The following is a 108,697-nucleotide window of genomic DNA, read 5'->3' as shown; positions in this document are numbered from 1 at the left end:
GCATGACAGATACCAAAGCCACAAAATAAAATAAAATACACTGAATTCACAGCCGCAAAATAAAATACACTGAAGAAAGTACTACCATCAATAACCTTTGCAGAAATTCAATTATATAATTCCATTCTTATTATTAAATTTTAACGCTTTTTATTTTCCTATACATCTAGTATCATTATGGTACTTGTAAGTTTGATAATTAGACTTTTTTTCTTACAAATCTTTAAACTTAATAAACCTAGTCTATGTTTTTAAATTTTTTGTCAGACTTCATGAAACTAATAGCTTTTTCATAAATTTTTGACGCTGATTCTGAAAAGGACTTCCGTTATTGTCAATCACATAAGAGTTTCTTAAAAAAATAGTTATTTTAATACTTTTTTGAATCAATAGAATCAAGAATCAACAATTGTTTAATAAATTAAAATTTTAAAGTTATGTACCAATTTTAGCCGAATAGAAAAAACAGACGGCTAACAGATTACGATAATAACCATAACTTCATCATTATTAGTTTCACGTGAAAAAAAATTTCCCATTAAAAAAATCATTAAAAGTGAGTGGGAAAAAACGTTAATATTGTTAGTTTTCGAATCATGTTCTCTTTATTTTCCATTATATGCCCTATTTGTTTTAAAAATTTTCTCGGAGATCAAAAATCAATAAGAGTCCATTTCTGTAAAAAAGAGATGAATTGCCATTTTTTATTATAAGCAATTGTAAATTATGTATATTCTTTACAAACAACAAGAATCTTAGTTCTATTCTTTAATAAAACTAATAATATCTTTGAAGGAATAATATGAAAGATATTGACTTTTTAAAATATTGGAAACCGAAATTTAATTTTGTTTATGAGCTCACATTGTTCCAAGAAGTGGTTTATTGTATGCCAAATATTCATTTCAATAATGTTATTGATTTTGTTAGTAATAATTTTATCTGGTTTTAAAATTTCATTCGTTTTCCTACAACATTTTGTTCTCAAATTTTAGAGTTGTTAATATCAGCAGAAATTTTTTTCCCTCCCCTTCTTCTGAATAATAGAAATTATTGCTATGCTAAAACTGTAAGTTGATACATTAAAACTGTAAGTTGATATGTGTATATTTGATTCAAAATTATTAAATAATGTGAAAAGTATATATAAGAAGTTATTATAACATCGAAAAAGAAAATTTTCAGATAAAAATTAAAAAAACAGGTATGGAAATTTCCTCTAGTTGTGTTAAAAATATTTTAAGGTGCATAAGAAGTAAATAGAAGTGTGGGATTTTCGACGAAAACTTTCTCACCATTTGAATCGATTTTCAGTAACATATAATATGGCATCATTAAGGAAAAGAATACAATAGATAAATTAAGAAAGTGAATAGGCTTTGTATGAAAAGAGTAATGTTTACATCAGTTTAAGAAAAAAAGAGAGAAGTTTATAGTTAGCTAGAAACAGCGTTGGGTTTAAAACAAGATGCATCACAGTTTTCAACATTTTAATCAACAGTATTCAATTGTTATTGCATTCAATTTTTCTTTTTTTTCGAAGCTGAAGCTCGATTTCTTAAAACAACTCTTAGAAAAATTCAAGAAATGAGACAATAAATTAAAAAGGTGAATTTTTATTACAAAAAAAATGCAACATTTCCCTCAAATTTATTAATAAATTCTATTTAAAAAATAACAGCTAACAATAGTGTGGCATTTAACGTTGGAGCATTTGTTGGAACTAGTTGTCGACGTTATTATTCCAATCAAATAATTCAACGACTGACAGAATAACAAGAAATAAATTAAATAAGTGAAACAAAAAGAATAATATTTTCTTCAAATTTACTCCTTCATAATTCTAATTAAAATTTGATTGCTTGTGATAGTGTGGGATTTAAAGCTGGAACTAATGTTGGAACTTCGATTAGACTTTCTATACTTAGAAGAATTCAACAGATGACAAAATTCCAATAAGTAAACTAAACAAGTGGATTTGTTTTATGCGAAAAAAAATAATATTTTGAACAAATGTAAAACGTCTATTTAAAATGTGATTATTTTCATGTTTTAGACGTTCTTATTAACAATGTACAATTAGGATTGAAGTCCTCTTTTGTATCGTAGTTCATTTTCAACTCTTTTACTAGAAATATTTGGGACTTAGAGAATATCAGAAAAGGAAATTCGAAAAACAAATCAATGTAAAATTGAAGTAGTAAAATTTCCTCACATGTTTAAGTAAATAAAGGTTATTTAGTGCAAAAATGTAAGCAACAGATTGAAATTTCAAGTTGGAGCTATCATAGGTTTTACGACCTTGCGTCAATAGAGTGCTGTAAATATAATTTTCTTTTTTCTTCTTCTTTTTTTCAGAGCTTGGGAATGATTATCAAACTATAACTTAGAAAACTGATTTTATAAGACATACGAGCAAGTATAATGAAATGCCCAACAATAATCAAACCAGAATCTTTCTATGAAAAACAATTTAATATTATTTGGATTTTACTTGATACAGTTGGAATTGGAACATTTAAGGAAAAAAGCAGAAGCCGATCGTGGGGAGTTTTGAAAAAGCTTAAAAAATACAGTTTTGCTTTATTTTTACATATTTTTATTATTTTCTACTCAGTGAAGATTAGTGTTAAAAAATTTAACTATACAATAGCTCTAGTCTCCACTCTGAATGGTTTACCAATTCTTCTGTGGTGGATAATGGCGCAACGAAGATCATCCCTCAGGAAACTATGGCATCAACTACTCGATTCGAACGTTTTACAGCAACACTTAGATAAAAATATAATTTATTCAATTCATACAATTATTTTTGTAACTGCTATTTATATTCTAGGGCAGGGATTTATTCGTTTACAAAATCAATATCAGAATTACCTTTTCGGAGATTTCCTAGAATGCTTGCAAGTGACACAGCAGTGTTTAGTGCAATGTTTAGTTAGCCTTATGTACTCAGTAATTTGCTTCAAAATTTTAGAAGTTCTGAAATCGTTTAAAATACAGATATTAGAACTTGAAAAACAGTTCTCATCGAGAGTTTTGGAGCATCTTGCAACAAGAATAATGACAGTTGGAAAGTGTATCAGTTCATTCCAACATCTGTTTTCACTACCGATACTTATCATCGTTACCTCAGACTTTGTTTGGTTTTCTTTTATTGTACTAGATTTTATAACCGAGAAATACTGGACATACGTACGAATAGTGACTGCTGTTCTTGATTTGACTTATACGATTCTTTTTGCCTATCTGGTGATTGAATCTGCCGCAAAAATACCCATCGAAACTGAAAGAATTCAAATGATGATTCTAGATTTATTAGCTTCAAAATGTGATGACGATATTTCGAGCCCTTGCCAGAAATTAGTAGATTATTTGTTGAGAAGAAAAATCACTGTGCTGTCAGCTGGTGATATATTTCTCTTTAAGAAAGGTTTCTTGCTGCAAGTTATAGCAGCAGCAATTGCCCATTCTGTAATATCTTACCAAATAAATGATTACACGAAAACAATGGGAAAGGTGGGAGACTCATGGGATTCACAATGAGAGGAGAAACTGTTGTCCGAAATGATTCCCATATATTGGTTGATTATTTGTTGAGAAGAAAAGTCACTGTGCTGTCAGCTGGTGATATATTTCTCTTCAAGAAAGGTTTTCTGCTGCAAGTTATAGCAGCAGCAATAGCCCATTCTGTAATATATTACTAAATAAATGATTACACGAAAACAGTGGGAAAGGTGGGAGACACATGGGATTCACAATGAGAGGAGAAACTGTTCTCCGAAACGATTCCCATATATTGGTTGATTATTTGTTGAGAAGAAAAGTCACTGTGCTGTTAGCTGGTGATATATTTCTCTTCAAGAAAGATTTTTTGCTGCAAGTTATAGCAGCAGCGATTGCCCATTCTGTAATATATTTCTAAATAAATGATTACACGAAAACAGTGGGAAAGGTGGGAGACACATGGGATTCGCAATGAGAGGAGAAACTGTTGTCCGAACCGATTCTCATATAATATATTCATAGTTGTATAGTTTCTGATTTTGTGTTACTTCTGAAAACGAACGATATTCATAGTACCCGGAAAAAACAAGAGTTATGCGGTCATCAAATGCTTGAAGCAATTTTTATGTGCACTGGAGATTCTCGAGTTAGTAGGAATTAAAGAAGAAACGATTCTATAGAGAATCTGAAACTGGAAATCTTTAGTCCTTATACTCTCAGAAATTAAACTTTCGATTTTAATGATTCTGTAATTGAACAATATTTCGGTAATTTTGAGAATTATTTGGTTGCAAATCACGTGATTTCGGAACTCTCAAATAAATGATGAAAATGTTTCCTCAACTCGAACCCTCATCGCAGTGCATTGTGGGATTTTGCTAACTCGAATGACGAAACTAGGAGGAAAACCAGACGATGGAAAATAAAGTATGCCAACGAGCTTGAATAGTAGTCAAGGATATGGCCTCGTCTAATTTCAAATATAAGACATATTTTTTTTTTATAAATCGTCGTTGAACAGCTGACCCAATTTTTGCGTTTACGACTACTAATGATCAACTACGTAGCATTGTAATTTTGAATCCAATCAAGAGGACAAGGGATCTCCTGGATCAAGTATTGGGTGAAATTTGCCTTCGTGGTGGACTTCTTGGTGAAACTATCGCACATTTGCGTTACAAGGAGAGGGAGACCACGAGAACCTCCCATGGGTAGCCTGACGGCAAGGGGACTCTAACTCATGATCAGTCTACCACTGAGGATATTTTAAGTCAGCACTGCTGTCGGTGCAAGCTGCATGCGGGATTCGTATAGTTCAGTCATTTGATGTTTTTGGTTCTTTAGGAACCAAAAGTGTCTTAATTTGTGGGAGTTAATCTCATAGACAAACCCTCAATTATGTGCTCATTGTTTAAATTTATGTTTCGACCTAACTCTACTGATTCGGTAAAATATGAGTTTAGGTCTTTGGCTTGACCAGAAAGTTTTAAATTTTGAAAATCATGAAAACAAAAAGGAGATGAAAAATAACATTCCTGAAAACTTTCGACTACTTCGGAAAAGAATTACAAGTTATACATTTATTAATAAATAATTTCATAGTATTTCTATGAATTTTTGAAAATTTTTAAGTTTCTTCTCTTTATTAAATTTAGAATCTCTAGTTTGTGTTAGGAAATGTTTGAGCTAGGTTGTGAACTGAACTCCATTGTTGTGTTCGAACATTAATATTTCTTGTTTTTCCTCGGGTTTATCTTTATTAAAATTTAAATTTTGAAAACTAGTATTTAATTCGTCTTTCAAATCATTGCTATGAATTATTACATTATTTGAAGCTTTCATATTTAATTTATAATTTCTACCACTTCGTAAGGGAATTCAAGCATTAAAAATAAATTTCAATAATTAAATATTACATTTCGAAGAGAAGAAAAATTCAAATATTTAAATTACTTATTCTTCTTAGGCACAATATTAAAACAAAAATTTAAATTTTACTCGTACAATTGATCTATCATTAATACTAACATATAAAACAATAAAAAGATAATAATTCTTTTAAATATTTTTTATGCTAACTATAATAATGATTTCACAGAATCAAAATGAAAAGTTTTCTGAGAAAGAAGAGAAATTCAATAATGGTGATAAATTTTAAAAATATTTTCGAGTTGTAAAAATAAACAAATCTGCTAAACAATCTGAATAAACTCAATAGTTATTTTTGCTATTTAAACATCAATTACTTTCTAAATCATGAAATATTTTGAAAATTATTAGTAGAGCAAGAGTGCATATCAATCATTAATCATCAATATAAATGCCATTAAAAAATCAATGTTATTTGTCAGATAAATATAAACACAAAAATTGTTGCAAAAAATTAAAAACAATAAATCCTATTGAATAACATTTTCATCCCCCCAAATCATACATTTTCCTTAATAATTGTGATCTGTTTTTAATTCCGCATTCAGGGTGTGAAGCATCACATTCCCTTATAATTGTTTTCAATTATTTGATGAATTTAATAATTTGAGGTAGGCGGTAGGCACTATTTACGTCGCACTCGAGCTGCACAATGGGCTATTGGCGACTGTTTGGGAAACATCCCTGAGGATGATACGAAGACATGACATCGCAATTTTGATCCTCTGAAGGGAGGAGGGCTCCCTTGCTTTGGTAGCCCGATGGCCTGAGTGCGAAGTCGAGCACTTTAAGGAAGAACACTTTAACGAGGACCGATACCGTGCAACCTCGGTCCCTACGCAGACTGACCAAAGTAGTCACCCACCCGCTTACGGACAGCAGTCAGTGATGCTTGACTGACGTGTTCTAGGGGGAACCGTTTCTTTACGATCAGTTCACTGCGGGACCAAAAATGAAGGTGAGAAACAAGACAAGGAAAACCACAGTAGCCGAGGTTGGCAAATCAGGGTAAAATGCATTTCTATCCAGAAGTGGAGAGGAACTAATGTCGTTAACAAAGGAACCAGTATTCACATGAATTAATAAAAAGATGCAGATCCTAATAAGTGGATGGGTTCTATAGTAGTATTTTACCTCACACGAGAGTTGAACAATGATCTGGGAAATATTCCTGAGAATTATACGGTGACATGTTACCCCGATTTTTCTCCTTTGGGGAGGGGATGACTCCCCTACTTTGGTAGCCCGATGACCTGTGCGTGAAATCGAGCACTTAACAGGAGAACAGTTTAACGATACAGTAATAGATGGATAGCATTTAAGAAATAAATGAAGGATTGAAGTTTGTATTTGTCTGAAGTATCCATGAGTGATGATTGGAGAGGTAAAAGGACAAAGTTCTGCTCAAAGTATTGTTCAGTGGTGATTGCTCACAGGTCGGACGAGACTAATGACGCTGATCGTTTTAATAGCACCACATCGGCCTTTAGTAGTTGATTACAGACCATACCTGAAAAGCGTGGCGAAAGTTGGATAGGATCTGGTTCTGACAAGAGAGAATATGATTTCCAAACAACTAGAGGAAAAGGCTAGATGACGACACTAATCAGTCGACGTCATGAATGAAAATCTGAATATATTTACTATTTGTAAACACTGTCTCACGAAGGTGCAGGAAGTGAGATTTGTTTTGCGATAGGAAATATGCAATCTCTCCTTATTGCCATTCGCGGTTGCGAAAGCAGTTAACTTACAGCACGTGACTATTACAACTCGAACGAGAATCAGATTGGTGAAATGTATCTAATCAAGCATTTTATAAAACGCACAAATGAAAAGCTCCTCTCTCGTCGGCCATTAGAGGTGTGTGAAGCGCGTGCAGTGAAAGGACTATTCACGCTGCATGCGATTGCCTTTGTGACGTAACTACCACTGTAAGTATTAAATACCCATTCACTAGCATATAAGAAATGTTAACTTGCTTCTATCTAGAGGTACCTTTTGATAGATGAAGGTTGACATAGTCGATGGTCTTCAAAAACGAATTACTAAATATTTGCTTACAATGATTTAAATGACATTAGGAAAAAAGCAATAAATTCCAAATTTGCAATTAAAATTACATGTAACATTACTTAACCGAAGAAACTAAGATATTCACTTAGACAATGAGCAAAAATAAATTAATTGACATTCTCAATCGTAAAGTACACAATACTCGGGATGTAGAACAACGTAACATTTAGAACAATATTGTTATGTAAAGCCTTTTAAGGTTAAAAATAATTTGATTAAATAAACAATGATACAAAAGCACTTATCTGTTTTTTAGGTTCAGTCGTTATGTTATGTTCGAGGTCACCATTATAGAATAAATAGTTGATTATCCATATTAGATCGTCGAAAGATTTACTGAAACACCTCTTAGAACATTTCCTCGTCCTAAAGGACGCTTTTCCCATGTCCATATGGACATTGTTGGAACTTTACCTCCCTCTGGTAGGTTCAATTATATTTTGACAATGATTGACCAATTCCTGACCAAAAAGCTGAAAACATCGAATGTTTTTTTTATCGCATGGATAAGTACATTTGGTTGACCTCCCATTGTGACAACTGATCGAGGAGCGCAGTTCGAATCGGAGTTGTTCAGTGCGTTTTCAGACTTATTAGGGACGACTAAAATACCGACTGCAGCATATCATCTTATTTCAAACGGAATCGTAGAATGACGGAATCGTCACATGAGAGTTGAACAATGGTCTGGGAAACATTTCTGACGATGATACGGGGACATGTTTCCCCGTTTTTTTCCTTTGGGGAAGGGATGACTCCCCTACTTTGTGGTAGTCCGATGACCTGTGCGCGAAATCGATGGATAACATTTAAGAAATGAATGAAGGATTAAAGTTTGTGATTGTCTGAAATATCCGTGAGGGATGAATGGAAAGGTAAAAAGACTAAGTTCTGCTCAAAGCATTGTTCAGTGGTGATTGCTCACAGGTCAAACCGGACAAATGTGCAAAATTAGATCGTTTTAATAGCACCACATCCACATGGGCGGTTATTAGTTGAGGACAGACCATACCTGAAAAGCTTGGTGAAAGTTGAATAGGATCTGGTTCTGAAAAGAGAGAATATGAAATCCAAACAACTAGAGGAAAAGGCGACAATAATCAGTCGACGTCGTGAATGAAAATCTGAATATATTTGCTATTTGTAAACGCTGTCTCACGAAGGTACAGGAAGTGAGATTTTATTTGCGATAGGGAATATGCAATCTTTCATTATTGCCATTCGCCGTTGTGAAAGCAGTTAACTCACTGCACGTGACTCTCGCAACTCCAACGAGAATCTGATTGGTGAAATATGTCTTATCAAGCATTTCCTTCAAGCCGATAATCAAATCAACTTTGAAAATAAAATTACGCTCCGACATGATCACGACCCCGCTAACCATAGAGGTGGCACCCTCTTAGCTATTTCAAAACATATTACATTTCAAAGAATTTCTTTTCATAATCTCCCCTCTTCCCGAATTGAGATACTTGGTGTTAAAATCCAAGTTAATAACAGGACAATTACGGTAGTAAATATATATTCACCAGGCGGAATGTATTCCTCACAATGGTTGGAAAATTTCTTTTCCAGCATTAGAAAACCTTTCATCATCGTCGGAGATTTTAACGTGAGACACCGTGCCATCGGTTCTGTCTCGTCCTCCTAAACTGCTGATATCTTTCTTGACTGGATCCTATCAAATAATATAACTATCCTGAATACAAATACTCCCACCCATTTTGGCTGCTCAAATCATCAACAGTCATTACTAGATCTTACCCTAGTTTCCCCCGAACTTTTCCTGAAATCTTTAAATCTTCTTTCTCAGTCTTCCCAGACCCTTTTGATTGTGACCATTTTTCAATTATTATAACCAAAGTTAAATTTTCATTAAACAACACTTGTCCACTACGGCCGCACCTCCATGTGCAAAATGCACAAAATGCAATCGCTCAAGCTCTGTCAAACAATAATTTCAACGCAAGGAACATAAGAGATACTTGCAATTCCGTAGTCAAAGATAATACCCGATTTTCAAAACGTTCCCTTCATCCCACGACTCCGTGGTGGGATCAAAAATGCGTGTTTCTGTAAGGTCAAAAGCGCAAATTTTTGCGGAAGGCTAAAAAACAAGTCTCATCAACACTTTGGCTTAAATACAAACAATACTGCACTCAACTCCGTCAATACATTGAAAGCAAAAGAAGAATTTATTGGGAAATTTTTTTTCCAATTTAGGGTCCCCAAAGAACATTTTTAAGATCTTAAAAAGTATCTCAACGAGAAATTCCTCATGTCCCTCAGGAAACTTGATTTTAACCCACCAAGCGACAGTTATCACTTGCCCACTCGACCAAGCCAACCTTTTTGGTGAAAACCTCTTTCGTGCTCAAAGCCCCTGCCCATTCCCTTTCTCGTTTTGGGGCACAGGCAACAACTTTTTGTATACTTGGATACCCCTTTCTCGTCTACCGAACTGGAAGCAGCTAAACATCGTAAAAAGAATACGGCACCCGGGTCGGACCGCATTCCGGCTAACCTCATCAAATTTATTGACTCCCGTTATCCAAATAAGTTCCTTTACTTCTTCAATGTCGTTCAAGATACAGCCCACCCCCCAAGTTCATGGATCCTTGTATAGCACCTCTACTTTCGCTAAAGTCTACGAACGTATGCTGCTACAAAGGCTCCTTAATTTTTAGCCCTCAACAAAATATCTCCCCCCCCCACCCACACTTGCTTCCTCCCTTTTCATGACTGTAATACAACTCACCCAATACTTTACCATGACATACGAGAAGCACGCGAGCGGAGAAAATTTATCGTTTGCGTCGCTCTCGGTCTCGTATCCGCACACGCCAACGTATGGATCACTTCAGCGATCTGGTTAGCAATAAAAAAATTCACCACCGAGTATCTTGATTACGTTATTTTATCGGACATGAATCCGCAATCACTGCCTTCATATCGGCTACCCATAAATCCCCTCACAGGATCCTCCTCTTACAAAAAAAGATCGTTTCAGCAAGTGCAAAAGTGAAATCAAATACGATCGCCTGTACACCAGCACACGTTGGCATCCTCCCCAATAAAACCGTGGATAAACAGGCCAAACATGCCACCAATGTTCCTCGAGCCATCCCCTTTATCTCACCTGAAGACTTGTCCTATTCAGCAATTTTAGACTCAACGCAATATATGTAAAAATAGGGCTCGTGGCATTGTACGATCACTGTCAACATCCAGAATCTGCTATCCACCTCCTCTTTGAATGCAAAAGGTTTGAACATCAGAGACAAGCACTGCGCGCCTCAATTGGAGTTTTCCCACTTTTCCTTCATCGTCTTCTTAAGGTCTGGTTTCTTAGGACAAGCGCCTTATCTCAGCGTCAGCGGGACGTCAACGTCCCGCTGACGCCAACAAAATACTGGTTTGTTAGCTCAAGGCCTGGTTTCTTAGAACTAGCGCCTTATCTGGGCGGCAGCGGAAAGTTGATGTAGAGCTGACGCCAAAAAAATACTTTTTTGTTAGCTCAGCGTGAGCAGTCGGTCCTACGCAGACATTATCTCTCATTGCGCATGCGTTAATAACGTAAACAAATATTTATTTTGAATTTGTATTGGTTTTGTTATTGTCGACCAGTGTTTTAGAGAACAAATAATGACTTTGTCCAAGAAAAAACACATTATAGCTGAGTTAAATGAAGAGTGCGATGTTTAATGAAGAAGCTATGTTTAATGTCAAAATCAAGATCTTGGCTGATTTCAATGTGCTGTTGGATGTTGTCCGCCATTGCTTCTGTGGTTAACGTCACGTTGTAATCCAACTGCAGTTGAGTTGGACGGCAATTGTAGTTCAAGATGAGCGTTCGATGACGCATACTATCAAACTCACAAATGGACCAATCAGAGGTTAGCGCTGATTTCCAGCTGACGGCGTCCTGTCCTAAGAAACCAAGCCTTTAGTTATGACCAGCATGATAATCTTCTAAGAAACTTAGTGGTTTTTTAAATTTTAACTGAACGCTTCCAGTCCCCAGCTTTCAAATCCCTAATTAAATACAGTTACAAATCTGTAAGTTTTTGGTTTAAGCCTCTCTGATCGCCTGGGAAAAAGAGTTTTTTTTAATTAAGAATTTTCTTTTGATGAACGTGAGTCTCTCCAAAAGTGTTGGGATCACCAAATGTTGGATTTTAAATTAATCAATTCGACCTCTCCGAAAGTGTTTTGGAAAAATATTTATAATTTTGATCTCCAGGAAAACTACAAATTTCACATTGAATTTGTTTTAGTTTCTTCATGAACAGCTTACACTTTCACTTTTCCATCGTCATCATCAACAACTCAACTCATCCAAACTTCACCTTACTGCAAGGAGGATAAAAGCGGATAGCATAGATCCTTTACTACATCATCAACTACAACAACAACAGTAAAACGCAGAAATAAAAAGCTCCTCTCTCGTCGGCCATTAGAGGTGTGTGAAGCGCGTGCAGTGAAAGGGCTATTCACGCTGCATGCGATTGCCTTTGTAGAGTCAAAGATTGTATAAGTGTAAAGATGGGAAACTCGCGAAAGTCGTAACAAAATTTGGCACAATGCCAGCGATTCGTGTACGGCGGAGAAGTTTGTCTCCAGGGGCACAGTGCAGCGCATGCGCAATATCATCCTTAGTTTTGGAAGGAGAGTTTGAAGAGAGAAGCACATGAGAAATCAATCAATGGCGGACGTTAATTTGACAATTATCCCTCACAAGTAAGTGCGCTTTGTATAACCTATCTTCTGTTGATTTTTTTCTCCTTGTTTTCATTTTTCATAAAGATTGTAATCCACTTTTTTTCTTTCAATATTTTTCAGTGATTCTTCTGTACGCAAAGCAAAGAATTATGATAGATGTGCTTACTGCAATGTGAATAGAGCAGGTTATCCAAACTTGAAATTGTTTCGTTTTCCTCAAAATATCGAAATGTAAGTAAATAGTTAAGCATTTTCGAAGATTTCGGTAAATTATTTTTCAATGATTGATTATATGAACCTATTAGATAAGACTGACTTAGAATCGTAACTAAATGTGTGACTAATTTATAGTGTCCGACTTTAATTTAATTTCATTTGGTTTTTAAATTCTGTATAATTCCATAAGTGCGTTTATCTTTTTTGGTCGGAATTAAATATTTACAAATGAAATTTATGTGTATAACTAAGTAAAAATTTAAATGTTTTTCAAGAAATGTAAAAAAGATCTATAAATCTGACATTTTAAATTTTTGAAAGTTCATTACATACATGAAATTATTTAAATAGTGTTAAGTGTAAAAAGTGTTACTTTTTAATCATATAATATTTATAGAGTGGTTTATAGTAGATATATATATTTTATTTATCTGTTAGCTCTAAATGTCCAGTAAACGGTAAGGTCTTTACTTATAGGCACACAGGGCAATGCCCGGGGACCCCATTTTCTCAGGGGGTCCTAGAGAATCGTACTTTTTTGAAAAATTGCATTAAAAAAAATTTAAGACTAAAAACATTACCTTATATATTTAAAAACAATTTTTTTTTTTAGAGTATGCATTTTTTTTTTCTACAAATGGTGATTGCTTATCAAACACCAATAATTGGAGTAGTTTATCACCAAGAAAACTTAAAAAGCCAACCGAAAACTATTTTTCTTATTTTATTATATGAGGATTACAACTGGTTAGCGTATCAATTTTTTTAAAACTATGCATAGTTTAAAAGTACTTTATTTGAGTTTTTGTGGTAATCAAAATTAGTTAAAATTATTGCATTATACAGTCCCTGGCCAAATTATTAGATGCACTATAAGATTCTATGTAAAATCTTAATTACTCAGGTGATACTGCTTTACACAGCTTTATTGTATTTACGCTACTGAAACCGGTTTGTACTTGTTTACGTTTGTGTATCAATTGGTTAAATAGGCGATATGTAATACAAATTCGACAAAATGTAATAAAAATACAGATTATTTATTGTATCAGGTACTATATTATAATAATTAGGTCAAATTAATAGACGCACTGTAGTTTTTTAATAATGACATGATTTGCGCGAGTTTACATACTATACTTTTATAATTAAACATACGCGTTAATTTATTAATATAATGTATTTAATTATAAAAGTATTAATATACATGTTAATACTTTTATAATTAAACATACAAATGGATTTTTATTCAGGAGATTTTTCATTCACCTCCTATTTGTATTTATTTTTAACGTATTTCATTTCATTGTTAACCAACTGATACACTAACGTAAAGAAGTGGAAACTGGTTTCAGCTACGTAAAAACAATAAAGCTGTATAGTATTACCTGATAATTATAATTTTACATAGAATCTTAAAGTGCGTCTAATAATTTGGCCAGGGACTGTATCTTAAAAATGATTTACTTTTTGTATGTGAAGTTTTTTAGTTTGTTTTTAAGCATTATGACACATTATAGGTCTAAAATATTTTTGTGCCCTGGGCCCCTGCATGCTATGAAGATGATACTGCCAGTAAAACATAAATTTAATTGATTTTGTTATTTAATCACCCAATGAATTGTTTTGTTATTAAATTTCCTTTCTAAATATTTTCCTTAAACACTGCCTACTTTTTTAAAACTATTTAATAAAATATTAATACTTAAGAAAAATAATACATATAATTTATTAATGCCATACATTTTAAGTTCCGTTCTCGAATTAGACAGCATTCTTACGTCATATTAGCACTTTAATCTTACTGTGTGATTTTTTTTTTTATATTAGTTGCAGGAAATGATTAGAGGCCAGCAAAATTGTATCGTTACTGAATGTTGATACTGACAGACTGACTACATAACAGATGTAGATTGTGTTCAAGACATTCTAAAATTAAAGATTATGTATCAAAAATAATGCAGACTTGTTCCTAGTGCAGTTCCAATGAACCAATATTGCATCTTTTTAATTTTATGTTATTTTATTTCATAAACTTGCTCAAATATTTATTTATTGTATAAAATGTATACAATTTTATTTGTGTAATTTTTATTTTATTGAAAAGTATATTCTTAAAATATATAACCAAAAAGAATATTTTTAGATACGTTTAATAAAGATAAAACAAATTCTGCAACAAGTGTCTTGTTTATTTTTTAAAACTCTAAGTATATATATAATTGAAAATTTTTATTTTTATATAGCACATTTCTTATACATATACACACATGGAAAAATTAACAAAGCGAAAAAGTTTTTTTTTTCAAGGGGAAATAAATTTTACTCAATTTTTTTAAAGTTTTAATGAATTTTTATTTTTAATATAAATTACTTTTGTTAAATAAATATTTACTACTTTAAAACAATTTATAATCCTGCTAAATTTGTGAACTGAAAAAAATTTAAAAGCAAAATCGAATCCGATTATAAATTAACGGAGAAAATATGAGTGCATTGGGTGAAAATCAAATGATCTGCGCCCGTTCTTCAATCGCTCTTGACGGTGGCTTTCCTGCATTACACCTTCAGCGCCCAAGTTGGGGGAAAGATCCTTACGACTTAACATTGATAGTATAGGAAGTTTCCCTTCTTTACGCGAAGCGTATAAGTTCTTTGGTAGAGTAACTACCACTATAAATATTAAATGCCAATTCCCTAGTACTATATGAGACATGTTAACTTGATTCTATCAAGAGGTATATAATGACTTTCGTTTTAAGCGATGCGTCAGAAATCTGATTTAAGCAGCCGGTATGCGGTATAAGGCAGCTTTCGCGGTTTAACGATTTAACATGCGAGGATCCTTGCCTACGCTAGCGCTGTCGAAGACGATTTTGATTTCGTCTAGCTATGAAGACGATGCAGTTTCGTGATGTTGAATGACTAAGAGCGAATTGAATCAGAAATATAGAACGCTATGCATGGTTTCTTTATGCGCCATTTTTGTCTTTGGGATTTACATTTCATGAAGATCATTTTCAGTAAGACTTATGCTATTTAGAGATCGCTTCTTTATGCATCATTTCGTCACTTTTTTTTTTTTTTTGTCTGTCGGGATTTAGCGATTTTTGTCAATTACTTTTAGTTGACCTACCGCAATCGCTGTTATCTTAAATTTTCGTTCTGAACTCAATCTACTGATGAAAATAGTATATGAATAAAAAAGGATTCTATAATGATTTTTTTAATTATTTGTTTTTCATTTTAAGCGATATAATTCAATCTCGGTATTTCGTATTTAACTAGTTATAAAAAGTTAGTTTTTTTTAAAATTTATTTAATGCACGTAAGTATAATAATTAGATTATTTTTAAGCCAATAAATTTTCAGTTGTTTATAATTATAGAAAAATTTAAAACAAAGCTTACATTTATTTAGCTTGCTTTTATTTTGGAAGAAATTTAAACAAATTTTGCGTTATTTTTTTAAAATAAAAAATTTGGCTATTAGTTAAAATAATATTTTTTTTTGATTAAATAAAAAGTTATGAAACGTTTTGGCGCTTTTAACAATAGTACTTAAAGTACTTTATTTATTTATTATTTTTTTTACTTTTTCTTAAAATTCCATCAATTGTTTCCAAGTTTGTTTCATAATTTGTTAGATAGTCAATATCATTTTTAAGTAAATAAATCTCCAGTCGATTTCATTTTCAAGAAAAGAAAATAACAATAAATAAATAAAGAAAATTTAATTTATTTTTACGTTTATTAAGTGTAGAATTTGACCATTAGTTAATGTAACTTTATTTTCAATAAATAAATAACAGAATGTCTAACGATATTTAAAAAGCACGTTTTTTTTCAACAAATAATTTAAAAAATGTTTTACTAAAGTGAACATTTCTTAGGTTTGTTTTTTACTTTCGTTTTTCTACCTTTTAATTTTTAATGCATGCATGTAAAATATTTTGTTACAGTTTTACTACTATTTTTAAACCAATAAATCTTAAATCATTTTTAATTTTATAAAAAAATTTAAATAAAGCTTGGGTTTGTTTTCGCTATATCACATTTTTATTATTTTAATTGAAAAAATTAAGCAATGCTATTGATGTTATAGAATCATTTTTTTTTAGAATTAACATTTGCCTTTGTAATAAATTCATACCTTTTACGTATTTTTGATGGATTTAAAGATTTATTATCGATAAATTTTGAACATATGCTAAATCGCGATACATCGCTGGAAGGTGAGTAATGTGGTGTAACTACCACTATTTAAGTATTTAATACCCATTCACTAGTTTATAAGACATTTTGACTTTATTCTATATAGAGGTACCTTTTGATAGTTGAAGGTTGGCATAGTCAATAATTATCTCCCCTCACCTTAGACGCTCATGGGATTGTTTAGAAACTACATGTGAGACTAATGCGTGAATCGCATTGATGTGCGATCGCATTGGAAAATCACAAGCAGTGTAAATGCTCCACAACATCGGGATAATAGACTCGCACTATATAATATAACACGCAAATATTACTTTATTTATTGTAACAATCATAATAAGTCATGAGATATTATATTTATTCAAAACTTGCACAACTGTATCAGCCGTTTCTTCTCTGAACTGTGCATGGAGATTGTGGTAACCTCCTTCGAATTCAATGAATTCAACATTTGGAAAATGTCCTCTAATGTGAGGCATGTGGCTCCTCCTAAAAACGTAGTAAAAATGAATTATTAATGAAGTAGAAACATTCGAAAACTGATGATCGTGTTGTTAATTAGTTTCAATAAGTCACATTTTCGGTATTTTTATGATCGGAGAAAATATTTTCTCCCTTTTAATCAGCTCATATGGCCGTTTAAATCAAAGCTTACTTGAAAAGTGTAGTACGATAAAAAGGTAAGACGAATTCTTATTTATTTCGATTATTTTTTTCATTTTCATAATTTGTTGATTAGTTATATTTTCGATACTTTTATGATTGTAGAAAAAGTTTTTTCATTTTTTACTCAGCGGATATGACGCTTCAATCAAAGCATACTTGAGATACTTGGCACAATAAAGGGTCTGTCAATTTTTTATTTAATTTTTTATTTTATTTTCCTGCAATTTTTGACGACAGAGAATATCGGTGCTTTGAATAGGGCTATAACCTGGCGCCAGAGCGTAAGAGTAGGGCAAATGAACCATTGATACAGGACTCAAAATTACCAGGACAAGCCGTGATGGCTTAGATAGATCGTTCGCTTCCCAAGGTGAACCAGGTTCGAATTCCAGAGATGACTGCGTGATACGAATTCCGCATCTGGTTCGCAAAGACTACAATGCTGATTTAAAATATCCTCAGTGGTAGACGTATTATGGACTAAAGTGTCCGTTTCACCAGGTTTCACTGTGGAAGATTTTCGCGGTTTTTCTCTCCGTGCAACGCAAATGCGGGCTAGGCCCATCAAAGAGTCCTTCGCGAAGGCGAATTTCGCCTAATACTTGATCTACGATTTTACTTGTCTACTACACTCATGTCCATAAATTAAGGATAATGAAGTTCAGGCACAGAAAGAGACAGAAGCCAAACAAATTTGGCTTATTTGTAAAGTCTATGTATTAAACAAAAGGTAAAGAGCAAAAAAGATGCTATATGTTTGACATAATTAATAAAAATTGCGATTTTTACTCCCTGGAGCAAATTTCAAAAAAGAACCTATTTAAAAAACAGTATAACATGGTTAGTATGATGGTTAATACGGAGTATGTCTCCCGGACGATGCAATACAGGCCGTACAACGCCTATTCATGCTGAGTATCAAATTATCAATCTGATCTTGGGGAATATTACACCACTCATCAAGCAATGCCCTCCGAAAGTCCGGTAGACAGGTGGGAGGGGGTTGACGGGCTGCAATTCGTCGGCGAAGCATATCCCACACATGCTCTATTGGATTCAAGTCCGGTGAGTATGCTGGCAAATCAATACGGGTCATATCCTCCGATTGAAGGCATTCGTCTACAATGTTTGCACGGTGAGGACGGGCGTTGTCGTCCATAAACAGAAATTCAGCACCCATGGCGCCCCGAAACAAGCGTACATGTTGTTCCAGAATGACATCCCTATAGATGTGGCCTGTCATCGTTACACTCTGAACATGCAGGTCAGTTCTGGAACCAAGAATAATTCCTCCCCAAACGAGCCATCCTACACCACCGTAACGGTGTCGTTCAATGGTGTTGTCTTGGTGGTAACGAGTACCTGGCGCTCTCCATATGAAAGTCCGGTGAGAATCAGACTACAAACTAAATCTGGACTCGTCGGAAAACATCACACAAGACCACTGTTGCGGTGTCCACAATGCATGCTCTTTACTCCAGGCTAATCGCAGGTGGCAGTGAGTTGCGGTAAGTGGAACACATCTGACAGGCCTACGAGCATATAGACCAATGTGCCCTAAGCGTCTGTACACGGTCTGCCTTGAAACTGTCGTACTGGTAGCTGAAGAGAGCTGACGAGACAGGTCTGATGCTGTGCTCCGTCTGTTTCTTTTGGCAGTAACTGCCAACTTCATTCGGCGTTGTAACTCGGGGGCGACCTGTGCTGTAACGTCTACTCACATTACCATCATCTTGGAATTGTTGCCAAAGCCTGGAGATGACACTCTGGGTGATTCCAAGTTCCTCGGATATTTCCAGTCGGGTACGTCCACATTCAGGTCGTACGATGATTCTGCCGCATAAAAAATCATCCAAATGCTTCCTTTGTGCCATAACTATGCGGTTATTGCACTGAAAGGCTTTTAAAGCTCTTGTGAACAATTTTACTTATTTGCCCCCATTCCTTATATACCCCTCTCTTACACTCTCGTCATTGTGACGTACTACCAGCGTCATCTAGTGGTTTCCTGTAATTTGCATATTCTTCTTCAGGATGTGTGTGATAATTCTACAGGTGAAATTTTAATTTCGGAGTTTGATTTCCGTGTGATTCTGAATTATCCTTAATTTATGGACATGAGTGTAAAATTGGGTTCAAAATTGCAAGGCTACGGAGTTGAGCATTGATAGTCGTAAACTCAAAATTGGGTCATCTGTACAATGATTGTTATAAAAAAATAAAATAAAATAAAATTTTTAGAGCGGCAATTTTTTTACAATTGCAATAATTTTTTTATATTTTAATTTATTTATTTATTGAGGTGGAAGGTAATATGAGAGCAAATGCAGCGGAAAATTATTTATTTATTTTGCTTTACATCAAGTGATGCACGCATTTTTCTTTTGAATGTATTGGCTAAATTATATCTGGCATACATAAATTAAAAATTTTTTTTCACATATTGATAGTAGGTAGGTAGGTATTTTATTTACGTCGCACTGGAGTTGCACAATCGGCTATTGGCGAAAGTCTGGGGAAACATCTCTGATTCCAAGACATGCCGTCGCAATTTTGATCCTCTACAGAGTTGATGACTACCTTGCTTTCTTAGCCTGACGACCTGCTCGCCAAGTCACGAATTTTATGACAGAACACTTTAACGAGGACCGATACTGCGCAACCTTGGTTCCTACGCTTGCTGACTAAAGTGGTCACTCATCCGCTTACTGACCACAGCCAGTGATGCTTGACTTCGGTTCTCTACTGGGAATCACGTCTTTACTATCAGTCCACTGTGGGACTCACATATTGAAGGATTTCTTTGATCTATAATAAATATGAAGTTGCCTTAAGGGACCTCTTTACTCCCGAATGAGCTTAACTAAAGGAGAGTAGACGAATAGGAAAAATTCAATTGTATAGTTAGTCAGCTTAATTTAATAAGTTAAAATGAACTAACGTCCAATACTTACTCTAGTTTTCGAAAAAAATAAAATACAAAGTTGTTATCCAATTAAAATGAGATAAATATTGTTACTTTCGAAATGCAATATATTTCTTTTCTGACAAAAGAATCAATCCGTAAACAGCTTTTTTAAATGTTTGTTTGTTACTATACATTTGACTGGATTGAGATTATTGATAAATACCTTTGCTTTTGAGTAGTGAGTAAAAAGATTTTTCAATATCATTTAACTAGGATTTTATCAACTCAAAAAGTAATAATAGTAGATCTTCGAAAGCCCCAACTCGTACAAAAGTACAGTATTAAATTATTTGTTCAAACTTGCTAAGTGAATCATTTTATTGCTTTACGTTTCTGAGAAAAGTGTTTTCACAGCAGTTCATAAAATTATCAAGCGTTATTTTTCTTAATCTAATAAAATGTCGCCTTTTTCTTTCTTTTTTAATTTTTTAAATAAAAGTTATTTTAAACAGCTATTGAATGGTACTCTATGATCAAAAGTTTGTTCACCCTTTGACGCAGATGAGAAACCAGAGCTCATTTTGTATATATTTGGCTGACTCTCTAATTACAAGTAAAAACATCTATATATATATTTCGCTTACACGGCGACAAAAAAAAGCCTCATTACAACTCCCCGAATGGCAACGCTAGAAAATCTACCAATGATTGCAGCTAAAAATGTCACATGCCAAATCTAGCTGAGGTGGCTCAGCATATAGCGCTTTTAAAAACGGAAACTGAAATAAACAGAGAGCATCAGCAGCGGCAATCTCATACTATTAAGCTAGGCAGAAGTGAGTAGTCTTTGGCGATAGATCTCTATTTTAGTATTTTGTCGAAAGCGCTTTTTTTCTCAAATTTATATATTACGAATTTATTTGACGATTTTTGTTTTATATCACGAATTATACTATAGCACATTTCTAATAGGTTTAACGAATTACATGTCATTTATTTGAATTCAAATTTACTTTAATGACTTAATATTTACTACGAAGATGTAATTTTTTTTTAAAATAAAAACTGTTATATGGATTTGAATGATTGTTTTGAATTCTTAGAATTTTGTGCATTTGCAATGGACCTAAGTTAGTAGCGAGTGAAGCAAACCATATAAGATTGTGTAGCCCACTAGTATTTTAATATTTCTTTTAATTTTAAAAGCAATCGAATAATTACTAAAAAATTCCGTTAGAATATCGGAATCATATCTGTACTAAAATACAAAATTCAAAAAAAAAGTAGCTTAAAAAAATAATATTCATTCATATTCAAAAATGTATCAATAATTGATTTTGTAAATTAAGTAAATTTCAATATTGAATATATGTTTCTTTTTAATCTAAATTACTGCAAATTTGAAAAATATAGTTTAGAATTGAGTCGTATTTGGAAGTTTAAGGCAGAAAGAGGCACCGATGTTTCATGCAGTATTTCACAAATGTAAATTATTATAATACTGATATAATATTTTTCAATTATTTTGTCCTAAAATAATATAAAATAATAAAAAGAGTTTGAAAATATGTTTGATAGAAATTCTGCGTCCAAGGGTTAAGAGAAAAATAATCGTAGAAACGAAAATGTTATCTAAATTCCAAGAAGGCGACGACTTATAAGCTTTAAGGTCCGGTTGAGATACAGCAGTAACAAGCTTCCGGAAGTAGTTCAGAAAATTTCCGGTGTATTCCTCCGCTTATGTTATGCATTCGCAGTGATGTGTGAACAGGCTCAATGTTCCAGTAGGTTTATTATTGTAATTTGTTTTTAAATTTACCCGTTATTTTAACATTTTTATAAGAGTTTTCTTTAATATAAATTCTAACAGGTCGTCTAACAGCCTAAAAAAAATTTAAGAAAATTAATGTTACAGCATAAATAAAGTGTAAGTTTTGCAATGGCTATATTAATGTAAAATATTGCGGTTTGTTATTTTTTTTTATAGCATCACATCATGGCTGCGGAGTCTACCGAATTTATTTGTTGTTTCTTTTTCGGTGAAATTCTAGCTAAAAGCGTTATATTGCAAACACTACAAGTATAATAATATTCGATGGCAAGCTGTTTCAAACTTAGGCGTAAAAATCAATTTAAAATGGTAAACCGGAAGTCTTACGACGAATTTTTACCCGTAACGCCATCTGTGGTTCGCTTTACATGATCAACCATCCATAAAAAGTTAAATAAAGGTAGTTAACAATGTACTTACAAATTCATGGGAGATTTAGTTCCAATAAAAAATACTGCAGGTCCATCGTATAAGCCAACAGGGTCCAGAAGCACACTTGCAGGATCACTATAGATTCGATAGAGTGACTTCTCATTAAAATTAGCCGTGTATCGCCCATCAGCATCTCTTTTGAATGGAGAATGTAGCTTGTATAATATATCTTTAGGAGTACACTCTTCCTTTAATTGAACAAAGACATAAAAAAAGTATTTTAATTTGCATATTACATATTACTAATTTAATTTAACCATTTTGGTATAAAACAAGTTATAATTTCTTTGAATAAGGTTACCACGGATCTTACAAATTTTGAAAACTAGAGACGAAGATAAAGCTGGCGTATTGTGGATTACACATGACTTTTTATAGGAAATATTTTTTTCCTATTCCCATCTGTGTCGGCATTCGTCAATTTAGGCGTATATAAAAGCGGAATCGTTAGTTACTCTTTCAGGGGCGCCATATTATGTAGGCCACATTGCTCCCACAGTAAGGACAGATAATATAGAGAATGAAAGAACATTCATACCTTGTCCTAGATTTGAAGCCAGAATCTTTCCGATGTTCTCTGACCCAGTTCCCTGGTACAGCTCCCTGACCTCTATAGAAAATATATATGTATGAGAATTGGATACCTACAAGTGACGTCATCGTAGGTAAATAATGGATTGTCGATTCAGAAGCCATTCAGAATCGACACACGCGTGACGTCTTTAACAGATGTCCAATTAAATCACATGGCTAGGCATGATCACTTCACTTTTTCTTGATTTGTTAGCACTCATTCTGAGTTGTCAGATCTCAAAGTGTTAAAATCGTTTCTTGTAAAAGAATTCTTTACTACTATTATAAATTTAAACCTAATTTAACCAGCAACAATAAATTTAGCCCCTTAAAACAGTGTGTTTACTACAAAATACTGATTAAATGTAAAAAACATGCTTTTAAATTCATGCAGTGCTTCGTAAAAGTCAATTGTACTCAGGGTGCTTCTACTGTAAATTAAAGGTCAGTCCAAAAATGATGCCACAAAATTTGAATCACAGCTGTCTAAAATATTAGTGATGGAATTTCACGTTTAGCGTTAATAAAGTCGATCTTGTTAAAACGTACCCTAGAAAGATTTCAAGGGCCATTCTAACTGCATGCAAAAACCTCCCGCATGCGCATTCGGTGAGGCAAAGGAGAGCCTAATTGGCGAGCTTACCGCCGAGAAATATGTTTCACCAATAAAGTTCTCATTTGCATCTTCAAATTTGCATCCGCGAATGTTTCGCATGCAGTGAGATGGCGATCTATTGGCGATCGAAAAGGGCTATAGGTTGCGCAGAGCAAATCTCTCTATCTATGGCAATACTTCTCATGCTTTTACCATTAGCGTGAGGAGAAGGAAGCAAACTAGTTTCTGTCCTTATTTTCAAATAGATTAAAAACGTTTAAGTTGGGAAACTATATGGAACTGAAAACTAGATCGAACATAGTTTATAAAAAAAGCGTCGTGACATTTTGAAAAAAATTTCTTTCCAATTAAATACGGAAAAATTAAGAAAGGGAAAAATATCGTAGTACAATTCCTAAACAACTGAGAAAAAGAGGAGTGGGAAGGGAGGAGAGTCCAGACATGGAACCGGTCTTCTCCTCAGATGGCGTGTTCGATCATTGCGATCGTGAATTACACCTTCTTATCTCGTCTCCTTCCTACGGCTTTTAAGGAGACCATCACTGCGCAGACTCTAACCTGGGCACTAATGTTTACACGCTTTCGCAATGGGTATTGGGTGGAAAGAAAAGTAAACTCTTTCGATTGCATAATTCACAATAGTTCCTAAATGAATGATGTAATGGGGAGATAATCTAGTTTTAGCTACTTACATTTTCTTCGGATAATTCTGCGAACATGTCATCAATAATTTTCCTCTTCGCCTCCTCTTCAGCCATATAGCTCGGAATCTTTAAAAATGAATTTGATATTTCTCGTAAGTAATCTCTGCAATGGATTACAAGTTCGTGAGAAGCTGATTTTACATACGTGTCTTCGGATATTATCATTGCTACTCTCTCTGGCTGAAAAAAAACGCTATAAAGATTTATAACTTCAATCATTTTAAAATTGAGAACACTCATACAATACAAAGTAGATTACTAGCGAAACTGAATGAGGCGATAAAAAAAAATTCTGCCGATAATCCGCAAACTGATCGACACATTTCATGAAATTTCGGGGAGACTGAAGCACAATCGGTGTTTTGAAAATGGCGCATCTTCAAATTTGCAGCGAATGAAGTCCGATGCACAAAATAAACTGCGAACGCTGGATAACCCAATTAACTGGAAAGTCGTGACTTAGTTTCAAGTATTTTATACATAGTCCTTATAATTTTGCTCGTGCGTCTCTGTTGACAGTGCTGGAAGTGAAATTATCAAAATTTATAGTTTAAAACCATTTGGAAGCTGAGAACACTCAAACACTAAACTGGCGATTATTTGCAAAACTGTAAGCGGCAATAACAAAATACGAAAAAATCCTTACATATGATTTGCAAACTGATCGACAAACATAAATGAAAATTCGAAGGGACTGAAGCAAAATAAGTATTTTGAAAACGGCGCTTCCTTAGTGGGGCAGAGAATGATACAGAGATACCAAATGAATTACCAACGCTATGTGACCTAAATATAAAATGAAAGAAATGAAACAAATGAAAAAAATCATGAAAATCATATAATGCGTCAATAGTCGCTACAATTTTTGAAAGATTTAAGTATAATAGTATAATGCTGAAAAAAAACTTCTAAAAGGTAACAGAACATTCCATTCAATTGTGTTATGCCGAATATCAGATGAAAAAAAACAGGAAAGCAGACTCTACATTTTTTGGAGACTCTCACGTATGAAATTAAATAAAAGATACCGGTATCATAAACCTCAAAGATTGTGCATAAACTTTTTAAATATTTTATTATTTTATTAGATTGCGAAAATTAATTTCAATTATAACACATTCTAGTCCAAATTACAGCCTAAACAAACTGATTGAAATTGTTATTTGATCTTGGCGCAAGGGGCAGGTCTGCATGAGCACGTCACATATTGGCAATTTAATTTAAACGTAAGGAACGAAACAATTACTTTTTATTATTAAATCAAAATTTATTACACACGAACATTAAGTTAATTTCAGTTAGTTTTGTTTAATTGCTCACCACGTCATTCTTAATTTTATTGATTCGTTGTTCATATTACTATATGGTTCTCTTTTATATCATTATTTCTATTAAATGAGTAATGCTAATGCGAACGAAAAAATATTCCAATATATAATACTTGTTAGTTAAAAATGAAACTTAAATTAAAGCTACCAATATCCAAAAAATAACAAGGCGTCTAACTTGAGGAAGGTGATTTTGTTGCCAAAAATGTCGCCAAAATAGTCACCAAGTTAGTGAAGGTCTAACTGTCAAGCAGAGCCCACACCTCTTAGTAAAGATAAGGCCTAACCACGGATCAATTTAATAGTCCGACGTAACGAACATTAACTGAGCAGTGTAATAAATAAGAAAGATGTCATTACGTTTGGACTACTAAAAGATCGAATTTCTTGTTTGAGGTAACCCGTCCAGAGGTCTTCTTCCCTCTTGGAAATAAAATACTTAAAAATCCGAAAAGTGGAATTTTGAAAATAGTACTGGGTGAAGAAAAAATACGGTGAATTCATTATTTTCAGACAAAAATATTCAAGAAATAAGCATTTTAATCTGAAGGACATTTCTTATGTTGTACAATGTTACAGTAGATCAGATTAATCTTTTACCTTCCGAAGTGCTGCGTTAACTGCAGTATATCCACCCATACTATGTCCAAATAATACAGCTTTATTAGCTTTTATAATATTCATAAAATGAAACAGATCATCGACGTTTAAGGAGGAGCTAAAATCATCAGTATATTCACTGTCACCATAGTTTCTGGCATCATATGCATAGACCTAAAAAAATTTGTACAATACTATAAATAAAGATATTAAAAAATATTTCAGTAATTTCGATACTCGGATCACACAGAATAGTTTAATTTCATATAAATACATTTTAAATGAAATGTTTTTATTACGACTGTTCGTAAATCTCTGAGGCGTGATAAATGTATCTGGAATAGATAGACAAGGAAATTTCGATACGCCATAGTTAAAGTAAGCATGGGAGTTTGATCAAGTCTTAGTCTTTCATATTTAAACATTTATTTTTCTATAGTTTACGGCATGGTATATGAAGCAGAATCACACGCTTGTGTCAATCAGACTTTTCTTCAAAAGGTCTGATTTTTTCAAGTTCTTCCCCCTTTTGTCTTTTCATATATATGTTGCCGGCAGCGAATTGCCGAACCATACCATAGATTATAAGCTTGGCGATTGCAGGTGGAATTGGCGATGGATTACGTGTAAATGTTGTGGGAAAACAAAATTACATTAACCTAAACAGTGTAATTCGATATTCTTTTTCTCCTCCTCGACTAACCATGATGAATAAAAATAACTCATTAATTCTTTTTAGTAGAGAATTAAAAAGGAAAATAACATCTTTATTGTTAGGATCACTTTACAAATACACTGTATTTATATTTTATTAAACGCAATAATTTATATCTTATAAAACGTTCTAGTTTTTTGATATAATAGATTAAATTTTTTAATTTTTTTTACAAGAATTGTGCCTGCGAAGAAATAAGAATAATTTATTAATGAGCCAATCACAAAAAATAACGTAACATTTTGATACCATGTTTTATTGGGACGCTATTTTGAAGAATTAATTCTATTTAACTTTTATTGTAAGAAAACATAGCCTGTTTTATTTTAGCGATATTCTCTAATAAATCAATATTCTCTATAAAAGAATAATGTAAACTTTTTTAGAAATTAACAAAGACAAACTATTTACTAGAAAAAAAATTGAGTATTCAAAAATGTAATCACGCTTTAAAGTAATAGTTTCTTGCAAATGAAATAATCTATATTTTTAAAATAAAGTTTGAAAGCGTTTGTTTCATTACTAGAAGCATTTATTGTAAAATAAAATAAAAAATAGTGCGTGGAGTCCCTCCGAGTGGAAGAAATGAAACTTCGTAATGTGGAAATGAAAATAGGAAGGGGTAGAAATAGATTTTTAGTGAAATCATATTGTTTCTTTAAGACAAACTTTATTAACGTTGCTTACAATTCACAATTGATCGCATCTTTTAATTATCATTTTCTACGCGCATGCGTTCGAGTGCAACTCATTCACTCTCGCTCTGTCTCTTTCTATTCCCCCTCCCCAGAGGAGCATTGAATATTTAACGCAACAGTGCTTTCATACCCCCTCCATGGTAGCGTTAAACGTTTAACGCAACCTTGTTGGAAGTCGCATTAGAAGTTTCACTTATAAAATAAAAACCGGCAAAAATAAAAAAAAACATAGAAAAATAAGTATCTAAAGCAGAGTATCTATGTGCATCAAAGTATTTTTTAAATTGTATTTAATAAAAAAAAAATATGCTTATTAACTTTTTAAATACAATACTTTGTTTCATTTAAAAAAATTTTCGCTTAGTTAAAAAATATTAATAATAAAATATATTTTTCAAAAAAATTATAATAAGAAATCAGCTTATTTTTAAATGCTCTAAATTTCAGTAAGGTACTTTTTTTGTATAATTTTATTAAATTAATTTTTTGCAATGAGATTAATTTAATAAAATTATACAAAAAAAGTACCTGTAAGTAAAGTAAGTACTACTATTTTTTGCAATGAGATGAGATCTTAAATTTCGTGAAAAATTGATTCAATTCCTTAATATATATATAAAAGTCCGTAAATACTTAATTCATTATGGAGGTCATAGATATAGCTTCATACTCATTCAATATAAGAATAATAAATGCAATTAATGGAAAATGCACAATTTTAAAAATATATTTAATTTAAATATATTGCGTACAGGTTATTCTGCAACGATCATACGTAACATAAATTTATAGATTCCTAAATACTGTTATATGAGTTTGGTAATTAAAAATATAATTAAAAAATAACATAATTTAAAAATAACGTAATTAAAAAAATAACATAATTAAAAAAATTGTCAACCTTCAATTAAAAACTTCCTGTTGTCAAATATTAATAATAATTATAATTTTTAACAATTTGTTTAGACACAAATTTTTAATTCTCGAACTTAATGCTATCCTTCATATGAAAACATCAGAAAATTTATAAAAGAAAAACTATATTTTAGAATTGAACCATTGGTGACAACAGAGGTCAGATGTATGTGCTGAGTTTAAATAAATTATATGTTATAAAACTCACATTTAAGACTTAGCTCAATTTATTATCAGGTCATAAGAGTGTTTTTTAACAAATAAATGTAGTGATTGTTTGATTTATAATTGTGAGTCCTAGGTGTTTAATGTTAAGTTATACATTTGTTTTGAAATGATTTTTGAAATATGCAAAAGCCAGGGCGGCATTCATTTCAACTTAAAAATCATCAACTTAACTTTCAATAATTATAGATAAATAAAAAACAAAAGTTAGATAAAAACTTTAAATGAAATACTTTTAGAAAAATTCTTTCTAAATAATATTTAAATAAAACACAAATACTTCGCCTGAGTGTTTTTGTAAGGAATTGTAAACTTTTTAATTTCACAAGTTAGGTGAAAAATAAATATCTTAAAATAGTGGTAGGGAATTAAGGAAATTCTAAATCTAAAGTTTGAGTCCTAGAACGTAAACATCTGATCATTAGATCAAAAGTTAGTTTTAGATTTTTTGTTTACTGCTCACTGTACACTAAAACGTGATTTTTTTTCTTTTGAAATCTTGATTTTTATGCCATTACTTCAACCTCCTTCGAGTTATACTTACTTTATAAATTTAATCTTAACTTTATTTTTCTCCTCACTTTTAAACTGTAAAAGACTTTCTCCATTTGTAAATTATTAAAAAAGTGATTAATCCGATTGCATAAACAGTTAATTCATTAAAATTGGACATTCTCAATTAATTCCTTTTAATAGTCATTTATATTGTTAATAATAATTATTTACAGAAAATTATAAAAAGGGAAAGTTTGATTAGAAATTTAAAAGTTTTTGCTGCAATAATTAGGGAATTTCTACTGACAAAATTCAAGTAATTTTTTTTCGGGGCAAAATGCATTTTTATTTAAAAGGGAACAATACTGACTTAATATGTATACGATAAAAGACTCTCTAATAGCTAACACCGATGACAGTAAAAAATTTAGTTTTTTTTCTTTCTTTTCCACAAAAAGTTTAAAATTTAAATTGTTGCTCTTTCATTATAAAGCAATCGTATAATGTATGACTTAATGACGAAGTTACTTATCTACCGTTTTACAATTATAAAAGGAAATAATTATTGAATTCTACTTGCATTTTAAAATGTAATACTCAATTGTTCAATGAATTTTACGATTATTATTATGAAACTGTGTATAATGAACATTTCAACTAAAATAATTAGTGCAAAATAGCTGCTAAAAATTCCCTTAAACATTTATAAATATTATACATTTATAAATTTTAGCTTTTCGCATTATTGTTAAATAATCTCTACGTCGAAAAATATTTAAAAAATTCCATAATAACTGAAAATTAAATAAAATTTTTAAAAAATTGTAAATGGTTATCGAGCAGAACCATTAAGTTTAATTAATGAATATAGAATAGGAAACAAAGTTTCTGCTAACCAATAAAAAGATTTTTCAATCTTTTAAGTAAACAAACTTTATTGTAATAATTATTTCATTAATAAAGATTAAAGGTTATTGTGAAATTATTAATTTTAATTAGTGGATGAGTTGGTAAAGGAGTTCATTACTCGAAATACATTTAATGAAAGTTATGAAAATATGGAAGGGGTTATGGAGGTAATAATAAAAAAAAAATTTATCTTGGTTTTATTACGACCTTCTAAAAAACGCTAATAAACACAATTATGTTAACAGATACAAGCGATTAAGTCGGCGCTATAACAAAAAAATACGCTTTATACTTCATTTAATGCAAAAGAATCTAATGAAGATCCGCTTAATTGAAACTCTGAAATGTCGCACCCATATCTAACTTGGTGAATGATAGATAGAGGAGAGTCGGGTAGCCCCAGGGCTAAAGAGAATAGAAGGGCTGGTTCACTCCTTTGAAGTATCTCTTGCCGCGCCGATCCTGCGACGTCACTCTAGTGACGTCACTTTGGCGCAAAGCTCGCTCTTTTACTTCAAGAACGGAGCGTTTGGCCTTACTAGCTCTAACTAATATTGGATCATTTCTTTTTGCGAGATATTCTAAGACATTTGTTATTTTCTATAATGACTTTCCTCAGTTTTTGCAGTGAATTTACACGAATTTAAAACTATTATCGAAATGCCAGTTTGCGCGATTGCAACTTGCAAAAATTCTGATATAAAAACAAAAGGAAAAAGTATAATTTTTCGCGTGTTCCCTATAGTAAATGAACAACTATGTAAAGAATGGATTCCGAAATGACACAGTTAATATAAAACCGCAATACGTTTATTCTGTCGTAAAGAACTTTTATAAAAATTCATTATCTAAATAGAAACCGCCTCGCTACTTCATAAAGAAAGGCAGGTGAAAAGAATTAAAAAATAGATAAAGTCAAAGAAAATTAAAATGTAAGTAAAAAGTATAAATAAAATATATAGTATATAGTTGAAATTCTCCTAATTTCATAACATATTTTTTAATGTAGTTATTCTAAATATTTATGATTTTTTTTAAAAATTATATTATCTTCAATTTAAATATCTATATATTATATCATCGTTAATTGAAATGTCTGTAAACAATTGTAAAATTTCTGATGTCATTATGAACCTAAATTATTATTTTGTTTCAGTAATTAGCGTTTAAGGTTGATGTTTCCTAATGATTAAGTATGAACAAATTGCTATTAACGACATATTTTAAAATCAGGGATTCTAAATTTAACTTAACTTATCTTTATAAAAGAATATGTAGATAAAAAAGTGTCGATATATGCCTTCATTTTTCTTAATAGTTAAAGTTAAAACTGAACTTTTTAAAATAAAGTATTTATCGTGTCATTTTCACCAACTAGCAAAACATTTTTATAAGTTTAAAATGGTATTTTTTTAATATAATAACCAAGAAAGTTTTTTTTGAACTATGTTTATGAACGGAAATAATGTGTTAATTACGTAAAGTTTGAAGGCTAATAACCAGAAAAAAACTAACTTATTTTTACAAGAGAAAGATGCAAAGTTATCATATCTTTGCTTGCGATCTCCGAGATCTGTAGACACAGTGACGTCATGAGGAGGGAAATCGTAGCTTCAGCTCTAAGAGCGGAGTGAACTAGCCCTTGTATTCTCTTTAGCCCTGGGGTAGCCCAGCCCACTTAAGGAGTATTGCTTATATTTCTGTATAATATTGAGTAATAATCAATATTTTTGTATGTTTCTATTATTTTATCATCTAATTTAGTAATGCAAAAAGAATAAACCAAAAAAAGAATAGTTTAACTTAAAAAAATAGAAATTTAAAAAAACATGTTTTTCAGCTCTTTTCAAAATGTGTCGGGTAGCCCCGCCCAGTCACAAAAATTATGTTCTTTGACTATTTTTTCAGGTATAAATGAAAATGACCTATGTATTGACAATAGATAAACCTCATTTATCATTTTTATCACAAAAATATTTTATTTATTACATATTTATTTACTTTTAGTGAATTCTATCATTTAATAACAATCATCTAATAACAATAATATTTTTTGTTAAAAATGCATATAACATTCAAATTTGAAGCAATAAAATAATAATCTTTGCAACCGTACATTTATCGACGAAATAAAATTGGGCGGTGATACCCGACAATCATGTGAGCGGGGCTACCTGAAATCCAATTTTTTTGTAAATTTGTAATTACTCGAACAATTTTTCCCATATAAACTTCGTTCGTTGTGCAAATTAATCTTAAGACTACATACTTTAATGCTGTATGTATAGAAAAAATTATTTTTTTACTATTAAAATGAAGTTTAATCGAAAAATTCAACCAATTTTTCTTAATTTCATGACTACTGTATTCAACATATTTTCAAAAATATTGCTTACCATGTTAACAGCTGCATACATACTTGAAACTTTGAAAATAATCTTTTTTAAATATAACAATTAATGTCCGATGGCCCATTGACTTGAAAAAATATTCTATACATATGAAATCGACAGTGGATGGGGCTACCCGACTCTCCCCTACGTGATACCGAAAACAAAATAAAAACATAAGCACCAAGCTGTTTGGCGATTTGCGAGAACGCCTTTAACGCCAATAGAAATTTTCGCCAACCCTTTTTTTATCTATGGTATGGTTTGGCAATTCCCTTACCGGTGAAGTATGAAACGTCGGCGTTGTATGGAATGATTAGGCATTGTATAGAATGTCTGACGTTTTTAGGCAAAGTATGAGAAGTGCGAAGTATTACATACTTTGCCTAGGCATTGTATAGAATGCCTAGACATTCTATACAATGCCGGATGCTATTCAGGCAAAGTATGAAATAAACGTCCTGATGAGGTTATTATGTAAATGATGTGCATGTTTCTGTGAATGAGCGAAATCGGTGGTTGTTGACTTTCACCGGTGAATGTTGACAGTCACATAGTCGCTTTGGTGAATGTTCGAAATATTTATTACATCCGATTTGATATTAATTTATTCGTGGATATAATTACATTTATTCGATATTTTAATACTTACTGACGATAAGTTAGAAGAAACTTCAGTGTTTGGAGTATCGGGCAAATGCATACCGGGCAGTGACCCTTGATCTTAAAAAAACATCAGTGCAGGGTATACCGGGCAGTTACACTGAACCATAATAAAACATCAGTGAAGGGTATACCGGGCAAATGTATACCGGGCAATGGCACTTAGATAGACCTAGTATATATTTCGGACATTTACCAAAGGTCCAGTCATACTAGTTCTAGTTAAGTGCCATTGCCCGGTATACATTTGTCTGGTATACACTACACTGATGTTTTTTTAAGGTCAAGTGCCATTGCCCGGTATATGCTACACTGATGTTTTTTTTAAGGTCAAGTGGCACTGCCCGGTATACATTTGCCCGGTATACCGTACACTGATGTTTCTTTTAATCTATCGTCAGTAAGTATTAAAATATCGAATAAATGTAAAACTACCAATTTCGGTCATTCACAGTAACATGCATTTCTCAAAAATAAAAATGTTATTCTGAAAAAAATACTGAGAGTGACATTGAAAAGCATTTATTCAAAATGTGGAAAGAAAATTAAAAAGTTATGCAGAACAAAATTTAAGCCTTTCTTATTAAGAGAAATAAAATTTTCATACAAAAAAATATGAAATTAACCTACTTGTTGCAACATGGCAGGCTTAAATTACATTTTGAATTAGATTTCACTAAATTTTTCCATGTAAATTTCATTACATTCCTCCATTTCCATGTAGCACAGTAAAAAAATAATTTTTGTTATTAGTCCAAAGTCACGAGCCACGCGTTCAAAGTCACGAACCTTGCCAAGTGATATTTGAAACGAATAGGAGATGCATTTTATACTTTGCCGGTTTCTCATTTGGCAATCTATACAATGCCAAGGAAATGTGTGAAATATAAATCATTTCATACTTTGCCGGCTAATTTTAGACATTCTATACAATGCCTAGTCATTCTATACAATGCCGGATTTCATACTTTGCCGGTAACATGTAAATAAAAATTGAAATTTTGCATACTATGACTAATGTACTAATGCCGGCATTTATAATTATTGTTTACTTTAACTTTCTACTTTAATGTGTTTTTTACCCATTGTCAAAATGGGTGTTGTTTTATGTTTGATGCTGTGCGCGCCTTATTTGGACGTCATCACACTTTTCAACTGTATTTAAGAGCAATAGTAAACCGTGCACATACGTTGTCATTGCAACGTTGCTATGGCGACCACTACTGTTTGATAATTTTTTTATATTTTTTTTTTCACTTTTAATTTTGTTATGCATTAAGTTGGTGAGTTTATTCTTAAGGTATGGGACCAGAGAGATCCCATAACTACTTCTTGAGTTGTGAATAAAAGAGAATTTCATCATTTGAAAGATATATATATTTTTTAATGTTCTTTTTAAGATTTACTTATTTATAATTACTGTCTTGACAATTTTAATATAAATATGAATGTTAAAGAAGCTAAAGAATTTCATGACGTCTTAAGAAGCGTATATTGTTTGAAATTGAGAACCAATCTAGCCCATTCGATAACAAGAGGTCAAAAATCAGTCAAAAATGCAGTGTCTGAAACTTATGATTTAAAATGTTGTGTCGTTTATGACTGCAGAAAAAAAAAACACACATTAGATCAATGGACAACCAGTGATTGCAAAAAGCTATCAGAATTATTTTTTTATTAACATTTTATTATTTATTTATTTTACAAAATGGCTATTAGGGGAGGTTAGTACCATCTTGTTAAATTAAAGGTTTCGACAAATATCCCTGTTAAGATACCCAACAATAGAAAAAAACTTATTAAAAATATTAAGACCAAAGAGCAAAGAAAAATACACAAATAATAAAGCTTTCTTGAGTTAGTTCAGTTAACTGATTCAAACTAAATTCGTTGAACAATTTCGGTTCAGATTTGTTGCAAATTACCAGTAAATGGATAGAGTTAATTACTGCTCTAGCCGACCGGCCTGTGTAGGGAGCGGGGAACTGTCCTTGCATCAGAAAGGTCCTGGGTTCGAATCCCGGGCAAGGCATGGATGTTTCTTTCTCTCTCTGTGTGTTCTTTGTCCTTTATCCTTTGTGTGTGAATGTGACCCGTCCTATAAACAGGTTGTGTGAATGGCGTGGCAAAAGTCGAATTCCTGGCCATAGATGGCGCCACTGAAAAATAGGAACAAGCGCATCCCCACTGCCTAAACAGGCAGACGACAAAAAAAAAAGAAAAAAAAATTACTGCCCTAACATTTCTTTAGGCTTTTAATAATTACCTAAATGGTCAACACAACTTTTTTAATTTCTGCGAATAAAAATTCTCAGAATGAATAACAAAACTTCCCTCATGTAAGGAAAATAAAACCAGCTTTGTAGCTCGAAAATTAATTCAAAGAAAAAGAAGTTAATAAATAGAAATTAATAGTAAAAGCAGACGACTAACATTATATGCTATTAATTAATGTTAACTTAAAAAATTTATTAAATTAAAATTAAAAAATAGAAAAATATTTTTGTAATAAGCTGGTCAAACCATCTATAATTCTCTTTCAACCTGCATAGCATCATATAACATAGAAGTGTCGAATGTCCATAGTCTAGATGCATTGGTAAAATTTGTTAAGGCACCAAATAAACAAATAAGGGGTGATTGATTGCATTCCGGGTTTTTCGGATCATCCTTCCAGGTCCAGGAGCTAGGAAATTAGGAGGAATGTGATTTTTTCACAAATTTCGCTGCTTTCCGCGTACCTCAAGACCATAGATACGTTGACTTCCACGAATCAAAAATAAAGTTAAAATTAAGAATTACCCAATCTAAAATTTAAATTTTGAAACGTTTGCTAAGTAGCGTTAGCGAGTTGGTTTCATAATTATGATTCTTCCTCCAATTTGATTGTCTTTTTTTCTTTGATTCGTAGGATTTTGATTTTTTTTTTTTTGATTCGTCGGATTTTCGCAGTTTTTAATATTGAAACTGCACCGGAATTAGATAATACCGCAATTTATATTCGTGAGATTTAAAAACCGTACATCGCGATTCGTATTCACTTGATTCAAAAATCCAATATCGCAATTTGCATTTACGCGCTTTTAAAATCAATATCGCTCTTCGTATTCGCGCTTTCGTTATTTCAAACATCGACTTTTGTATTTATTCGTTATTTAAAAGTCACACATTGCGATTTATACTCACACGATCTAAAAATCATGCATTCTGATTTGTATTTACGTGATTTGAAAATCCAATACCGCGATTTATTATCCGATAGCTCATATTCACGCGATTTTATAATCCGATAGCTCATATTCACGTGATTTTATAATCCGATATCATGATTCTAGCAAGAACTAAGTTTTCCCTTAAATTGATTTCTACAAAAGTGTGTTATTCCTCATTGGTAAGTAATTTCATCATAAATCTTATTTCAAAAAATTATATTAAACATGTATAGTAAGTAAATTGATATCTTGATACCGAGTTTCTGAACATAAATTTTGAGGTTTTTATTACCTAGTGTCACTATCACCCGTGACAAATATTATTTTTCCGTATAATGATATTGGTATGCACTTTATGATCCCCGATAACAGAGATTTTATTTGACAGGTGAATTGGTACACGCTCTATGACTTTAATAACGGAGATTATTTTCTAGTAGGTTTATTGATACATGTTGCATGATGCCCTTTAGCAATATTGTGTTTTTTGGTAGGTATATTAGTACAGTGTCTGACCTTAGCATTCGAAATTATTTGTGTATTGGTACACACTGTATGACCCCAAGCTTAGAATATCTTGCGTAAGAGCTTTTGCTTTGTCAAGTTCCGAGATAGATGCGATTAGATGGTAGACTACGTTTTTGTCTATCCCCACCTCCATGTAATGACCATTATTGTTTTCCGCCATCTGAAATCGTGAAATCGTATGTTCAATCGTTGAAAGTAATATATGCTTGGAAGATCTTACGTAGATGCTTATCATGCTTTTACTATTGTTAGGTTACAGGATAGATGCGATTGGATAATGGTAGTCAAAGTCTTCATCAATCCTCACCTCTATATAATGTCCGTTATAATTTGCCGTGGAGGCGAGAAATCGTATGTTCAATTGTTGAAAGTCAAAGTATGTTCAATCGTTGAAGATCTTACGTACATGCTTTTGCTTTGTTTGGTTCCTGGATAGAGCCGATTTGATCATGGTAGACCAAGTCTTCGTCAATATCCACCTTTATTTGAAGTCAATTATTGCTTTCTCGTGAAATCGTATGTTCAATCGTTGAAAGTAATATCTACTGTAAGATCTCACATACATGCTTCTGCTGTTAAGTTCTGAAATAGATGTGATTGTAGCATAGTAGACCAACCTTTCGCCAATCACAACTGAGCGAGCAAGAATTCAAAGTTTGAGCTCTAGGAGACCAAGCTGTATAAAAATGATTCCTGATGGTCGCCATCTGGTAACGATTGTTGAAACTTTTTTTTCTGGAAAAAATTGCCATTAATTAATTTTCATTCAATTTTACATGCATACTTTGTGAAACGAGCTGCTTATAAATACCAGTTTTAATTAAGGGCACACTGTGCATTGAATTTTTCTTCTAAAATCAACAAGTTTGAGCTATACGAAAAATACTGGTATAATACAGCATACTTTTAAAAAAATACTCGTATGATTCAATTGATTCAGCAAAAAAAATATTAACTTATTCTTACTTTTCTCTTTGTTTTTTTGGCAATAATTGGTGCAAAATGTTTCCATGTTTTTCTGTCCGATGCGAGCCCGTGAAGAAGAACTATAGGTGTTAAGTTAGGGTTACTGCCTTCAGTGGATTCATACAAGTCATAAGCTAAGTTAACAGGAGTGGTGCTAAAAAAAGTAAGAAGGAGAGAAAGAAAACGAAATGAGAGTCTGTGGGTGACAAAACTTTCAAGTTTAAGAAAGCTAATTTTTTCTCTTAAAGAAGCTTTTCCCTTTCGATCAAACTAATCTGACGAAAGAGGGAGAGAAAAATCCAAATATATTTTTAATCCTTATTTAATTTTCGCAAATTAACTGATGGTGGATATTTACTCTATCCAATCCAATAACATGTAAAATATGTGACTATCATCCAATCTCAATTTGAGATATAAGGCATATAGCATTTTAGGTTCTCTAATTATTTTTTTCCTGATAAAATTATCCCTTTATGTTATATTTCTGTTGTGACTATTTTTTGAAAGGTAGTTTAACATTATATATTTGTCTTAGTTCATATTTTTGATAAAATACCTCTGTTTTTGCATAATTTAGGTTGAATCGTTTTCATTAGTTTAATTTGTTTAGTTCCATTAGTTGAAATTACATGTTGAAATATATCATAATATAGACAAATGTGTTATTTAAAATTATGCTCTCAAAACCATAAATTGCCTATTTTTATTGGGTTGCATTTGTGAAAGGAAAATTTATAATAGTTCTAAATACAATCTAGCATTATTTCTCCTAAATTAAGAAACGAACCAGCCCCTTATTTTTTCATAGGTATAGTGCTGTTGAATGTTGCTCTAACATCCAAATATATATATATATATATATATATATATATATATATATATATATATATATATATATATATATATATATATATGTGGTGCCAGTTCCTGTCCTGTAGACAAAGCTGCAACCTAATCTCAGTTCTCAGATCCGTAAGCTAGAAGTACCGCCGGTCAATGTAAGCTGAAAGCTCATCCCTGTGCACGACGAGGAAGCAGTGGGGATTTCCCGGAGAGAGCGCGATGGACAACGAATCGAAAAAGACGTGTTGATATGCACTTCAAAGAGAAGTCATGATTATACAAAACTTTTAAAGACGTTCCTTACTTATTATTATTTTTTGTTATTTAATCGTTAATTGCTAATCGTCCGTCCCAATGTAAATTTAATCTTCAATATATATGTTTTTGTTTAAGAACGTGTCTTTTATTTAAGACGACCACTCATGCCGTCCCCACAAATTTCAGAAGTGGGATTCGCGAAAAAATTGATTCACGAAAAAATTGATTAATGCAAAAATGGATGATGGAAAAATTGGATTCTAAAAAAAGATTAATGCAAAAATTGATGATGGAAAAATTGGATTCTGAAAAAAAAAAAAGACGAAAGACGTGAAAGATGGAAGAGTGAACGTGCCTGAACTGATACACTCTTACCTAACGTTCCTGAACTGATACACTCTTACCTGAAAGAATTTTTTCACAACAGACGTTATTAACCTAAAACATTTAATTTTCAGATATCAATTATATTTTTCAGTCTGCTCTGCTTTTTCTTTTTTTTCTTTATAGAGTCGCTGGAGGACCAGGCGAGATACAGGAGGGCCGAGTTGTGGTGCCAGTTCCTATCTGTGGTGCCAGTTCCTGTCCTGTAGACAAAGCTGCAACCTAATCTCAGTTCTCAGATCCGTAAGCTAGAAGTACCGCCAGTCAATGTAAGCTGAAAGCTCATCCCTGTGCACGACGAGGAAGCAGTGGGGATTTCCCGGAGGCAGCGCGATGGACAACGAATCGAAAAAGACGTGTTGATATGCACTTCAAAGAGAAGTCATGATTATACAAAACTTTTAAAGACGTTCCTTACTTATTATTATTTTTTGTTATTTAATCGTTAATTGCTAATCGTCCGTCCCAATGTAAATTTAATCTTCAATATATATGTTTTTGTTTAAGAACGTGTCTTTTATTTAAGACGACCACTCATGCCGTCCCCCCCCCACATATATATATATATATATATATATATATATATATATATATATATATATATATATATATATATATATATATATATATATATATATATATATATATATATATATATATATATATATATATATATAGATATATATATATATATATATATATATATATATATATATATATATATATATATATATATATATATATATATATATATATATATATATAATAAATAAATAAATACAAGAAATCACGAAGAAAGTTATGAAAAACAATAAGTTTCATTTAATGCGCTTAAGCTGCAAGTAAACAGAACTCATAAGATATATATATATATATATATATATATATAGTATGAGAAAATAGGATTATTAATTTTCGTGATTACTTGTAATCTTGAATACAGGAAATTGATTAATAAAAATTAGTAACTTTTATTAATTACAACTGAAACTGATAAATGTAATCGGCTTTCATGTTTTTCATGCAGCAATTATATAGTGCAAATATTATATAATGAGTGTGATTTACAGCCGTTATTTTAAACTTTATTCAGAACAATTAATTAAAATTAATGAATTTAGTTATATTATTATTCAAAAATTTGCAGAATGAATGAGGAATAATGACTGAATTTACATATGAACAGTTATTTGGAATAAATTTGGCTTGATTAAATTTAGTAATGACTGGAAATTTCATTTCTTAGAGATAGGCCCACAAGTTTAATTTGATAAATTAATTATAGTATATATCACACATTTGTGTGTTATATGCCTGCCTAAGATACACTTTTAATGCTGGTGTATAATTAAGCTTAACAAGATGCTGTTCTAATATCAGATATTCTTTAACACATATTGATAAGAATAAGTACTTGCTTGCAAATTATTATAATACTTGTTTACATTAAAATACATGTTTACATTTATGACGTAAATATTTCATTAAGAAGCAATTTTCATTCTGTTACAATTTTACTGCAAATAAATCTGAATCTCTTAAAAATATTTATAAATAAATCACTTAGAAACATTTTTATAAAAGCCTCTTATGAAAAAAAAAGTTTTCTTAACAAACTATTAATTAAAAAAGTAAAGCTCGGTATTATTTTATAGTTACAAAACTCTTCGACTCACCTGTCCATTCCAATGCTTAGTACTTTCATCAAATGTAAAACAAATAAATTCTTAAATCGATTAAAGAAGATTAAATGAGTTATGAAGCAAAATATTATAGTTACATAGCAATAAAGCAAATCGATATAAAGTAAATAGTTATAAAGCAATAAAGCAGAGATTAAAAGCAAATATTCTTAACAGTGTGGAACAATACTTGTTGTTTTTTATTGCTGAAAAAATAGTTCTCTTTCATTGTTTTACTTTTTCTAGTCTTTTCTCTAGTCTAGACATTTGCAATAGTATTGTAATAGCAGATTATTTTATGTATAGTATAGTAAGTAATAGTATAGTATAGTATTGTAATAGTACAGTATTTAGATAATTGCAATAGTATAGTATATATCTAGACTAGACCCTTTTTCAGAAGAAAATCTAAATTATTTTTTTTCTTCTTAAACCTTAATATTTGTATTCATAAATAGAACATTAAAGGCCGCATTTCAGTTACATTAAGAACATTATTGTTTCTAAGACACCGTCACCAAATAATGTCACGCAACATTTTTTTTTACTATACTCTTACACTTTATCACCGTTTCACATTTCACCATACACCCCTTTGTCACGCCACATTATACAAACATATGCTTACAGGTCAGAAAAAAATTCATGTTTCAAATTTTACAAGTATTCTCAAAAATTTGACCTACATTTTTAATGACATTTCGTCGCTTTGAAACTAAACCGTGGTAACTCAAAAAAGCAAGTTTCTCAGGAGAGTGATTTCTAACTTTTCAGGAACTTCCACCACAAGTTGAATCGAAGCTATGGCGACTATTGCAAAATAGTTTACATTAAAAAAACCCTGTTTCTTTACATTTTTCAATGAGCCAATCCTGATTCTTATAGCATTTCCAATTATGCGGTAATTTCGAAATAAGTTAAAGTACTTTGAGCTGCAACACTCTAAATTAATTTTATGGAACTATGAAGATAACACGTTGTTTCCCTAGAAGGGTGATTTTTTTTTCCCAAAATGACCAAAATATCTAACTTTTCGATTTTTTTTTTGTGTTACTACGGTTTAATTTCAAAGCGATGATTTGTGAGTATAACAATAATAATGATTACATGTGCGCTTATGTTGATGAAAAAGAAGAAAAAGTATGAAAACAAATAAATAAAAAATATTTGATCTGTTGAATAGAAATATTTTACGTTTTGACCAAAATGTGGGATGTCACACATCTTGGAACCCCTTTCCGCCTCTTCAAGTGTGACGTCATTTGTGAACGGCTACAAGAGGTTTTATAGTTCTTCATTTTTTAAAACGTGCAGAGAACAAGAACATCATGTGAAATTGTAACTTACGCATTAAATTTGAGGTTCTTCAAAATTTGCATCACAGTCCACTAGTTGCCAGCTGATGTGATTTTAGTGTCCCGCTGAATTTGTATATTCAGCTTGAAACAATATTTTGAAAAGATTAAAAGGACCGTACAACGATATGAGGGAGGGACTGGGCCAATGGGACATGTCCGGGTGTGCCCTGCAACACGGTGGTCTGCACGGTTACGTTTTTGCCTGGCCGACTGGAGGATGCTGTGATCGTTCTACACTATTTGTTAGGCTTATTGGGAAGCAATTTATTACATTTATTCAATTTGATTGTTGTTAAATATGGCCTTTTTATTCATTTTACCATTCTATACTGAACCATTTTGCAATCGAGTTAGGATAATACTATAATACAAGGTTACGAACTTAAATCTCGAAAACCGTACTTAATCTAGTATAAGGCTCTTTGAGAAATGTTGGATCAAAAATTTTAAATTGAAAACACACTTTAAACGCTTATCATTAAACTTCACTTGAGAAGTTTATTTTAATTTCACCTGAACAAAATAGAGGCACCCCCAAAATAATTGCTTTCACTTCAATATTGTGCAACAAAAACAGTTTAATTCATCAGACGAGATAAGTTTAAGTAAACTCAATCAAATTAATTGCAAATATATACTTGGTGGTTGCTCGGAATCCTTAGTTTCTGTGCTTTGCTGAAATTTAAAAGTAAAACCGGAAACTAAGAAACAAGGATTCTTACCAGAAAGTAAAAATCGGTAGCTATGCTTTGTTACGACATTCTGTTTTAATCTATTTTTTTAGCCTTGAACTACACAACTGGCCATTAAAATTGCTACACCAGGAAGGAATGCAAATAAACGAATAATATTTATTGGTACATACATTAGAGTTGGAAGAACAAGTGATTAAATTTTCAGGATATTTAGATGTATAGATCCTGAGAAATCAGTACTCAGAGCAGCTTCCCCTGGAAGCAATAACAGCAGTTATTCTCCTGGGCATCGAGTCGAACAGAGATTAGATAGCATGGAGGGGTGCAGCATTCCATGCAGCTTCAACGTTATGCCTCAATTCATCGAAGTGACTGACGACTAGCGTGCCAGTCGTTCGGCAACCATTGACATTCGGCAACCATTGATTGTCGACATTTTTTATATAATCGTCGTTGAACAGCCGACCCAATTTTGGGTTTAAGACTATTGATAACAAGCTTAAGCCCGTCCCGCCCCCGTAAGGGGGCATCCGGGGGCACTCCGAAAGTTCGAAGTGAGCGTAACAGTTCAATTACATGAGCAAACATATTCAAAATTTTCAAATTAGAGTTTTAACAAATAGGTGGAATATTAAATATGAAATCCAGAAAACGGTGCTACTTAGAAATAAACTAAGGAAACAAACACTACAAAGAAAATAAACAGTAACAATCAGAAGAGATATTGATGTCGCATCTTCAGTAGGGGTGCAAAGTTAATAAAAGGAAACAATTTCACATGGAAAATAAAGGATGTTTGTAACTCAGAATATAATTATGGCTGGCACAACAGTACTAAAGTTATCAAATTCCAGTAATTATTATTATTATTTTTTTTTAAACAGAAAGGACATATATATACCATATATAAAAACTCTAGGAACACAAGTGATTAAAATTTTCAAAATGAGGAATCACATAAGGGCAGAGATTGACAAAGCATGAGACTAAAGCTCCAAAAAAAAAACATTTTAAGAGAAAATTCAAGTAATAATCAAACCATAACAGGAAAGTTAATAAGCCGTGATTTAGGTGTATTTTTCCTAACAAGAGGCAGCAAAAGGCCATCAGGATTCAGGGAGGTGCCTTGTTACTAAACAATTTTCTTATTATTTCCTCAATTCCCTTTTTTATTTTAGGGTTTGACCAATGCTGCTTTATAAACTCGTAGGTGGTTTTTGAATGAAAAAATTTCTCTCTAATGTGCTTAAAATTTGTACACTGGATTAAAATATGTTCCCAATCCTCAACAAGCTGACAGGTACTGCACAGCTGAGCTCCCCCAAAAAACCTGGCTTGATGTTGTCCATGACAGCCGTGATTAGTTAGGAATTGATTTAAAAAGAAATTCCCCATGATTTTCCTCGTTTGAACTTTCGGGAGGAGCTCGAATGTGTGCCTTCCCTTTGTGAAGCTGTCACTCCATCTCTCCTGCCATTCAATCAATTTTTCGCGTTCCAAAGTTTTTCTTGCAGTCCGCCTGCTAGGATCTTCAAACAGGTCGACCGTTGATCTCTCACAGGCTAATTTGGCTAACCTATCAGCTTCTTCGTTGCCCTTATGGCCTGCATGTGCTTTTATCCAATGTAAAGCGATATTGTTTGTGAATTCTTGTTTTATTAAGTGGACTAAATACTCTTTAGAGTTGCTGCTTTCCAAAGCTTGCAGGCTAGACAGGGAATCCGTATAAATTGAGATATTGTCTGTAATTCTTTGTTCTTTAAGCCAACGAATCGACTGGAGAATGGCCCATAATTCAGCCTTAAACACGGAAACGTGATCAGAGATGCGAAAGGTTTTTCTTTCAACAGGTTCTCCCTCCAGATAGGCCACGAAAGCGCATCCTGTCTTAAACTCATTGTTAACTAATATTTTTGATCCATCTGTAAATAATTCTAGTCCTTTATAAGTAGGTAAATGCAGTTGATATTTAAGTAAAATTTCTTCAGCCGGATGATAAATATAAGGTGTAGGTATTGGTTTATAGATTATATGTTCTTCTTCATGTTGAAAAATATTATTAAGTTGAGCTTCTATGTTTACTGCCATATCTAGAGGAATTGTTCCAGCAAGTACTTGGAGAGAGTCAGTAGATGCAGTCTTGTATGCCTTAGTGATAGACAGTAAAGAAGTTCTTTCCATTTTTTTCAATCTATTAATGATTCTTACCTGTTGGGAAAACCAAATTTCTGCTCCATATAAGATAAGTTTCTGAGTGCTGTTTAGGTAGATGAATTTCCGAACATCAGGGCCAATCCCCCAGTCGACCCCAGAGATTCTATTTAGTTTAGCTTGAAATTTAGTAACTTTGCTATAGATAAAGTCAAGGTGAGGCAACCAGGAAAGCTGATAATGCAATCTAAATCCCAAATAATCTATGGTTTCCCTCGTTGCAATGTTAGCCCCACAGAGTTTTATAGTTGGTCGTCTTGAGACCCGATTGGCTTTAGGAAAAACAATCGCGACAGTTTTCTTGGTACTGAATTGAAGATTGTGGGACATAGCCCAGTTTTCAAATTTCGTCAAAATCATAGTGGCTTGGGGTCCAAGTCTATCAAGAAATGTTCCGTTGAGAAGTAAAAGGAAGTCATCAGCGTATGCGATTATTTGCTCATTAGATTCCCTTTTCATATTTAAAAGAGTGTTCGCTATAAGTAGCCATAAGATCGGTCCCAGACTTGAACCCTGTGGGACTCCTCTTGCTAGAGGTCTCTCCAACTTCTCATTCTGGATATCAAACAGGATCCTTCTGTTGTCCAAAAAACTTGAAATCAACTTAACTAAGTCATAGGAGCAGTTGCAGGAATTCAATTATTCTATAATTTTGTTCCATAGGACGCTATCAAAAGCACCTTTGATATCAAGGGAAATACCCAGTGCGTGATGTTCATTATCCTTTATTTTCTTAGTTTTCTCAAGTAAGGACTTCATAGCTGTGGTAGTCGATCTACCTCTCCGAAAACCGTGTTGATCTGTATGTAGAATGTTATTAGATTCAAGGTGAAAGATTAATCGATTTGTTATTAATTTATCCAACACTTTCCCCCAAACCGGAAGAAGAGAAATGGGACGATAGTTTTCAGGTTGGTGTAAATCCTTTCCAGGTTTAGGGAGAAGAACTAATTTAGCTTTCTTCCATAATGTAGGGAAATAATTTAGCGAATGACACTTGTTAAGGATTTCAATGAACCATTTTGGTTCCAAGTAGAATATGGATTTAATGACTTCAGGGGGGATGTTATCGGAACCTGCAGCTTTATTGTTCTTTATACTATTAACAACAACTGTAATTTCATTCTTAGTAAATAGTTGATCTTTGTTACAACTTTCAGGTTCCAGCAAAGGGGAGGGGTGTTGGTCCAATGGGAAATGATATTCCAGGATAGCTTCAACTGTGGTTTTTTTAGTGGTAGTGATAGTTCCATCTGATTTATGTATCTGTTTAAAGTCATGATGGCTATTAAACCTGTCTCTGGCTATCAAATAACCAGGACCAAAGCATTCTTGGGTTGTAATATTTTTAAGATAATTCTTTAGTCTTTCCTTTTTCGTTTTTTTAATGTTTCTTTTATAGATAGCTTTTTCTTTTTTGTATTCTATTTGTTTCTTAATTCTAAGTTGAAGATCCTTTTCAGCTTGAAAAAGTCTTCTTCTTGCTCTCAGCTTCTTTCTTTGTATGGAGAGGTCAACCGACCACCATTTAGGGCTATTTTTATGGCTCTTACATATTTTCCTTTTTGAGCTATGACAAATATTGGTAATCTTCTGAGTTACATCTTCAAGAAAATCGTCCAATTGAGATGTAGTGGTTATCTGTGCTAGAGTGTCTTTCGTCTCCATCACAAGTCTCTTAAATTACATCTTAACATTAAATTTAACATTAAATTTCGTCTTAACATCAATAAGACTATTGATGTTCAACTTCGTAGCCTTGTAATTTAGAACCTAATCCAGAAGACAAGGGAACTCCTCGATCAAGTATTGGGAGACATTTGCCTTCGTGGAGGACTTTTTGATGGTACTAACCCGCATTTGCGTTACATGGAGTGGAAAATCACGAGAACCTCTCACGGTTAGCCTGAAGGCAGGAGGTCTCTAACCTATGATCCCTCAACCACTGAGGATATTTCACATCAGCACTGCTGTCGGTGCAAGCCGGATGCGGAATTCGTATTCCAGTCATCCCCGGGATTTGAACCCGGTTCACCTCATTGGAGGGTGAACGCTCTATCCCCTGAGCCATCGCGGCTCTGACCAGACTATTTGTGCTGATCAGGGCAACGGGCGAGCATGTTCTGTGTCAAGGAAAGTCAGGACAGTGTGGGCAACCGGCGATCGTGTATCGTCCTGCTGACACGTGGCGTTATGGAGGCCTCGAAGTTAAAGCAGAGCAATTGGCCATAACACATCAAAAATGTAACGGTTGCTGTTCAAAGTACCGGCAATGCGAACAAGAGGTGATCGAGACTTGTATCCAATAGCACCTCATACCATTACTCCAAGTGATAGGCCAGTGTGACGATGTTGAATGCAAGCTGCCAATGGGTGAACGTCGCCAAACACGGATGCGATCATCATGATTCTGTATACAGAACCTTGATTCGTTTAAAAAGACGACGTCAATCCATTTCTGCGTCCAGGTTCGTCGTTGATCACACCATTGGAGGTGCTCCTGCCTGTGATGCGGTGTCAAGGGTAGCCGAAGCCATGGTCACCGTGCTGACAGTCTATGCTGCTGTAAACGTCATTGAACTGTTTGTGCAGACACTTGTTGTCTTTCAAATGACCCCATTAGTTGACTCAGGGTTCGTGACGTAGCTGTACGATCCCTTAAGGTCATGTGGATAACATGTCTGTCTTTTCAGCTGTTAGTGATAGGGGCCGCTGAGATCCTGCACGGCGTTTAATATGACTGTCATGAACCCATCGCTTCCATATTCTGCTAACAGTCATGGTATCTCGACCAACACGAACAGCAATACTTCGGTATAATAAACCGCGATTCCGGTAGACCACAGTTCAACCTCGATCAAACTCAGACATGTGCTGGTAGGTATTTCTCCGTCTTACACGAAGCATAACAAAAACTTTCTTACCCAAGAACAGCGCTCAAATTCAATTCCTGTATGAGGAACTTACTGTCAAATTTGTTCTCTTATACACATTGTAGGTGTTGCTACAGCAGCCTGCTTAGTATGAACGCGCTGATAAGCTTATCATTTGCATACCACAACATGCTTTATCCATCCTGCAAATTTCACGTTCGTGGTGTGTCTCCTTCCTAGTGTAGCAATTTTAATGGCCAGTAGTGTATTAAAAGCGTTGTTTACTACGGAAATTACAAATTATTGATAGGATACTGTTAAGGTGTGTTATGAGGTGAGTTGTAGATTAGATAATTATTAGCCTAGTGCTAAATTCCTAAATCAGTTTCGGCACCATTACACTAAACGAGAGCTGCAATTTTTGAAGGAATAATATGCTGTTTGGATATCAATTAAATCAGCATAAAAATGATACAAGGCTGGTAAAAAAATATTTGCAACGTAAAAACTACAAACGTAAAACTTGAGATTTTTCAGACACAAAAATCGCACACATTCATTACAACTACGAGTGTTAAGTATAAAGATTTCTTTTTAACGGAACTGTATTTTTTGCTTAAGTAGTGAAGAAGCACACGAACAGACCCTACACTGTGGTATTTCAAACGCACTAACACAAGTGTGAGAGAAATTTTGGATCCCAAAAGGTAGGCAATTTATTAAGTTAATTGTTGGAAGATGCGTCTTATGTAAAGGATTCCATGTTCAATCAGGAAGTTAAATTATGGTTTCAAAAGACAGAATAGAACAGTCGCCTCCAATTTCAGTTACAGGCCTGGATCTAGCTGGACCCTTATTTGTGAAAGATTCTGATAGTAAGTTTTACATCATGCTACGTACCTGTGCAGTAGCACGACCGATACACCTGGAAATATTTTCCAGTTTAACAACTGAAGCAGTTTTACTTGCTTTTCGTCGCCTCATATCAAGAGAGGACTTTTTCTGTAATTTATTCAGACAATGCTCAGACATTTAAGCGCTCAGAGTTTGAATTGAGAAAAATGTGGTCTATTAGAAGCAGATCTGAAGTGAGTTTTACAAGGGAACAAGGTGAAAATTCATCGTTGAAAGAGCCCCCTGGTAGGGTGGATTCTACGAGCGAATGATTTGTTTAATGAAAATCATTCTTGGGACATTGGTGAGGAAATAATGTTTGACCATTGAAGAACTAGAAACAGTTCTCTGTGAATTTGAAGCTGTGATCAGCTAGAGACCCATCCCTTGTGTGACTACAGACTCGCCAGAAACTTTTCCTCTAACACCATCCCACGTGCTACTTGGAAGACGAGTAATAAGTTTACAGTCAGTCAAATTATCCGGTATTGACCGCATGATTGAAAAAAAAGTTAATTAAAAATTTTAAATATAAATCAATTTTGGGAGAAATGGAAAAAGGACTATCTACTAAATTTAAAAGCTATCAATTTTGTTTATTCGGATAAAGGTAATCGAAATTTTAAAGTCAATGACATTGTTTTGATTCATAATGACGAACTTCCACGGAGCATGTAGAAACACGGAAAAATTGTGGAAACATTTCAAGGACGTGATAACAAAATAAGAGCATGTGCTTCGAGGACGGAAACGTCAATAATGAAAAGTCTTATGAATTTATTATATAATGTAGAAGTGAACAATTAATTAATTTGAACATTTTATTTAAACTTTCAATTCACATTTATTATTACTTCAACATTTTATTTCACTATATTACTTAAGATATTTAAATTAGAAATTAAGTTTATTCTAAGATATTATTTGAACTTTTTTTGATTTAAAGGAAATATGCATACATATATTTTCCTTGTTTAAACATGTTTGTTAAAATAAAAACTTTTTTCATGAAAAAGAATTTGTGTAGTGAAAATTGTTTGATTTATTATTCATGATATGATAATTTGATTACCTTAATTGATATTTATTTATTTAAATTTAAATAATTTCACTTATAAAGCAGTGATTTGGTAAGAGTTTGAACTAATGCTCGTGAAACATATTTTCTAAAAAATATTGTTACCTTACATTTGAGAAATGTAACTTTGATTAATATTTCGAAATGTTTAATTTGCAATGAACTATGTGTTCATCGGGGGGGGGGAGTGTTAATAATATTTCTCAATGTTAATAATAATTTCTAAAATCCAACAGATGGCACTCTGCGCAGTAATGCCAAAGGATTAATTGTATTCAGTTTCCTCACTGGCACTGTAGCATTAACATCATACCTTTTATTCTCGTTATTAAATATATTTTCTGTTGAGAATGTTTTCAAATGATTTGACTTCGGAGATCATCGTATTTTACATCATCTATCAATACAATGGGTTACCTGGTCATGCAGTTTTTCTCGGAAAAAAGAATTTTGAATTTGTTATGTGTGTACCACCTTGTTTCTTTGACAAAATTATGAGGTCAGTGTTTGTAATTACCAGTTTAAAGTGCAATTAATTGCGTATAATATTTTTATTTTTCTCAGTGTGAAAAAGAGAATTCATAATATGGTTATTAAAGTTACGTTTTATTTTTTGTAAGCATCACAGCAAAAGCAAAGTACTGAGAATTGTGGGTGTTTATTAACTGGATTACCTAACGATGAAAAACCAAAGAATGAACAAGTGTTCCTTTACTGGGATTTTTCCAAGTTAATGAAAATAAAAGGAACATTTTAATTTTCTTGTACATTTAGTCATATTATAGATCAAAATTCTGTTAGAAATACAAAAAACAACTTCTTACCAGTGAAGGAACAGTCATGTTCCTTCACTGGGAATAGATTTTCCAGTGAATGAATAGTATCTAGCACCAAGACAAAACTGTAAAACACTGGTGTAACTGTAAAATACTGGATTTACTTGGCTCTAAGATATTTAGTAGTTCTGCGATATAAAGGACGCCAAAAATTCTGTTAAATGTTGTATGAATAATTCCTGAAATAATTTCATTTCAAAATGCTTATTTGATTGCTAAATTTTTAAAAAGAATTATAATTTATTTATAATTCATCTTTAGAAATGCATTGGTTAGTTATATCATACGTTAGACAGCTTTGTAAACTATGTTTATTTATCAAAAGCTAAATAAATATAAAAATGAAAAAGAGGAAAGTCAAATCAAAAGAAAAGGAAATAAATTAACTTCAAAAAAATGGTGATAATATAAAGAGACTGAAAGAGCTAAAACAAAGTTAAAGCAAGAAAGTATGAGGAAAAGAAAAAAAAGCGTCAAAAAATGAGGGAAAAAGAGCAAGCAAAAAAAGTGATAAAATAATAAAAACATCATCTTATTACACAATGCTAAACATTCATGATTTAGAATCGACTATCAAACTGTGAAAAAGAAAATGAAAAAAAATTTTTTTTTACTGATTAAATCCCACTTCACTTTCCATTTCCTGTGACTGAAGAAATTTTTTTTTCCACGTTAACTGTAGTTACAGTTATAATTCAAGATAAAATCTTGTTTTTAGACAATTGTAGAGCACATAAATTCCTAAAGAGCATCAAAAATTCTTAAAATTAAGTGTTCATTAACTGGAAAATTTAGTGTTTATTCAATGGTACGAACTGTTCCTTCATTTGGTTATCTTACTTCTTATTATTTGAACCACTTGAAGCTTAAAACAGTATAATGCAATCTTCCTAATTTTTTTTTGCATAATTTGCAATTTTGCATAATTTTGAAACTATGATTTTTTTTTAAGGATCAACTAAGCTTAAGTGTTTATTCCATGGTACGAACATACTACCCTACTTTATAGTTTACCCTACTTTGAGAAAACTCTGTTAACTCGTTAATTTATAGGAACATAATTTTATCAATTTTCGCCAACTTCAATAGAAAACATTTTATCCGTTGAAGAAATTGATCATAAACTGTGTGACTAACAGAAATAAACTAAATTCTGGATCGGATTGAAACGGAATTTTCATGTTTTTTCCAGCTATTTAACTCTAAACAAATGTTATTAACTACATTCTAGCAGATTTTTATTTGTATCATTCGACAATAAATTTTAAACTGTTTCTAAATGAAAAACTGACTCAATATACTAAACAGAAGGGCAGAGTCAATGCTTGCTTTTAACTAAAATTTTATTGCATCGTTTTATTATTTTGTTTGTTCTTTGTTGAACTTAATGTTCTTGTTACCGTGAACCATTTGAATTCCCAATTTAGGAGTTTGGGTTAGAATAAATGGACACTACTTTCGATTATGTATTTGATATATGGTATTTATTAAATAAACTCTATAAATGTGGTTATTGATTGTGAATTGCAGTACTAAAATGTTAAAAATAAGCTATAATTGAAATTACAAATTTTAGAAAAAGCAAAGTTGTAGTCTCATTTCAAAGATTATAACCAATAAAATTTGTACATTATATACGATAGTACAATATATACAATATATATCTGCAATAACTAAACATAGCTAAATAATTCATTATTGTAGTTTAGTTTGTGATGTATGTTTAATAGTTGTGAAAAAATACTTTTTCTTTGAATTTCTGTTATATTTTTTTAATTATTGTTTACCAATTTTCATATTATTATGATTTCTATCCATTGTACAATTCTTATCACATATTCTGCTCTAGTGATTATATCGTTTCTTCGGGTACCCTCAGTCACTGGGGGGGGGGGGGAATAAAATCATCGCCAAGCCGGCATAAAAAATAAAGTGTGACTGCGTGGTAAGGAAATGTGAATTAAGTTTTGTTTTCATCTAAGAATGTTATGTTTTCTTTTTAAGAGCAAAATGCTCATTTAATTAAATCTTTAGGCCATCTAATGTGGATACTAAACTAATAATTCCATAATGGTGAGGTGATATGAATTTCCAACATCGAATCCACATTAAACAGTTACTATGCTTAAATTATAAGTTAAAAAAAAAATCCAGTGAAGTAAATATAAGTCTCTCGGTCAATAAACTAAATTAAAAAAAAGAAAAAGAATTATGAGGGAAATGACATAAAATAAGCAAAAAAATGAAGATTATATATAAAAAATAAATTAAAAAATAAAATAAAAACCAACAGCATAAATCAACTAGTGAGTGGCATTGATTCAACGAATTCTATCACAGATAAAATTCTGGAAAGGGAGTAATGTGGCATAACTATCACCATAAATATTAAAGACCCATCCACTAGTATATAAGACATGTTAACTTGATTCTATCTATAGGTACCTCTTGATAGATGAAGGTAGGCATACTAAATAATTATCTCACCTCACCTTAGACAAGCATGGCATTGTTTAAAAACTACATGTGAGAATAATGCGTGAATCGTGTTGATGTGCGATCGCATAAGAAAATAGCAAGCAGTGAGAATGCTTCATAACATCACGATAATAGATTCGCTCTAGGACTGGGCTATAAATCGATGTATCCCGAAATATCGATTTAATGCATATATCGGCCGGCAGATATAATGACCTTCGTTTTAGGCGATGCATCAGAAATCTGATTTAAGCCGCTGATAGTGACTTTCGGTTTAGACGATGCATCAGAAATCTGATTTAAGCTGACGCGAGTGACTCTCGTTTTAGGCGATGCATCAGAAATCTGATTTAAGCCGTCATGTAAGACAACGCTCGCGGTTTAGCGATTTAATATGTGAGAATACTTGCCTACGCTAACTCTGTCACCGCGGTGACGAAGACTATTTTGATTTCGTCCAACTGTGGAGCTGTTGTTAGCGTCTAGCTACGACGACGATGTTAGTTTCATGATGTCGAATAACGAAAAGTTCCCGGTTTCGTGCGAGGATTGGTGTTGAAATAGAACGCTGTGCATAGTTTATTTATGTGCCATTTTTGTCTTTGGAAGTATGCTTTTCTTGAAGATTATTTTCAGCTGGACTTACGTTATTTTGTGATCGGTGTGCACTTTACTACTTAGCGATCGTTTCATTGTGCATTAATTCGTCACTTTTTCTTCTTTTCTCCTTCTTTTTTTCGTCTGTCAGGATTTAATGATTCTTGAAAATTATATTCAGCAGATCTACTGTTATTGGCGATCGTTGCGCAATCACTACTATCTAAAATTTTCGTTCTTGTGTCATTCTCACAAAAAGGTGATTTTTTAAGTCCCTTAGTAATAAATATTAGGAAATACAGCAGATTTCTTAATATTTTTCTTCATCATTTTTCGTAAAGTTCTAACTAACAAATCATATGCATTTCTGCTAAATGTATTTAATATTTCATTCTTAATTTTTAATAAACGTAACTTCAAAATCCCCTTCGTGGACGTCCCTACGTCGGTGACACAAAATAATTTTAAATGGCTGTTAAACAATTTAAATGTTATTTTAATGATTTTTGTAGTTTTACCTAGTTAAATGTTTATATTAACTTTTTATTTAATATTTCTTTTAAAAAAATTTATTTTTATAAAATAAATGACTAGTAAACTTTTTCCATCAAAAATGAAATCTACCTCCATGGACAATTAATATAGTTCGGTAAATATGCAATAAAGGGCAGCATATGCGAAATCCCTATAAGACAGCTGCTGGCAAAGGTAACCATTCCATTTTCTGATATTTACAATCAGTTGTTTTTGTTCTCTTTGGTGTCAGTTTTGGTTTGCTGTGTTCAACTGGGGTTTGGAAAAGTTCTCACCGTATACTCCGTGGACATCATAAAGAAGGTAAGAGAAAATTATTTTATTTTTGATAGATGAATTTTAGATTGCAAAAATAGTATATTTAATAAAAAAAAACTGCCCCATTTTTGTAACTTTAAAATTAAAAATCAGTAAAATTCAAGAACTAGTTTTTGTCTCCTCCATGGACGTCCCCTCCGTGGACATAACAAGTCCACGGAGGAGAAGACACAGTCAATGGAAGAGACAATGTGTTAGATAACCATTATACAATTTGAAAAATTAAAAAACTATATTATTTTAATTGATATTTTTTAAACTGGAACAAATGTGTTAATTTGTCTGTATTTTTAAAGGAAATCAATTAAGTTTAACTTTTTCTTATCGGAGAAGTAAATATTGGCAATTTTTCTAAATAATTTCTGTGATGTTTAAAATTTTTTTCCTCTTCAAAGTTTAGGAAAAAAAGGGCAAAACCAAAATGTAAAAAAAGAAAGCAATCAAATGTTCAAATGCAAAAGAGAAGGGAACAGAAAAAACTTAGTATGAGACAAGCTAAACAGAAATTAAAAGAAAACCCTATATTGTTTGAAGAAAGTAAAATAAAAAAAAGAGCAAGAAATTTTAAAATTGTATCAGAAAAAGATTCAACAGAAAAATCGTGATTAAATTTAATTAAATTTCTAGTAATTGATAGAGCAAGCCGTTTGTGCCCAGGGGAAAAAGAAGCAATAACAAGAAGAAAAGAGAAAAAAACAAAAACGTTATTTGGATGACAGTATGTTTAACTTGCATAAAATGTTCATAAAAGAATACCCTCAACACTCAACTTTCATGTGGAGACTGAATTTTTATTTCAATAGTCTTTACAATTTAATTTATGATATTAATATTCAGTAAGAGTTACTTAAAAAATTGTACACCTAGGTTAAAAATGGATGTTTCCTTTCATATCAGCATGATTAATCGGAAGTAGCTCTATCTCTAATGATAAAATATTTTATTATTTACTTATTAATGTTAAACTCATATCAGTTGTACCCAATAATTAATGAATTAGTCTTCATTGACATTTTACATTTTATAACATAAAACGTCTCCTCCGTTGACTATTACATCTCCTCCGTGGACAAGGCAGAATTTAAAATATTTTAAATCGTGTATAAAATAAAATAGGAAACTTGACCATTATTATAAGGACATATAACAAAAATAAATAAAGGCATTTATGTAATTTTTATCACTTTTTTAATTACTTTAATTTAAGAAAATGTTTTAGTCTATTTATACCTTTTCAGTGAGAATGACCCTCTTCATTCTGAACTCAATCTATTAATAAGAAGAAAACATGAATAAAAAAAAGATTTTTCATCGTTTTATTTAAAAATTGTTTTTCATTTTGAGCGATATAATTTAATAGGGGTATTTTGTATTTAACTTCGTTTTGAAAAGTTAGTTTTTTTTTAAATTTATTTAATGCACGTAAGTATAATAATTTGATTATTTTTAAGCAAATAAATCTTCAGTCGTTTTTAATTTTAAAAAATTTTGGCTATTAGTTCAACAAATATCTTTTTTAATTGAATAGAAAGTTAAGCAATGTTTTGACGCTTTTTAATAATTTAACAATGGTACTTAAAAGTTTTTTTTTTTTTAATTTTTCATAAAATTCTTTCAATACTTGTTTGTTTTATAATTTATTAGACAGTCTGTATCATTTTTAAACAAATAAATCCATAGTCGATTTTATTTTCAAAAAAGAAAACAATAATAAATAAATGAAAAACTTGAATTTATTTTTACATTAATTAAGTATAGAATTAGACCATTAGTTAAATACAACTTTGTTTTTTTAACTAAATAAATTAAAAAAAGGTCTAACAATGCTTCAAAAGCACATATTTTTTTAAACAAATAATTTAAAAAATGTTTTACTAACGAGAACATTTCTTTAGTTAGTTTTTTTAATTTCGTTTCTTTTCCTTTTAATTTTTAATGTATGCATGTAAAATATTTTGTTAGTTTTATTATTTTTAAACCAATAAATCTTTAGTCATTTTTAATTTTAAAAAAAATTTAAATAAAGCTTGGGTTTGTTTTTAATTAAGACCTTTAGATTTGTAATCGATTTATTCCTTTTATTTATCTTTGATAAATTTAAAGATCTCTGATAGATAATTTATGAACATATACTAAATTGCGATACATCGCTATATCACGATGTCTAACAGACGATGTATCACGATATAAAAATTTCTTACATCGCCCAGTCCTAATTCGCACCATATAATATGTAGTGCGTATCAATTATCTTGACTCTCACATCTCCAACGAGAATCTGATTGGTGAAATATGTATTATCAAGCATTATATAAAACCAACAGCGCACAAATAAAAAGCTTCTCTCTCATCGGTCATTGTAGGTGTGTGTAGCACGTGTAGTGAAAAGGCTATTCACGCTGCATGCGGTTACCTTAGACTTAGACGTGTATGGGATTGTTTGGAAACTACATATGAGACGAATGCCTGAATTGCATTGATGTGCGATCGCATAAGAAAATCGCATGCAGTGAGAAAGCTCCGTAACATCGGGATAATAGACTCGCACTATATAATATAACACGCAAATATTACTTTATTTATTGTAACAATCATAATAAATCATGGTATATTATATCTATTCAAAACCTGCACAACTGTATCTGCCATTTCCTCGCGTAACTGTGCATGGAGACTGTGGGAACCTCCTTCGAATTCAATGAATTCGACATTTGGAAAATATCCTCTAATGTGAGGCATCTCGCTCCTCCTAAAAACACAGTAAAAATTAATTATTAATGGAGTAGAAACATTCAAACACTGATGATCGTATTGTTAATTAGTTTCAATAAGTCAAATTTTCGATATTTTTATAATCCAGCAATTTTTTTTTTCCTTTTTAATCAGCTCATATGGCCGTTTAAATCAAAATATATTTGAAAAGCTTAGTACGATAACAAGGTAAGACATATTCTTATTTATTAATTTTTTCTTTTTATTTAAATAGATTTTGGAAGGTGGACACCTATCGGTGCTTTGCAATGGCGAAAGTGCACCAGAACGAAAGGATAGGGCAAGTGAACCATTGGCCCAGGACACTAAATTTCTGTCCTCTAATGTGAGACATGTGGTTCCTCCTAAAAACGTATTAAAAAGCAATCATTAATGGAGAAGAAACATTAAACAATATCCGTATTGTTAATTAGTTTATATTTTCGACACTTTTATGATTGGAGAAAATTTTTTCTCATTTTTATTTAGCCCATATGACGTTTTAATCAAAACATACTTGAGATACTTGGTACAATAAAGGGTTTGTCAATTTTTTAATTAAATTTTTATTTCACTTTTACGCAATTTTTGACAGCCGACAGTTCTTTGAATAGGGCTGTAACCTGGCACCATAACTTAAGAGTTGGGCAAATGAACCATTGATACAGGACCCAAAATTTCTAGGACAAACAGTGATGGCTATATCCTGAGTGGTAATCATGAATTAAAGTGTCCTTGCCACCAGGCTTCACCGTGGGAGGTTTTCGTCGTTTTTCTCCGTGTGTAACGCAAATGCAGGTTAGTTCCATCAAAGAGTTCTCTACGAAAGCGAATTTCTCCTAATACTTGTTTTAGGATTTTACTTGTTTTCTAAAATTGGGTTCAAAATTACAAGGCTACGGAGTTGAACCTTGGTAGTCGTAAACTCAAAATTGGATCGGCTGTTCAATGATTGTTATAAGAAAACAAAATTAAATTAAATTTTTGGAGCGATTTTTTTTTCTTCAGAATTGCAATAATTTTTTTAATATTTATTTATTTGTTTATTTTTTAAGGTGGATGGTTATGCAATGGAGAATTATTTGTCAAATGATGCACGTGTTTTTCTTTTGGTTGTATTGACTAAATTATACCTGACATGCATAAATTCATAATTTGCTTCACATATTGATAGTAGGCAGTTATTTTATTTACGTCGAACTATAATACAATCGGCTATTGGCGACTATCTGGGAAACATATGATTCCAAGACATGCCATCGCAATTTCGATCTTCTACGGAGGGGATGGCTACCTTGCTTTCCTAGCCCGACGACCTGCGCGCTAAGTCAAAAACTTTATGATAGAACCGTTCAACGATGACCGATACCGTGCACGGTTCCTAAGCTGGCTGATCAAAGTGGTCACTCATCCGCTTACTGACCGCAGCCAGTGATGCTTGACTGGGAACCACGTTTTTACGATCAGTCCATTGTGGGATTCACATATTGATGGCTTTCTTTGAAACATAATAAATAAGTCAACTTGTTTAATGAAGTTGCCTTAAGAGACCTCTTTTCTCTCGAGAGAGCTTAACTAAAGGAGAGTAGACAAATAGGAAGAAATCTAATAGTACAGTTAATCAGCTTTATTTAATAAGTAAAAATGAATTGACGTTGAATACTGTGAGACCTTTTGTCTCTTGGTTCGTTTTTAAAGACTACTCATTAAGGATGACCAAGGATTATTTCAATTTTAGCTTATTTATTACTAAATTCTTGATTATAGAATTATTTACAAAATGATACATGAATTGGAGAATATAATATTCCGGAGCGCTGCTGCTCCCTTCTCTCTCATACTTTCTCTAGCATAGTTCAACTCGAAACTCAACTCTTCTGCGTTCCAGGCTAATCTCTCCTGCCTTCAAAACTGATCTCCAAAAAATCCTCTTTCCCATAAGAAACAGTCCTTTGCTCCACCCCCAAATGTAGGGGACGACACCTGCAGTGTCCTTCACCCTCTGACCCTCAGGTCAAGGGGTCAATCAAATGCGTGGGAGAGGAATCAGGATCCTGACACCTCCCCCCCGGTTTCATCTAGTTCGACCTTTTTCCCTGGTCGTACAAGTGAAACCTAAAAACAATGCAAGCCCATCCCTGCACAAAAAAAAACAATTACACGCACACATTCCCGTGCGCAAAAGAGATTGGCCGCATTATACCTTATTAAACATAAAATTACACCTAGGACACTTGACAAACTAATAAATACAAAATCAAAACATAGCATAAAAGAACCTAATATTTTTACAATCAAAACATTAAAATCACTTTTATCAGGCCAAAAATAAAATATCCATGCCAAAATCCATTTATAAAATTCCATCAAAATAAAATCCTTAAAGTCATGTCCAAAATTCCTGCCTAACAAATAATAATAATTAGCATACAAAATTAACCGTCCAAATTGCCCAAATGTCCACTCTTTCAAGTTCATTGACCTAATCCCCTGGAACATATCTCTTTCCATACCACTTCCTCTTAAGTGACTAGCTGACTCTTTTGCTCTACTTTTTCTTTCCGACCACCCTTTCTGAAAACAAACCCTTATTTTCATCCGCACCTTACGGGGTTTAATTCTGATATCGGGAGTGTTTGAATTTGCCGCTGTGTACAACTCCTTCTTAGGATACTTAAATAATTTTTGTCTCCCCTCAAACCACATAAGTTTAGATTCCATCGCGCCGTCGCTATCTCCCTTTCTTTTCTCACAGGACAAATCCACCCTCCTCAACGCGTTAATTGGACTTTTAACCTTCACTTCAACCCCTCGCTGACCATCCTCCCTCACTTCCTCTAACATTTCTTCAAATTCTTTCACCCCACGCTCGGGGTTCATTAAAATACATGGTGGATCTTTGTCCTCACCCCCACTTGACTTTCTCTCCAACACCTCGAGACCCCCCGGAGTGATTCGCACTCCTCTCCCGTCCGAATTCTCGCAAGCAAGGTCAGTGTCCTTAGTCTCAATCCCCTTGTTCCCTCCTTGTTCTTTTCCCTCAGAACAGATCGTCTTTTTCTCCCACTCTTCTCCCCACCGTTCATCTCCTGCGTTTTCAAAAGCCTGCTCCTCTAATATTTTAAACTCCCTTGACCTTATCACTGTCGTCTCGTTTTCACTTCTGACCACTACTGGGATTTTTTCGCTAGGGTTTATAATTCCTTCCCCTATTTCTATTCCTTCGCTGACCGCCCCCGGATCCACTGGGGTACTCCGCGCTTCTTCTTCTTCTCCCCTTTCCATTTCTTTTCCCATAGCTAGAATACTTCTATCGCCCCCCTCCTCTTGACTCTTCCCTCCGCTGTCCCTCAAAGACTGCTCATTTAGTAACCGAAATACTTTTGGGGTAATCAGAGCAGCCGTTTCATTCAACTCCTCTACCACCGCTACTGGGATTTCGACATATGACTTTATCTCTTTTTCTCTCCCCCCTCTCCTTATAGGCACAGTTACCAGCTTTGCTTTCACGGCTGGTCCCACAGCTGGTCTTAGAAAGAGCGTCCCCCCTGATTGTAAATATTTCTCAGGAATGAAGGACTGCTTCACAACACTGATCTCCGCCCCACTATCTATAACACCTGAAAAACAAACATTGTCAATTGCGAAATCTGCTCTTGTTAGATCTACCTCTCCCTTCGTCCTTGCATCCTCCAAATTTAATCCAGCCACTCCCCCTGCCATTGGGTTCAATCCTCTCCTTTCCAATCTATTCATATTTTCTCGACAGATGCTCATCCGATATATTTTCGGACAAGCCCTCTTTAAATGCCCTTCTTCGTTACAATTAAAACATTTTGGGGTCCATCCTCCCCCATTTCCACTATTTCTTGCTGGTATTTCTGGGACTCCCTTCCTAAATTGTTCCGTTAAATTGTTTTTATTCCTACTTATTGTTTCGGCTTGGAAAATCCTTCTACTTGTCTCGTGACCTCTGTATTCCGGAGCCCGCTTTTCACCCATTTTCCCTCCCCTATTTCGGAATCCTACGTCAAGGTTATGGGATCTTGCCGCCACTACATTATCTAACTCTTGCCCTAAATCTGACACTCCCAACCATCCCTCTGACTCCTTCAAATATATGTGGGATTTCAGCTCCTGAGGTAAACTATCTTTTATCCTATCTGCCACTACCAATTCCTTCAATTGTTCTAATGTCGTGACCCCCCTCGACTCCATATAGATCTCTAAGGAGTCCTTAATTTTAACCCCGAATTGAGTATAAGACTCGTTAATCCTTCTGTAGCAGTTATCAAAATTGTTTTTATGCTGAAGGGGAGTTATTCTAAATTCTTTCAGTGTGATTTCTTTAATTTTTTCAAAACTTTCCAAATCCTCTTCCGCTAGATTTGCGCTCAGCCCCCTTACTTTGCCCCTTAAAGCTACCACCATTATTCTCCCTCTATATTCCTCGGGCACCTTATAGAAATTAAGCAAATACTCCGCGTCTCTAAAATAAAAGCCCCATTCCTCCGCCTTTGTCGGAGGTTCCCCTAAAGCCTTAGTCAAAGTGTTTAAGTGTCTATGAAAAGTGTTGTCTTGGTTTGTACTATTGTCCTTCTCCTGAAGCTCTTTCTCCTTATTTGCACCCCTCACCTCTAATTCTTTCATTCTTAACTCATGCTCCCGTTCCTGCTTCCGCTCCTCTCGTTCCCGTTCTCGATCCTCCCGTTCCCGTTCCTCTCGTTTCCGTTCTTGATCCTCCCGTTCCCGATCCTCTCGCTTCCGTTCCCGCTCCTCTTTAATCCCACTTAAAACCTCTTTAGTATATTGCTCATCATAATCCGAATTCCCGGTGATCAATGCTTTTAACTCAACAAGCTTGACGTTCTCGGGAACCGTTAGTCCCAGCTCCTCAGCTAGAACTATCAGATCTTCCTTTTTTGCTTTTGCAAAAAAACTCATACTGACAATATTAATTTAATTTCTTAACCACTAAAAAAAATATTCCCATTTAAAAGTAAAATTAAAAAAAATAAACTTAGCAACACTTTCCCCCCTACTCATACACCGACATTCTATTATGAAATTTAACGCCTCATATGTAACCCAAACATATACAATACAATTTGTACCATGCAATAATCAAAACATACAATATTCAAACATTACTCCTTAATGCCAAGAAATACAAATTACTCTTTTCAACTTTCATTGGAAAATAATAAAATTTCGTACTCTTTTGGTACACCTTAAATACACACTTTTACTTTTCCCAAAATTAAAACTCTTAAATTTAATAGATTCTACAGTCATAATAATTAACCATTTCATCATTTAAACAAAAGCAAACCCCTTCCTTGACCTTTTTTTTTTTCGGTCCAAAATTTTTTTAACAGAATGCATTATAAATAATAATCACTACTAAATAATAATCAGCCAAGAATCTTGTTTACTCAGATCGCTATTGACATATAAAAACACAATCTTTAAATAATCCTACACTTTTTTTACATGCTATTAAATCAATACTCTTCTTCTTTCATACATACTCTTAATAAAGCAATAAAAAAAATTACACTCTTAACAAATCAACAACTAGGTTACTTTAAAAAATCACCAAATCATTACATATTATACTTATTAATAATAATTATACTCATTAAACAAACCAACAATACTATAGCTAACTGGCCAATCCCTTAAGCTCAAATAAAGTAACACATCAGGTTGACTTTAAACCAAAACAAAATAAACTTATCCCCTTAGTTAACTACCCTTTTTGTTAAACTTCTACCCAGAAATGTGAGCGTGTAATTTATCCTTTCATGCATGAGATAAAGCTTACCTCCCTTTATTATCTTTTCAATTGTCCTCTTTGTCAGAGAGTCGATGTTGAAACCACACTCTATGGCCACCGGTCACGGGGGGTAGCACTGGCTGCCTATCGCCTCCGGCGATAATAGTCCCGTCGATGTTGTCAGTCCACCGTCACCCTTTCCTTCAGGCAATCTTTTTCACTAGGCATTTCCGTAGGCATCCTTCTATCAAGATTGACTCCATGAGGCAACACTCTTTACTGGGCATTTCTCATAGTGTGCATCGGCGATAATTCTTTTCCTTAGCATAGCAGTCCTCCTTCCATCCTGACAGGCTGCGACATTTGTGAGACCTTTTGTCTCTTGGTTCGTTTTTAAAGACTACTTATTAAGGATGACCAAGGATTATTTCAATTTTAGCTTATTTATTACTAAATTCTTGATTATAGAATTATTTACAAAATGATACATGAATTGGAGAATATAATATTCCGGAGCGCTGCTGCTCCCTTCTCTCTCATACTTTCTCTAGCATAGTTCAACTCGAAACTCAACTCTTCTGCGTTCCAGGCTAATCTCTCCTGCCTTCAAAACTGATCTCCAAAAAATCCTCTTTCCCATAAGAAACAGTCCTTTGCTCCACCCCCAAATGTAGGGGACGACACCTGCAGTGTCCTTCACCCTCTGACCCTCAGGTCAAGGGGTCAATCAAATGCGTGGGAGAGGAATCAGGATCCTGACAAATACTTACTCTAGTTTTCGACAAAAATAAAATACGAAGTTGTTATCCAATTAAAATGAGATAGATATAGTTGCCGTTATTTTCAAAATACAAAAGATTTTTTTTTTGACAAAAGAATCAATCTATAAACATCCTTTTTAAATGTTAGTTTGTTACTATACATTTGACGGGTTTGAGATTTTTGATAAATATCTTTGTTTTTGAGTATTGAGTAAAAAGATTTTTCAATATCATCCACATAGGACTTTATCAACTCATAAAGCAACAACAGTAGATTTTCGAAAACCTCAACTCGAGCCAAACTCCAGTATTAAATTATCTATTCAAACTTGCCAAATGAATCATTTTATTGCTCTACATTTCTGAGAAAAGTACATAGCAGTTCATAAAATTATCAAGCGTTATTTTCCTCAATCTAATAAAATGTTGCCTTTTTTTTTCCTTTTTAATTTTTTTTTTAATAAAAATTATTTTAAACAGCTATTGAATGGTACTCTATGATCAAAAGTTTACTAACCTTTTGACGCAGATGAGACACCGGTATTCATTTTGTATATATTTCGCTGACACTTTAATTACTCACAAAAATATATTTTAATATTTTTTAATTTTAAAAAACAGTAGAATAATTACTGAGAAAATCCGTTATAATATCGGAATCATATTTGTACTAAAATACGAAAAAGTAGTTTTGAAAATAATTTTCATTCATATAAAAAAATGTATCAAAAATTGATTTTGTAAATTAAGGAAATTTCGATGTTGAATATTTGTTTCTTTTAGATCTAAATTACTACAAATTTGAAAAATTATAGTTTAGATTTGAGCCGTGATTGGAAGATTTTACCTTTAAAGCAGAAAGAGGCACTGCAGTATTTCATAACCATAAATTATTTTAATACTGAATATAATATTTTTTTAATTATTTTAACCTTAAATATTGTAAAATAATGAAAAGAGTGTGAAAATACGCTAAGTAAAAATTTTGTGACCAAGGGTTAAGAAAAAAATTATGGTAAAAACAAAAGTGCAAGTTAAACTTCGAGATGGCGACGACTTATAAGCTTAAAGGTCTGGTTGACACTCCAGGAAAGACTAACGCTTTAGGCACAGCTTGGCGCAGTCGAGAGTAAACGCTTAGAAAACCGCAAATATGGTAATCCTGCCTATTAATGCGTCACATCCTTATCTTACAGCAGCGTGCAACCCTGTTTTGTCGGTCTAGGAGGTGAATGGTTGATGTTGATTGAGAAGCCATTTTATTTGTATCAAAATTTTTTTCCTGTCCAAAAACGGTTAGAAATTTAATCGAACTTGAATGTTGCTGAATTTTCTAGAAACGGTAAAAAATTTTTAGGACCGAAATGAATTTTTTGTTTTGAAAGATGCAGAGCTGTTGTTTGTTGTGAAAGATGTATTAAGCTCTTAGATATTTTTCTTTAATATCTATTTATGACTTCATGTCAAACCCCGCTATAGTGAACCTTCAAGGGACCGAAATTTCGGTTCACTATAACCAAGACTTCACTATATCCGTTACGCAAGCATTTTAATTAATGGTTCCCAAACTTCTCCCTTTTATTGCACATTATTCAAATAAATGACTGAAAAATATTACGTCGTAGCAAAAAATTTGCTATTTCTTATTACACTTCATCTTGCGTACAAAAAAAAAATTAGTAATCTTTAGCTGATGAGCAATCCTCAACATCAGATAAGGAAACACTTCCCGACTCTCAGAAAATTTTTCCTGAATTTCTGTTATTCCGCTTTTCAAACTTGTCTAACCTGCCATTCGAGCACATAAAAGTAGTCTCGCAAAATCGCTTAGCAAATTCATCAACATTTGTCCAAGTACTTGAAGATTGCGGCTTCTTCGATTGCTGAACCACTTCAGTAATGCTTCTTTTCAACATCTTTGCGATCTGCTTGTCTCAACTTTTTTCTGATATCTAAATTTTCTTCATGAGCATAAGTTGTTAATTGCCTACTTTTCCATCTGTTACAAACTGTAGATTTGGATAGTTTATATTTCCTTTCAAATATCAGCTTGATTACATCCCTTTTCAATTTTTCTGATTAAGCCCATTTTATCATCAATGGAGAACGTTTTACATTCACTGCTTGCCATAGTTAAATTTGAGTGATTTGTTTGTAGGCTTCTTTTTAACTGACTGAGAACAAAAAGGAGTTGAAATGAGGACCTTATCAACACAAATTAGTGTCCAACCTTTTGACCAATAATGAATAATTACTCATTCCCTCTGACAGAAAATGCATATTGATCCCACTGCCACCTTACAGGTTGATCATCTGCCTGGGTTGCAAACATCCGCTTGGCTGGCTTAGGGATGAGAAAGTGAGATAAAAAAAAAAGCAAGCAAGAAAAAATACTTATTGCTACATTCCTCTCTATAGATGGTTTTGAAAATCGGTATATGTATTTATTTTGAAGTAGAAATTTCAAAATTTTAAATAAAAGAACATGAAAGAGCAGCGACTTGAAAAAAAATTTACGAATTTCTTAAAAAAAAATAAAAAAAATATATCGTTTTCTTCAATGTTTTATCTAAAATAGCATAATAGAACTCATTTTTTTTAATATTTATACAAAGAAATGTCAAAATATTTCTATCATATTTTATCGATGCAATTAAATGGACAAATTACATATTAATCATAGTCACAACTACAACGGTCATATTGCATTAATTATTAATTAATGCAATATGACCGTTAATTTTTAATTCATTACTCAATACTTTCAAGTATGAATGTTGTAAATAACTTTCAGATAATATGATGAAGATATTTCAAAATAAATATGTTTAATATAGATTTTATCACTACATACTATTAGTCAATTAACTTTATGAAGTAGACCCAAGAATTCAATAACTGCTGCATTTTTTTCACTAATTACTAAATTTTGATTTACAAATTACAGAATAATTATGAACAATTTAATAAATTGGTAAACGTGGTTGGTTTCTTACTAAACAAATGTGCGAATTATTTTTAGTTTCTTCTATTTCTGAAAGAAATACCAAGTAATTTTCAACTATTTTATTAGTTGGTTTAAATTTGGTATTAATTTCAGTGGGTTTTATTATAAAAATGCCTTTAAAACGAAAAATTAAACCAAAAAAGTATTTAATTCTCATTTACATTGAACTGTAAGAAAACAGGTTTTGAAATCGGCAAATTTCGAATTCTCAATTACAGCTTCAAATGTGACATTTATTCGGTATTTTTTTTTTTAATATTTTAGAATATGCATGGTATATCTCTAGATAGCTATAAAACACGGGAGAAAGGTTAAACTACAATGTTTAAATCAAAATGAATATTGAATAATACACAATTGCATTTTTTTCTTATAACGATTTTCTGCAGAATATTTAAATATTATTTTAATAAGGTTTTACATAATATTACAATTAATACTGAACTAAATTATCTATACCTATATACTTGGGAATCTTTTGACAATTAATGCAAATTGTATATAAATATTTTCATTCCTAATGTTCATTATCAATAGAGTCTATGCTGGCTATTCTAAGTATTGGGAAGGAATTAATAACATTTCTCAAAACCTACAAGATTAGTTTATATACTTTTGTTGACACTTCACACAGAAGCAGGCTAAACCAGCCACCAAATTTTACTATAATAAAGCATTTGTCTAATCCATGGCTTAAAATTATACAAAAAGAAAAATATGACCTCAATATATCAAATTCGAACACTATATATATAAAAATTTTGTGAGAAGTAATTCTGTAGATGTGTGAACAGGCTGTTCTAACAAGTTTATTATTGTGATTTGTTTTTAAATTTACCCGTTACTTTAGCATTCATTAGAGTTTTCTGTAATAGAAATTCTAACAGGTCGTCTAACAGCCTAAAGCAAATCTGAATTACAGCATCAATCAAATGTGACATTTATTAGATTCTTTTTTTAATACTTTGGAATGGTGTATCTCTAGATATGTATTCCTCCGCTTATGTTACGCTTACGAAGTGATGTGTGAACAGGCTTAATGTTCTAGTAAGTTTATTATTGTGATTTGTTTTTAAATTTACCCGTTACTTTAGCATTCATTTGAGTTTTCTGTAATAAAAATTCTAACAGGTCGTCTAACAGCCTAAAGCAAATCTGAATTACAGCATCAAATGTGACATTTATTAGATTCTTTTTTTAATACTTTGGAATGGTGTATCTCTAGATATGTATTCCTCCGCTTATGTTACGCTTACGAAGTGATGTGTGAACAGGCTTAATGTTCTAGTAAGTTTATTAGTGTGATTTGTTTTTAAATTTACTCGTTATTTTCACATTCATTAGAGTTTTATGTAATATAAATTCTAACAGGTCGCGTGCCTAAAACACATTTAAGAAAATTAATGCTACAACATAAATAAAGTGTAAGGTTTGCCATGTTTTGAGCATTATCCCTTATAGGCTATATTAATGTAAAATATTGACGTTGGTTCTTTTTTGTATAGCATCACATCATGACTGCTGAGTCTTCCAAATTCATTTGTTGTTTTTTTAATTGAAATTCAAACTGAGAATTGAATTCAAAGAATTCTGAGAATTGAGATTGAAATTCAAAGTTGCGTTATGTTGCAAACACTACAAGTATAATAATATAAGATGGCACGCTTTTTCAATGTCAGGCGTAAAAATCAATCAAAAATGGTAAACGGAAAGTTTTTACGACACATTTTCACCCCTAGCGCCATCTGTGGATCGCTCTACGCGAACATCCATAAAAAGTTAAATAAAAGTGGTTAACAATGTACTTACAGATTCATGTAAGATTTAGTTCCAACTAAAAATACAGCAGGTCCTTCATATGAGCCAACAGTGTCTAGAAGAAAACTGGCAGGATCACTATAGATTCGATAGAGTGACTTCTCATTAAAATTAGCCGTGTATCGCCCATCAGCATCTCTTTTGAATGGAAAAAGTTGTTTGTGTAATAAATCTTCAGGAGTCTTTTTTTTCTTTAAATGAACAAAGACATAAAAAAAGTATATTAATTTGCATATTCATTATTACTAATTTAATTCAACCATTTTTGTATATATATATATATATATATTTTTTTTTAAATTTCCAATGGCTGGGCATAAACAAGAAATAACACAGAAAACAAATGCAAAGACAAAGCAGGTGAATAAATAAACTAAACAGAATGACCGAAGTCATTGCCCTAAAAGTTCTCTGGCTTGCCAATAAAGCGACGATTCAGAGCCGGAATGCAATGCAGCACAGCGGCGGAGGTGGGTCCTATTCATGGGCTCTGCCAAGTTGCAGAGCGGGGAGCGGAGTAGACCTACCTCCTCGCGGTGCACCCTGGAAACGTATCCTTATACGGCTAAGTGGTCTACAGCTTTCGGCATGTTCTCCAGCCAATGCTATCGTCGAAAGTCAGTGCGAATAAAACAAATTATAATTTCTTTATACAAGGTTACCACGGATCTAAAACTAATTTTGAAAAGTAGTGACGAAAATAAAGCGGACGTCAATACTTTATAGAAACATTTGTGGATTACACATAACTTTTTACAGGAAATATTTTTTTCCAATGCCCAAATGGGTTGCCATTCGTCAATTTAGGCATTTATAAGGACGGATATATTGGCCACTCTTTCATGGGTACCATATTAGGTGGGCCACATTGCTCCCAAAATAAGAACAGATAATACAGAGGAGGAAAGGACACCCATGCCTTGTCCGAGATTTGAACTCAGAATCTTTCTGGTGCAAAGCGAGTTCCCTGACCCCTATAGAAAGTATATCTGTATGAGAATCGGATACCTACAAGTGACGACGTCGTAGGTAAATCATGAATTGTCGATTCAAGAACCAATCAGGTTCGGCACACATGCGTGACGTAGTTTACAGATGTCCAATTAAATTACGTGGTTAGGCAAGATTACTTCACTTCTTCTTCATTTGCTAGTACTCATCAATTCTGAGTTGTCAGATCTCGAAGTTTTGAAATGGTTTCTTATAAAAGAATTTATTACTACTATTATAAATTTAAACCAATTTAACCCATGACAATAAACTTAACCCATTTAAACCGTATGTTTACTACAAAATACTGATTAAGAGTAAGAAAATATGCTTTTAAATTCCTGCAGTGTCTCGTAAAAGTCAATTCTATTCAGGGTGTTCCTACTGTAAATTATAGATCAGTCCGAAAATACCACAAAATTTGAATCACAGTCATCTAAAATATTAGTGATAGAATTTCACGTTTATCGTTAATAAACTCGGTCTTGTTAACACGTACCCTCTTACGAAACTAGAAAGATTTCAAGGGCCATTGTAATTGCATACAAGAAACTCCTGTATGCGCATTCGGTGATGCGAAGGAGATCCTAATTGGCGAGCTTACAGCCAGAGAAATATGTTTCACCAATAAAATTCCCATTTGCATCTTTGAATATGCATACGCAAATTTTTCGCATGCAATGAGATTATTACGCTTCTATTGGCAATTGAAAAGAGCTACAGGTGGCGTAGAGCAAAAATTTCTATTTATGGCGATACTTTGCATGCTTTTACCATCAGCGTGTGGAGAGTCATAGGAGAAGGAAGTACGTTAGTTTCTGTCTTTATTTTCAAATAGATTAAAAACTTTTCAGTTAGGAAACTATATGAAACTGCAGACTAGATTGAACTGTTTATTTAGTTTATAAGAAAAGCACCGTGGAAATTTAAAAAAAAAAATATTTTTGCTAATTAAATACGAAAAAATTGAGGAATGGAAAAATATCGTAGTTCAATTCCTAAGAAACTGAGAAAAGGAGGAGAGAGAAGGCAGGAAGGTCAAGACATGGAACCGATCTTTTATCCAGATGACGTATTCGATCATTGCGATCGTGAATTATGCCTTATCTCGTCTCCTTCCTACAGTTTAAAGAGGTAATCACTGAGCAGTCTCCAATCTGGGCACTAATATTTACACGCTATCGCAAAGGGGATAGGGTGGAAGGGAAAGTAAACTATCTCGCTTACATCATTTACTATAATTCCTAAATGAATGATGCAATAGAAAGAATTGAGAGATTTTCCAATTTTAGCTACTTACAATTTCTTCGGATAATTCTGCGAACATATCATGAGCAATTTTCTTGTGCGCCTCCTCTTCATCCATATAGCTCGGAATCTTTAAAAATGAATTTGATAGTTCTCGTAAGTAATCTCTGCAATGGATTATATGCTCGTGAGAACTTGATTTTACATACGTGTCTTCGGATATTATCATCGCTACTCTCTCTGGCTGGAAAAAAAAATTATTAAAATTTATAACTTCAATCATTTTAAAATCGAGAACACTCAAACAATAAAAAGTAGAATACTAGCGAAAATGAATGAGACGATAAGAAAGTTCTGCTGATAATCCACAAACTGATCGACACATTTCTTGAAATTTCAGGGAGACTGAAGCACAATGGGCGTTTTGAAAATGGCGCATCTTCTAAGTTGCAGCGAATGAAGTCCGAGACAGAAATAAGCCGTCAACGCTGGGTAACCTAATTAACTGGAAAGTCGTGACTTACTTTAAAGTATTTTATATATACTCCTTATAATTTTGCTCACGCGTCGCTGTAGATAGTGCTAGAAGCAAAATTATCAAAATTTATAGTTTAAAACCATTTGAAAACTGAGAACACTCGAACACTAAACTGACGATTATTTTCAAAACTGAAAGGGACAATAACCAAAGACAAAAAAATCTTTACATATGATTTGCAAGCTGATCGACAAACGTAATGGAAATTTGGAGGGACTGAAGAAAAATAGGTATTTTAAAAATGGAGCATCCTTAAGGGGGCATAGAATGAATTCCGAGATACCAAATGAATCGCCAACACTGGGTGACCTAAATATGAAATGAAAGAAATAAACCAAATGAAAAAAAAATCATGAAAATCATATAATGCGTTTGTAGTCGCTATTTTTTCAAAAGACTTAAGTATAATAGTATAATGTTAAGAAAAAAAGAAAAACTTTTAAAAGGTTACAGAAGAACACTCCATTCAATTACATGATGCCGAATCCTGGAGTTGACGAAAATCAGATGAAAAAAACTATGAAAGCCAGATCAGGCTTTAGGAGTCTCAACAATTTTTCAAAAGCCTTAGGTAATATTAAAAACAGAAAAATGCTTACAAGGCTACTGAGCATTCCATTTGTTTAATACCGAATGCTGGATAGCCGAAAGTCAGATTTAAAAAAATTTATTAAAGCCTGATCACGCGTTAGGACTCTGTAAATTTTTTTGAAGCATTAACTATAAAATTAAAAATAAATATAAGCTTTTACTAGGTTATTGAACATTCCATTTATTTATAGAATTTCGAATGCTGAAGTTGTCGAAAATTAGATTTTAAAAAAAAATCACGGAAGCTAGATCTAACTTAAGGAATCTACAATTTTTGCGGATACTTAAGTAGGATATTAAAGTTAAAAATGAATATTTACAAGGCTACAGAACATTCTATTAGTTTGTATGATGCCAAATACTGGAGCTGCCAAAAATCAGATGAAAAGAATTTTGAAAACCAGATCAAGCTTTAAGTGCTCCTACAATTTTTGATGAGCATCAGGCAAAAAATTATAAACAAAAGTAAACGTTTAGAAGTTAACGGCACTGTGAGTTTAAATATATCTATCAATTCAACTCTGCAAATCAACATTTTATGGTAGGTAGTTTAATATCATTCATTTTTTTTTTGTTTTTATGTATTGGTTGAGTATCTATATATGTGGTCATTTTCCTTGTTTTAATTTATAGCATTATCTTATTGATTTTCATAAGTTAAAAAATAATAGAAGTGCATGTAAATATATATATATATATATGTACTGTGCCATAACAATTGAATACTTTGAATAACGTTTGATTTAGTCATCGGATCTTAACGTACTAGGACGCAATCTTTATGATTTAAAGGGGAAAACTCAAGTAAATCAATTAATTTGCGGAAATGATTTTTACAAAGATACCAAATCAGACACAAAAGCTTACTTTCTCTGAATAAACATAACTTCTTTTCACAGTATTTGGATTCTCAAAATATGGGTAATATGGTCCCTATAGTTTGGTCAGGAGAGTGGTTTAAATTTTAGATCCTTAAGGTAGATTTTACTTTTTGCTTATTTCTCCATATCTTAACAACTTAGATGAATCAACAAAATATTTACACACAATTTTAAAATTCATTTATCTAAAGACAGTCTTATGCCAGATATTGTTTTAAATAGTTTTCTATTATTTAATAATTTTAAAACAAAGTGATAAATAATTATTCGACAATTTTTTTTAACTGATTTACAGAAATTCAAAAGTTTGTAGGTCTAAATTCGATTCTTTAAATGATGTAAAAATTTGTAAGTAATACAAAAAATAATATTATTTTAAAGAATAGAGTTTAAACCTACAAACTTCTGAATTTCTGTAAATCAGTTAAACAGCACCTGAAAAAGTAATGCATTTGAAAATTAATTTCTTAGAAACTATTCCGTTTTTTTAATATTTTTGTGTATTTTTTTTAAAACTTTTTTTTATGTTTATTTATTATTTCTATTTTGGAATCACGTTTGTTGAAGTTTCCAAACATCAGATAAAGGGAATTTAGAAGTCTTTCAAAATAATCGTTTAAAATTTGTTTGAGGGCAGAACGTTATATAAATAAAGATCTATAATAGATGCTAATATTTCATTTACTAATTAAGAAATCATATAATGAAGGCAATTTGGTCATATAATGATAACTAATACATCCAATTCTCTAAAAAGCAAATACGTGGGCACCTCACCGCAAAAGAAAAAGCGTGAGGCCAAGACTAAAGTACAATCAGGCAGACAAAGGGAAAAGAGTGATAGAATAGGAGTTAGCACGTTGCTTTGTTAAAGACAGGAATGTTTGACGAAAAAGCAAAATCCAAATCTTCGTCTGCGTCATGTAGGCACGAAGATGGTAATTAGGTAAGTATATGTCACAAAAAAAATTAGATCTAAAGAAAAAAACTGGATATTATTCACTGAAAATGGTTTTTTAAATTTTCATTTTTATTTATTTATTCATTTATTATGTATATTTTACACTGTGCATGCTTACAACTAACTTGAACGTTTTCTTGATGAAACTTGAGGTGGTTGTTTCATATATTAAAACCAAAATTATTCACGTGTGCAGTTTTTATTGGATAAAAGTCGCCCAGCTTTTTATCAATTTTCTCCTGATGGCCTTTATGGTCGATGGATCCACCACTCCAATAAGTACCCCTTTTATGGTCGATGGATCGACCACTCCAATAAGTACCCCTTTTCAATTTGAATTTTGAATATTAATATTTTTCATTAATTAGTGATGTGCTTTTTTCCGTTTTAAATGTGCAAATAAAGTATTTAATATGTGAAACAATGAATGTGAATGCTTAAGATTAATTTGAATCATATTCATTAACTAATAATTATATACTCATTTACTCAGTACATGCACGAATCATTTTTACTCTAAAAATCCAAGTCAAACTTATTGATTTAAATAATAAATGTTTTCTCTAAAATATGCTAACTCCCAAATTTGATTAAAATTGTCTTTACAGTAAGGTAGGTGCATCACCGAAATTTTGAAGGTTCTACTAATGTTAATCTAATTATTGAATTTACTGGAATGAGTTGATGTAAATAGTTTCAATTGCAGTCAAGATTTTGGTTTAATACATTTTCTTTTAAAATACTAATTGTAGTTTATTATTTACCATACTTTATACCATTTTCCTAACTATGAATAAACCAGAAATATAATAGTGCTCGTGAAGCCCGGTACCATAAACCTCAAAGATTGTGCATAATCTCTCTAAATAATTAATTATTTTATTAGATTGCGAAAATTAATTTCAGTTATAATACATTCTAGTCCAAATTACAGCCTAAAAAAACTGATTGAAATTGTTATTTGATCTTGGGGCAAGTGGCAGGTCTGCATGGACATGTCACAGATTGGCAATTTATATTAAACGTAAGGAGCAAAGCAATTACTTTCTTACGTTAAATCAAAATTTATTATTCACGAACATTAGGTTAATTTCATTAATTTTTTTTAATTACTCCCAACGTCATTCTTACTTTTATTGATTTGTTATTCATACTACTATACGGTTCCCTTACATATAATTATTTAGATTATATGATTAATATTCTAAAGCTAACGTAAAAATATTCTAAAATATAATATTTGTTAGTTAAAAATGAAACTTGAATTAAAACAACAGAAATCCAAAATATAACAAGGCGTCTAAATCCTCGAACATTCAGAAGGTGCTTTTGTTGTTGAAAATGTCGCCAAAATAGACACCAAGTTAGTGAAGGTCTAAATGTCAAGGAGAGCCTACACCTCCTAGAAGAGAGAAGGCCTCAGCACGGATCAATTTAGTAGTTCGACTTAAAGAACATAAACTGCGAGGTGTAATAAATAAGAAAGATGCCATTACGTTTGAGCTACTAACAGATCAAGTTTCTTGTTTGAGTTAACCCGTCCAGAGGTCTTCTTCCCTTTAGGAAATATCGGAAGATCATCTTTCTTTTGCCTGTTAATTGTTATTGGATGCTGTTAAAAGACTTAAAAATCTGAAAAGTGAAATTTTGAAAATAGTAGTAAGGGGTGAACAAAAAATACGGATAGATTCATTATTTTCAGACAAAAAATATTCAAAAAATAGACATTTTAATCTAACGGACATTTCTTATGCTGTACAATGTTACAGTAGATCAGATCAATATTTTTTTACCTTCCGAAAAGCTGCGTAAAATGCAGTGCAGGCACCCATACTATGTCCTAATAATACAGCTTTATTCACTTTTATAATATTCATAAAATGAAACAGATCATCGACGCTTAAGGAGTAGGAACAATCTTCAGAATATTCACTTTCACCATAGTTCCTGGCATCATATGCATACACCTAAAAAAATTTGTACAATACTATAAATAAAGATATTAAAAAGTATTTCAGTAATTTCGGTGTTCTGATCACACAAAGAGTTTAATTTCATATGAATACATTAAAAATGGAATGTTTTTATTACGATTGTTTGTGTAATGTATTAAGGGGGTAGGTGCACGAAGCAAATTTCCTATCTCGATAATGTTAAAATCACCCTATCATGATGTACCTTTTTGAAAAAACTATTTACTCTTTTTAGTTAATTATTTTTTCTACTGATTCTATGCATTCTTGCACACACTTTAATCTGAGCTTTTGTAATTTTGAGTTATCATTATTTTTTAAAAAAATATAATCTTCATCCATATAGGATTTTCTTGATAATTATAAAATTTCTGCTATATATACGCCCACAAAACATGTGTTTATTTACGTAGACAAAATTCACTTGATCAAATTATTTATCAATGCATAGAAAGTAGGTCTGCAAAATTTAATCTCATTAGGATGAGTAGTTTCTGAGAAAAGGTACATTTTATGGCAAAAATCTTAGTTTTGAGAAAATCAACATTTAGTGAAAAAAATAATGATATTTTACTCATAGTAACTATTATTTATAGTATATTAAATAATTATGAATAAATGCACTCTTGATAATATATATCTGAATTTTTAGCTCCCTAGATTAATTAGTTTCTTTAAAAAAGACAATTATCCAGTTTAAAATTAGCACATCGCAGATGGCCGTTTCAGTTAGAATATACACATCACTTCACTTTGATATATATTTTTGCAGGAAATTTATTTAACCTTTTTATTTCTTTTATATAATTATTTTATACAATACATAAGACATTTAAAATGCAGACTTTTCAGGTTTAAATTTTAAATAATTTTAAAAAATTCAAAGAACGTATAATAATAAATACGAACTATTAGCAAAAAACGAGATATCATTATCAAATTAACTTTCAATATTAATACAAATTTTTACATTACTAACACAATTATGTGATTAGAAAATTATGATGAAAATATCATTTATATAATAAAATCAAAATTTGTCCAAAAAAATTTGAAGTATTACATTTAGAACATGCCTTTGGCATAGCTGGGTTTATCAGGATCTGATAATTTATCCTCGCATATACATTTTTCTAACCTTCTTCTTTTTCTAGCCTCCATTGTCTTTTGTTTTACATCGTACTCTCCCTTGCGGTTTCGAGCTTTATCAGCCATTAACATAGCTCTGGCTGTGTAATAACCTGGCGTTATACCCAACTCAGACAAAACTTTACATTTTACAATGTTTCCTTCATTGAAACATCCAACTGCCTCATAAGCACCTATCTTTAGTGTATCAAGTTGGACAAAAGTACTCTTGGGAATTCGAGACCACAATATATTATTAAAACTCTCATTTGAGTTTTGAGTTTTTCCGTGAAGATACTTAGCAAGCAATTCAGGTTTTGCCAAATCCTGATACACATGTTTTATCTTCGATAAAACATCTGGGGGCAAACTGCTCTTATGTTTATATTCCCCACCTGAGAGTTCCGCTTTTATATACCCACACCACGTATTCTCATCTTGTGGGCAAAGGCCATGATTAGGGTTTTTATCCGTTGAAAATTTATGGAAAAATGTTGCCCATACAGCTTGCTTCATGGATTGCAAATCATTCGTATTGTTGCGAATTGCTAAACCATAATATAATTGAAGCCTATCAATTTCCTTTTCCGTCAGTCGACCGCGTCCTCCTATAGATTTATTGTCGTCCAATTTCTGACCCTTTAGTTTTTGTTTCAATGCACGCAGCCTTGTGCCCATTCTTTTTTCTACGTGACCAATACACTCTATTTTGTCAACAGTCATATCTACATATGGTTTAGCTTCGCACACTGCTTTGTAAGCCCTTGAATCACCATCACCAAGAAATTTAACGTAACGAAGGTTATGTAACGCTTCAGATCTCTTAAATATTGCAACAGCACCGTGTGTTTCCATGGCCCCACTATTGCCATGAAAGTTTGCCCGACAGTTGAAATCGTGCTTTAGTTTATTTTTACATTTACAAAACCTAGACAATATTTCTATATCAAGCACTTTGCCTGTATCAACACTTGTTGCAACAACCGCACCATTCATTGACACATGTCCTCGTCTTTGCCAGGTACCATCGATTGCTACAGGAATGTCAATTGAATTGTTTGCAGTTTCAGCTTCTCTTGCTGCATCATTCATGCTCTTCAATGCAACATTTTGAATTGCAGATCCTAATTCACTTACAGCTTCATCAAATCTGTGTGGTGGAGCAGGCAAGTTCATAATTCCACAAAACATTTGAGCAGCTGTTTTTCCCTTACCAATGCTTCTCATGGCATATGTCAATCTAGTGTTCACTTCGTAAATTTTAGTTTCTTTGTTGTTGAACATTTTGGTAGCAACTTCAGTATTTGAAAAAGATGTTTGAAAGTCACACTTTTCACAATATAAGGAAAGTTCAGAAGCAAGCCCTTGAACTTGCCTTAGAAACTTAAATTTTATACTCTTGTTTTTACATGCTGAGCATAGAACTGAATTATGTAAACAATTTGACAATAAATGTAGATTTATAACTTCATTTGTGGAATCATCATTTAAAAAGGGTTCAAACTTGCAAAAATTACTGTCTAGTTTTGTTTTTGATGCAGATTGATTCAAATCAACCTCTGTGGATGAACAAGCCACTGGATTTTTAGAATGAATTCCATATGCTTTACGTTTTTTGAAAATTTTCACTCGGCTTCGTGGCATGTTTATTAAAAAAATAAGTTAAAATGACTATAATAAAATAGTTGCACAAAATTCTTCTGAAACTTTGCAGAAAACAGATGCAAATTTCACATAAAATCAAATTCTAAAGTTTGTAAACACACGCAATCAATCGAATAAAAAGCTGATTTCGCTTCAAATCTTTTAATAGTTGCTGTTGCCATACAAAACTAAATATAAAAACTAAATTCTATTAAAGTTAAAAGCTAATCTAAATTTATATACATGTCAACAAGAACAATCCATAGTTTAGTTTCGGTTTGGGTGGGCGTGGCATTGAGCAAAAAATGTTTGTTTACAATTTTCAAAATTTTTTTTAAAATACTTCTAATTTAGACAGATTAAAAATTTAAACGTCATTTTTTGCAGAAAGAATTCAATTTTCATATAATGCAAAGAAAAAAAATGCACTTTTTAGTCGATTTGCGTGCACCTAATTTCAATAGTAAAAAGAGATTTATAAAAAAAAATTGTGATCTCCGAAAGGCGATCGCAGGTTACCCATTGGCAAAATGGTTGTTATCTAATTTTTTTACCCTCTTTATTTGTGTGATATTCAACTGAATTAATATTGAAAACGATCCAGTTTAAACGGTAGGTTAGAATTTCTGATTCTTAATTAAATCAATAAAAACAAAATTATCGTTCAATGATGAAATTTTCTTTTATTCACAACTCAAGAAGTATTTATGGAGATCTCTCTGGTTCCATATCTCAAAAATAAACTCACCAACTTAATGCATAGCAAATTTAGAAGTGAAAAAAAAAGAATTTTCAAAAGTTATCAAACAGAAGCGGTCGCCATAGCAGCGCATGCAATAACGACGCATGCGCAATGTTTACTATTACTCTTGAACACAGTTGAAAAGTGTGATGAAGTCCAAATAAGGTGAGCACTCCATCAAACCCAAAACAACACTCATTTTGCCAATGGGTTAAAAATATAAAAATAATTTTGTAAAAAGCTGGTCAAGTCATCCATATTTCTCTTCCAATCTGCATAACATCATTTATCATCATATTACATGAAAGTGTCGAATGTCCCTATTCTTGATGCAATGGTTAAATCTGCAAGACACCGAATAAACAAATCAGGGGTGATTGCATTCCGGGCTTTTCGGATCATCCTTCCAAGTCCAGGATAAAGGAAATTAGGAGGAATGTAATTTTTCCATAAATTTCGCGGCCTTCCGCGTACCTCAAGACCATAGTTTCGCTGACTTCCACGAATCAAAACTGAAGTTAGAATTAAGAGTTTCTCAATCTAAATATTAAATTTTAAAACTTTTGCTAAATCGCGTTAGCGAGACGGTTTCATATATGATTCTTCTGCCAATTTGATGTTTTTTTTTCTTTTTTTTTTTCTTTTTTTGATTTGTCGGATTTTTCGGATTTGTCGGATTTGTCGGATTTTGCATATTGAAACACCGTCGGAATTAGCTAACACCGCCATTTATATTCATGCGATTTAAAAACCGTACATCGCGATTCGTATTCACTTAATTTGAAAATCCAATACCGCAATTTGTATTTAAGCGGTTTTAAAATCAATATCGTGATTCGTATTCACATAAGATTAAAATCGTTCTAATTCGTATTCACGCGCACGTAATATCAAGCATCGATTTTTGTACTTATTCGTTATTTAAAAGTCACACATTGCGATTCATATTCAGGCGATCTAAAAATCCTGCATCGTGATTTGTGTCTACCCGATTTAAAAGTCCAATATCGTGATTTTTATTTCCGCATTCTTAAAATTCAACATCGCGTTTTTATTATCCGGTATCCGATACTTAGAGTCACTATCACCTCTGACAAATATTTTTTCGTATAGGGGTATTGATATGCAATTTATGATCCCCGATAACAGAGATTTTATTTGATAGGTGAATTGGCATGTAGGATTCCAATAAGTCATATTTATTCATATTTTTTCATATTTCATTCTTTCTGATAACGGATATCATTTCCTAGTAGTAGGTTTATTCATGCATATTGCATGAAGCCCATTAACAGATATTTTGTTTTCTGGTAGGTATATTTGTACACTGTCTGACCTTGATATTCGAGATTATTTGTGCATTGGTACACACTGTATGACCCCAACTACGGACACCATTTTCTTCAAGGTGCACTAAAGGGACAATTGTTCGTTAATATCATTTTAGTCGCTCGAAACAATATGTATATGAATTTTAAACTTCACTGCACCATTAAATACGGCGCTTGAAACGCGTAATAGTCAAGTTACTGATCAAGTTCAGCCTTCAGAAAACGAACTCGATATGAACTCTCAATCGTTGAAAGTAATATATGCTTAGAATATCTTGCGTACAAGCTTTTACTTTGTTAGGTTACGGGATAGATGCGATTGGATCATGGTAGACCAAGTCTTCGTCTATCCTCACATCTATGTAATGTCCATTATTGTTTTCCGCTATCTAGAAGCGGGAAATCGTATGTTCAATTGTTGAAAGTAATTCATGCTTGGAAGATCTTACGTAGATGCTTATCATGCTTTTACTATTGTTAGGTTACGGGATAGATGCGATTGGATCATGGTAGACCAAGTCTTCGTCTATCCTCACATCTATGTAATGTCCATTATTGTTTTCCGCCATCTAGAAGCGGGAAATCGTATGTTCAATCGTTGAAAGTAATATATGCTTAGAATATCTTGCGTACAAGCTTTTACTTTGTTAGGTTACGGGATAGATGCGATTGGATCATGGTAGACCAAGTCTTCGTCTATCCTCACATCTATGTAATGTCCATTATTGTTTTCCGAAATCTAGAAGCGGGAAATCGTATGTTCAATTGTTGAAAGTAATTCATGCTTGGAAGATCTTACGTAGATGCTTATCATGCTTTTACTATTGTTAGGTTACGGGATAGATGCGATTGGATCATGGTAGACCAAGTCTTCGTCTATCCTCACATCTATGTAATGTCCATTATTGTTTTCCGCCATCTAGAAGCGGGAAATCGTATGTTCAATTGTTGAAAGTAATTCATGCTTGGAAGATCTTACGTAGATGCTTATCATGCTTTTACTATTGTTAGGTTACGGGATAGATGCGATTGGATCATGGTAGACCAAGTCTTCGTCTATCCTCACATCTATGTAATGTCCATTATTGTTTTCCGCCATCTAGAAGCGGGAAATCGTATGTTCAATTGTTGAAAGTAATTCATGCTTGGAAGATCTTACGTAGATGCTTATCATGCTTTTACTATTGTTAGGTTACGGGATAGATGCGATTGGATCATGGTAGACCAAGTCTTCGTCTATCCTCACATCTATGTAATGTCCATTATTGTTTTCCGCCATCTAGAAGCGGGAAATCGTATGTTCAATTGTTGAAAGTAATTCATGTTTGGAAGATCTTACGTAGATGCTTATCATGCTTTTACTATTGTTAGGTTACGGGATAGATGCGATTGGATCATGGTAGACCAAGTCTTCGTCTATCCTCACATCTATGTAATGTCCATTATTGTTTTCCGCCATCTAGAAGCGGGAAATCGTATGTTCAATTGTTGAAAGTAATTCATGCTTGGAAGATCTTACGTAGATGCTTATCATGCTTTTACTATTGTTAGGTTACGGGATAGATGCCATTGGATCATGGTAGACCAAGTCTTCGTCTATCCTCACATCTATGTAATGTCCATTATTGTTTTCCGCCATCTAGAAGCGGGAAATCGTATGTTCAATTGTTGAAAGTAATTCATGTTTGGAAGATCTTACGTAGATGCTTCTCATGCTTTTACTATTGTTAGGTTACGGGATAGATGCGATTGGATCATGGTAGACCAAGTCTTCGTCTATCCTCACATCTATGTAATGTCCATTATTGTTTTCCGCCATCTAGAAGCGGGAAATCGTATGTTCAATTGTTGAAAGTAATTCATGCTTGGAAGATCTTACGTAGATGCTTATCATGCTTTTACTATTGTTAGGTTACGGGATAGATGCGATTGGATCATGGTAGACCAAGTCTTCGTCTATCCTCACATCTATGTAATGTCCATTATTGTTTTCCGCCATCTAGAAGCGGGAAATCGTATGTTCAATTGTTGAAAGTAATTCATGCTTGGAAGATCTTACGTAGATGCTTATCATGCTTTTACTATTGTTAGGTTACGGGATAGATGCGATTGGATCATGGTAGACCAAGTCTTCGTCTATCCTCACATCTATGTAATGTCCATTATTGTTTTCCGCCATCTAGAAGCGGGAAATCGTATGTTCAATTGTTGAAAGTAATTCATACTTGGAAGATCTTACGTAGATGCTTATCATGCTTTTACTATTGTTAGGTTACGGGATAGATGCGATTGGATCATGGTAGACCAAGTCTTCGTCTATCCTCACATCTATGTAATGTCCATTATTGTTTTCCGCCATCTAGAAGCGGGAAATCGTATGTTCAATCGTTGAAAGTAATTCATGCTTAGAAGATCTTACATAGATGCTTATCATGCTTTTACTATTAGGTTACGGGATGGATGCGATTGGATCATGGTAGACCAAGTCTTCGTCTATCCTCACATCTATGTAATGTCCATTATTGTTTTCCGCCATCTAGAAGCGTGAAATCGTATGTTCAATCGTTGAAAGTAATTCATGCTTGGAAGATCTTACATAGATGCTTATCATGCTTTTACTATTGTTAGGTTACGGGATAGATGCGATTGCATCATGGTAGACCAAGTCTTCGTCTATCCTCACATGTATGTAATGTCCATTATTGTTTTCCGCCATCTAGAAACGTGAAATCGTATGTTCAATCGTTGAAAGTAATTCATGGTTGGAAGATCTTACGTAGATGCTTATCATGCTTTTACTATTGTTAGGTTACGGGATAGATGCGATTGGATCATGGTAGACCAAGTCTTCGTCTATCCTCACATCTATGTAATGTCCATTTTTGTTTTCCGCCTTCTAGAAGCGTTAAATCGTATGTTCAATCGTTGAAAGTAATTCATGGTTGGAAGATCTTACGTAGATGCTTATCATGCTTTTACTATTGTTAGGTTACGGGATAGATGCGATTGGATCATGGTAGACCAAGTCTTCGTCTATCCTCACATCTATGTAATGTCCATTATTGTTTTCCGCCATCTAGAAACGTGAAATCGTATGTTCAATCGTTGAAAGTAATTCATGCTTAGAAGATCTTACATAGATGCTTATCATGCTTTTACTATTAGGTTACGGGATGGATGCGATTGGATCATGGTAGACCAAGTCTTCGTCTATCCTCACATCTATGTAATGTCCATTATTGTTTTCCGCCATCTAGAAGAGTGAAATCGTATGTTCAATCGTTGAAAGTAATTCATGCTTGGAAGATCTTACATAGATGCTTATCATGCTTTTACTATTGTTAGGTTACGGGATAGATGCGATTGGATCATGGTAGACCAAGTCTTCGTCTATCCTCACATCTATGTAATGTCCATTATTGTTTTCCGCCATCTAGAAGCGGGAAATCGTATGTTCAATTGTTGAAAGTAATTCATGCTTGGAAGATCTTACGTAGATGCTTATCATGCTTTTACTATTGTTAGGTTACGGGATAGATGCGATTGGATCATGGTAGACCAAGTCTTCGTCTATCCTCACATCTATGTAATGTCCATTATCGTTTTCCGCCATCTAGAAGCGGGAAATCGTATGTTCAATTGTTGAAAGTAATTCATGCTTGGAAGATCTTACGTAGATGCTTATCATGCTTTTACTATTGTTAGGTTACGGGATAGATGCCATTGGATCATGGTAGACCAAGTCTTCGTCTATCCTCACATCTATGTAATGTCCATTATTGTTTTCCGCCATCTAGAAGCGGGAAATCGTATGTTCAATTGTTGAAAGTAATTCATGTTTGGAAGATCTTACGTAGATGCTTCTCATGCTTTTACTATTGTTAGGTTACGGGATAGATGCGATTGGATCATGGTAGACCAAGTCTTCGTCTATCCTCACATCTATGTAATGTCCATTATTGTTTTCCGCCATCTAGAAGCGGGAAATCGTATGTTCAATTGTTGAAAGTAATTCATGCTTGGAAGATCTTACGTAGATGCTTATCATGCTTTTACTATTGTTAGGTTACGGGATAGATGCGATTGGATCATGGTAGACCAAGTCTTCGTCTATCCTCACATCTATGTAATGTCCATTATTGTTTTCCGCCATCTAGAAGCGGGAAATCGTATGTTCAATTGTTGAAAGTAATTCATGCTTGGAAGATCTTACGTAGATGCTTATCATGCTTTTACTATTGTTAGGTTACGGGATAGATGCGATTGGATCATGGTAGACCAAGTCTTCGTCTATCCTCACATCTATGTAATGTCCATTATTGTTTTCCGCCATCTAGAAGCGGGAAATCGTATGTTCAATTGTTGAAAGTAATTCATACTTGGAAGATCTTACGTAGATGCTTATCATGCTTTTACTATTGTTAGGTTACGGGATAGATGCGATTGGATCATGGTAGACCAAGTCTTCGTCTATCCTCACATCTATGTAATGTCCATTATTGTTTTCCGCCATCTAGAAGCGGGAAATCGTATGTTCAATCGTTGAAAGTAATTCATGCTTAGAAGATCTTACATAGATGCTTATCATGCTTTTACTATTAGGTTACGGGATGGATGCGATTGGATCATGGTAGACCAAGTCTTCGTCTATCCTCACATCTATGTAATGTCCATTATTGTTTTCCGCCATCTAGAAGCGTGAAATCGTATGTTCAATCGTTGAAAGTAATTCATGCTTGGAAGATCTTACATAGATGCTTATCATGCTTTTACTATTGTTAGGTTACGGGATAGATGCGATTGCATCATGGTAGACCAAGTCTTCGTCTATCCTCACATGTATGTAATGTCCATTATTGTTTTCCGCCATCTAGAAACGTGAAATCGTATGTTCAATCGTTGAAAGTAATTCATGGTTGGAAGATCTTACGTAGATGCTTATCATGCTTTTACTATTGTTAGGTTACGGGATAGATGCGATTGGATCATGGTAGACCAAGTCTTCGTCTATCCTCACATCTATGTAATGTCCATTTTTGTTTTCCGCCTTCTAGAAGCGTTAAATCGTATGTTCAATCGTTGAAAGTAATTCATGGTTGGAAGATCTTACGTAGATGCTTATCATGCTTTTACTATTGTTAGGTTACGGGATAGATGCGATTGGATCATGGTAGACCAAGTCTTCGTCTATCCTCACATCTATGTAATGTCCATTATTGTTTTCCGCCATCTAGAAACGTGAAATCGTATGTTCAATCGTTGAAAGTAATTCATGCTTAGAAGATCTTACATAGATGCTTATCATGCTTTTACTATTAGGTTACGGGATGGATGCGATTGGATCATGGTAGACCAAGTCTTCGTCTATCCTCACATCTATGTAATGTCCATTATTGTTTTCCGCCATCTAGAAGAGTGAAATCGTATGTTCAATCGTTGAAAGTAATTCATGCTTGGAAGATCTTACATAGATGCTTATCATGCTTTTACTATTGTTAGGTTACGGGATAGATGCGATTGGATCATGGTAGACCAAGTCTTCGTCTATCCTCACATGTATGTAATGTCCATTATTGTTTTCCGCCATCTAGAAGCATGAAATCGTATGTTCAATCGTTGAAAGTAATTCATGCTTGGAAGATCTTACGTAGATGCTTATCATGCTTTTACTATTGTTAGTTTACGGGATAGATGCGATTGGATCATGGTAGACAGTGTCTTCGTCTATCCTTACATCTATGTAATGTCCATTATTGTTTTCCGTCATCTAGAATCGTGAAATCGTATGTTCAATCGTTGAAAGTAATTTATGCTTGGAAGATCTTACGTAGATGCTTATCATGCTTTTACTATTGTTAGGTTACGGGATAGATGCGATTGGATCATGGTAGACCAAGTCTTCGTCTATCCTCACATCTATGTAATGTCCATTAGTGTTTTCCGCCATCTAGAAGCGTGAAATCGTATGTTCAATCGTTGAAAGTAATTCATGCTTGGAAGATCTGACGTAGATGCTTATCACGCTTTTACTATTGTTAGGTTACGGTAGAGAAGCGATTGGATCATGGTAGACCAAGTCTTCGTCGATCCTCACATCTATGTAATGTCCAGTATTGCTTTCCGCCATCTAGAAGCTTGAAATCGTATGTTCAATCGTTGAAAGTTATTCATGCTTGGAAGATCTTACATAGATGCTTATCATGCTTTTACTATTGTTAGTTTACGGGATAGATGCGATTGGATCATGGTAGACCAAGTCTTCGTCTATCCTCACATCTATGTAATGTCCATTATTGTTTTCCGCCATCTAGAAGCGGGAAATCGTATGTTCAATCGTTGAAAGTAAAATGTGCTGGAAGACTTTACACACATGCTTCTGCTATTGTTAAGTTCTGAGATAGATGTGATTAGAGCCTTCTTTAATCCTCACAACCAAACGAGCAAGAATTCAAAGTAGTAGCTCTAGGGGACCAAGCAGTAGAGAAATGATTGCTGATGATCGCCATCTAGTAATGACTATGGAAGCCGTTTATTTCTGGATAAAACTGTAATTAATTAATTTTCATTGAATTTTGCATGCATACTTTGTGAAACGGGCTGCTTGTAAATAGAAGTTTTAATTATGGGCGCTATGTGAATTGAATTTTCTTCCAAAATTAACAAGTTTGAGAGATACGAAAAATGCTCCTATGATGCGACATATTTTTTTAAAAAATAATACTCGTTTAATTCAATTGATTCAATAAAATATTAACTTATTCTTACCTTTCTCCTTGTTTTTTCGGCAATGATTGGTGCAAAATATCTCCATGTTTTCCTGTCCGCTGCAAGCCCGTGAAGAAGAACTATAGGTGTTAAGTGAGGGTTACTACCTTCAGTGGATTCATACAAGTCATAAGCTATGTTAATAGGAACGTAGCTAAAAAAAAACGAATGAACAAATAAATAAAAAAGAAAGAAGGAAAAAAAACGAAATGAGAGATTTGGGTGACGCAATATGGAAGTACAAGAAAGCTCAATTTTTTCCCTTTAAGAAGCTTTTCCCTCTTGATCAAACTTAAATGTCGAATGGGTGGAGAGAAATATATATTTGTCCTTATTTAACTTTCACAAATTAACAGATGGTTGATATTTACTTTATCCAACAACATGTAAGATATGTGACTCTAATCACAATTTGAGATATAAGGCACATAAAATTTTAAGCTCTCAATTAATTTTTTCCCTGATAAAATTATCCCTTTACATTTCTGCAATGAGCATTTTTCGAGAGGTAGTTTAACATTATGCATATGTCTTAGTTCATATTTTTGATAAAATATCTCTGTTTTTACATAATTTACGTTAAATCGTTTTACATTAGTTTAATTTGCTTAGTGCCATTAGTTGAAGTTAAATGTAAAAAAAATATTCAAAAATAGACAAATCTGTTATTTTGAACTATGCACTCAAAACCAGAAATTGCATAATTTTATTGCTTTACATTTGTGAAAGGAAAATCTATAAGAGTTCCAAATACTATCAAGCATTATTTCTCTTAAATTAATAAAGCAACCCCTCCCATTATATTCTCTAACATTCAAAAGCTTTATATACTATATATATATATATATATATATATATATATATATATATATATATATATATATATTGCTCATTCTAATGTTTCTAGGAGCATCTATTTAAATACCACTTTTAATGAAATGAACAGCATTAAAAGAATGTAGAAATATTTATTTATCCAAAATACAAATCGATAAACTCTTTCAAAATTTGATAAAAAAACAATGGCTACGCAACTAAAGTAATAAAACTTTATACAAAATCATTGAATTAATCGTATATTTTTGTGGATATATTTACTAAACATTTTCTTTGTTAATTTATATAATTTTCCCATGTGCAAATCCATTTCGGGTAAACCCGTTGGCAAAACTATTTACTAAATAATTTCTTTGTTAATTTGTATAATTTTTCCATGTGCAAATTCATTTCGGTCAAATCCGTGGTCAAAATTATTTACTAAAAAATTCCTTTATTAAAAAATTTCCTTTGTTAATTTATATAGTTTTTCCATGTGCAAATCCATTTCGGGTAAATCCGTGTTAAAATTATCTACTATAATTTTTTTTTCTTTGATAATTTATATAATTTTTCCATGTGCAAATCCATTTTGGGCAAATCCGTGGCCAAAATTATTTCCAAAACAGGCAATTTATGATACTCTTTTTTATTTTATATTTTTTCTGACATAAATATTTATTTTCTAAAATTATTTATGGTCAACTTTTTAAATTATCCAGTATAATATTACCTTGCGCACATCCATTTTGGGCCCATCCTTGGTAACTAACAAATCAATGCACAGCATAACAAATCACTTCAGTAATGCAGTAAGAATGGCACTTTAAATTCCTCTAGTTACACTCACTTTGCGCTTTTGTTTTCATATTTTGTAATCTGGCAATCTTGTTGCGAAAATATTTTTAAATCATTCTTGAAAAATTTCCCGTTCATGTAAGTACATCTGATTTCGCTACTCGCGTTATAGATTTTGTTTTATACTGTTTTTTCTCTTTTCTTTTATTTTATTTTCTGTTTTTACGTGTTATTTTTACTTATTGTGTTCTATTTTATTTGTTGTAGTTTTTATAAAAAAAAATTTTTTGAGTGCTCCTTACGCTATTGTTTTAATATATTTTACTTTGGGTATATTGATACAATATCAGAAAGCACTCTTTGTTTGCGGATATAATCGTGTGGGCTGATGAAAAGATTATATCTTTTATTTTCCGGTTTTTTTTTAAATAATTTCATCCTGTTTTTTTTTTTAATTTTTTTTTAATCAGTTGTTTGTTATTTTTTTCATCATTATTCCCCCCCCCCCTTTATTTCATATTTCTGTAATTTTCCTTTGTTTTATCTTCAATTTGAACTATATATATATATATATATATATATATATATATATATATATATATATATATAAACTGCTGTTTGTAGAAAATGCAACACCATGAAGGAATCATCAGAATCAAATGAAATTCGCAGCAAATGTCAATTATAGGATATTATGCAAATTAATAAAGTTTCAGAGCCATCGCGCGTGCGTGGCGCGCTCAGCGCCCTCTGAATTGATGCTGAAAGCGTATAAATAAAGTGCTGTAGCGGGACGTTGAAAATAGTCTATGATTATTTGTTAGTGGCAAACGTTTAGTGAGACCTGAGTATGCCTCCACGACGGAGGAATAAGAAATTCAAGCAACTTACGGAGTTTGAACGAGGGAGGATAATCGGCCTTCGAGAAGGAGGATTTTCCTATCGCGCAATAGCAGCTCGTATGCAGCGGAACAGTTCCACAGTGACGCGAGTTTGGAAGCAGTGGACCGACGAGCACCGAACAACTCGAAAAACAGGCACTGGACGACAGAAGGTGACGTCAGAGCGCGATGATCGACACCTGCTCCGCATGGCGGTGAATGATCGCACAGCTTCCTCCAGGCAGCTGGCAGCACATTGGTCTACTGCTACAGGTGTACAATTGTCGGCTTCGTCAATTCGTCGTCGTCTGCTGCGCCGTGGATTGCGTGCAAGGGTGCCATTATACAGGATTCCCCTCACGGCGGATCATCGACGGCTGCGTCGGCAGTGGGCTCTTGAGCACAGAGACTGGCGAGCTGATTGGCACCAAGTTGTCTTTTCAGATGAATCACGCTTCAATTTGTGGACCCATGATGGCCGTGTTCGTGTTAGACGTTATGCCGGTCAACGCTGCCTTCCTGAGTGTATTATTGAACGACATAGTGGTCGAACACCCGGAGTTATGGTCTGGGGTGCGATTTCGTATCATGGACGATCCAATTTGATACGAATTGAGGGTAATCTCAATAGCAACAGATACGTCCGTGAAGTGCTACAGCCCGAAGTCGTTCCTTTCCTTCAAGGCATCCCTGGAGCTATCTTTCAGCAGGATAATGCACGCCCACATGTTGCGCGGACTGTTAGAGACTTCTGTTCAGCACAACGCATGCAACTTCTTCCTTGGCCTGCTTATTCGCCGGATATGTCGCCTATTGAGCACGTGTGGGATATGGTTGGTCGGCGTCTCACTCGTGATCCGCGTCCTGCAGTTTCCAAAGACGAACTTTGGTTGCGCATACAAGCGATATGGAATTCTCTTCCTCAAGCAGATATTCAGCATCTGTTTGACTCCATGCCACGTCGTATAGCAGCACTTATTGCAGCGCGTGGTGGCTGCACCAAATACTGATTTCGGACGCTTAATTTGTTTCTTTTGTTTTGAAAATTTCATCATTTATTTGTATCAGTACAAGTCGTTTCTGCATTAAATTTCATTTGATTCTGATTATTCTTTCATGGTGTTGCATTTTCTACAAACAGCAGTTTATATATATATATATATATATATATATATATATATATATATATATATATATATATATATATATATATATATATATATATATATGTGTGTGTGTGTGTGTGTGTGTGTGTGTGTATATATATATAATACATATATAAATTTAGTCTAAAATACTAAAATATAATTAATTCTGTTATTAAACCATAATATTATTTAAATTATTACATTTGTTATTCACTCAAGGCATAATTTCAGTTTGACAGGTGGGTGGTACCTTCTTAATTTTGATACATGAACTATTTCTGTATTTTCTTTATTATGAACATATTTTTTATTATTTTATAATTGACATCGGAAATGTTTTCAAAATTTATGTATGGAGCAGATCAGAAGAAGCTGGGGTAAGTTTTCTAGTATTGGGGTATTTAAAATCTTCGTTCATTACAGTATAATTAGGGGAAAATTCAATATGAATGAATTTGGCATTAAAATATATTTTATTTTTCTCAACATATTGTTTTGTTCTTTAAACAGCAATTTTTCTATTGGTGGATAAATTTCTTCTGATAAAGGATGGTTAAATGGGACAGTGAAAAACACTAAATTAACTGGTGGAAATTTAGTTACAGAATGTGGAGTTAAATTATATATTCTTCAGTTATCTCTTTTAATAACTAAGGCCAATGAATTTTTTTAGAAGAAGCATTAATTTTACATTTTAAACGCTAATTTTTAAAAATGGGAAGAAGTAAGTGCTGCATTTTATCACTCAAGACAATTTTAGGAGTTTGAATTTGAAAAATTTGGTGCAAAAAATAAACATAAGTTTCTATAGTTATTGATTTAGATGCAAAAGTTGCAATATCTTTTAAGTGAATGAAACAAATTTCGCACACAATTATAAAATTTTTTTACCCAAAGATTTATCTAATCAAAATTTATTTTTTAACAATTATTTATTACATTTCACTATTTTATTTTATATTAGTAAAGAAAAGTTTGAAGTGTAAGATATACACGACAATTTCTTGCATCATTTTAAAGGTTGTAATTTTGCATGGAAAAATACAATAAATAGGAAATCGGTCGAGTAAGTCTTGTGAAATAAAAGTTTAAATGTTTGACATTTTTAATCATGTATATTTAATCATAATATAATCATGAGCAAATTTTGATAACTTATAATCATTATTATAATACCGATTACTTATTGTAAACATAAATCTTGATGACGTGTTATAGTTTTTTGTTGTGATTACAAGTTATAATAACAGCTTCTAATAAGAAAATATGATTATTAACTATCGTGATTACTTGTAATCTTTAATACAGGCAATTGATTACAAAAAATTATTAGCTTTTATAAATTACTTCTGAAATTGAAAAATAGATCGGCTTCAAGTTTTTCCTGTAGTAATTATATAACGCAAATATTATATAATAGGTGCAATTAACAGTGGTCATTTTAAACTTTAGTCAGAACAATTAGTTAAAATTAATGAATTTAGTTACATTATTATTCAAAAATTTACAGAATGAATGATGGATAATGATTAAATTTGCATATGAACAATTATTTGGAACAAATTTAGTATGATTAAATTTAGTAATGTCTGAAATTCCATTTCTTAGAGATAGGTAAACAAACTTTATTTGATAAATTAATAATGCTATGTATGAGACACTTGTGTGTTGTATGCTTGTATATAAGATAACTTTCAATGCTGGTGCATAATTCTAAGGTTAAGCTTAATGATGTGTTGCCCTAATATCAGAGATTTTTTTAACAACTATTGATAAGAATAAGTACTTGTTTACATATCATTATAAAACTTGTTTACATTGTATAATACATGTTTACATTTATAACACGAATATTTCATTAAGAAACAATTTTCATTTGTTTATAATTTTAATAGAAATAGATCTGAATAACAAATCCCTCAGAAACACTTTTATTAAATCCTTTTATTAAAAAATGTTTTCTTAACAAACTATTAATTAAAAAAGCAGCACTCTGTACTATTTCATTTGTTTATATTTTTAATACAAATAGATCTGAATAACAAATCACTCAGAAGCACTTTCATTAAAGCCTTTCATTAAAAAATGTTTTCTTAACAAACTATTAATTAAAAAAGTAACACTCTGTATAAATTCATTTGTTTATAATTTTAATACAAATAGATCTGAATAACAAATAACTCAGAAACACTTTTATTGAAGCCTTTCATTAAAAAAAAATTTCTTGGCAAACTATTAATTAAAAAAGTAACACTCTGTATTAATTCATTTGTTTATAATTTTAATACAAATAGATCGGAATAACAAATAACTCAGAAACACTTTTATTGAAGCCTTTCATTAAAAAAAATTTCTTGGCAAACTATTAATTAAAAAAGTAACACTCTGTATTAATTCATTTGTTTATAATTTTAATACAAATAGATCGGAATAACAAATAACTCAGAAACACTTTTATTGAAGCCTTTCATTAAAAAAAAATTTCTTGGCAAACTATTAATTAAAAAAGTAACACTCTGTATTAATTCATTTGTTTATAATTTTAATACAAATAGATCGGAATAACAAATAATTCAGAAACACTTTTATTGAAGCCTTTCATTAAAAAAAAATTTCTTGGCAAACTATTAATTAAAAAAGTAACACTCTGTATTAATTCATTTGTTTATAATTTTAATACAAATAGATCGGAATAACAAATAACTCAGAAACACTTTTATTGAAGCCTTTCATTAAAAAAAAATTTCTTGGCAAACTATTAATTAAAAAAGTAACACTCTGTATTAATTCATTTGTTTATAATTTTAATACAAATAGATCGGAATAACAAATAACTCAGAAACACTTTTATTGAAGCCTTTCATTAAAAAAAAATTTCATGGCAAACTATTAATTAAAAAAGTAACACTCTGTATTAATTCATTTGTTTATAATTTTAATACAAATAGATCTGAATAACAAATAACTCAGAAACACTTTTATTGAAGCCTTTCATTAAAAAAAAATTTCTTGGCAAACTATTAATTAAAAAAGTAACACTCTGTATTAATTCATTTGTTTATAATTTTAATACAATGAGATCGGAATAACAAATCACTCAGAAACACTTTTATTGAAGCCTTTCATTAAAAAAAATTTCTTAACAACCTATTAATTAAAAAAGTAACACTCTGTATTAATTCATTTGTTTATAATTTTAATACAAATAGATCTGAATAACAAATAACTCAGAAACACTTTTATTGAAGCCTTTCATTAAAAAAAAATTTCTTGGCAAACTATTAATTAAAAAAGTAACACTCTGTATTAATTCATTTGTTTATAATTTTAATACAAAGAGATCGGAATAACAAATCACTCAGAAACACTTTTATTGAAGCCTTTCATTAAAAAAAAATTTCTTGGCAAACTATTAGTTAAAAAAGTAACACTCTGTATTAATTCATTTGTTTATAATTTTAATACAAATAGATCTGAATAACAGATCACTCAGAAACACTTTTATTAAAGCCTTTCATTAAAAAATGTTTTCTTAACAAACTATTAATTAAAAAAGTAACACTCTGTATTATTTCATAGTTACAAAACTCCTTGACTTACCTGTCCATTCCAATACTTAGTATTTTCATCAAATGTGAAAAGAATATATCCTTAAATCGATTAAAGAAGTAATTAACCAAAAGTAATACAGTTGTATAGCAATAAAGCAAATATTTATAGAGCAATAAAGTAGTGATTAAAAGCAAATATTCTTGACAGTTTAGAAAAATACTTGTTGCTTTTTATTTCTGTAAAATAAGTTTTCTTTCATTGTCTGACTTTTTCTAGTCTTTTCTCTATAAAAAAATATTTAATATGAAAAAATCTAATCAACTTTTTTCTTCTTAAATCTTAATGTTTTTAATCATTAATAAAACATTAAAGGCCACATTTCAGTTACATTAGGAATATTATTGTTTCTAAGAGAACGTCACCAAATAATGCCACGCAGTATTTTTTTTTTTTACTTTACTCTTCCCCTTTGTCGCAAAGTGTCACATTTCACCATACACCCCTTTGTCACGCCATATTATACAAACATATGCTTACAGGTCAGAAAAAATTCATGTTTCAAATTTTACTTTTAGATTTGACCTACATTTGCAATGACATTTGTGAGAATAACAATAAAGATGACTAAATGTTTGCTTCTTTTGATGAAAAGGAAAGAAAAATGTGACAGCAAATAAATAAAAAATATTTGATCTGTTGATTATAAAATTTTAAATTTTAACCAAAATGTGGAAAGTCACACTTCTCGGAACCCCCTTCCAAGCGTAACATCATTTGTGGACGTCCCCTGTAAGGTTTTATAGTTTTCACTTTTTAAAACATGCTGAGCACAAGAATGTCATTTGAAACGAATATTTACATATTGAATTTAGGGTTCTTCAAAACTTGCCCCGCTCTTCACTACTTGCCAGCTGATGTGATTTTAGTGTCCCTCTGAATTTGTACATTCAGTTTTAAACAACAATGTTGTGAAAAAATTAAAAAGATCGTGCAACGATATGGGGGATGGACTGGCCCACCGGGACGTATCCGCATGCGCCCTACAAAACTGTGGTCTCCAGTTCAGGTACTTTCTTTTGGAATTTTTTTATTTATTTTGCTTAAAGTCTTCGTTTTTTTTCAGTTAAAAAGAATGATTTTAAGTCACCGACGTTCAGAGGATAGAGCTCTCACCTTCCAATGAGGAGACTCAGGCTCAAATTACATTGACGATTGGTTAAGACAAAGTCTGCTCCCGGCTCGTACCGACCACAATGCAGACGTAAAATTTCCCCAGTAATAAGGGTACAGTAGATAAGAATCCCTTTTTGCAGTCACGGTAACTGGGGGAGGTATTCGTGGTTTTCCTTTCAATCCATTAAAAAGTCCTCAACGAAGACTATTTTATCCCAAAGCTAGATATAGGATTTTCCTTGGAATTAGGTTGGAAAAATACAAGGCTATGCAGTTGAACATTCAGAGACAAAGTAAAAATAGAGTTGTCTGTTATAAAACAAAAATAAAATAAATGATTTATTATAAAATATAATTTATCTTGCGAATCAATTAAGTGCTTCAAGTATTTGAAGTAACTCACAATCTAACATTCAGAAAATGTTGTCATTCAAATGGTAATTTTTGCAATTTATTAATTTTTTATTTTAATATACACAGTACAAAACCTTCTTGATGTTGCGTCCACTAAACCTCCAAGATTTTCCAGTTCTTCAAAGGTAGTGATAAAATTTAGTGGATTCGAGTAATAATCAAATTATAGTAGAATCGAGTATTTATTAAATTATTGCGAGTTGTAGTACCTTTAAAAAGATAGTCAGTTCGTGCATTGTACAAAAGAGAGTGGGTTTGAAAACTGTTAAAATGATAACTGGCTTAATAATTGATAAAAAAGGTAGTGGGTTTGAGTATTAAGCGAAAGAGAGTGGGTTAGAAAAGTGTTTAAGTGATAGTGGATTCGAGAATTGATCCAAAGTGAGTGTGTTCGAATAAAATGCTCGAATAATGACGGGTTCGAGAATCAAGAAAAATTGTTAGTTCCAGCATTAAAAAAATATAGTACGGAAATTGATCAAATGCTAGTGGGTTCCAGAACCGATCAAAACTAGTGGGTTCCAATTATTAGTCCCGCAGTGGACTGATCGTTAAGACACGGTTCCCAGCAGATCACCGAAGTCAAGCATCACTGGCTACGGTCAGTGTGCGGGTGGGTGACCACTTGGATCAGTCTGCGTAGGGACCGAGGGTGTGCGGAATTGGTCCTCGTTAAACTATGCTACCGTAAAGTGCCCGACTTCGCGCGCAGGTCGTCGGGCTACCGAAGTGGGGGTGCCATCCCCTCCGCAGAGGATCAAAATTGTGATGGCATGTCTTCGGATCATCCTCCGGGATGTTTCCCAGACCGTCGCCAATAGCCCATTGTGAAGCTCCAGTGCGACGTAAATTAACAACAACAACAACAACAGCAACCAATTATTAATCAAATGATAAAGGATTCGAGTATCTATAAAAACAGAATCATTTTGAGTACAGATAAAAAGGAAATCGATTCAAATTCTGAGAAAAAGAGTGTGGTTTTGAGTATTGATAAAGTAGAGTGGGATCGAGAACTAAATAAAAGGTGGAGGTTTTTTGTACTGATCAATTGATAGCCGGTTCGATTTTTAATAATAATATAATGGGTTTGAGTACCAATAAAATGGCGGGTGTGAGTATTGATCAAACAATTGTAGGTACTAATATGATTAAAAAAAGAGTGGGTTCGAAAATTGTTTAAATAACAGCAGATTCAAGTACAAAAAAAAAAAACAATTTCGAGTTCTAATAAAAAATATTGGCTTTGAGTATTCATCAAAATATATTGTGCAAAGTAATGATTATAAGATAGTGGGTTCCAAAACTATTCAAATGCTTGCGGGTTCAAGTATATATCAAGAAAAGAGTTGGTTTGGAAAGTGTTCAGATAAAAGCGGGTTCAATTACTGATCAAATAATAGTGTGTTTGAGAAGAAAAAATTAAATACCGAGAGAAGGAAAGTCAGTTCGAGTTCTGAAAAAAAGATGGTGGTTTTGAGTATTGAGAGAGTGGGAGGAACCTATTATGGAGGTTTTGGTGATCAAATGATAGCGGGTTCGAGCTCTAATAAAAAGTTATGGGATTCGAGTATCAATAAAAAATAGAAAATTCAAGTATCAAAAGATATAAGTTAGGTTGTTGTTGTAGTTCATTTACGTCGCACTAGATCGCTGCACAATGGGCTATTGGCGGCGGTCTGGGAAACATCACTGAGGATGATCCGAAGACATGTCATCACAATTTTGATCATCTGTAGAGGGAATGGCACCCCCGCTTCGGTAGCCCGATGACCTGCACGCGAACAGTTTAACGAGGACCAATACCGCACACCCTCGGTCCCTACGTAGACTGATCCAAGTAGCCACCCACCCGCACACTGACCGCAGCCAGTGATGCTTGACTTCGGTGATCTGCTGGGAACCGCGTCTTAACGATCAGTCCACAGCGGGACCATCAAACATTTAAACTCTTGGTTAATAAAATTTGATTGGAATAGTTCATACGTGCTTGGTGCAAATTATGGTAATAGCAATAAGAAGAGAGTCGGGTAGAGTACCGAAACAGTATGATGGATTTAAGTACTCATGAAAAGAGAGTTGGTTTGAAAAATGATGAAATGACAGCTTGTTTAAGTACAGATGAAAAAAAAGGGGTTCGATTATTGATAAAATGATATTGCATATAACCAGGCATAATCTAAAAGTGGATATTTAAATTTACAACTACCCATGAAAAAAAATTTTTTTACAACCCAACAAGCTCTGATGTAAAATTAAAACTTTTCATCAGTTTTAAAAACTTTATTGTAATTTTAAATTATTGTAAATTTTGTTATTTAAGTACGTTTATCCAGACAAATAAATATTTTGCATTTAAGTAACATGTTAATCTATGATTTCGTAGTAATTTTTTTTTGTACAAAACTTTGTAATGATTGTGAAATTTAAATCTAAGTTGCTGGAGAAAAAGAGTTTTTATTAAGTCTTTTTCAATTATAAACACTATTGATTGTATTTTCAATTTTAAATGATTAAATCACTTTGTCCAAGTGTAAACTTAGTACTAATTATCCATTTGATTTAAGACGCACCTTTTAAGGAGATCCACCCTTCAAAGGCAAAAATCATTAAATGTTAGACTATAGCATACAGCGATTTATTCGTACAGTCATTATAATTGCCTGAACATACTGCATTAATAAACTAAATTCATAAGTAAAACCAATTAGAGTTAAGCAGATAAGCATGACGCTACTTGGATCTCCCTTGTCAGAAGTCAACAGGCCATTCAGCAATACTGAGACAGCAAGTGTGCACATTGTAAACACAACAGTAGCTAAATTTTGACTGAGGTAACGTAATCTTTTGCAACTACTGTTTGTACTAATCTAAGTACCAGTAATTCTAAATTCTTTAATCTGAAAGAATTGTATTACCTAGGCTTCATTAAAACTAGAATATTTACAAAAAATAATTTTATACTATTAGTTCCTAGAGGTGAGGTTCTTCCCAGACTTCAGGGTACAGGCCTGAAGATCTAGAACCTTAATCACAAGGTCACCAAACATTTGTTGTTGTTAATTTGTTGTTGTTGTTGTTAATTTACGTCGCACTAGAGCTGCACAATGGGCTATTGGCGACGGTCTGGGAAACATCCCGGAGGATGATCCGAAGACATGCCATCACAATTTTGATCCTCTGCGGAGGGGATGGCACCCCCGCTTCGGTAGCCCGACGACCTGCGCGCGAAGTCGAGCACTTTACGGTAGCACAGTTTAACGAGGACCAATACCGCACACCCTCGGTCCCTACGTAGACTGATCCAAGTGGTCACCCACCCGCACACTGACCGCAGCCAGTGATGCTTGACTTCGGTGATCTGCTGGGAACCGCGTCTTAACGATCAGTCCACAGCGGGACTATAGATTAGGAGTATTTATCAAAAGAGAGTGGATTTAAAAACTTAAAATGACTGCCAAATCCAGCATAAATAAAGTGTTTTCGAGTATTGAAGAAAAAGGTCGAAATAGCGTATCTGTCAATATTGATCAAATGATAACGGGTTCGCGTAGCAAGGGAGTGGGTTCAAGCATTAAAAAAATGTGATTCAGAAATTGATCAAACGCAATGGGTTCCAGTACTCATAAAAATTTGTGAGATTTTTAGTTAATCAATTGATAGTTGGTTCGAGTACCAATAAAAAGAGAGGTGGTTTGAGTACCCGTAAAGGAAACGTCAGTTTGAGTTCTGAGTAAAAGATGGTGGTTCTAAGAATTGATCAAGAGAGTGAGACCGAGAACCAGTGCAAAAATAGAGGGTTTTAGTACTGGTTAAATGACAGCGGGTCCGAATACCAATAAAAAGATAATGGGTTTGTGTAGCAATATGGATAATTAATTAAAAGATATTGGTTGCGAGTACAAATTAAAAAAGAATTAGTTCGAAAACTATTCAGATGACCGAGGAATCGAGTATAAACAAAATGATAGTAGGTTCAAGTATTGAAGAAAGGAAAACTTGTTCGAAAACCGTTCAAATAGAGTATCTGCCAAAAGAGAGATAGAGTATTGTTCAAAAGTGAGGGCATTCGAGAAAACTCCTTAAATCAGAGTACTTTTGATTATAAATAAAAAAGAGACAGGGATAGGGTACTCATCAAATGACAGTGGGTTCGAGTAAGAAAAAATGCGAGTCAATTCAAAAACCAATTAAAAGATTGGTGGTTCGATGCTCGAGTTCCGATTTAAAAAAAGTTGGCTTGAATATTGATGATATGATTGTGGGTTCGAGAACTGGTAAGAAGATGTGTGGTTTATGTACCAATGAAATAGAGGATTCGAGTAACTATAAACTAACAGTGTTCTCGAAAGATGATTAAAAGTCTGCAAAATGCTCTAATGATGATGGGTTCGAAAGCAAGACAAAAAAAGCTGTGGGTTCAAGCATTAAAAAAAGTGATTCGGAAATTGATCAAATTCTAGAGGGTTCAGGTTTCCAGTACCGATAAAAAAAGAAAGTCGGTTTGAGCAAATTAAAGTTGTTGTTGTTGTAGTTCATTTACGTCGCACTAGAGCTGCACACTGGGTTATTGGCGATGGTCTAGGAAACATCCCTGAGGATGATCCGAAGACATGCCATCACAGTTTTGATCCTCTGCAGAGGGGATGGCACCCTTGCTTCGGTAGCCCAACGACCTGCACGCGATGTCGAGCACTTTACGGTAGCACAGTTTAACAAGGACCAATACCGCACACCCTCGGTCCCTACACAGACTGATCCAAGTGGGTCACCCACCCGCACACTTACCGCAGCCAGTGATGCTTGACTTCGGTGATCTGCTGGGAACCGTGTCTTAATGATCAGCCCACTGCGGGACCAAAGGTAAAGAGAAGGTCGATTCAAGTTCTGTAAGTCAAGCAGTGGACTGATCGTAAAGACGGTACCCAGTAGAACACCCATGTCAAGCCTCACTGACTGCGATCAGTAAGCAGGCATGTGATCACTTCGATGAGCCAACATAAAGACCGAGGGGGCGAGTAATCAGTCCTCATTAAACTGTTCTGCCTTAAAGTGCTCGATTTCGCGCACAAATCGTCCGGCAACCAAAGCGGAGGTGCCATCTCCTTTTCAGAAGAACAAAATATTGATGGAAAGTCTTCGAGTCATCCTCAGGACAGTCTTCGATGGCCCATTCTGCAGCTTTAGTGCGACGTAAATAAAGCAATTACCATATTCATTTATGAGAAAAAGATGGTGGTTTTTGATGTTGATCAAGAGAGTGTGGGATCGAGAACGAATTAAAACATGGAAAGTTTTAGTTCTCTTCAAATGATAGTGGGTTCGAGTATCGATCAAATTATGGTAATAGCAATAAGAAGACAGTCGGGTAGAGTACCGAAACAGTATGATGGATTTAAGTATTCATGAAAAGAGAGTTGGTTTGAAAAATGATGAAATGACAGCTTGTTTAAGTACAGATGAAAAAAAAGGGGTTCGATTATTGATAAAATGATATTGCATATAACCAGGCATAATCTAAAAGTGGATATTTAAATTTACAACTACCTATGAAAAAAAATTTTTTTACAACCCAACAAGCTCTGATGTAAAATTAAAACTTTTCATCAGTTTTAAAAACTTTATTGTAATTTTAAATTATTGTAAATTTTGTTATTTAAGTACGTTTATCCAGACAAATAAATATTTTGCATTTAAGTAACATGTTAATCTATGATTTCGTAGTAATTTTTTTTTGTACAAAACTTTGTAATGATTGTGAAATTTAAATCTAAGTTGCTGGAGAAAAAGAGTTTTTATTAAGTCTTTTTCAATTATAAACACTATTGATTGTATTTTCAATTTTAAATGATTAAATCACTTTGTCCAAGTGTAAACTTATTACTAATTATCCATTTGATTTAAGACGCACCTTTTAAGGAGATCCACCCTTCAAAGGCAAAAATCATTAAATGTTAGACTATAGCATACAGCGATTTATTCGTACAGTCATTATAATTGCCTGAACATACTGCATTAATAAACTAAATTCATAAGTAAAACCAATTAGAGTTAAGCAGATAAGCATGACGCTACTTGGATCTCCCTTGTCAGAAGTCAACAGGCCATTCAGCAATACTGAGACAGCAAGTGTGCACATTGTAAACACAACAGTAGCTAAATTTTGACTGAGGTAACGTAATCTTTTGCAACTACTGTTTGTACTAATCTAAGTACCAGTAATTCTAAATTCTTTAATCTGAAAGAATTGTATTACCTAGGCTTCATTAAAACTAGAATATTTACAAAAAATAATTTTATACTATTAGTTCCTCGAGGTGAGGTTCTTCCCAGACTTCAGGGTACAGGCCTGAAGATCTAGAACCTTAATCACAAGGTCACCAAACATTTGTTGTTGTTAATTTGTTGTTGTTGTTGTTAATTTACGTCGCACTAGAGCTGCACAATGGGCTATTGGCGACGGTCTGGGAAACATCCCGGAGGATGATCCGAAGACATGCCATCACAATTTTGATCCTCTGCGGAGGGGATGGCACCCCCGCTTCGGTAGCCCGACGACCTGCGCGCGAAGTCGAGCACTTTACGGTAGCACAGTTTAACGAGGACCAATACCGCACACCCTCGGTCCCTACGTAGACTGATCCAAGTGGTCACCCACCCGCACACTGACCGCTGCCAGTGATGCTTGACTTCGGTGATCTGCTGGGAACTGTGTCTTATCGATCAGTCCACTGCGGGACCATCAAACATTTAAACTCTTGGTTAATAAAATTTGATTGGAATAGTTCATACGTGCTTGGAAATTCGTAGCTTATAAGAGCTGGGACTCCTCAGAGAGTTTCAGGTCACGAAGTCAAAGTCCAGATCCCAGACTTCTTGGCAATTCCAGACCTTACTAGTCTATGAACTGTGCAGAAGAGTAATTTGAAAAGTTCAGAGATGTCAGAACGAGTGTGAAGTTCGAAGTAGGAGCAGAACGGCCGACTACCACTATCGACTCGGGCCTCACACTCGATACAGACGTTTCAGAATTTTTTGTTCACACTTCTACGTTATCTTGTAAGAAATAGCCCTTATTTTGCCAAAAGTACATTTGTCTGAGAAACTTTGGCTGAACCTAAGCCTATGAAGATATGTTTCCTTGTAGAGCATCCGTGGTTATCCCAGATAGACTGATTTCCATTACGCTATCACAATCTAATTCACAGGGTCAAAATATCACGTTTAAAGCATGAGACTTCCCTTTGCTTTTCATCACTTACCCATGTTCGAATGCCCGCTGTAAGGGATTGTTGCACATGTTGTTCCAAGATTAAGTTAACAGTAGGGGAGAGTGGGGTCAATTGTAACATTTTTTACTTAACTATTTTTAACTAACAAAAATCCAATATATTATTAGTATTAATTGACAGACGAGTAAAGTAGACTATCCTCTACTAGAGAAAAAATAAATACCCTATTTTAAATGTTATTATATTAGTTATTAACAGTTTTTGACAGTCGTGCACTTGTCCCAACTTACAATTGTCCCAACTTACGGGGTCAATTGTAACAGTTCATAAATTCAACTAAAACATAGTTAATTATACATATTATCATAGTTATGATATATTTTTTATTGATCAAAATAGTATTTTAGGAGTAAAAATAATATATAGGATATTTCAGGATAGATATTTTAGGAGTAAAAATAACAATGAGCAGAGACCTAAAGGGTTAAACTTTTAACTTTAAGGGGTTAAAAATTTTAATTTATGCTGTGAGAGGTGACAAATAAAATAATGCACATGCAAGATAATATAAATGATATAGTAAACTATTGGTGGCTCTTAAAGAGTTAAGTAATGCTTTGTAAACATAAGATTATTTATTTTCAGCTGTTACAATCGTTCCTTTACTTATTGTTACAATCGTCCCCAAGACGCCATTTCAGCTTCATTTGTTAAAAACAATGCTAGTTAATTAACAAAACTATTCTTTTTTTTTATGTTGATTAAGGTGTCCACTTACATATTCGGTTAAAAGTTTTTACTTGTTTAAACAAAATTACTTTGTTACAATATAATATTCTAATACCAAAAAAAGTACTTACGTAGCGTGAAAATATCTTTTGTGATGTAATTCTTTCAAAAGTACATAAAAGTGGTTGCCAGCAGGGTTGTAAATGTAGATTTATTAAATACACCTTGTGCGTCACCTAGGAACCAAATCTAGAACCCGACACTCGAAATTTTTGCTCTGTTACCATCGTACGCTGTTACAATTGACCCCACTCTCCCCTATTGGCCAAATATCACTAATGTTATATGGGTCATTTTGAATTCCACTGATGTAATACTATAGGAACGAAAAATCAGTTCTTTGAAGCAACCTTGTTCTCATAGTTTGTTAGAAGTTTTTGCTTAACCGAAAGAGGGCGCTGTGATCATTCACAATCTATACTATTTGTTAGGCTTATAGGGAAGCCATTTATTACGGTTATTCAATTTGATTGTTTTTAAATATGGCCTTTTTATTCATTCTACAATTCTATACTGAACCATTTTGCAAGAGAAATTTCGAAAAATTATAATACAAGCATTACTTAAATCTCGAAAACCGTACTTACTCTATTATAGGGCTCTTTGAGAAATGTCAAATCAGAAATTTTAAATTGAAAACACATTTTAAACTCTTATCATTAAACTTCACTTGAGAAGTTTATTTTAATCTCACCTGTACAATATAGAAAAGCTTTGTGTTCAGCACCTCCAAAATAATTGCTTTCACTTCAATGTTGCTCAAGAAAAACAGTTTAATTTATCAGACGAGACAATTTCAAGTAAACTCAGTCTAACTAAGGGTAAATATATATTTGGCGGTTACTCGGAATCTTTAGCTTCTGTACTTTGCTGAAATTTAAAATAAAAAGTTTTGGAATACAACTTTGGTGAATTCGTAATTTTACCTATTTTTGTTCAGTAAAAACAATTGCAGCTAAAGCAGAGAGATTCGATTGTAACAGACAATATTTATTTTATTGCAATTTTAAAAACTCAAGTGGGGGAATAGAGAACAATTTTTACATTACTTGTATTCCAAAATTAAGATTAGTGAATATAAAAGCTTTTCGTTTCTCAAGTAAATAAGCAAGTAAGCTTAGTTAATAGTTTGATTAGTTTTTGAATTTTAGACTTTCTTTGGATTGCTGAAAAATTCCAGCGGTCACCCATTTAATTAAACTTTACGCTACTATTTTGATATTCGGAAACTATTAGGAATAGGAAATGATTAATTTACATGGTAGTAAGATGCAATGAAATTTTTAACATTCAAAAATTAACTGGCTACATGAATTTTGTTTTATGTCACAATTAAAAAATTACTTTAATTCCTCAAAAGCGTGGCTGGAATCAAACTATACATATGGGTAGAATAGAAATTAAACTAAACACAACTTTGAAACATTGCACATTGCATTGCTGTCGATGAATCTCTTATGGAAGATTAAATGTAAATAATGGAAAATTTGAATAGCTGAAATTTCTGTTTACAATTGCGAAATTGTTTAATCGCTATTACAACAAAGATTCTAGAAAATAAAAATCGGTTGTAATGCTATTCTTACTACATTCTGTTTAATTCTATTTCCTAACCTTGAACTATTAAAAGACTTGTTTACTACTGAAGTTACAAATTACCCAAGTAGCACAGAAACATCGATCTATACCGTGGCCGTTCCTATCAATATTTTGAAAGCGGAGGAATATAGATACTGTGAGCAAGTTATTGAATGAATTCCGTCAATGAAACTTTAAAAGTATTTTTCTTAAAACATTCTATATTAAATATATTTTAGTTCCAAAGTTCAAAATATTTGTTAGAAAGATAAAAATGAGTAAAATTTCTTTATACTTACTCACATTAGTGAAAGTAAAAAATAAAATTCCGTGAAAACGATATTGAACGGGATTGGAAGGTGAAGCGAACTTAATATTTTTATCAACAAAGTTAAGCGATATGAACGCTTGTCACGTGATCTTCAGCTCTGACGTCACGCTTTACGATTTGTATTTGTATGTGTTCAGCGTGTTATATCTCCTACTAAAAACATAATATTGTCGTCAAAAGTGACCTTACTGATTTAATTTAAGTAAGCAAAGTTTATTCATCTTCTATTTACTTGTATAATTTCTATTAATACTGTACCCTGGGTTAAGCCTACATTACCAAAAGAACATTCTATTATAAAAGATCATATGTAGCTGGTTTTGAATTATAATTAAGTTAGTAGTTTTTAACTTTTCGCTAATTTTAAATATTATTATCGGAATAAATTCTAATTAATGACGTAAATTCATTGTCAAAGTTGTTTGTTCAGAATCGTTTACTTGTTGGCTGGGATGTTAAATGTTATGTTTTACGATCTATATAGTTTTTATTAAATAAATTCACTAAGTTCGAAAATAATTTTTTATAAGATGAAATATTTCTAATGTAATTTATTGTGGGAACAAGGTTCATAGCATTGTAGTTATGAGTGTATAGATACTTTTCATAAAAATTAAGTCTGTCAACGTTAATCCCGTGTGCTTATTAACAGTTAATTCGTTTTAAAACATTCAAAATTGTGCTCACAATGATATTTATTTATTTCAAATGGCAGAGGTAATTGACATGAAAAAGCAAAAACATTGCCATGAAAAAGAAAAAGCAAAACCCGCCCTCGAGGGGCGGGAGCAAAGGGAAGACATGCTGGAAACTACAGATCTCTTAGCCGTCAAAAGACGTTACCAGGGTACACCACGGGGAGGTAGATCTGTAAGCGTACCCCTTCAAAATGATATAAGTGTACATAATTTATCAAAATATTCATGTAAGTGAATTGTAGTAAAAGGTTATATAGATTTTAAAATTATGTCTAAAAGTAAAATAAGCAATATGGAAATATTAAACAATTTTAAAAAAAGAAATAAGTTAAACTTTTCAATTTCTGAAAACAATGATATTCTATTTACCTAAATTTAATCCAGCCTTGTAATATAATTCTCTAAATAAAAGTTCTTAATATATAAGATTTAGTTTATGGTACAACAGTGATTGTAATTCGTTGCTACTACAATTTTTTTTTTTTTAAATGTGTTGGATATCAAGTAAGGTATGTGTTATGTATAAAGTATGATATGTGTTTCTTATGTAACAAGAGTATACTAAAGGAAAATTAAACTAGACACTAAAGGCTCAAAATCAAAGAAATTTTTATGTTTATTATAACTTCTTTAAAGAATTTTTTGTTTGCTGAAAATAATAATAAAAATTTATAGATAAAAAAGGGAAATTTATATGTCAAAAATAATATCAAAATGTGTTAATATACAAAATATTAAAGCTGTTCACTTTTTTTTTATCTTTAAAATAACTTTAAAAACTGAAGTATAATTTGGATAAGAGTGCACCAGCTAAAACTTATAAGTTTCTAAGATTGTGATTAGAAAATATTGGTCAAAGCTTTTCTAATTAAATATTTTATTGTTTTTCAGGCTTTGAAAAAACCCGGGGGAAATTGGGTTTTTTCATTTATTGCTCATAAACTTTTAAGTCTTACTGTATAAATAGTTTTATTTATTAAAAAGTGTTGTATAAGCTTAAAAATAGAAATAAATCTGAAAAGTTATTTTAATTTAATTATATGTATTTTGTATTAAGTTTAAATAACGCGTTATCACTAATACATATTTGAATCTTCTTTACTGTTAAATACATAACGTTTCACAATTTTTATAATAAAATAATATACATATAAATACAGTAATATAAAAGGAACAAGTTTATAAATTTTTTCGTTTTCACACACATATATTTACTAAACGGCAGTGGGTATTGTACCGATCATTGGTAAGATATCCTCAGAGCTATCTCGCCGACGTTGACAACAGCGCCACTTTACA

The 108,697-nt window shown here is 32.6% G+C and overlaps 1 protein-coding gene across 6 annotated transcripts; it reads right to left on the bottom strand.

The window, feature by feature from the left end:
* Window positions 1–16,961: 16,961 nt before the first annotated feature.
* On the bottom strand, window positions 16,962–106,789 carry LOC107450713 (uncharacterized). 6 transcript variants are annotated; one of them, XM_087150019.1, is made up of 12 exons: window positions 106,669–106,789; window positions 105,486–105,661; window positions 95,232–95,281; window positions 87,989–88,142; window positions 76,199–76,372; window positions 71,487–71,678; window positions 69,188–69,387; window positions 38,039–38,192; window positions 26,323–26,496; window positions 24,383–24,574; window positions 22,490–22,689; window positions 16,962–17,153 (listed from the first exon to the last, which is right to left on the bottom strand). In XM_087150019.1, the coding sequence occupies exons 3-12, from the start codon at window positions 95,258–95,260 to the stop codon at window positions 17,006–17,008; spliced, it is 1,617 nt and encodes a 538-aa protein (XP_087006145.1). In that variant the 5' UTR covers window positions 95,261–95,281; window positions 105,486–105,661; window positions 106,669–106,789; the 3' UTR covers window positions 16,962–17,005. The 6 variants fall into 6 exon arrangements, with proteins under 6 accessions (XP_087006145.1, XP_087006146.1, XP_087006144.1 ...); XM_087150020.1 differs by having other exon boundaries at window positions 106,673–106,749; XM_087150018.1 differs by lacking the exon at window positions 105,486–105,661 and having other exon boundaries at window positions 106,673–106,782.
* Window positions 106,790–108,697: the final 1,908 nt, after the last annotated feature.

Source organism: Parasteatoda tepidariorum, chromosome 8 (genome assembly GCF_982258835.1).
Source record: "Parasteatoda tepidariorum strain Cologne lab strain chromosome 8, Ptep-v5.0, whole genome shotgun sequence".
In the NCBI taxonomy this organism is placed as follows: domain Eukaryota; kingdom Metazoa; phylum Arthropoda; class Arachnida; order Araneae; family Theridiidae; genus Parasteatoda; species Parasteatoda tepidariorum.
Note: the sequence above shows the minus strand (reverse complement) of the source record. Positions and strands in the feature narration are given on the sequence as shown.

Coding starts and splice junctions, on each gene's coding strand:
- LOC107450713 (XM_087150019.1), bottom strand. CDS start 95,260: ATGAAAATACTAAGTATTGGAATGGACAG. Junction 88,143..95,231: donor CTAAGTATTGGAATGGACAG/GTAAGTCAAGGA, acceptor GTTTTTTTTTAG/CTACGTTCCTATTAACATAG. Junction 22,690..24,382: donor CAGAATTATCCGAAGAAAAT/GTAAGTAGCTAA, acceptor GTTCAATTAAAG/GAAGAGTGTACTCCTAAAGA.